At 43.1% G+C, this 144179-nt stretch overlaps 1 protein-coding gene across 1 annotated transcript; it reads left to right on the plus strand.

Annotated features, from left to right (window-relative positions):
• Nucleotides 1–21060: 21060 nt before the first annotated feature.
• On the plus strand, nucleotides 21061–90534 carry LOC109901313 (fibronectin type III domain-containing protein 4-like). Its single transcript, XM_031837949.1, has 6 exons — nucleotides 21061–21136; nucleotides 43582–43697; nucleotides 48887–49091; nucleotides 72654–72743; nucleotides 85642–85775; nucleotides 90392–90534. Exons 1-6 carry the CDS (start codon nucleotides 21061–21063, stop codon nucleotides 90431–90433), a joined length of 663 nt encoding a protein of 220 aa, XP_031693809.1. The 3' UTR covers nucleotides 90434–90534.
• Nucleotides 90535–144179: the final 53645 nt, after the last annotated feature.

Genomic DNA, 144179 nt, shown 5'->3' on the forward strand with positions numbered 1-144179 from the left:
TGATTCCATTAGCGCTGCAGTCATTCTAGTAGTGAGATGATGCCTGATTCCATTAGCGCTGCAGTCATTCTAGTAGTGAGATGATACCTGATTCCATTAGCGCTGCAGTCATTCTAGTAGTGAGATGATGCCTGATTCCATTAGCGCTGCAGTCATTCTAGTAGTGAGATGATGCCTGATTCCATTAGCGCTTGATCAATGTTCTGATTTAGTTTTTTTTTTTTTTTTTTTGAGATATTATGATATTTTTGATACATTTCTGCAGTGGTATTTTTTTTTGATATTATTATATTTTTGTACATTTTTTGCTGGTATTTATTTGAGATATTCTGATATTTTTGGTACATTTCTGCAGTGGTATTTCTTTGCGCCTTTGTTTCTCTGCTCTGTAAACCACAGGGATGGATCGTTGGGATGCTCTGAATGTTTCCCAAAAGGCACTCCATTCCGTACATAGTGCAATACTTTTGAACAGAAGCCTATGGGTCCTAGTCTAAAGTAGTGCACTATATAGGGAATAGGGTGGTTATGGGCCCTGGTCTAAAGTAGTGCACTATATAGGGATTAGGGTGCCATTTGGGATGCCGTCTCTGAATGTCTGCCAGAGAAACATTCTACAAGATGAGATTAACTTAATTGGAAACTTAACAAAAGTAGAAAACCCTGGGCGGAAGTCAAAAACTATAAAACAACCAAAAAAGCTATTGAAAAGAGAGAAGTCAAAGTAGCGGCCAAGGTTTTAACGATTCATTGGCTGTGTCCCAAAATTGTCAAATAGTCTTCCCTTCCTTACATCCTTTCCTTATTAGCATCGTCTTCTTTTGATAACGCCGAATTGAAAAGACGTGGATAGGTGAAAGCAATTGAAGAATTTAAACGTTTCAGATTTTCTTTTTTACCCAACATTAGGCCTTCTCATGAAGCAGAATATAGTGGGACACAATCACCAAAGCAATCAACCACTCTAAACACACAACAATTCATAATATAATATAATAATATGACATCAACACCGCAATTTGTGATAAATACAGTATCAATTCCTTTTCCTCTCCAGTATGATGGACAGGAGAGAAGTGGACAGACAGAAAATGAATGTGTGGGGGAAATATTAGCCTTCTAATTACCTCTCCCTCTCCCGTCCTCTCCAAGATAATAATGGAAGTCCTGGTGGCTTGGACCCAGATTGATGGGGAATCTCTGTCATTATACACCCTTCTGGATGCCACAGCAGATATGAAGAAAATAGATTTGGATTGATTTTGCATTTATGATGCCCCTTGTTTGCTGTGGTCAATAAGATTTTCACAAAACAGTTTTTGTCCATCATAGCTTTGATTTGTTAAATGAATGATGGCCATGAGAAATTCAGGTACAAAACATCAACGAGTAAAGACCTATGCTGATACTGGCTTAAATGTGTCGAGAGTAAATGTTTCAGTTGCTTGATACAGATTTTAATTTCAACATATGATGCTCAAGGACCTCAGATCATTGTTGTTGTACATCCTGGAGTCTATGGCTGATTGTAGGGTTAAATGCAGTTTATTGACCTATATCCTCTCTCTATATTACTGGTGATGATGTCCTCTCTCTATCTTACTGGTGATGATCTCCTCTCTCTATATTACTGGTGATGACCTCCTCTCTCTATATTACTGGTGATGACCTCCTCTCTCTATATTACTGGTGATGATCTCCTCTCTCTATATTACTTGTGATGACCTCCTCTCTCTATATTACTGGTGATGACCTCCTCTCTCTATATAACTGGTGATGACCTCTCTTTATATTACTGGTGATGACCTCCTCTCTATATATTACTGGTGATGATCTCCTCTCTCTATATTACTGGTGATGATCTCCTCTCTATATATTACTGGTGATGATCTCCTCTCTATATATTACTGGTGATGACCTCCTCTCTCTATATTACTGGTGATGATCTCCTCTCTCTATATTACTGGTGATGACCTCCTCTCTCTATATTACTGGTGATGATCTCCTCTCTCTATATTACTTGTGATGACCTCCTCTCTCTATATTACTGGTGATGACCTCCTCTCTCTATATTACTGGTGATGACCTCTCTTTATATTACTGGTGATGATCTCCTCTCTCTATATTACTGGTGATGACCTCCTCTCTCTATATTACTGGTGATGATCTCCTCTCTCTATATTACTGGTGATGATCTCCTCTCTCTATATTACTGGTGATGACCTCCTCTCTCTATATTACTGGTGATGACCTCCTCTCTCTATATTACTGGTGATGATCTCCTCTCTCTATATTACTGGTGATGATCTCCTCTCTCTATATTACTGGTGATGATCTCCTCTCTCTATATTACTGGTGATGATCTCCTCTCTCTATATTACTGGTGATGACCTCCTCTCTCTATATTACTGGTGATGATCTCCTCTCTGTATATTACTGGTGATGATCTCCTCTCTCTATATTACTGGTGATGATCTCCTCTCTCTATATTACTGGTGATGACCTCCTCTCTATATATTACTGGTGATGATCTCCTCTCTCTATATTACTGGTGATGATCTCCTCTCTATATATTACTGGTGATGATCTCCTCTCTATATATTACTGGTGATGACCTCCTCTCTCTATATTACTGGTGATGATCTCCTCTCTCTATATTACTGGTGATGACCTCCTCTCTCTATATTACTGGTGATGATCTCCTCTCTCTATATTACTTGTGATGACCTCCTCTCTCTATATTACTGGTGATGACCTCCTCTCTCTATATTACTGGTGATGACCTCTCTTTATATTACTGGTGATGATCTCCTCTCTCTATATTACTGGTGATGACCTCCTCTCTCTATATTACTGGTGATGATCTCCTCTCTCTATATTACTGGTGATGATCTCCTCTCTCTATATTACTGGTGATGACCTCCTCTCTCTATATTACTGGTGATGACCTCTCTCTATATTACTGGTGATGATCTCCTCTCTCTATATTACTGGTGATGATCTCCTCTCTCTATATTACTGGTGATGATCTGCTCTCTCTATATTACTGGTGATGATCTCCTCTCTCTATATTACTGGTGATGACCTCCTCTCTCTATATTACTGGTGATGATCTCCTCTCTGTATATTACTGGTGATGATCTCCTCTCTCTATATTACTGGTGATGATCTCCTCTCTCTATATTACTGGTGATGATCTCCTCTCTCTATATTACTGGTGATGATCTCCTCTCTATATATTACTGGTGATGACCTCATCTCTCTATATTACTGGTGATGATCTCCTCTCTCTATATTACTGGTGATGACCTCCTCTCTCTATATTACTGGTGATGATCTCCTCTCTCTATATTACTGGTGATGATCTCCTCTCTCTATATTACTGGTGATGACCTCCTCTCTCTATATTACTGGTGATGACCTCCTCTCTCTATATTACTGGTGATGATCTCCTCTCTCTATATTACTGGTGATGATCTCCTCTCTCTATATTACTGGTGATGATCTCCTCTCTCTATATTACTGGTGATGATCTCCTCTCTCTATATTACTGGTGATGACCTCCTCTCTCTATATTACTGGTGATGATCTCCTCTCTGTATATTACTGGTGATGATCTCCTCTCTCTATATTACTGGTGATGATCTCCTCTCTCTATATTACTGGTGATGATCTCCTCTCTCTATATTACTGGTGATGATCTCCTCTCTATATATTACTGGTGATGACCTCATCTCTCTATATTACTGGTGATGATCTCCTCTCTCTATATTACTGGTGATGACCTCCTCTCTCTATATTACTGGTGATGACCTCCTCTCTATATATTACTGGTGATGATCTCCTCTCTCTATATTACTGGTGATGATCTCCTCTCTATATATTACTGGTGATGATCTCCTCTCTATATATTACTGGTGATGACCTCCTCTCTCTATATTACTGGTGATGATCTCCTCTCTCTATATTACTGGTGATGACCTCCTCTCTCTATATTACTGGTGATGATCTCCTCTCTCTATATTACTTGTGATGACCTCCTCTCTCTATATTACTGGTGATGACCTCCTCTCTCTATATTACTGGTGATGACCTCTCTTTATATTACTGGTGATGATCTCCTCTCTCTATATTACTGGTGATGACCTCCTCTCTCTATATTACTGGTGATGATCTCCTCTCTCTATATTACTGGTGATGATCTCCTCTCTCTATATTACTGGTGATGACCTCCTCTCTCTATATTACTGGTGATGACCTCCTCTCTCTATATTACTGGTGATGATCTCCTCTCTCTATATTACTGGTGATGATCTCCTCTCTCTATATTACTGGTGATGATCTCCTCTCTCTATATTACTGGTGATGACCTCCTCTCTCTATATAACTGGTGATGACCTCTCTTTATATTACTGGTGATGACCTCCTCTCTATATATTACTGGTGATGATCTCCTCTCTCTATATTACTGGTGATGATCTCCTCTCTATATATTACTGGTGATGATCTCCTCTCTATATATTACTGGTGATGACCTCCTCTCTCTATATTACTGGTGATGATCTCCTCTCTCTATATTACTGGTGATGACCTCCTCTCTCTATATTACTGGTGATGATCTCCTCTCTCTATATTACTTGTGATGACCTCCTCTCTCTATATTACTGGTGATGACCTCCTCTCTCTATATTACTGGTGATGACCTCTCTTTATATTACTGGTGATGATCTCCTCTCTCTATATTACTGGTGATGACCTCCTCTCTCTATATTACTGGTGATGATCTCCTCTCTCTATATTACTGGTGATGATCTCCTCTCTCTATATTACTGGTGATGACCTCCTCTCTCTATATTACTGGTGATGACCTCCTCTCTCTATATTACTGGTGATGATCTCCTCTCTCTATATTACTGGTGATGATCTCCTCTCTCTATATTACTGGTGATGATCTCCTCTCTCTATATTACTGGTGATGATCTCCTCTCTCTATATTACTGGTGATGACCTCCTCTCTCTATATTACTGGTGATGATCTCCTCTCTGTATATTACTGGTGATGATCTCCTCTCTCTATATTACTGGTGATGATCTCCTCTCTCTATATTACTGGTGATGACCTCCTCTCTATATATTACTGGTGATGATCTCCTCTCTCTATATTACTGGTGATGATCTCCTCTCTATATATTACTGGTGATGATCTCCTCTCTATATATTACTGGTGATGACCTCCTCTCTCTATATTACTGGTGATGATCTCCTCTCTCTATATTACTGGTGATGACCTCCTCTCTCTATATTACTGGTGATGATCTCCTCTCTCTATATTACTTGTGATGACCTCCTCTCTCTATATTACTGGTGATGACCTCCTCTCTCTATATTACTGGTGATGACCTCTCTTTATATTACTGGTGATGATCTCCTCTCTCTATATTACTGGTGATGACCTCCTCTCTCTATATTACTGGTGATGATCTCCTCTCTCTATATTACTGGTGATGATCTCCTCTCTCTATATTACTGGTGATGACCTCCTCTCTCTATATTACTGGTGATGACCTCTCTCTATATTACTGGTGATGATCTCCTCTCTCTATATTACTGGTGATGATCTCCTCTCTCTATATTACTGGTGATGATCTGCTCTCTCTATATTACTGGTGATGATCTCCTCTCTCTATATTACTGGTGATGACCTCCTCTCTCTATATTACTGGTGATGATCTCCTCTCTGTATATTACTGGTGATGATCTCCTCTCTCTATATTACTGGTGATGATCTCCTCTCTCTATATTACTGGTGATGATCTCCTCTCTCTATATTACTGGTGATGATCTCCTCTCTATATATTACTGGTGATGACCTCATCTCTCTATATTACTGGTGATGATCTCCTCTCTCTATATTACTGGTGATGACCTCCTCTCTCTATATTACTGGTGATGATCTCCTCTCTCTATATTACTGGTGATGATCTCCTCTCTCTATATTACTGGTGATGACCTCCTCTCTCTATATTACTGGTGATGACCTCCTCTCTCTATATTACTGGTGATGATCTCCTCTCTCTATATTACTGGTGATGATCTCCTCTCTCTATATTACTGGTGATGATCTCCTCTCTCTATATTACTGGTGATGATCTCCTCTCTCTATATTACTGGTGATGACCTCCTCTCTCTATATTACTGGTGATGATCTCCTCTCTGTATATTACTGGTGATGATCTCCTCTCTCTATATTACTGGTGATGATCTCCTCTCTCTATATTACTGGTGATGATCTCCTCTCTCTATATTACTGGTGATGATCTCCTCTCTATATATTACTGGTGATGACCTCATCTCTCTATATTACTGGTGATGATCTCCTCTCTCTATATTACTGGTGATGACCTCCTCTCTCTATATTACTGGTGATGACCTCCTCTCTATATATTACTGGTGATGATCTCCTCTCTCTATATTACTGGTGATGATCTCCTCTCTATATATTACTGGTGATGATCTCCTCTCTATATATTACTGGTGATGACCTCCTCTCTCTATATTACTGGTGATGATCTCCTCTCTCTATATTACTGGTGATGACCTCCTCTCTCTATATTACTGGTGATGATCTCCTCTCTCTATATTACTTGTGATGACCTCCTCTCTCTATATTACTGGTGATGACCTCCTCTCTCTATATTACTGGTGATGACCTCTCTTTATATTACTGGTGATGATCTCCTCTCTCTATATTACTGGTGATGACCTCCTCTCTCTATATTTCTGGTGATGATCTCCTCTCTCTATATTACTGGTGATGATCTCCTCTCTCTATATTACTGGTGATGACCTCCTCTCTCTATATTACTGGTGATGACCTCCTCTCTCTATATTACTGGTGATGATCTCCTCTCTCTATATTACTGGTGATGATCTCCTCTCTCTATATTACTGGTGATGATCTCCTCTCTCTATATTACTGGTGATGATCTCCTCTCTCTATATTACTGGTGATGACCTCCTCTCTCTATATTACTGGTGATGATCTCCTCTCTGTATATTACTGGTGATGATCTCCTCTCTCTATATTACTGGTGATGATCTCCTCTCTCTATATTACTGGTGATGATCTCCTCTCTCTATATTACTGGTGATGATCTCCTCTCTATATATTACTGGTGATGACCTCATCTCTCTATATTACTGGTGATGATCTCCTCTCTCTATATTACTGGTGATGACCTCCTCTCTCTATATTACTGGTGATGACCTCCTCTCTCTATATTACTGGTGATGACCTCTCTTTATATTACTGGTGATGATCTCCTCTCTCTATATTACTGGTGATGACCTCCTCTCTCTATATTACTGGTGATGATCTCCTCTCTCTATATTACTTGTGATGACCTCCTCTCTCTATATTACTGGTGATGACCTCTCTTTATATTACTGGTGATGATCTCCTCTCTCTATATTACTGGTGATGACCTCCTCTCTCTATATTACTGGTGATGATCTCCTCTCTCTATATTACTGGTGATGATCTCCTCTCTCTATATTACTGGTGATGACCTCCTCTCTCTATATTACTGGTGATGACCTCTCTCTATATTACTGGTGATGATCTCCTCTCTCTATATTACTGGTGATGATCTCCTCTCTCTATATTACTGGTGATGATCTGCTCTCTCTATATTACTGGTGATGATCTCCTCTCTCTATATTACTGGTGATGACCTCCTCTCTCTATATTACTGGTGATGATCTCCTCTCTGTATATTACTGGTGATGATCTCCTCTCTCTATATTACTGGTGATGATCTCCTCTCTCTATATTACTGGTGATGATCTCCTCTCTCTATATTACTGGTGATGATCTCCTCTCTATATATTACTGGTGATGACCTCATCTCTCTATATTACTGGTGATGATCTCCTCTCTCTATATTACTGGTGATGACCTCCTCTCTCTATATTACTGGTGATGATCTCCTCTCTCTATATTACTGGTGATGATCTCCTCTCTCTATATTACTGGTGATGACCTCCTCTCTCTATATTACTGGTGATGACCTCCTCTCTCTATATTACTGGTGATGATCTCCTCTCTCTATATTACTGGTGATGATCTCCTCTCTCTATATTACTGGTGATGATCTCCTCTCTCTATATTACTGGTGATGATCTCCTCTCTCTATATTACTGGTGATGACCTCCTCTCTCTATATTACTGGTGATGATCTCCTCTCTGTATATTACTGGTGATGATCTCCTCTCTCTATATTACTGGTGATGATCTCCTCTCTCTATATTACTGGTGATGATCTCCTCTCTCTATATTACTGGTGATGATCTCCTCTCTATATATTACTGGTGATGACCTCATCTCTCTATATTACTGGTGATGATCTCCTCTCTCTATATTACTGGTGATGACCTCCTCTCTCTATATTACTGGTGATGACCTCCTCTCTATATATTACTGGTGATGATCTCCTCTCTCTATATTACTGGTGATGATCTCCTCTCTATATATTACTGGTGATGATCTCCTCTCTATATATTACTGGTGATGACCTCCTCTCTCTATATTACTGGTGATGATCTCCTCTCTCTATATTACTGGTGATGACCTCCTCTCTCTATATTACTGGTGATGATCTCCTCTCTCTATATTACTTGTGATGACCTCCTCTCTCTATATTACTGGTGATGACCTCCTCTCTCTATATTACTGGTGATGACCTCTCTTTATATTACTGGTGATGATCTCCTCTCTCTATATTACTGGTGATGACCTCCTCTCTCTATATTACTGGTGATGATCTCCTCTCTCTATATTACTGGTGATGATCTCCTCTCTCTATATTACTGGTGATGACCTCCTCTCTCTATATTACTGGTGATGACCTCCTCTCTCTATATTACTGGTGATGATCTCCTCTCTCTATATTACTGGTGATGATCTCCTCTCTCTATATTACTGGTGATGATCTCCTCTCTCTATATTACTGGTGATGATCTCCTCTCTCTATATTACTGGTGATGACCTCCTCTCTCTATATTACTGGTGATGATCTCCTCTCTGTATATTACTGGTGATGATCTCCTCTCTCTATATTACTGGTGATGATCTCCTCTCTCTATATTACTGGTGATGATCTCCTCTCTCTATATTACTGGTGATGATCTCCTCTCTATATATTACTGGTGATGACCTCATCTCTCTATATTACTGGTGATGATCTCCTCTCTCTATATTACTGGTGATGACCTCCTCTCTCTATATTACTGGTGATGACCTCCTCTCTCTATATTACTGGTGATGACCTCTCTTTATATTACTGGTGATGATCTCCTCTCTCTATATTACTGGTGATGACCTCCTCTCTCTATATTACTGGTGATGATCTCCTCTCTCTATATTACTTGTGATGACCTCCTCTCTCTATATTACTGGTGATGACCTCTCTTTATATTACTGGTGATGATCTCCTCTCTCTATATTACTGGTGATGACCTCCTCTCTCTATATTACTGGTGATGATCTCCTCTCTCTATATTACTGGTGATGATCTCCTCTCTCTATATTACTGGTGATGACCTCCTCTCTCTATATTACTGGTGATGATCTCCTCTCTCTATATTACTGGTGATGATCTCCTCTCTCTATATTACTGGTGATGATCTCCTCTCTATATATTACTGGTGATGACCTCCTCTCTCTATATTACTGGTGATGATCTCCTCTCTCTATATTACTGGTGATGACCTCCTCTCTCTATATTACTGGTGATGACCTCCTCTCTCTATATTACTGGTGATGACCTCTCTTTATATTACTGGTGATGATCTCCTCTCTCTATATTACTTGTGATGACCTCCTCTCTCTATATTACTGGTGATGATCTCCTCTCTCTATATTACTGGTGATGATCTCCTCTCTCTATATTACTGGTGATGATCTCCTCTCTATATATATTATTGGTGATGACCTCCTCTCTCTATATTACTGGTGATGATCTCCTCTCTCTATATTACTGGTGATGATCTCCTCTCTCTATATTACTGGTGATGATCTCCTCTCTGTATATTACTGGTGATGACCTCCTCTCTCTATATTACTGGGGATGACCTCCTCTCTCTATATTACTGGTGATGATCTCCTCTCTCTATATATTATTGGTGATGACCTCCTCTCTCTATATTACTGGTGATGATCTCCTCTCTCTATATTACTGGTGATGACCTCCTCTCTCTATATTACTGGTGATGATCTCCTCTCTTTATATTACTGGTGATGACCTCCTCTCTCTCTATTACTGGTGATGACCTCCTCTCCTCTTTAAATTACCTTCCATTTCCTTTGTTGGAAAATATATTATATATATATTATATATTATATTTACATACTTTTATATTTTTATATTCTACATATACTTAAGTATCAAAAGTAAATGTAATTGCTAAAACAGACTTCAGTACCAAAAGTAAAAGTATAAATGATTTCAAATTCCTTATATTAAGCAAACCAGACGGCACTATTTTCTTGTTTTTTAAATTTACTTAGCCAGGGGCTTAAGGGTTAGGGTAAGGGTTAACACTCCGACATAATTTACAAAGCATGTGAGTCCTCCAGATCAGAGGCAGTAGAGATGTTCTCTGTTTAGTGAGTCCTCCAGATCAGAGGCAGTAGGGATGACCAGGGATGTTCTCTGTTTAGTGAGTCCTCCAGATCAGAGGCAGTAGGATGACCAGGGATGTTCTCTGTTTAGTGAGTCTTCCAGATCAGAGGCAGTAGGATGACCAGGGATGTTCTCTGTTTAGTGAGTCCCCCAGATCAGAGGCAGTAGGGATGACCAGGGATGTTCTCTGTTTAGTGAGTCCCCCAGATCAGAGGCAGTAGGGATGACCAGGGATGTTCTCTGTTTAGTGAGTCCTCCAGATCAGAGGCAGTAGGGAGGACCAGGGATGTTCTCTGTTTAGTGAGTCCTCCAGATCAGAGGCAGTAGGGATGACCAGGGATGTTCTCTGTTTAGTGAGTCCTCCAGATCAGAGACAGTAGGGATGACCAGGGATGTTCTCTGTTTAGTGAGTCCTCCAGATCAGAGGCAGTAGGGATGACCAGGGATGTTCTCTGTTTAGTGAGTCCTCCAGATCAGAGGCAGTAGGGATGACCAGGGATGTTCTCTGTTTAGTGAGTCCGCCAGATCAGAGACAGTAGTGATGACCTAGTTAAAGGGCCAACCAGGGTGACTTGTTGCTCTAAAACACAGATTGATTTGGTGTTCAGTAATAAACCAGAGAGAGTGACTAAATCATTCAATATGGTTACTGGGCTGTCTGATCATAATCTGACACTAACAGCCAGAAAGCTGTCTAAGAGCAGGTTTAACCTCTCTACTGTTAGAAAGCCGGATCAACTCAGAATACCTAAGAGTGAATTAAATAATTTTGAAAAAGCAATTAAGGGAATAAACTGGAATGATCTCTTGTCCTATACAGACGTGGAAGCTGATAGTCAGGTTTTTCTATCCACAATCCAGACTACAATAAATGGCTTCCTAAAGAAAATCAAATCCAAACCTGGCCAAAAGAGCACTCTTCCTTGGCTAAATGGAGAAATCTGGAAATTGATGAAAGAACGAGATTATGCTCTAAAAATGGCCCTAAAATCTAAATTAGAGCATGACAGACGTAGGTTTACCATGTTGAGAAATAAGGTGATGAAAGAAATCAGACAGGCCAAGGCAAACTTTTTTATTAACATAATTGGTGAAGCAAAGGGAAATTCTAAATTGATATGGGAGAATCTAAAAAAGTTAACAGGGAAAGACCATAGTAACACTGCAAAAAGACTAGAAATCATGGTGAATAACAATCTAACACAGGATGCAGTCGAAATAGCAATAGCCTTCAATTCCTACTTTATTGACTCTGTCAGGGTACTGACACAGAACCCCTCCACTTGTTTCTTGGGCTCAGTGCTAGTGAATGACACTCAACCTGTCTTCATCATAAGGGAGGTTTCTGAGTCAAAGGTGAACAAGGTGATTAGCTCACTAAAGAACTCTAAAGCCAAAGATGTGTTTGGGATGGACTCTACCTTTCTTAAAAACTACAAAGAGTGACTCATTGGCCCCATTACTAAGGTCACCAACACATCTATTGGTCTCGGTGTGTTTCCAAGGGTATGGAAGTCGGCCATAATAACGGCCATCTTTAAATCAGGAGACCCTGCTAACGTGAGTAACTACAGGCCCATTAGTATATTACCTGTGGTGTCAAAGGTTGTTGAAAAGTGTGTAGCAGAACAACTGATTGCCCACCTCAACAACAGCCCCTTCACATTACACTCCATGCAGTTTGGCTTCAGAGCGAAACACTCCACAGAAACGGCCAACTGCTTTCTTCTGGAAAATGTGAAGTCCAAGATGGACAAAGGGGGTGCTGTTGGGGCTGTGTTTCTGGACCTAAGGAAGGCTTTTGATACTGTTAACCATGAGATTCTCATCACAAAATTGTCCAAGTTCAACTTTTCCCCTGATGCCTTGAGATGGATGAAATCATACCTTGAAGGCAGAACTCAGTGTGTCAGAGTGAGCAATGAGCTGTCGCCCACTCGTAGCTATGATGTGGGCGTGCCCCAAGGGTCAATACTGGGGCCCCTCCTGTTCAGCCTGTACATTAATGATCTGCCTTCTGTCTGTACTGGGTCTGAAGTTCAAATGTATGCAGATGATACAGTGATATATGTGCATGCAAAGAGCAAACAACAAGCTGCACAAGAACTCACTACTGTAATGGTCCAGGTTACAAAGTGGCTCAGTGACTCGTGTTTGCATCTCAATGTGAAAAAAACTGTTTGCATGTTCTTCACAAAGAGGGCAACAGATGCTACTGAGCCAGATGTCTATGTGTCAGGGGTGAAGCTCCAGGTGGTATCCGATTTTAAGTACCTTGGCATCATACTTGATTCCAACCTCTCTTTTAAAAAGCATGTGAAAAAGGTAATTCAAATAACCAAATTCAACCTAGCTAATTTCCGATTTATACGAAATTGTTTGACTACAGAGGTAGCAAAACTGTACTTCAAATCTATGATACTCCCCCACTTAACATACTGCTTGACTAGTTGGGCCCAAGCTTGCTGTACAACATTAAAACCTATTCAGTCTGTCTACAAACAGGCTCTCAAAGTGCTTGATAGGAAGCCCAATAGCCATCATCATTGTCACATCCTTAGACAGCATGAGCTCTTGAGTTGGGAAAATCTTGTGCAATACACCGACGCATGTCTTGTATTCAAGATCCTCAATGGCCTGGCTCCCCCTCCACTCAATATTTTTGTTAAACAGAAAACCCAGACATATGGCAGCAGATCCACAAGGTCTGCCATGAGAGGTGACTGTATAGTTCCCCTAAGGAAAAGCACCTTTAGTAAATCTGCATTCTCTGTGAGAGCTTCCCATGTCTGGAATACACTGCCATCAGACACACATAACTGCACCACATATCACACTTTCACAAAATGCTTGAAGACATGGCTAAAGGTCAATCAGATTTGTGAACATGGTCCCTAGCTGTGTGTTGCCACTCCATGTTGTCTGTTGTCTGTAGCTTGTGAGGTGTGGAAACACTTTGTTGCTTTTATGAATTTTGTCTTGCTGCTTTTTGTTTTATGCTGCTCTGTCTGTATGCTACGTCTTGCTTGTCCTATGTTGCTCTGTCTGTATGCTATGTCTTGCTTGTTCTATGTTGCTATTGTCTATATTGTAATTGTTTTTAATAACCTGCCCAGGGACTGCGGTTGAAAATTAGCCGGTTGGCTAAAACCGACACTTTTACTGAAATGTTGATTAATGTGCACTGTCCCTGTAAAAATAAAAATAAACTCAAACTCAACTCCAAAACTCAGGGATGTTATCTGTTTAGTGAGTCCTCCAGATCAGAGGCAGTAGGGATGACCAGGGATGTTCTCTGTTTAGTGAGTCATCCAGATCAGAGACACTAGGGATGACCAGGGATGTTCTCTGTTTAGTGAGTCCTCCAGATCAGAGGCAGTAGGGATGACCAGGGATGTTCTCTGTTTAGTGAGTCCACCAGACATAAGGAAGTGGATGGCTGCAAACGTTTTACTTTTAAACTCGGACAAAACAGAGATGCTTGGTCTAGGTCCCAAGAAACAAAGAGATCTTCTGTTTAATCTTAATCTTAATGGTTGTACAGTCGTCTCAAATAAAACTGTGAAGGACCTCGGCGTTATTCTGGATCCTGATCTCTCTTTTGACGAACATATCAAGACCATTTCAAGGACAGCTTTTTTTCCATCTATGTAACATTGCAAAAATCAGAAACTTTCTGCCCCAAAATTATGCAGAAAAATGTATCCATGCTTTTGTCACTTCTAGGTTAGAGTACTGCAATGCTCTACTTTCCGGCTACCCGGATAAAGCACTAAATAAACTTCAGTTGGTGCTAAATACGGCTGCTAGAATCCTGACTAGAACCAAAACATTTGATCATATTACTCCAGTGCTAGCCTCTCTACACTGGCTTCCTGTCAAGGCAAGGGCTGATTTCAAGGTTTTACTGCTAACCTACAAAGCATTACATGGGCTTGTTCCTACCATTACATGGTCCTGCCGTACATACCTACACGTATGCTACGGTCACAAGACGCAGGCCTCCTAATTGTCCCTAGAGTTTCTAAGCGAACAGCTGGAGGCAGGGCTTTCTCCTATAGAGCTCCATTTTTATGTAATGGTCTGCCTACCCATGTGAGAGACGCAGACTCGGTCTCAACCTTTAAGTCTTTACTGAAGACTCATCTTTTCAGTGGGTTATATGATTGAGTGTTGTCTGGCCCAGGAGTGTGAAGTTGAACGGAAATGCTCTGGAGCAACAAACTGCCCTTGCTGTCTCTGCCTGGCCGGTTCCCCTCTTTCCACTGGGATTCTCTGCCTCTAACCCTATTACAGGGGCTGAGTCGCTGGCTTACTGGGGCTCTTTCATGCCGTCCCTAGGAGGGGTGCGTCACTTGAGTGGGTTGAGTCACTGATGTGATCTTCCTGTCTGGGTTGGCGCCCTCCCTTGGGTTGTGCCATGGCAGAGATCTTTGTGGGCTATACTCGGCCTTGTCTCAGGATGGTAAGTTGGTGGTTGAAGATATCCCTCTAGTGGTATGGGGGCTGTGCTTTGGCAAAGTGGGTGGGGTTATATCCTTCCTGTTTGGCCCTGTCCGGGGGTATCATCGGATGGGGACAGTGTCTCCTGACCCCTCCTGTCTCAGCCTCCAGTATTTATGCTGCAGCAGTTTATGTGTCGGGGGGCTAAGGTCAGTTTGTTATATCTGGAGTACTTCTCCTGTCTTATCCTGTCGTGTCCTGCGTGAATTTAAGTGTGCGTTCTCTAATTCTCTCTTTCTCTTTTTCTTTCTCTCTCTCGGAGGACCTGAGCCCTAGGACCATGCCTCAGGACTACCTGACATGATGACTCCTCGCTGTCCCCAGTCCACCTGGCCATGCTGCTGCTCCAGTTTCAACTGTTCTGCCTGTGACTAGTATTATTTGACCATGCTGGTCATTTATGAACATTTGAACATATTGGCCATGTTCTGTTATAATCTCCACCCGGCACAGCCAGAAGGGGACTGGCCACCCCTCATAGCCTGGTTCCTCTCTACCCAGTACAGCCAGAAGAGGACTGACCACCCCTCATAGCCTGGTTCCTCTCTAGGTATCTTCCTAGGTTTTGGCCTTTCTAGGGAGTTTTTCCTAGCCACCGTGCTTCTACACCTGCATCGCTTGCTGTTTGGGGTTTTAGGCTGGGTTTCTGTACGGCACTTTGAGATAACAGCTGATGTACGATGGGCTTTATGAATACATTTGATTTGATTTGATTCCGTTACACACACACACACACACACAGCTCCTGCAGCACACATGTCAGATGCTCAGCATGAAATCATTTAAAGTCTTCAGGATCGGTGGGTCAGTAGGCTAATGTGATTAGAATGAGGTTGTAAGTAACAAGAACATCTCCCAGGACATAGACATATCTGATATGGGCAGAAAGCTTAAATTCTTGTTAATCTAACTACACTGTCCAGTTATGAACATGAGAAGTTATTAACCTTAAGGGCCAAATAGCATTCTGAAGCCGCAGGCATCTAGTGTTATGGTACGATGCCCAAATGGAGCAGGTGTTTAATTATAGTTTAGTTGAAACTCTATGTCGAAAGATGACCAGCGAGTGTCCTGTCTCTTCTTGCTGCTAAGTTCGCTCTCGCTGACAGCCAGCACTTTGTTTTGTCTAGTGAGAGATAGCCTATGTAGCATAGAGATAGCCTATGTAGCATAGAGATAGCCTAAACATTATGGTTGTTGTTTTTTACTACAGAGCGAACATGATCTGTGTAAAGTTACTACCATCAATATCAGCCATGGAGATGCTAACAGTACTGTTGTTCTTTATGGATGTTGCCATGGTTTCTATGTGCTCAACATCCTCAGCCTACTGTGGAGACTGGCACCCTATTACCTATGTAGAAATGGCACCCTATTACCTATGTAGAAATGGCACCCTATTACCTATGTAGGGCACTACTTTTCACCAGGGCCCATAGGGCACAATAAAGGGAAAAGGTTCCCATTTGGGAGTCAGCCATATAGCTTTTTGTCCAGCCTAGCATTAGCCTATTATATATTATACTAGAGTTGCCATTACAGCTGCCTGATCCCACATTGTCTATTTGTAGAAATAGCTTGACATCATTGCAGTGTTTTGGAGGATCTATTGTGAATGATCGCTCCTTATAACACAACTTGTATGCTCAGGTAGCCTAGTGATTAGAGTGTTCGACTAATAACCGTAAAGGATGCTGGATCGAATCCCCGAGCTGACAAGGTAAAAATCTGCCGTTCTGCCCCTGAACAAGGCAGTTAACCCACTGTTCCTCGGGCGCCGAAAACATGGATGTCGATTAAGTCAGCCCCCCCCCCCTGCACCTCTCTGATTCAGAGGGGTAGGATTAAATGCGGAAGACACATGTCAGTTGTACAACTGACTCGGTATCTCCCCCTCCTTCTATATTGCTCATAAAGACCATCTTGTTGCCATTGCAGGATCATGATTAGTATTATTGTTGGGTAGGTTTTAGTACACAATATATGATGACCACAGGGTATTGGGGATCTGTTGTGAAAAGAAACGCTCCCTTCGACAGATCCCGTATGCTCTCAAAAATTGCACATGAAGTCCTGTGATTACAGTATTTTGACCGAATAACTAATTCCAACAGCTGTTAAGTAGATGATCTATTGTTAGTAACAGTGTTTTTACGGTGGAGGACCTGCAGCACGGTGACACATAACTATAATAGTTCTATTATTTCAGTGTGTGTCTATTATTTCAGTGTGTGTCTATTATTTCAGTGTGTGTCTATTATTTCAGTGTGTGTCTATTATTTCAGTGTGTGTCTATTATTTCAGTGTGTGTCTTCGCCCTTATTAAAGGGCACACCGTAGGAGACATGCTGTCACTATCCGTCTACGTTCTGTCAACCACAGACAGACATGTTTGTTCTTCAACCACAGACAGACATGTTTGTTCTTCAACCACAGACAGACATGTTTGTTCTTCAACCACAGACAGACATGTTTGTTCTTCAACCACAGACAGACATGTTTGTTCTTCAACCACAGACAGACATGTTTGTTCTTCAACCACAGACAGACATGTTTGTTCTTCAACCACAGACAGACATGTTTGTTCTTCAACCACAGACAGACATGTTTGTTCTTCAACCACAGACAGACATGTTTGTTCTTCAACCACAGGCCTGAATCCATGTAACAACAACCTTCAAAAAGCATTTCTTTAGCCACCCATGGCCCAGGAGAGGAGAGAGAGAGAGAGAGAGAGAGAGAGAGGAAGCCTTTACTTAGCCACCCATGGCCCAGGAGAGGAGAGAGAGAGAGAGGAAGCCTTTGTTTAGCCACCCATGGCCCAGGAGAGGAGAGAGAGAGAGAGAGAGGAAGCCTCTGTTTAGCCACCCATGGCCCAGGAGAGGAGAGGAGAGGAGAGGAGAGGAGAGAGAGAGAGAGAGAGAGAGAAAGCCTTTGTTTAGCCACCCATGGCCCAGGAGAGGAGAGAGAGAGAGAGGAAGCCTCTGTTTAGCCACCCATGGCCCAGGAGAGGAGAGAGAGAGAGAGAGAGAGGAAGCCTTTGTTTAGCCACCCATGGCCCAGGAGAGGAGAGAGAGGAAGCCTCTGTTTAGCCACCCATGGCCCAGGAGAGGAGAGAGAGAGAGAGGAAGCCTTTGGTTAGCCACCCATGGCCCAGGAGAGGAGAGAGAGAGAGAGGAAGCCTCTGGTTAGCCACCCATGGCCCAGGAGAGGAGAGAGAGAGAGAGGAAGCCTCTGTTTAGCCACCCATGGCCCAGGAGAGGAGAGAGAGAGAGAGAGGAAGCCTCTGTTTAGCCACCCATGGCCCAGGAGAGGAGAGAGAGAGAGAGGAAGCCTCTGTTTAGCCACCCATGGCCCAGGAGAGGAGAGGAGAGGAGAGGAGAGGAGAGAGAGAGAGAGAGAGAGAGAGAAAGCCTTTGTTTAGCCACCCATGGCCCAGGAGAGGAGAGAGAGAGAGAGGAAGCCTCTGTTTAGCCACCCATGGCCCAGGAGAGGAGAGAGAGAGAGAGAGAGAGGAAGCCTTTGTTTAGCCACCCATGGCCCAGGAGAGGAGAGAGAGGAAGCCTCTGTTTAGCCACCCATGGCCCAGGAGAGGAGAGAGAGAGAGAGGAAGCCTTTGGTTAGCCACCCATGGCCCAGGAGAGGAGAGAGAGAGAGAGGAAGCCTCTGGTTAGCCACCCATGGCCCAGGAGAGGAGAGAGAGAGAGAGGAAGCCTCTGTTTAGCCACCCATGGCCCAGGAGAGGAGAGAGAGAGAGAGAGGAAGCCTCTGTTTAGCCACCCATGGCCCAGGAGAGGAGAGAGAGAGAGAGAGGAAGCCTCTGTTTAGCCACCCATGGCCCAGGAGAGGAGAGAGAGAGAGAGAGGAAGCCTTTATTTAGCCATCCATGGCCCAGGAGAGCAGAGAGAGGAAGCCTCTGTTTAGCCACCCATGGCCCAGGAGAGGAGAGAGAGAGAGAGGAAGCCTCTGTTTAGCCACCCATGGCCCAGGAGAGGAGAGAGAGAGAGAGAGGAATACTTTATTTAGCCATCCATGGCCCAGGAGAGGAGAGAGAGAGAGAGAGAGAGAAGAAGCCTTTATTTAGCCATCCATGGCCCAGGAGAGGAGAGAGAGGAAGCCTCTGTTTAGCCACCCATGGCCCAGGAGAGGAGAGAGAGAGGAAGCCTCTGTTTAGCCACCCATGGCCCAGGAGAGGAGAGAGAGGAAGCCTTTGTTTAGCCATCCATGGCCCAGGAGAGGAGAGAGAGAGAGAGGAAGCCTTTATTTAGCCATCCATGGCCCAGGAGAGGAGAGAGAGGAAGCCTTTGTTTAGCCACCCATGGCCCAGGAGAGGAGAGAGAGAGAGGAAGCCTTTATTTAGCCATCCATGGCCATACTATTTGACCCTAAACAGAGAGTACACCGTGGCAGAATACCTGACTACTGTGACTGACCCAAAATTAAGGAAAGCTTTAACTATGTACAAACCCAGTGAGCATAGCCTTGCTATTGAGGCTGCTGTAGGCAGACCTGGCTCTCAAGAGAAGACAACACTGGTCCCGAAATGAGGTGGAAAGTGAGCTGCACTTCCTAACCTCCTGTCAAATGTATGACCATATTAGAGAGACAAACAGTGCATTTGGAAAGTATTCAGACCCCTTGACTTTTTACACATTTCGTTACATTAAAGCCTTATTCTAAAGTTGATTAAATTATTATTATTTTTCTCATCAATCTATACACAATACCCCATAATGATAAAAGCGAAAACATTTGCAAAATGAATAACATAAATACCTTATTTACAGAAGTAATCAGACCCTGAGTACTTTCTGAATACACTGTACTTCCCTCAGATTACACAGACCCACAAATAATTTAAAAACAAACCCAATGTTGATAAACTCCCATATCCTACTGGATGAAATACCACAGTGTGACATCACAGCAGGAAGATTTGTGACCTGTTGCCACAAGAAAAGAGCAACCAGTGAAGAACAAACACCATTGTAAATACAACCCATATTTATGTTTATGTTGATTTATTTTCCATTTTGTACTTGAACTATTTGCACATCATTACAACACTTTACATAGACATATTATGACATTTTAAACGTCTCTTTTCCTCTGCAACTTATGTGAGTGTTTACTATTCATTCTGTACTGTTTATTTCACTTTTGTTTATTGTCTTTCACTTGCTTTGGCAATAAAGCCCCTTAAATTGAAATTGAGAGAGAGAGAAAGATCAGCATGAATAAATTATCAGAAAGCAGTGCTTACTAGATTGAGGCGCGCTGCCTGCTGCGGAGGCGCTGTCTGTAGTTTATAGCGCTGCTGGAGCGCTGTCCGAGGTTCTGAAGGTCTCAACGCATCCCCCTCATTGTCTTAATCACAGGTTACCTGTAGCCTATTCATTGTACATGATACATGACTAGCTCCTAGGAGATTGAGAATCACACTTGAAGATGGCATGAGCGTTATATTTTTGTGGAAGCCTCTTTTTTTAATAAATCCTTGGAGAAGATCGAAGGCATCGGAACGCCGTCATTTGGACAAGGCGGTTTGAGAAAGGAGAGGAGGTGAGGAGGCTCTGCTATCCGAGGGATGGTTAACGAATACATATTGGATTATTGTTGACAGGAATGTACCGGGACATGTTGACAAAAATGTTTTGTCACATATCTGAAGGTAGTTAACCTACTCTGAATAGGGTAATTGGACTCGGTTTCAACGGTCACTTCGGATAATAGGGATGATTCGTGAAAGGAATTGTTGTCCTAATTTGCTATAAATTGCAGCAGGCATTAAGTTGCCGAAAAGTTGGGTACTTGAAGAAGATCGGACATTTATGCATTTTGGTCTATAGATCTGGGACGAATAAAACGCCAAGCCATGTCTCGTCTGCTTGTGTTGGTGAACTGTGCTGTCCAGTTGCTCTTCTCCAGCGACATGTTTGTGGTCACAGCAAGTAAGTTAATATTGAATATTATTGTCATGGCTTTCTTATTTTTCTCTAACGAGCTGTTTCTGCCAATCCTTTCTCACTCACTGTGCCAAAACAGAATATCCATCTGGAAATGTGGACATTGAATGCGCTTACGCCAACGATAGGTTGGTGGGTAAATGCTGAGCAGACAGCTCCAATATTTAATTCACCATTTATTGTGATGGATTTTAAATTATTCAGACGCATGTAACATGTTGACTTGATCGTTCAACTTTTACAAGTAACCCTTTCTTGGTTATTTTGCAAAACTGTTTCTAATTAGCCAGTGATTATTAGTTAATAGTCATTAACCATAGATATTAACCATAGATATTAACCATAGATATTAACCATAGATATTAACCATAGATATTAACCATAGTTGTTATTTATTTATTTATTTCACCTTTATTTAACCAGGTAGGCTAGTTGAGAACAAGTTCTCATTTGCAATTGCGACCTGGCCAAGATAAAGCATAGCAGTGTGAACAGACAACACAGAGTTACAACATGGAGTAAACAACAACACAGAGTTACACCTGGAATAAACAACAACACAGAGTTACACCTGGAATAAACAACAACACAGAGTTACACCTGGAATAAACAACAACACAGAGTTACTCCTGGAATAAACAACAACACAGAGTTACACCTGGAATAAACAACAACACAGAGTTACACCTGGAATAAACAACAACACAGAGTTACACCTGGAATAAACAACAACACAGAGTTACACCTGGAATAAACAACAACACAGAGTTACACCTGGAATAAAACAACAACACAGAGTTACACCTGGAATAAACAACAACACAGAGTTACACCTGGAATAAACAACAACACAGAGTTACACCTGGAATAAACAACAACACAGTGTTACACCTGGAATAAAAACAACAACACAGAGTTACACCTGGAATAAACAACAACACAGAGTTACACCTGGAATAAACAACAACACAGAGTTACACCTGGAATAAACAACAACACAGAGTTACACCTGGAATAAACAACAACACAGTGTTACACCTGGAATAAAAACAACAACACAGAGTTACACCTGGAATAAACAACAACACAGAGTTACACCTGGAATAAACAACAACACAGAGTTACACCTGGAATAAAACAACAACACAGAGTTACACCTGGAATAAAACAACAACACAGAGTTACACCTGGAATAAACAACAACACAGAGTTACACCTGGAATAAACAACAACACAGAGTTACACCTGGAATAAACAACAACACAGAGTTACACCTGGAATAAACAACAACACAGAGTTACTCCTGGAATAAACAACAACACAGAGTTAGTCCTGGAATAAACAACAACACAGAGTTACACCTGGAATAAACAACAACACAGTGTTACACCTGGAATAAACAACAACACAGAGTTACACCTGGAATAAAAACAACAACACAGAGTTACACCTGGAATAAACAACAACACAGAGTTACACCTGGAATAAACAACAACACAGAGTTACACCTGGAATAAAACAAAACATACAAGCAATAATACATTAGAAAAAATAAGTATATATATAGTGAGATAGAAGTATATATATAGTGAGAAGTATATATATAGTGAGATAGAAGTATATATATAGTGAGATAGAAGTATATATATAGTGAGATAGAAGTATATATATATAGTGAGATAGAAGTATATATATAGTGAGATAGAAGTATATATATAGTGAGATAGAAGTATATATATAGTGAGATAGAAGTATATATATAGTGAGATAGAAGTATATATATAGTGAGATAGAAGTATATATATAGTGAGATAGAAGTATATATATAGTGAGATAGAAGTATATATATATAGTGAGATAGAAGTATATATATATAGTGAGATAGAAGTATATATATATAGTGAGATAGAAGTATATATATAGTGAGATAGAAGTATATATATATAGTGAGATAGAAGTATATATATATAGTGAGATAGAAGTATATATATAGTGAGATAGAAGTATATATATATAGTGAGATAGAAGTATATATATATAGTGAGATAGAAGTATATATATATATAGTGAGATAGAAGTATATATATATAGTGAGATAGAAGTATATATTATAGTGAGATAGAAGTATATATATATAGTGAGATAGAAGTATATATATATAGTGAGATAGAAGTATATATATATAGTGAGATAGAAGTATATATATATAGTGAGATAGAAGTATATATATATAGTGAGATAGAAGTATATATATATAGTGAGATAGAAGTATATATATATAGTGAGATAGAAGTATATATATATAGTGAGATAGAAGTATATATATATAGTGAGATAGAAGTATATATATATAGTGAGATAGAAGTTATATATATATAGTGAGATAGAAGTATATATATATAGTGAGATAGAAGTTATATATATATAGTGAGATAGAAGTATATATATATAGTGAGATAGAAGTATATATATATAGTGAGATAGAAGTATATATATAGTGAGATAGAAGTATATATATATAGTGAGATAGAAGTATATATATAGTGAGATAGAAGTATATATATAGTGAGATAGAAGTATATATATATAGTGAGATAGAAGTATATATATATAGTGAGATAGAAGTATATATATATAGTGAGATAGAAGTATATATATAGTGAGATAGAAGTATATATATAGTGAGATAGAAGTATATATATAGTGAGATAGAAGTATATATATAGTGAGATAGAAGTATATATATAGTGAGATAGAAGTATATATATAGTGAGATAGAAGTATATATATAGTGAGATAGAAGTATATATATAGTGAGATAGAAGTATATATATAGTGAGATAGAAGTATATATATAGTGAGATAGAAGTATATATATATAGTGAGATAGAAGTATATATATATAGTGAGATAGAAGTATATATATATAGTGAGATAGAAGTATATATATAGTGAGATAGAAGTATATATATAGTGAGATAGAAGTATATATATATAGTGAGATAGAAGTATATATATAGTGAGATAGAAGTATATATATATAGTGAGATAGAAGTATATATATATAGTGAGATAGAAGTATATATATATAGTGAGATAGAAGTATATATATATAGTGAGATAGAAGTATATATATATAGTGAGATAGAAGTATATATATATAGTGAGATAGAAGTATATATATATAGTGAGATAGAAGTATATATATATAGTGAGATAGAAGTATATATATAGTGAGATAGAAGTATATATATAGTGAGATAGAAGTATATATATAGTGAGATAGAAGTATATATATAGTGAGATAGAAGTATATATATATAGTGAGATAGAAGTATATATATATAGTGAGATAGAAGTATATATATATATAGTGAGATAGAAGTATATATATATAGTGAGATAGAAGTATATATATATATAGTGAGATAGAAGTATATATATATAGTGAGATAGAAGTATATATATAGTGAGATAGAAGTATATATATAGTGAGATAGAAGTATATATATATAGTGAGATAGAAGTATATATATAGTGAGATAGAAGTATATATATAGTGAGATAGAAGTATATATATAGTGAGATAGAAGTATATATATAGTGAGATAGAAGTATATATATAGTGAGTGCAAATGAGGTAAGACAAGGGTGGTAAGGCAATAAAATAGGCCATAGTGGCAAAGTCATTACAATATATCAATTAAACACTGGAGTGATAGATGTACAGAAAATGAATGTGCAAGTAGAGATACTGGGGTGCAAAGGAGCTAAATAAATAGATCAATACAGTATGGGGATGAGGTAGTTGGATGGACTATTTACAGATGGGCTATGTACAGGTGCAATGATCTGTGAGCTGCTCTGACAGCTGCTGCTTGAAGTTAGTGAGGGAGGTAAGAGTCTCCAGGTTCAGTGATTTTTGCAGTTCGTTCCAGACATTGGCAGCAGAGAACTGGATGGAAAGCCGGCCAACGGAGGAATTGTCTTTGGGGCTGACAAGTGAGATATACCTGATGGAGCGCGTGCTACAGATGGGTGCTGCTGTCACGCCCTGGTCTTAGTATTTTGTGTTTTATTTATTTATTTGGTCAGGCCAGGGTGTGACATGGGTTTTTATGTGGTGTGTTTTGTCTTGGGGGTTTTCGTAAGTATTGGGATTGTGGTTTAGTGGGGTTTTCTAGCATAGTCTATGGCTGTCTGGAGTGGTTCTCAATCAGAGGCAGGTGTTTATCGTTGTCTCTGATTGGGAACCATATTTAGGCAGCCATATTCTTTGAGTGTTTGGTGGGTGATTGTTCCTGTCTCTGTGTTTGTTGTTACCAGTTTAGGCTGTTTAGGTTTTCATGTTACGTTTATTGTTTTTGTATTGTTCGTGTTTCATCTTCATTAAAGATGTATCGAATTAACCACGCTGCATTTTGGTCCGACTCTCCTTCACCGCAAGAAAACCGTAACAGCTGCTATGGTGACCAGTGAGCTGAGATAAGGCTGGTCTTTACCTAGCAGAGACCTGTAGATAACCTGTAGACAGTGGGTTGGGCGACGAGTATGAAGCGAGGGCCAGCCAACGAGAGCATACAGGTCGCAGTGGTGGGTAGTATATGGGGATTTGGTGACTAAACGGATTGCACTATGATAGACTGCATCCAATTTGTTGAGTAGAGTGTTGGAGGCTGTTTTGTAAAGGACATCGCCGAAGTCGAGGATCGGTAGGATGGTCAGTTTTACGAGGGTATGTTTGGCAGCATGAGTGAAGGATACTTTGTTTTGCGAAATAGGAAGCCGATTCTAGATTTAACTTTGGATTGGAGATGTTTGATGTGGGTCTGGAAGGAGAGTCCACATATTCTAAGTCAGAACCGTCCAGAGTAGTGATGCTGGACGGGCAGGCAGGAGCTGGTAGCAATCGGTTGAAGAGCATGCATTTAGTTTTACTTGCATTCAAGGGCAGTTGAAGGCCACGGAAGGAGAGTTGTATGGCATTGAAGCTCGTCTGGAGGTTAGTTAGCACAGTGTCCAAAGAAGGGCCAGAAGTATACAGAATGGTGTCGTCTGCATAGAGGTGAATCAGAGAATCACCAGCAGCAAGAGGGACATCATTGATGTATACAGAGAAGAATGTCGGCCCGAGAATTGAACCATGTGGCACCCCCATAGAGACTGCCAGAGGCCCAGACAACAGGACCTCCGATTTGACACACTGAACTCTATCTGAGAAGTAGTTGGTGAACCAGGCGAGGCAATCATTTGAGAAACCAAGGCTGTTGAGTCTGCCGATAAGAACGTGGTGATTGACAGAGTAGAAAGCCTTGGCGAGGTCGATGAATACGGTGAGATTCTAAATGGTCGGTGATCTGTTTGTTAACTTGGCTTTCGAAGACCTTAGAAAGGTGGGGTAGGATAGATATTGGTCTGTAGCAGTTTGGGTCTAGAGTGTGGATCTAGCTGGGGTCTAGTTTGGGTCTAGCTGACCACGGCAGCTTTCGAATCTTTGGGGATCTCGGATGATCCGAAAGAGTGGTTGAACAGGCAACTAATAGCGGTTGCAACAATTTCGGGAGATAATTTTAGAAAGAAAGGGTCCAGATTGTCTAGCCATCGTTATTAACCATAGTCATACAGTATAATTGTGTTCCCTTTGCTAAATGTGGACGACATTGTTTCTTGTATTGCCATGATACAGTTGATTCAATCACTGGACATCTACAGCAAAGGCTTCTTTGAAGACAGTGGAAACTTGGACATCTACTGTATCATCAATGATTTACCATTGTGTATCCATCCATTAAGTCCCAGTGCTTTACATACAGCAAGCTACCTGTCTATCGACACGTCTGTAAACAACACTCGTAGCGACATCTTGAACATTTTATTGTCGTCCGACATCCAACTTGTCGTTTTTCGTTAAGAAAAAGTATAAACACAAAACGACAGCTTCTGCATGACATCAGCATCCCGGTGCTCCAGATAAAATAGTGAAGGTATGCTAACACCTATAAACCCATCCATCTCAAAATGAATTCAGGAAATATCAGCCTAGCAAGCCAGGCAACTAAAAGCAATTTTGTAAACAATGTTTTGGTTAGTTGCTAGCTAGTTATCTAGAGGCTATCCAGCTCAAATAATGAATGACAGAGTATAAATGACAATGTCTGAAATGTAGCTACTTTTTGTTCATTTTTACAGGAAAATACATGTAAAAACAGCCTAATAATTATTTACAAGGTAATAGTGAGCTTTACAGAAAATAGCTTATGGTCACACCGTGAATAAATAAAAGTAGATAATTCTATCGGATCATTTTTTTTAAAGTCCTGCATCATCTTGTCACGGGAGGATTTGGTTGCTGTGGCAATCCGGTAACAACGACATCGGACGTTACGGGAGGATTTGGTCTGGTTGCTGTGGCATTCCGGTAACAACGACATCGGACGTTACGGGAGGATTTGGTCTGGTTGCTGTGGCATTCCGGTAACAACGACATCGGACGTTACGGGAGGATTTGGTCTGGTTGCTGTGGCATTCCGGTAACAACGACATCGGACGTTACGTCGGTCAACTTGTTTTGACCAGTGACAATTGTCGCGTTATAATTGTCTACACACATGTAGTTAGACCAAGTATGAACTGGCCATTAGGCTAATGCATATACATCCATATGCATTGCAATCAAAATAAGAAAACAGATAGGCCAATAGTAGGCATGATGAATTCATGTTCAGAACTTTCCATTTTAATCAAGGTTTCTCACAATCTCTAATCTCTCTCTGAATTCACAGAACGCTGCAATTCTCTACGTTTGAAGTGGGTTTGAAAAGGCGGGGCTTCCGTGGACCCGCACCTTGGGTTGTGTGCTTTCTGTCCAGTGGGAAGAAGTGTGCTGCCCACTCGGTTGACAGTCGATTGATGTAGCGCGCATTGATGTTTAATCTCTGCGGGGAAAAAGGGGGTTCTCAGAGCCATCAGGAACAGGAAAATCATTAGAATAATCATTAGGACTGTCCTAAATATGAATGGCTCACTGCAAACAGACCTGGGTGATGAAATAGCTGTGGAACTAAGGTTGGCCATTCTGAACGCACCGAGACAGTTGGGATTTACAATCTGTCTATTTTAATTTCAACATCCAATATAACATATAACATTTTATGCTTCCCCATTAAGTTTTATTTTAACGAATTGACATGACATCATTGAATAAATGGGGAATTATGGTGTGAAATATATTTTAGAAGGGGACAAATCAGGTGGACATGAATTGCCCATATAAACTGTAGAAAAACAAGTTGTTTCAATTATTTTTTTATTAAGTAACTAGTGTTACGTGAACAAAACATGTTTTGACAAAACGTAGATTAAAATTTGATCAATTTAAAATGATGTGTTTGCTCAACTTGTCTCTTATGTTCATTCAACTAGAAAATATTATTTGGGCATTTCACCTCACCTCATTTCACCTATAAAAAAAAGTCTGTTGACCTAATTAGAAACACACAGTGCTTTTGACAAACAATGTTTTCAACTTACAAAACGTATTTGAAACATTTAAATATATGATTATGTTGTGCATTTTCATTTATACAGTGGGTATTATTGTTAAAGTCCCCATCTGGGACTTTAACTCACAACCTCTTCATTCACAGCATTCCAATCTTCCTGTTCGACACCATGTCTGTTACTTTATCAAAATTATTTGAAAGAGCAAAAAATATATATTTTATCTTGTAGGCCTGCTGCCGATAGCTGACAGGAGTCCCCTGGTGTGTGTGTGGTGACTGTAGAGATGTAGACAGGAAGGAACAGGACAAGACGTGGTGACTGTAGAGACGTAGACAGGAAGGAACAGGACAAGACGTGGTGACTGTAGAGACGTAGACAGGAAGGAACAGGACAAGACATGGTGACTGTAGAGACGTAGACAGGAAGGAACAGGACAAGACATGTGGTGACTGTAGAGACGTAGACAGGAAGGAACAGGACAAGACGTGGTACATTGACAATCTGGAACCTCTATTTCTGAAACTATCTGCCACCATTGTCGCAACCCCTATTACCAGCCTGTTCAACCTCTCTTTCATATCGTCTGAGATCCCCAAGGATTGGAAAGCTGCCGCAGTCATCCCCCTCTTCAAAGGGGGAGACACCCTGGACCCAAACTGTTACAGACCTATATCCATCCTGCCCTGCCTATCTAAGGTCTTTGAAAGCCAAGTCAACAAACAGGTCACTGACCATCTCGAATCCCACCGCACCTTCTCCGCTGTGCAATCTGGTTTCCGAGCCGGTCATGGGTGCACCTCAGCCACACTCAAGGTACTCAACGATATCATAACCGCCATCGATAAAAGACAGTACTGTGCAGCCGTCTTCATCGACCTTGCCAAGGCTTTCGACTCTGTCAATCACCATATTCTTATCGGCAGACTCAGGAGCCTCGGTTTTTCGGATGACTGTCTTGCCTGGTTCACCAATTACTTTGCAGACAGAGTTCAGTGCGTCAAATCGGAGGGCATGCTGTCTGGTCCTCTGGCAGTCTCTATGGGGGTGCCACAGGGTTCAATTCTCGGGCAGACTCTTTTCTCTGTGTATATCAATGATGTTGCTCTTGCTGCGGGCGATTCCCTGATCCACCTCGACGCAGACGACACCATTCTATATACCTTCGGCCCGTCTTTGGACACTGTGCTATCTAACCTCCAAACAAGCTTCAATGCCATACAACACTCCTTCCGTGGCCTCCAACTGCTCTTAAACGCTAGTAAAACCAAATGCATGTTTTTCAACCGGTCGCTGCCTGCACCCGCATGCCCGACTAGCATCACCACCCTGGATGGTTCCGACCTAGAATATGTGGACGTCTATAAGTACCTAGGTGTCTGGCTAGACTGCAAACTCTCCTTCCAGACTCATATCAAACATCTCCAATCGAAAATCAAATCAAGAGTCGGCTTTCTATTCCGCAACAAAACCTCCTTCACTCACGCCGCCAAGCTTACCCTAGTAAAACTGACTATCCTACCGATCCTCGACTTCGGCGATGTCATCTACAAAATGGCTTCCAACACTCTACTCAGTAAACTGGATGCAGTCTATCACAGTGCCATCCGTTTTGTCACTAAAGCACCTTATACCACCCACCACTGCGACTTGTATGCTCTAGTCGGCTGGCCCTCGCTATATATTCGTCGCCAGACCCACTGGCTCCAGGTCATCTACAAGTCCATGCTAGGTAAAGCTCCGCCTTATCTCAGCTCACTGGTCACGATGGCAACACCCATCCGTAGCACGCGCTCCAGCAGGTGTATCTCACTGATCATCCCTAAAGCCAACACCTCATTTGGCCTTTCGTTCCAGTACTCTGCTGCCTGTGACTGGAACGAATTGCAAAAATCGCTGAAGTTGGAGACTCTTATCTCCCTCACCAACTTCAAACATCAGCTATCTGAGCAGCTAACCGATCGCTGCAGCTGTACATAGTCTATTGGTAAATAGCCCACCCTTTTTCACCTACCTCATCCCCATACTGTTTTTATTTATTTACTTTTCTGCTCTTTTGCACACCAATATCTCTACCTGTACATGACCATCTGATCATTCATCACTCCAGTGTTAATCTGCAAAATTGTAATTATTTGCCTACCTCCTCATGCCTTTTGCACACATTGTATATAGACTCCCCCTTTGTTTTCTACTGTGTTATTGACTTGTTAATTGTTTACTCCATGTGTAACTCTTTGTTGTCTGCTCACACTGCTATGCTTTATCTTGGCCAGGTCGCAGTTGCAAATGAGAACTTGTTCTCAACTAGCCTACCTGGTTAAATAAAGGTGAAATAAAAAAATAAAGACTGTAGAGACATAGACAGGAAGGAACAGGACAATATGTGTGGTCCATAAGGTTTTCTCTGAGAGCCAGAGGCTTTGTCCCCGACTCACACCGAGATCTGCAATGCCACCATCGTTGCTCGTCCCACTGTAGAGTCCCTGTGCAGAATGTAAAGCTTACACACACACACACACACACACACACACACACACACACACACACACACACACTCACACAGACAGCCAGACAAGTTGGGAGTCATCAGCGGTGATAATAAAATACATTACCTTGACCTGATCTTCTCGGTCCACACGGTGAAAAGCCAAGAAAAATACATTGGGTTGTTAGTGACACAAACGGTAATTTACCAGGCTTAAAATATACCTGCAGGCTTGAATTATACCACCAGGCTTGAATTATACCACCAGGCTTGAAATATAGAGACGTAGACAGGAAGGCTTGAAATATACCACCAGGCTTGAATTATACCACCAGGCTTGAATTATACCAGCAGGCTTGAATTATACCAGCAGGCTTGAATTATACCTGCAGGCTTGAATTATACCACCAGGCTTGAATTATACCACCAGGCTTGAAATATACCTCCTGGCTTGAATTATACCACCAGGCTTGAATTATACCAGCAGGCTTGAATTATACCAGCAGGCTTGAATTATACCTGCAGGCTTGAATTATACCACCAGGCTTGAATTATACCAGCAGGCTTGAATTATACCAGCAGGCTTGAATTATACCTGCAGGCTTGAATTATACCACCAGGCTTGAATTATACCACCAGGCTTGAAATATACCTCCTGGCTTGAATTATACCACCAGGCTTGAATTATACCAGCAGGCTTGAATTATACCAGCAGGCTTGAATTATACCTGCAGGCTTGAATTATACCACCAGGCTTGAATTATACCACCAGGCTTGAAATATACCTCCTGGCTTGAATTATACTTACAGGCTTGAATTATACCACCAGGCATGAATTATACCACCAGGTTTGAAATATACCTGCTGGCTTGGATTATACCACCAGGCTGCTAGAGGATTAGGGTATTAGGGTCGAATGTATGTGTATCTCTGACTCTCATGGATAGATGGGCCATGGAGTGGCTATACAAAAACATTGTGACAAATACTTGAAGCAGCTGAACGTATTGGTATTGTAAAGACAATTCAACATTCATTCACTCATCTTTCAGTTCTTTGACTGATATTTGCAAGACTGCCTTAAAAGTAAAATATCTGATAACCTGTGGTTTAACCACATGCTGTATCTCAGTGAGGACAAACCCACTCTGTCTGTGTGCCTGTAACGTCTCTCGTCGGAAGGCACGGACCAAAACGCAGCGTGGTAATTACTCAAAACACACTCGAACAAAATAACAAAGTGAAAAACCAAACAGTTCTGTCAGGTGCAGACACTAAACAGAAAATAACTACCCACAAAACACAGGTGGGAAAAAGGCTACTTAAGTATGATTCCCAATCAGAGACAACAATAGACAGCTGCCTCTGATTGGGAACCACACTCTGCCAAAAACAAAGAAATAGGAAACATAGAATGCCCACCCTAATCACACCCTGACCTAACCAAATAGAGAAATAAAACAGCTCTCTAAGGTCAGGGCGTGACAGTGGCTGTATATCTGCCTGTCTTTCTGTCTTTCTGTCTCTCTGTCTGCCTGTCTGTCTGCTTGTCTGTCTGTCTGCCTGCGTGCCTGTATGTGTGCCTGTCTGTCTAACTGTCTGTGTATCTACCTGTATGGGTGCCTATCTGTCTAACTGTCTGTGTGTCTATTTACCTTTATGGGTGCCTATCTGTCTGGCTGACTACCTGACTGCTTGTCTGGATGTCTGTCAGCCTGTCTTTCTGCTTGTCTGCCTGTCTGCCTGTCTGCCTGCCTGCCTGTGTCTGTCTGTATGCCGGAGGGATTGTAGGCAGTGATTACATTAAACTCATACTAGCCCCTGGACCCATCTGGTCCTAGTGTATTGTCACACTGTCCCTCGTCACCTTCTGAGCTGTGTCACAAATACTACCCTCCCCATATAGGGCCTTGGTCAAAAGTAGTGCACTATAAAGTGACTAGGGAGTAGGGTGTCATTTCAGACAGACTGTCTCTTATAGAATGAATGAACGCTGTTACACCTGAGGGAGATGACAGTGTGAGACACTTCCCTGACTATCTAGCTGTCCTCCATTTGACCCATCACTAAGCTTGCTTGCTGTAGCCATTGTAGAGACTGCCTGGCTTTGTTTAGAATGTTGTGGAGTTCTGGTGGCACCTACACTTGTTTCTGACACTGTCAGGTATCCTCAAGGTGCTTTCCAAACAAAACAACAACCATCATCTAAACACATACTTGCGAAACAGGTGTATATATACTGAGATCATGTGACAGATCATGTGACAGATCATGTGACAGATCATGTGACAGATCATGTGACAGATCATGTGACAGATCATGTGACAGATCATGTGACAGATCATGTGACAGATCATGTGACAGATCATGTGACACTTAGATTGCACACAGGTGGACTTTATTTAACTAATTATGTGACATTAGAAGTTGAAGGTTAAGTTGACGTAGTTGCCACGCGATTAAGGCTACATGTTAGCTGTTTCCATCACATAAGCTTACACATTTAGCCCTATGCTAACCTCACCAGGTGGCCTGTAAATTATTTCTTGTAACAAATTCTGTATGAGCCAATTAAAATCATTGACGTAGTTGGACATGTACCAACACTTGTTTATTGAAGCGTCCTTAACAGAAGTTCAAAAGCACATTCTGATAATCAAAGCAACTAAATCAGGTGTATTTGATTGCCTGGTCAAATTGCTCTCTGTGTTGGGTGACGAGCTCCATGGTTGCAGATTGTGACAAGGGTTTAAATCTTTACTATGGCCATACCATGGTTATATTACATGGGTTATATTACAATGGCACTTTTTCTTCCTTAAAGCCCAGCTCTGTGAGGTGTACGGGTTAAAGTGGTCCTATGGACAGATACTACAATCTCCTCTGTGGAGCTTTGCAGCTCCTTCAGGGTTATCTTTGGTCTCTTGGTTGCCTCTCTGATTAATGCCATCCCTGCCTGGTCCGTGAGTTTTGGTGGGTGGCCTTCTCTTGGCAGGTTTGTTGTGGTGCCATATTCTTTCAATTTTTTAATAATGGTGCTCCGTGGGATGTTAAAAGTTTCTGATATTTTTTTATAACCCAACCCTGATCTGTACTTGTCCACAACTTTGTCCCTGGCCTGTTTGGAGAGCTCCTTGCTCTTCATGGTGCCCCTTGCTTGGTGGTGTTGCAGACTCTGGGGCCTTTCAGAACAGGTGTATAAATATACTGCGATCATGTGACAGATCATGTGACAGATCATGTGACAGATCATGTGACAGATCATGTGACAGATCATGTGACACTTAGATTCCACACAGGTGGACTTTATTTAACGTAATGGTGTGACTTCTGAAGGTAATTGGTGGCACCAGATGTTATTTAGGGACTTCATAGCAAAGGGGGGTGATTGAATATTCACGCACAACTTTTCAGTTGGTTTTTTTCTTGCATTTTTTAATATACGTTTTTTTTTCCCTTTCACCAATTTGGACAATTTTGTGTATGTCCATTACATGGAATCCAAATGAAAATCTATTCACATTACAGGTTGTAATGCAACAAAATAGAAAAAATGCCAAGGGGGGTGTATACTTTAGCATGGCACTGTATATGACATAGGGTATATGACATAGGGTATATGACATAGGGTATATGACATAGGTTATATGACATAGGGTATATGACATAGGTTATATGACATAGGGTATATGACATAGGGTATATGACATAGGTTATATGACATAGGGTATATGACATAGGTTATATGACATAGGGTATATGACATAGGTTATATGACATAGGGTATATGACATAGGGTATATGACATAGGTTATATGACATAGGGCATATGACATAGGTTATATGACATAGGGTATATGACATAGGGTATATGACATAGGTTATATGACATAGGGTATATGACTTAGGGTATATGACATAGGGTATATGACATAGGGTATATGACATAGGTTATATGACATAGGGTATATGACATAGGTTATATGACATAGGGTATATAACATAGGTTATATGACATAGGGTACATGACATAGGGTACATGACATAGGGTATATGACATAGGTTATATGGCACAAGCATTTTGCTACACTCTCATTAACATCTGCCAACCACGTGCATGTGACCAGTAAAATGTGAATTGATTTGATAGGCTATATTATATTATATATTATTTGACAAGATCATAAGGAAAGCAGTGATGGTCACGGTACATGACAGGTATTTGATAAATTCGTAAGGAAGGACAATTTAGATTTGGTCTATATGAGAACACGTTAGATTTGGTAATGAATGAGAACACATTAGATTTGGTCTATATGAGAACACATTAGATTTGGTCTATATGAGAACAAGTTAGATTTGGTAATGAATGAGAACACGTTAGATTTGGTAATGAATGAGAACACGTTAGATTTGGTAATGAATGAGTACACATTAGTTTTGGTAATGAATGAGAAGACATTAGATTTGGTAATGAATGAGAACACGTTAGATTTGGTAATGAATGAGAACACATTAGATTTGGTAATGAATGAGAACACGTTAGATTTGGTAATGAATGTGAACACGTTAGATTTGGTAATGAATGAGAACACATTCGATTTGGTAATGAATGAGAACACGTTAGATTTGGTAATGAATGTGAACATGTTAGATTTGGTAATGAATGAGAACACATTCGATTTGGTAATGAATGAGAACACGTTAGATTTGGTAATGAATGAGAACACGTTAGATTTGGTAATGAATGAGAACAAGTTAGATTTGGTAATGAATGAGAACACATTAGATTTGGTCTATATGAGAATAAGTTAGATTTGGTAATGAATGAGAACACGTTAGATTTGGTAATGAATGAGAACATGTTAGATTTGGTAATGAATGAGAACACGTTAGATTTAGTAATGAATGAGAACATGTTAGATTTGGTAATGAATGAGAACACATTAGATTTGGTAATGAATGAGAACACGTTAGATTTGGTAATGAATGAGAACACGTTAGATTTGGTAATGAATGAGAACAAGTTAGATTTGGTAATGAATGAGAACACATTAGATTTGGTAATGAATGAGAACACGTTAGATTTGGTAATGAATGAGAACACGTTAGATTTGGTAATGAATGAGAACACATTAGATTTGGTAATGAATGAGAACACGTTAGATTTGGTAATGAATGAGAACACGTTAGATTTGGTAATGAATGAGAACACATTAGATTTGGTAATGAATGAGAACACATTAGATTTGGTAATGAATGAGAACACGTTAGATTTAGTAATGAATGAGAACATGTTAGATTTGGTAATGAATGAGAACACGTTAGATTTGGTAATGAATGAGAACACATTAGATTTGGTAATGAATGAGAACACATTAGATTTGGTAATGTCTAAAGATCTACACCTGTTGTATTCGGCGCATGTGACAAATTACATTAGATTTGATTTGATCATTACTTACTGTGTGGACAATTTTTTACATGTTTGAGTTGTCAACTCAACAATTGTACAGTATCTGTCAATGATAACAGCAACGTGGCTTCAATTCGAGCTTCTACTTCTAAAAATCCACCTTTCCAGAAACAAGTCTCTCACTGTTGCCGCTTGCTATAGACCACCCTCTGCCCCCAGCTGTGCCCTGGACACCATATGTGAATGGATTGCCCCCCATCTATCTTCAGAGCTCGTACTGTTAGGTGACCTAAACTGGGACATGCTTAACACCCCGGCCGACCTACAATCTAAGCTAGATGCCCTCAATCTCACACAAATGATCAATGAACCTACCAGGTTCAACCCCAAATCTGTAAACATGGGCACCCTCATAGATATTATCCTGACCAACCTGCCCTACATATACACCTCTGATGTCTTCAACCAGGATCTCAGCGATCACTGCCTCATCAACGACCAGCCCTCATCACTGTCAAACCCTCCCTAAAACACTTCAGCAGGCCTTTCTAATCGACCTGGCCCGGGTATCCTGGAAGGATATTGACCTCATTCTGTCAGTAGAGGATGCCTGGTTATTCTTTAAAAAAGTGCCTTCCTCACAATTTTAAATAAGCATGCCCCATTCAAAAAATGTAGAAACAGGAACAGATATAGCCCTTGGTTCACTCCAGACCTGACTGCCCTTGACCAGCACAAAAACATCCTGTGGCGTACTGCATTAAGCATCAAATAGCTCCTGCGATATGCAACTTTTAAGGGAAGTTAGGAACCAATATACACAGGCAGTTAGGAAAGCAAAGGCTAGCTTTTTCAAACAGAAATATGCATCTTGTAGCACAAACTACAAAACGTTCTGGGACACTGTAAAGTCCATGGAGGTTCAGAGCACCATTTCAAGAGACTACCCTCTTTAGCTAAGATTCTTGAATCATTGGTCAATGTACAACTTTGTTCCATTTGATCTGATAATTGTATTCTTAATATAAACCAATCAGGGTTTTATGCCTGGGCATAGTACTACCACAGCAGCCACGCTGTTGTTAATGATCTTATCAAGGCCTTGGATGCTAATAAAGAGCTGTGCTGCTTTGTTCATTGATCTGTCAAAGACGTTCGACACTGTTGATCATTCTGTTTTACTGAAGAAATTATCAAGAATAGGCCTGGGATATACATCCTGTTTATGGTTTCAGAATTATCTTAGTGACAGAACTCAGGACATCTTGCCAGATGGGGTTAAATCTGAATTATCTTAGCGACAGAACTCAGGCCATCTTGATAGATGTGGTTTAATCTGAATTATCTCAGTGACAGAACTCAGGCCATCTTAATAGATGGGGTTTAATCTGAATTTCTTGAGATTCAAAAAGGTGTTCCTCAGGGTTCTACTTTAGGTCCATTATTGTTTCACTTTGTATATTAATGACATAGGAAACACTGTTCATACTTGTAACATTCATCTCTATGCAGATGACACCGTGTTGTGTTCCTGTGCCACCTCAGTGCAGCAGGCTATTTGTGAACTTCAGGATGACTTTGATCCAGTTCTGAAATATGTACAGATCTTAAATGAGTGTTAAATTCAAGTAAAACAAAGCTCGTGCTGTTTTCTAGGTCACGAAATGTTGACCCCGAGGACCTGTATATGTGGAGCCCAAATTGAGCTGGTTTCTCAATATAAAGTACCTGGGTGTCTGGATTGATGACAAGTTGTCCTTCCTAACGCATATAGAAAATCTGACTAAGAAGCTAGGATTTTCTATATTGAAATAAATAATGCCTTTTGGTGATATTGTTTACATGCATGCGGAAACCTTTGTTTTAAGCTCTTTGGGCGCGGTCTATCATTCAGCAATACGTTTTATCACCGGGGACAGTTTTACAACTCAACATTGAGGTCTGTATAAAAATGTGGGCTGGACCTCTCTGTCTATAAGAAGGCAGGATAGTGGGCTTGTTTCCCGGGACCACACATATGTAAACAAGCTTTGGATAAAAGCGTCTGGTATTTGGCATGAATTAATGTCTCCCTCTTGGTTCTTTGCTACTGGATAACATTGTGTTACTGCCTAAGAAGTCTGAGAATATTTTTCTGATTCTGTAAATGCCTGTTTTTGTTCTCCTTTGCACATCACACCATGTCCACATCAGAATGTGTCTGATGTGATGCTTTAACATACTGTGCTTTGGAGCACTATCAAGTTGGAGGGACACAACCTCTCTCTCTCTCTCGCCCCTCTCTCTCCTCTCTCCTCTCTTTCTCTCTATTTCCTCTCTATCTCTCCATCTCTCTCCTCTCTCCTTCCTTTCTCTCCTCTCTCTCTCTCCTCTCTCCTCTCTCTCCCCCCTCTCTATTTCTCCTTCTCTCCCCTCTCTCTCCCCTATCTCTCTCTCTCCTCTCTCTCTCTCTTCTCTCTCTCTCTCTCTCTCCTCTCTCTCTACCTCTCTCTCTCTCTCTCTCTCTCTCTCTCTTCCTTCTCTCTATACATCAGCATCTATCTATGTTAACCCACCTCTACAATCGGAGCTTCTCAAATGGGAAAATGAGGTAGACCTGACCCCGCGACCCCATGATGTCACTCAATATCTCTCCACCCCCCCAACACAGATACCTTAACAGTATTTTCCCATGTGTGGCATTGGCTTCACTAGGCAGACCTGTATCTAACTCTGAACCCAGCAGGGTGTGTCATCTTAAGGTAATCTTAAAGACTGGTGGGAATGGATGACATTGTGTGAAGTTCCAAATTGCACCCTATTCCCTACCTAGTGCACTACTTTAGACCAGAACCCATAACCACCCTATTCCCTACATAGTGCACTACTTTAGACATGGACCCATAACCACCCTATTCCCTATATAGTGCAGTACTATTGACCAGAGCTCATAGGGAATAGAGTGCAATTTGGGAAGTAAGTCTCCTCACTCTTGGAGTGATAGCTGGACCCCTGTCCCGCTGACATTCTACCGTATCTGTCATTGGTTGGAATTGATTTTCTTTCTTATACTGTGTGTCATCGGTCACCTTGGTGGCAGAACAGAACAGAACAGGGAGGCCAGTATTGATTGTACCTGGAGATAAGAAAGAAGGAGGGAGGGACTGGAGATGGGAGGGAGATAGAAAGGAGGGAGGGAGGGAGTGGAGATATGAGGGAGGTAGGGAGGGAGGGAGGGAGGGAGGGAGGGAGGGAGGGAGGGAGGGAGGGAGGGAGGGAGGGAGGGAGGGAGGGAGGGGAAGGAGGGAGGGAGGGGAAGGAGGGAGGGAGGGAGGGAGGGATTTCCCAATTTCACCTTCATTTTCTCCTTTCATTTTTCTCCTCTCATGTCATCAACCTCGCGTGTGGCCTTATCAATTTCCTAAAAGCGTCCTAAATGCAACACATACTGCTAATATCAATGAATATCCAATTACTATCGGAATGCAGTAACTAATTGGATTCTGCTAAAGGTAATTGGATTCCATAGTAATTTTTATGTTTTCAATTACGTTATCTGTCAATGCTTGCTGATACTCTTTGCCATATCATGCAGCTATCATTGATGGCTACTTAAAAAGCTCTCTTTTCCATTATTTTCTCACAAAAAAACAGACTTGGACCCCCCCGCACCCCCCTTTCCATATTTCTCATAACACCCCTTTAGGGGTTAAAAATAAAGGGTGTAGTCAGTGGAGTCCTCCAGCCACCTTCCCTCATGTTATACCTTACTTTGTTATTTAAAGAACTAAAAAAGATTGGTGTGTTTTTTAACCATCATGCCATGGGGTTTTTTTAACCATCATGCCATGTTTTTTTTTAACCATCATGCCATGGGGTTGTTCGATGACAGATGTATTTATTTTAAATCTCTCACTTGATGGTTTCATTTCAGAGACACGCATAATCATGTTTTGTTGCAAAACGCTATATATCCGCCTCACTCTCAGAGAAATAAGTAGTTTACTAATGTCAAATGTAATAACTACGTTTTTTATTTTAGTTTTATAAATAACTGATCAAATGAAACGTTTAGCAGATGCTCGTATGTAGAGCGACTTACAGTTAGTGCTTTCATCTTAAAGATGGCTAGGTGAAATACACAGAACACAAACATTCTATTCCAGCTGAACAATGGATATATATGGATGTAGAACGTTCCGCAACAGAACCATTTTAATACATATCTCAAATCTAGAACCTGTAATATTTTATAAACACATGAAGGTACCCTTGAACAATTATTTCTGTTGAAAAAACACGTGAAAATTTGTGGATATAGCGTTTTGGATTACAACTCTCCAGCTAACTGGCTGTCGGGTTGGATGGGGAGTGTTGCTGCACAGCTTTTTTTAAGTCTCTCTCGATGTTTGATCGGGTTCAAGTCCGGGCTCTGGCTAGGCTACTCAAGGACATTCAGAGATTTGTCCCGAAGCCACTCCTGCGATGTCTTGGCTGTGTGCTTAGGGTCATTGTCCTGTTGGAATGTGAACCTTCGCTCCAGTCTGAGGTCCTGAGCGTTCTAGAGCAGGTTTTCATCAATGGTTTCTCTGTACTTTATCTCCGTTCATCTTTCCCTCGATCCTGACTAGTCTCCCAGTCCCTGGTGCCTGAAAACAACCCCGCAATATGATGCGGTCACCAACGTGCTTTACCGTAGGGATGGTGCCAGGTTTCATCAGACCAGAAAATCTTGTTTCACATGGTCTGAGAATCCTTTAGGTGACTTTTGGCAAACTCAAAGTGGGCTGTCATGTGACTTTTCCTGAGGAGTAGCTTCCATCTGGCCACTCTACCATATAGGCCTTATTGGTTGTCCTTTTGGAAGGTTCTCCCATCGCCACAGAGGAATTCTGGAGCTCTGTCAGAGTGACCATAGTGTTCTTGGTCACCTCCCTGACCATGGCCTTTCTCCCCTGATTGCTCAGTTTGGCTTTAGGAAGAGTCTTGGTGGTTCCAAACTTCTTCCATTTAAGAATGATGGAGGCGTCTCTGTTCCTGGGAACCTTCAATGCTGCAGAAATGTTTTGGTACCCTTCCCCAGATCTGTGCCTCGAGACAATCCTGTCTCGGAGGTCTACGGACAATTCCGTCAACCTAATGGATTGGTTTTTGCTCTGACATGCACTGTCAACTGTTGGACCTTGTATAGACAGGTGTGTGCCTTTCCAAATCATGTCCAATCAATTGAATTTTACCACAGGTGGACTCCAATCAAGTTGTAGAAACATCTCAAGGATGATCAATGGAAAGAGGATGCACGTGAGCTCAATTTTGAGTCTTTAATCAAAGGCTCTGAATACTTATGTAAATACTTCAGTGAGGTACTTCTGTTTTATTTTCAATACATTTACAAAGATTTCAAGAACTTGTTTTCGCTTTTTCATTATGTGGTATTGTTTGTAGATTGATGAGGAAAAACATTAATTTAATCCATTTTAGAATAAAGCTGTAAAGTAACAAAATGTGGAAGAAGTGAAGGGGGCTGAAAACTTTCCGAATGCACTGTATACAAACGGTCAGTCGCACCCCATGGCACCGATACAAACAGTCAGTCACACCCCCTGGTACCGATACAAACGGTCAGTCGCACCCCCTGGTACCGATACAAACGGTCAGTCGCACCCCCTGGCACCGATACAAACAGTCAGTCGCACCCCCTGGCACCGATACAAATGGTCAGTCGCACCCCCTGGTACCGATACAAAAGGTCAGTCGCACCCCCTGGCACCGATACAAACGGTCAGTCACACCCCCTGGTACCGATACAAACGGTCAGTCGCACCCCCTGGTACCGATACAAACGGTCAGTCGCACCCCCTGGCACCGATACAAACAGTCAGTCGCACCCCCTGGCACCGATACAAATGGTCAGTCGCACCCCCTGGTACCGATACAAAAGGTCAGTCACACCCCCTGGCACCGATACAAACGGTCAGTCGCACCCCCTGGTACCTATACAAACGGTCAGTCAAACCCCCTGCAACCTATACAAACGGTCAGTCACACCCCCTGGTACCGATACAAACGGTCAGTCGCACCCCCTGGCACCTATACAAACGGTCAGTCGCACCCCCTGGCACCTATACAAACGGTCAGTCACACCCCCTGGCACCTATACAAACAGTCAGTCACACCCCCTGGCACCTATACAAACGGTCAGTCACACCCCCTGGCACCTATACAAACAGTCAGTCATACCCCTGGCACCTATACAAACAGTCAGTCACACCCCCTGGCACCTATACAAACGGTCAGTCACAACCCCTGGCACCTATACAAACAGTCAGTCATACCCCTGGCACCTATACAACCAGTCAGTCACACCCCCAGGCACCTATACAAACAGTCAGTCACACCCCCTGACACCTATACAAACAGTCAGTCACACCCCCTGGCACCTATACAAACGGTCAGTCACACCCCCTGGCACCGATACAAACGGTCAGTCACACCCCCTGGCACCTATACAAACGGTCAGTCACACCCCCTGGCACCGATACAAACGGTCAGTCACACCCCCTGGCACCTTAGATACAAACGGTCAGTCACACCCCCTGGCACCGATACAAATGGTCAGTCACACCCCCTGGCACCTATACAAAGGTCAGTCACACCCCTTGGCACCGATACAAATGGTCAGTCACACCCCCTGGCACCTAAACAAACGGTCAGTCACACCCCCTGGCACCTATACAAACGGTCAGTCACACCCCCTGGCACCTAAACAAACGGTCAGTCACACCCCCTAGTACCGATACAAACGGTCAGTCACACCCCCTGGTACCGCTACAAACGGTCAGTCACACCCACTGGGACCGATACAAACAAATCATTTGTTTACTTCTGTATCCTCACCCCATATATGTTATTGTTCCTCTCTCCTCAGACCGCCTCTCTGTCGGTCGCACCACCTTGAAACTAACTCAAATGAAAAATCTCCTTTCCTTTTAGAGACTTACGTAATGTCCTTTTTCCCCTAACCAGCTCTTGTTCCTCTCTCCTCAGACCGTCCCCCTGCTCCTGTCAACGTGTCTGTGATGCACCTGAGGGCCGACTCAGCCACTGTCTACTGGGAGATACCTGAGGGTGAAGTCATCATCGGCTTCTCCATCTCACAGCAGGTGACTACTATGTAGTTATTATTAATAGTTATTAATATATATAATTTTTTATTATTATTATTATTATTATCTAGCCTAATGGTCTTGTTGACAAAATATACAAATGTAATGGGTGGATGAGATCTTGGTAAAGGTTTAGTTTGCTAAGTGAATTCCACTGTTAAGATGTTTATTTACTAAATGTCATTGTTGTAGAGGTTCTGTTTACATCAGTATGTGATGTGCTAAATGTCATTGTTGTAGAGGTTCTGTTTACATCAGTATGTGATGTGCTAAATGTCATTGTTGTAGAGGTTCTGTTTACATCAGTATGTGATGTGCTAAATGTCATTGTTGTAGAGGTTCTGTTTACATCAGTATGTGATGTGCTAAATGTCATTGTTGTAGAGGTTCTGTTTACATCAGTATGTTATGTGCTAAATGTCTGATGTGTTTTAAGGTGAATACAGACGTATATATACACTGCATGTTTACTACTGTAATACTTTATGCATTCAGAAAGTATTCAAACCCCTTGACTTTTTAAACATTTTGTTATGTTACAGCCTTTTCCCAACTTTTTTTGTTGTTGTATCAATCTACACACCAAAATATACCCCCAAATAATGACAAAGACAAAAAAATAATAATAATAATTTTAAAAAAATGCTAATTCATTACAACTCAAAATTTCAAGAAGCACTCACACATCTGAGCCATCTTTTTTTTGCAGGTGTGTGGTAACAGTTGAACAAGATGTGGGGAAAAGGGAACCGCACACTGCTCTTGGTCACTGATCTTCAATAAGCTTCACGTATCGGCCTCACGGCCTTAGTCAGAGCTTTATTCATTACAACTAAAATACTGAAATATCACATTTTACAGAAGTATTCAGACCTTTTACTCAGTACTTTGTTGAAGCACCTTTGGCAGCGATTACAGCCTCCAGCTTCTTGGGTTTGATGCTACAAGCTTGTCAAACCTGTATTTGGGAAGTTTCTTCCATTCTTCTCTGCAGATCCTCTAAAGCACTGTCAGGTTGGATGGGAAGCATCGCTGCACAGCTATTTTCAATTTTTTTTGTAAAGTAGCAAACATTTCTAAAAAAACATGTTTGCCTTGTCATTATGGGGTGTTTAGATTTCTAAGGATTTTTTTATTTAACAAGTGTAACTTATTTATTTTTATTGATATTTATTTTATTTTAAAAATTTTATTTAATTTTTTTTTTTTTTTTTTTTACCTTTATTTAACCAGGCAAGTCAGTTAAGAACACATTCTTATTTTCAATGACGGCCTGGGAACAGTGGGTTAACTGCCTGTTCAGTGGCAGAACGACAGACCTTCCGGTTACTAGTCCAACGCTCTAACCACTAGGCTACGCTGCCGCCCCGCAAACTTAACAAATTGTGTAAAAAATGCAAAGGGTCTGAGAACTTTCCAAAGAGTTTCAAAACACCTCATGATCAAGAAGCAGAGATAGCAGTCCAAAATATTATCCAAACTACAATATTCAATTATATGACTATATATAATTTATATAATTATATGACTAGAATGCTCTAGATTTCACCCACAAAAATTCCAGTTGTTACCGGTTACCACCAGTTGTTACCAGCATCAGATGAGATGACCATTCCAACATTATTGTATGACAGTTTCAAAGCCAATATTCACAGTCGGAAAAATGCAACAAAGCATTAGTTAAATATTCAAATGATGCTAAAATATGAAGATGGTATCAATTATAATGAGAGAATAGATACAGTGAAGAGAAGAACAACCATTCATGCATAATGTGGATGGATATAGCACTGTAAGCCTTAACATGTTCACTATTTCTCCGCAATACCTAAGGCTTGGTTCACATGCTAATATAAATGACCATGAAGGAAGGTTTGACTCTGCCCCGCCCCCAGCTAGGAATGTAAATAAAGTCCAACGCGTTTGATTTGTCAGGAGATATACGGTTCCAGGGTTAATATCCACAGCTCCCAGAGAGTCGTTTTCAGGTGGGATTGCTTTGAGAACGCTTAGAATAGTGGAACTACCTACGCATACTCATTTTTAAACATACTCACTGTGCATACTGAGTAGTAGTAGTAGCTGTATGCTCTGTGTAAGTAGTAGTAGTAGTAGTAGTAGTAGTAGTAGTACTAGTAGTAGTAGTAGGCCTGCTTAGTAGTAGTGGTAGTAGTAGTAGTAGTGATAGTATAGTAGTCGTAGTAGGAGTAGTAGTAGTAGTGGTAGTAGTAGTAGTAGTAGTAGTGATAGTATAGTAGTGGTAGTAGGAGTAGTAGTAGTAGTAGTAGTAGTAGTAGTAGTAGTAGTAGTAGTAGTAGTAGTAGTAGTATAGTGGTAGTAGTGTAGTAGTAGTAGTAGTAGTAGTGATAGTATAGTAGTCGTAGTAGGAGTAGTAGTAGTAGTGGTAGTAGTAGTAGTAGTAGTAGTAGTAGTAGTATAGTAGTAGTAGTATAGTGGTAGTAGTGTAGTAGTAGTAGTAGTAGTAGTGGAACTACCTATGCATACTGATGTTTAAACATACAACATGTGCATACTGTAGTTACACAGCCTCCTTCTTGTTTAAATGTAATAGACCTATGAATGATGTACAGTGAACTATGTCTGATATTATATCAACACTAGTGACACAGTTTGAACATTGGATACATATGCTTTTGGTTACAACTTTGTCTCTTCATGTGCAAAATTCATACTATCAGGTATCAAGGTAAGACCCAAGTGCAGACTGTGTTGAAGTTACAATGTTTTATTGTAACAACAGGGACAGGCAAACGACAGGTCAAGGCAGGCAGAGGTCGTTAATCCAGAGTAGAGGTCAAGGTACAGGACGGCAGGCAGGCTCAGGGTCAGGTCAGGCAGAGGTCGGTAATCCAGAGTAGAGGTCAAGGTACAGGACGGCAGGCAGGCTCAGGGTCAGGTTAGGCAGAGGTCGGTAATCCAGAGTAGAGGTCAAGGTACAGGACGGCAGGCATTCTCAGGGTCAGGTCAGGCAGAGGTCGGTAATCCAGAGTAGAGGTCAAGGTACAGGACGGCAGGCTCAGGGTCAGGCAGAGTAGTCAGGTGGATGGGTACAGGATCAGGACAGGCAACGGTCAAAAACCAGGAGGACGAGAAAAAGAGAGACTGGGACGAGACGAACTGGCAACAGATAGACAGAAAACGCAGATATAAATACCCAGGGGATAAGTGTAGAAGATGGGTGACACCTGGAGGGGGTGAAGACGAGCACAAGGACATGTGAAACTGATCAGGGCGTGACACATACCCTATCAGCCTCAGTTAATCCAAAGGCAGTAAATCGCAATACTTTTCATTAAAGCGTGGAACCAGACAAGGCTGTCCTCACTATCCTCTTATTTGCTATTGTCGTAGAGGCACTTCCCATCTCTGTTAGAATCGTGAAACTATCTAAGCATGATGATGTTGAAGAAGGGGACATATACAGCCTCATGTCTGTTTAGGTGTGAGTACTTCCATTCATCCTGCGCTAGTGACAGTCTGTACAACATCTAAATGGTTATTCAATGGCTTTTCATCATAGTCTGTGTCTGTGGCACTCAGGAGTTAGACAGAGAGAGCATGGAGGACTGTGGGGAGTTAGATAGGAAGAACATGGAGGACTGTGGGGAGTTAGACAGGGAGGACTGTGGGGAGTTAGACAGGGAGGACTGTGGGGAGTTAGACAGGGAGGACTGTGGGGAGTTAGACAGAGAGGACTGTGGGGAGTTAGACAGGGATAACAGGGAGGACTGTGGTTAGTTAGACAGAGAGGACTGTGGGGAGTTAGATAGGAAGAACACGGAGGATTGTGGGGAGTTTGATAGGGATGACTGTTGGGAGTTAGATAAGGAGAACATGGAGGACTGTGGGGAGTTAGATAAGGAGACGATGGAGGACTGTGGGGAGTTAGACAGGGAGAACATGGAGGACTGTGGGGAGTTAGATACGGAGGACTGTGGGGAGTTAGACGGGGAGAACATGGAGGACTGTGGGGAGTTAGATAAGGAGAACATGGAGGACTGTGGGGAGTTAGTTAGACAGAGAGGACTGTGTGCAGTTAGACAGGGAAAGCAGAGAGGACTGTGGGGAGTTAGACAGTAAAATCATTGAAGACTGTGGTTAGTTAGAAAGAGAGGACTGTGTGGAGTTAAACACAGAGGACTATGTGGAGTTAAACAATAAGATCATTAAGGACTGTGGGGAGTTAGATAGGAAGGACTGTGGGGAGTTCGATGAATAGGACTGTGGGAGTTTGATAGGGAAGAATGTGGGATTAGACATGGAGGACTGTGGGAAGTTAGAATGGGAGAAAAGGGAAGACTGTGGGAAGTTAGACTGGGAGAACAGGGAGGACTGTGGGGAGTTAGATAGGGAGGACTGTGAGGAGTTAGACAGAGAGAACAAGGAGGTCTGTGGATAGTTAGATTGGGAAGACTGTGGGGTAAAACAGGGAGGACTGTGGGGAGTTAGATAGGAAGAAGACGGAGGACTGTGGGGAGTTAGACAGGGAGAACATGGAGGACTGTGGGGAGTTAGACAGGGAGAACATGGAGGACTGTGGGGAGTTAGATAGGGAGAACATGGAGGACTGTGGGGAGTTAGACAGGGAGAACATGGAGGACTGTGGGGAGTTAGACAGGGAGAACATGGAGGACTGTGGGGAGTTGGATAGGGAGAACATGGAGGACTGTGGGGAGTTAGATAGGGAGAACATGGAGGACTGTGGGGAGTTAGACAGGGAGAACATGGAGGACTGTGGGGAGTTAGACAGGGAGAACATGGAGGACTGTGGGGAGTTAGATAGGGAGAACATGGAGGACTGTGGGGAGTTAGACAGGGAGAACATGGAGGACTGTGGGGAGTTAGACAGGGAGAACATGGAGGACTGTGGGGAGTTAGACAGGGAGAACATGGAGGACTGTGGGGAGTTAGATAGGGAGAACATGGAGGACTGTGGGGAGTTAGACAGGGAGAACATGGAGGACTGTGGGGAGTTAGACAGGGAGAACATGGAGGACTGTGGGGAGTTAGATAGGGAGAACATGGAGGACTGTGGGGAGTTAGACAGGAGGAACATGGAGGACTGTGGGGAGTTAGACAGGGAGAACATGGAGGACTGTGGGGAGGTAGTTAGTTTCCATCTCAACTCAAACCTTTCTACCCTATATCTCTGTGTTATATCTCAGAGGCAGGAGGGCCACACCCAGCGCTTCATCAGAGAGGTGAACACCACCAGCAGGAGCTGTGTTCTGTGGGATCTGGACCAGGAGACAGACTATATTATCCAGGTCCAGTCTATTGGTCTGTACGGAGAGAGTCAGGCCAGCAAGAGGGTTCACTTCAGAACCCTCAAGAAGTCTGACCGCTTCCCCTCCAACAGCTCCAACCAAGGTAACCCTGACCACTGACCCCTAACACTAACCCTCACTCTTCAACAGCTCCAACCAAGGTAACCCTGACCACTGACCCCTAACACTAACCCTCACTCTTCAACAGCTCCAACCAAGGTAACCCTGACCCCTATCACTAACCTTCCAACCAAGATAACCCTGACCCCCAACACTATCCCTCCTACCAAGGTAATCCTGACCCCAAACATTAACCCTCCAACCAATGTAACCCTGACCCCCAACACTAACCCTCCACCCAAGGTAACACTGACCCCTGACCACTTATACTAACCCTCACTCTTTAACAGCTCCAACCAAGGAAACCCTGACCCCTATCATTAACCCTTCAACCAAGGTAATTCTGACCCCTAACACTAACCCTCCAACCAAGGTAATCCTGACCCCTGACCCCTAACACTAACCCTCCAACCAAGGTAATCCTGACTCCTATCACTAACCCTCCAACCAAGGTAATCCTGACCCCTAGCACTAACCCTCCAACCAAGGTAATGTTGACCCCTGACCCCTAACACTAACCCTCCAACCAAGGTAATCCTGACCCCTAGCACTAACCCTCCAACCAAGGTAATCCTGACCCCTAGCACTAACCCTCCAACCAAGGTGACCCCTGACCCCTAACACTAATCCTCACTCTTCAACAGCTCCAACCAAGGTAACCCTGACCTCTGATCCCTGTCATGACGTTGGCCTCTTTGGGTATAGCGAGCCCCCTCCCCCTCTCCCTGCCTCCCCTTGCCTCCTTCAACTAGGCTGCTGTGGTCAGAGAGACGTCATAAATTCCTGAGGATCTCCTCATGGACACACAGTATAGGCAGAGTAGATTTTCATAGAGGACAAAGGAAATCCTTCCACCTCACAGAACATGAGGTACGAACAAATTTCATGTTCAGGAGAAAGTATAAAAGATCGGTGAAGAATCCAGCTACGAATTGGTCCGTTTGTCACAACTTGGGGAAGCTCATGGGAGACGGTGGGGCCATATTACCATAACGCTGTTTATATAATAGCCTCAGATATGAGGTTTACATCTAATTGTTGTATAAGATGAATGAGTGAGTATGATACTGTTTACACAATTTTACAATATGATTTTGGACTGTTTAATGAAGGAAAACTCAAAAAGTGGATTGGAGTTAACTAAATCAGAGGACCGCCCCTGAACCCAGTTAGGGTCAGGCGTCCTGGGACAGCCCTTTTCTGCCTTCCGAATAAAACCCCCACTCGGGTTTTCGATCAGCAGACCGAGATTACCTCAATTACGAGATGGCTAAAGGTTGCAGATCATGTTTTTCTCCATTATGAGAGGACAAAGGTTGTAGGCCATTGCTGAATCTTTTAACCATACCACGTGGTTAAACTCTTCGACTATCGATACCGACAGAATAAGAACAAGTCTTTGATATTAATTACTAGTCTGCAGCTAGGAATTCGGCATCATTGAAAGCGAAGAACGACAATCCCCGAAACGTTCATTCTATAACGAAACGAATGAATGTCACTCTGAACTATCCACTATAACCACGACAGAGAGAGAGGGAGAGAGACGGACAATTCTACTAAATAAATTAACTTTTCACCAGCGATCAAGACAACACACTGAGCGTAAATATATATATTGATTGCAATTATTCCCGAATGAGTGAGCGTTCATGTGCAAAGGATTAGCATTTCAATTGTTATAATTATCACTCTTCTTAGTCGAACCCCACTTCCCCTTTTGTCTAACAAGCCGCGATGCCGGTTCAGCCCACTAGGGGCACATTCCCCTATCATTACATGTAACCACATTTACCTTGTTTGTTTGTTTGTTTATGCATTTCTGTGAATTACTTAGTTAGTAATAAATAAATGATTTAAGACAATTGATGTATGGATGACCCATAGTGAAGACTGGGTTCGTGCAGATAACCAACAATTTACGACGTTTGGAATGAGACGAACGTGAGGTAAAGTAAATCATTCATTAATTTGAAGACTAATTGATAAGATAAAATATCTGAAAAGTTATTTTAGGAAATGATAACTTTGTAATCTGAATATTTTTCCTTGGTGCCCCGACTTCCTAGTTAATTACAGTTACATGATTAATCAGTATGATCGCGTAATACTAATTACAGAGAATAGTTGATAAAACCTATAAGTCTTCAGTTAATGATAGTAAAGACACGACACCCCAACGACACTAACCCTCCAACCAAGGAAACTCTGACGCCTGTGTCCTGACCCTTAACATTCCAACCAAGGTACAGTCACACTAACTTTGGACTTCAGTTTCATCATACAAAATATGGGCCATGGGATTGGCACTTTCAATTAAATGCTCGATTCAGTGTCTGTAGTGAGGTTTTAATGAGGTTCTTAATCATATCATGTAAATCAAATCAAATCAACAGCAATATCATTGTAAATTACAGTTAATTACCAGTGCACCTTTAACATCATTGTAATTTACAGTTAATTACCACTGCATCGTTAACATCATTGTAATTTACAGTTAATTACCAGTGCACCTTTAACATCATTGTAAATTACAGTTATTTACCAGTGCCTTTTTAACATCATTGTAAGTTACAGTTAATTACCAGTGCGTAGGACACACTGTTATTGACACATTATTAACAGAGCAGAAGTGTTTTACCTGAGACCAATCACGTTCTATCCCACATACAAATCATTAAAGTCCAGACGGAAAATATTTACACAGAAGCAACCTAATATCACACAGTCAACTCTAGTCATTTAGTAAGTTCACCATTCTGAACTCCTACACACCTCAGGTAGCTTTCTGCCTTCAGACGTACAGAAGACAGGAAGCCCCACGTATTGAAGAGGACGACCCTGCTATTCTTCCTGCACTCTTCTCTGTCTCTGTCTCTGTCTCTCTCTGTGTCTCTCTGCATCTCTCTGTTTCTCTGTCTCGAGTGGGGCTTGATTGACCTTGGCTGGCACAATTTAAATAAAAAAAACTGCAAACTAAACCCATCTGGCACTCCAGGCAGGCTAGAGCAAAGGCTTAAAGTATTTGATGAGCCGGTGAGGCTGGTTAAGTGCCTGTAGCCTTCAGGACTGCTCTCCCAGCCGCTCCCAGGGGCCTCCACTGTCTCTATCCCTCTCTACCATAGTTCTCCCAGCATTATTGACAGAGTCCAAGTCTCTCTCTTTCTTCCCATCTCCCTTTCTCTATCCTGATCTTTTTGTCGCTACCCCTCTCTCTCTTTCTCTCCCCCTTTCAAATCAAATCAAATGTATTTGTCACATACACATGGTTAGCAGATGTTAATGCGAGTGTAGCAAAATGCTTGTGCTTCGAGTTGATGATTTGTACGCCGAGGAACTTAAAACTTTACACCTTCTCCACTACTGTCCCGTCGATGTGGATAGGGGGGTGTTCCCTCTGCCATTTCCTGAACTCCACGATCATCTCTTTTGTTTTGTTGATGTTGAGTGTGAGGTTATTTTCCTGACACCACACTCCGAGGGCCCTCACCTCCTCCCTGTAGGCCGTCTCGTCGTTGTTGGTAATCAAGCCTACAACAGTAGTGTCGTCCGCAAAATTGATGATTGAGTTGGAGGCGTGCGTGGCCACGCAGTCGTGGGTGAACAGGGAGTACAGGAGAGGGCTGAGAACACACCCTTGTGGGGCCCCAGATGTTGTTCCCTACCCTCACAACCTGGGGGCGGCCCGTCAGGAAGTCCAGTACCCAGTTGCACAGGGCGGGGTCGAGACCCAGGGTGTCGAGCTTAATGATGAGTTTGGAGGGTACATGGCGTTAAATGCTGAGCTGTAGTCGATGAACAGCATTCTTACATAGGTATTCCTCTTGTCCAGATGGGTTAGTGCAGTGTGCAGTGTGATTGCGTTGTCTGTGGACCTATTGGGGCAGTAAGCAAATTGGAGTGGGTCTAGGGTGTCAGGTAGGGTGGAGGTGATATGGTCCTTGACTAGTCTCTCAAAGCACTTCATGATGACGGAAGTGAGTGTTACGGGGCGGTAGTCGTTTAGCTCAGTTACCTTAGCTTTCTTCGGAATAGGAACAATGGTGGCCATCTTGAAGCATGTGGGAACAGCAGACTGGGATAAGGATTGATTGAACATGTCCGTAAACACACCAGCCAGCTGGTCTGCGCATGCTCTGAGGACGCGGCTGGGGATGCCGTCTGGGCCGGCAGCCTTGCGAGGGTTAACACGTTTAAATGTTTTACTCACGTCGGCTGCAGTGAAGGAGAGTCCGCAGGTTTTGGCCGTGTCAGTGGCACTGTATTGTCCTCAAAGCGAGCAAAGAAGTTGTTTAGTCTGTCTGGGAGCAAGACATCCTGGTCCGCAACAGGGCTGGTTTTCCTTTTGTAGTCCGTGATAGACTGTAGACCCTGTCTGAGCCGTGGAATTGTGACTCTACTTTGTCTCTATACTGACCCTTAGCTTGTTTGATTGCCTTCAATGGTGGCCATCTTGAAGCATGTGGGAACAGCAGACTGGGATAAGGATTGATTGAACATCTCCGTAAACACACCAGCCAGCTGGTCTGCGCATGCTCTGAGGACGCGGCTGGGGATGCCGTCTGGGCCGGCAGCCCTGCGAGGGTTAACACGTTTAAATGTTTTACTCACGTCGGCTGCAGTGAAGGAGAGTCCGCAGGTTTTGGCCGTGTCAGTGGCACTGTATTGTCCTCAAAGCGAGCAAAGAAGTTGTTTAGTCTGTCTGGGAGCAAGACATCCTGGTCCGCAACAGGGCTGGTTTTCCTTTTGTAGTCCGTGATAGACTGTAGACCCTGTCTGAGCCGTGGAATTGTGACTCTACTTTGTCTCTATACTGACCCTTAGCTTGTTTGATTGCCTTGCGGAGGGAATAGCTACACTGTTTGTATTCGGTCATATTTGCGTTCACCATGCCCTAATTAAAAGCAGTGGTTCACGCTTTCAGTTTTGCACAAATGCTGCCATCAATTCGGTTTCTTGTTGGGGAATGTTTTAATAGACGCTGTGAGTACAACATCACCGATGCACTTGCTAATAAACTCGCTCACCGAATCAGCGTATTCATCAATGTTATTGTCCGACGCTATGCGGAACATATCCCAGTCCACGTGATCGAAGCAATCTTGAAGCGTGGAATCCGATTGGTCGGGACGAGCATTGAACAGACCTGAGCATGGGCACTTCCTGTTTTAGTTTCTGTCTATAGGCTGGGAGCAACAAAATGGAGTCGTGGTCAGATTTTCCGAAAGGAGGGCGGGGGAGGGCTTTATATGCGTCGTGGAAGTTAGAATAACAATGATCCATGGTTTTGCCAGCCCGGGTCGCACATTCGATATGCTGATAAAAATTAGGGAGCCTTGTTTTCAGATTAGCCTTGTTAAAATCCCCAGCTACAATAAATGCAGCCTCAGGATATGTGGTTTCCAGTTATGATCAAAGGGAATTCTCTTGGTAGATAATGCGGTCGGCATTTGATAGTAAGGAATTCTGGGTCAGGTTAACAAAAGAACTTGAGCTCCTGTATGTTGTTATTGTCACACCACGTCTTGTTAATCATAAGGCATACACCCCCGCCCTTCTTCTTACTAGAGAGATGTTTGTTTCTGTCGGCACGATGCGTGAAGAAGCCAGGTGGCTGTATCAACTCTGATGACGTATCCCGAGTGAGCCATGTTTCCGTGAAACAAAGAACGTTACAATCTCTGATGTCTCTCTGGAAGGCTACCCTTGCTCAGATTTCTCCTAACTTGTTGTCAAGAGACTGGACATTGGCTAGTAGTATGCTCGGGAGCGATGTGCGATGTGCCCGTCTACGGAGCCTGACCAGAAGACCGCTCCGTCTGTCCCTTCTGCGGCTCCGTTATTTTGGTTCGCCGGCTGGGATCCCATCCATTGTCCTGGGTGGTGGACCAAACACAGTATTCCTGGTCGTAATGTTGGTGAGTTGACGTTGCTCTTATATCCAATAGTTCCTCCCGACTGTATGTAATAAAACCTAATAATTCCTGGGGTAACAAAGTAAGAAATGCATAGTCTCTCTCTCTCTCTCTCTCTCTCTCTCTCTCTCTCTCTCTCTCTCTTTCTCTCTCTCTCCACACATTGCTGCAGGCTGCTGTGACATTTTAAGCAACTCTACCTCACTCCGGGTAATCAGGATTCTGACACACACTCTAAAACACTTCAAATCGGGTCCTGGGCTGCGTCTGAAAATGGTGGGGCATTGACCAATCGACTGAGGCTTCAATAGCTGTCTGTACTCCCAGTCAGCACAGATGGACATGGTGGCATGAACGTGAAGGAGAACTACTCTATAGCCAATCATGGTCATTCCTAAACCAAGGTGTCCCGTTTTAGTGGCATGCTTTATTTCATGATTAAAGTGATGGTGTGGTTTAAGTAGTGATGGTTTAAGTAGTGATGGTTTAAGTAGTGATGGTGTGGTTTAAGTAGTGATGGTGTGGTTTAAGTAGTGATGGTGTGGTTTAAGTAGTGATGGTTTAAGTAGTGATGGTGTGGTTTAAGTAGTGATGGTTTAAGTATTGATGGTGTGGTTTAAGTAGTGATGGTGTGGTTTAAGTAGTGATGGTGTGGTTTAAGTAGTGATGGTGTGGTTTAAGTAGTGATGGTGTGGTTTAAGTAGTGATGGTGGTTTAAGTAGTGATGGTGTAGTTTAAGTAGTGATGGTGTGGTTTAAGTAATGATGGTGTGGTAGTCTATCAGGTTCTGTACAGTGAATCATCAATGTGGCTAGCAGGATCAACAATAGATAGGCTAGCATAATCAACAAGAGAAAGGCTAGCATAATGAACAAGAGAAAGGCTAGCATCAACAAGAGAAAGGCTAGCAGGATCGACAAGAGAAAGGCTAGCAGGATCAACAATAGATAGGCTAGCAGGATCAACAATAGATAGGCTAGCAGGATCAACAATAGATAGGCTAGCATAATCAACAAGAGAAAGGCTAGCATAATGAACAAGAGAAAGGCTAGCAGGATCAACAAGAGAAAGGCTAGCAGGATCAACAAGAGAAAGGCTAGCAGGATCAACAATAGATAGGCTAGCATAATCAACAAGAGAAAGGCTAGCATAATGAACAAGAGAAAGGCTAGCATAATCAACAAGAGAAAGGCTAGCAGGATCGACAAGAGAAAGGCTAGCAGGATCAACAATAGATAAGCTAGCAGGATCAACAATAGATAGGCTAGCATAATCAACAAGAGAAAGGCTAGCATGATCGACAATAGATTGGCTAGCAGGATCAACAGAGTGAAAGAGCTGAATTAGACTATTAATTTCTCAATGTCTAGGTCAAGCTCTTTCACCATTTCAATTGTAGACAGATGTGCTGGGTGTCCAAGATTACATCTCAACCACACTTGATAATGCTTTACCTCTCAACCACACATGATAATGCTTTACCTCTCGACCACATACGATAATGCGTTACCTCTCAACCACACATGATAATGCTTTACCTCTCAACCACACATGATAATGATTTACCTCTCAACCATGCACAATAATGCTTTTACTCTAAACCACACATGATAATGGTTTACCCCTCAACCACACATGGTAATGCTTTACCGCTCAACCACGCACAATAATGCTTTACCTCTCAACCACGCACAATAAAGCTTTACCTCTAAACCACACATGATAATGCTTTACCTCTCAAACACACATGATAATGATTTACCTCTCAACCACACATGATCATGCTTTAACTCTCAACCACACATGATAATGCTTTACCGTTCAACGACACACACGATAATACTTTACCTCTCAACGACACACGTGATAATGCTTTACCTCTCAACAAACACACACGATAATGCTTTACCTCTCATCCACATGGATGATAATGCTTTACCTCTCAACCGCACACAATACTGCTTTACCTCTCAATGACACACATGATCATTCTTTACCTCTCAATGACACATGATAATGCTTTACCTCTCAACGACACACACGATAATGATTTACCTCTCAACGACACACGTGATAATGCTTTACCCCCAACCACACACATGATAATGCTTTACCTCTCAACGATACATGATAATGCTTTACCTCGCAACGACACACAATAATGCTTTACCTCTCAACCACACACGATAATGCTTTACCTCTCAACCACACACATCTTGAACTGTACTCTTGAAACTTTTATCATAGGTACACTTCAACGGTGAGAGACAGAATCTAAAGCAAAAATCCAGAAAATCACATTGTATGATTTTTAAGTGTCAGCAAGCTTATAGGTCTGCTGCTAGAACCAGGAAAGGCCACTTTACCACTCTTGGGTAACGAAATTACTTTGGCTTCCCTCCAGGCCCGAGGACAGATACAACAAAAATATGATAGAAAGGAGTGGCTATAGAGTCAGCTACCATCCTCAGTAGGAGTGGCTATAGAGTCAGCTATCATCCTCAGTAGGAGTGGCTATAGAGTCAGTAGGAGTGGCTATAGAGTCAGTAGGAGTGGCTATAGAGTCAGCTACCATCTTCAGTAGGAGTGGCTATAGAGTCAGCTGCCATCCTCAGTAGCTTTCCATCTAAGTTGTCAATGCCAGGAGGTTTGTCATTATTGATCCATAAAAAATATTTTTCCACCTCTCCCACACTAACTTTACAAAATTCAAACTTGCAATGCTTTTCTTGTATTAAAAAAATAATAATATGGAATTCAGCCTCCACCTCCATCCCAAAATAGCCTCATCTGTCCCCCTCTTAGTACAATCTCCACCACACAATTAAGTTATAACTCACCTCCTTAACGTAATGTCACAAGTCTCTCTTTTATGTGAGATTCAGACCCATCGCCCGAGCAACGGCTTTGAAAAGCCTTTTTAATCTGGCTCCCTCACAACATAACAGAGACGTTTCAGGGATCTTTTGTTACTGCCAAAGCAGAAAGCTTTTTCCCATCTCACATTCAATCTCCCATTCGAACTGAATTGATTAACAGAGCAGCCGAATGCATGTACAGACCATCCAATGAGACACAGCTATACAGGTCAGAATCAATAGCAGTGTTGTTATTCCCACCAGCAAATCTCCTACAGTGCCTTTAAACAGTATTTGCCCACTTTCTGATTTTCTCTATTTTTGCCTATTTTTCTGACTAAATGTAATCAGATGTTCAACCAAAACCTAATATTAGATAAAGGGAACACAAGTAAACAAATAACACAAAAAATGTATACTAATTGTTTTAAATAAACAAAGTTATGCAACACCCAAATGCCCCTACGGACAGATGGCCTGACATTCTCCTGTAGAATTCTCTGATACGGAGCAGAATTCATGGTTCATTCAATGTTAAGACGTGAGGCAGCAAAGCATCCCAAAATCATCACACCACCCAAAACCATCACACCACCTGAAACCATCACACCACCCGAAACCATCACACCACCCGAAACCATCACACCACCCGAAACCATCACACCACCTGAAACCATCCTACCACCCGAAACCATCACACCACCCGAAACCATCACACCACCTGAAACCATCACACCACCCGAAACCATCACACCACCCGAAACCATCACACCACCCAAAACCATCACACCACCCGAAACCCTCACACCACCCGAAACCATCACACCAACCGAAACCATCACACCACCTGAAACCATCACACCACCCAAAACCATCACACCACCCGAAACCATCACACCACCCGAAACCATCACACCACCCAAAACCATACACCACCCGAAACCATCACATCACCCGAAACCATCACACTACCCAAAACCATCACACCACCCGAAACCATCACATCACCCGAAACCATCACACCACCCAAAACCATCACACCACCCGAAACCATCACACCACCCGAAACCATCACACCACCCGAAACCATCACACCACCCGAAACCATCACACCACCCGAAACCATCACACCACCCGAAACCATCACACCACCCGAAACCATCACACCACCCGAAACCATCACACCACCCAAAACCATCACACCACCCGAAACAATCACACCACCCGAAACCATCACACCACCCGAAACCATCACACCACCCGAAACCATCACACCACCCGAAACCATCACACCACCCACGCCTGACCGTTGGAATGAAGATTTTTTCTTTCTTTTTTTTAAGGGTGGATCAGCTTAATATTGCGGAAAGAATGTTGCTTCCATCAATGTAATTGTCTGCATAATTTCCAATCAACCATATTGTTTTGGTAAATATATCCATATACATACATATACACATATATACATACACATACCTATATAGACATACCTATATAGACATACCTATATACATAGACATACCTATATAGACATACCTATATACATAGACATACCTATATAGACATACCTATATACATACCTATATAGACATACCTATATACATACACATACCTATATAGACATACCTATATAGACATACATACATACACATACCTATATAGACATAAATATATACATACACATACCTATATAGACATAAATATATACATACACATACCTATATAGACATACCTATATACATACACATACCTATATAGACATACCTATATACATACCTATATAGACATACCTATATACATACACATACCTATATAGACATACCTATATACATACCTATATAGACATACCTATATACATACCTATATAGACATACCTATATACATACCTATATAGACATACCTATATACATACCTATATAGACATACCTATATACATACACATACCTATATAGACATACCTATATAGACATACATACATACACATACCTATATAGACATAAATATATACATACACATACCTATATAGACATAAATATATACATACACATACCTATATAGACATACCTATATACATACACATACCTATATAGACATACATACTTTTTTAAAGAATATCCCTTTATTATTATTCCCCCCAAACCCTACCGCCGATCCCCCAATTGGAGTAAACTAATAAACACTTCTGCTTCTACCTTCAATCCATACATCTTATACACATTCTACAGACACAGTCTACTTTACAATAGTTGTCTCTTGTTTGTTCTTAGTCCTTCCTCTATTTCTGATGTCCATCCAGTTTGATTTCTATTTGTAACTGTGCTATTTCACAAAAGCTCCGTACCGATGTACATTTTATAGATCCCGTAGGTTTTACATTGTTTATCTTGTTATTAGTCCCACCCTTCAGCTCCACTCAACCCCTCCCATCTGTCTCTCAACATCATCCATTTCAGATTTCTACTTGCCATATATATTTTTCAACTTTATATATTTTTCAACTTTATATATTTTTCAACTTTATATATTTTTCAACTTTATATATTTTGAAATTTTTCAACAAGTGGTATGAGGTTCTTACTGTAAAATGGTTTGGTTTATGCTCGACATAACGTGAACAATGTTGTCCAAGTAGCGTCACAGGCTCTCTTTCCATTTCCCTTAAAAAACAGATGCATCCGGTTCTTTGTGACGCCGCAGAGGGGTCACAAGGCATTCTCTCAACCAGCTTTACCTGGAATGCTTTTCCAACAGTCTTGAAGGAGTTCCCACACATATGCCGAGCACTTGTTGGCTGCTTGGAATGCCTGGAATGCATTTCCATTAACAGGTGTGCCTTGTTAAAAGTTAATTTGTGGAATTTCTTTCCTTCTAATGCGTTTGTGCCAATCAGTTGTGTTGTGTCAAAGTACCAACCACTGTGTCTTTGTGAGACGCAGAGCAGGATGATCACCACATGTGTGGTTTCCACCGTGATCCATGGAGGAGGAGGTGTGGGGGTGCTTTACTGGGGACACTTTCTGTGATTTATTTAGAATTCAAGGCACACTTAACCAGCATGGCTACCACAGCATTCTGTAGCGATACCCCATCCCATCTGGTTTGCGCTTAGTGGGACTATCATTTGTTTTTCAACAGGACATTGACCCAAAACAGGCTTTGTATGGGGTATTTGACCAAGGAGAGTGATGGAGTGCTGCATCAGATGACCTGACCCCCACAATCACCTGACCTCAACCCAATTGAGATGGTTTGGGACGAGTTGGACCACAGAGTGAAGGAAAAGCAGCCAACAAGTGCTCAGCATATGTGGGAACTCCTTCAAGATGTTGGAAAAGCATTCCAGGTGAAGCTGGTTGAGAGAATGCCAAGAGTGTGCAAAACTGTCATCAAGGCAAAGGGTGGCTACTTTGAAGAATCTCCAATATAAAATACATTTAATTCGTTTAAACACTTTTTTGGTTACTACATATTATATTATTGGTATTGGTTATTTCATAGTTTTGATGTCTTCACTATTATTTTAGAATGTAGAAAATAGTAGAAATAAAGAAAAACCCTTGACTGAGTAGGTGTGTCCAAACTTTTGACTGTTACTGTATATATATATATATATATATTCCTTTATCTCCCCAATTTCGTGGTATCCAATTGTTTAGTAGCTACTATCTTGTCTCATCGCTACAACTCCCAACGGGCTCGGGAGAGACGAAGGTTGAAAGTCATGCGTCCTCCGATACACAACCCAACCAAGCCACACTTCTTAACACAGTGCCATCCAAAATGGAAGCCAACTGCACCAATGTGTCGGAGGAAACACCGTGCACCTGGTAACCTTGGTTAGCGAGCACTGCGCCCGGCCCGCCACAATAGTCGCTGGTGCGCGATGAGACAAGGACATCCCTCCCGGCCAACCCCTCCCTAACCCGGACAACGCTAGGCCAATTGTGCGTCGCCCCACGGACCTCCCGGTCGTGGCCAGTTACGACAGAGCCTGGGTGCGAAACCAGAGTCTCTGGTAGTACAGCGCCCTTAACCACTGCGCCACCCGGGAGGCCTGTATATACAGTATATGTACAGCATATACCAAAATGTGTGGACACCCCTTTGAAATTTGTGGAGTGAGTGGATTCGGCTATTTCAGCCACATTTCAGGGCTTAGCGCGAAGCTGGCAAATAATTGCCTGTCATCGGTTGCAACACTCATTACCTTGTTCCAAACGGCCTCTGGGAAGCAATGTCCGCACAACAACTGTTTGTTGGGAGCTTCATGAAATGGGTTTCCATGGCCGAGCAGCCGCACAGAAGCCTAAGATCACCATGCGCAATGCCAAGCGTTGGTTGTAGTAGTGTAAAGCTCGCCGCCATTGGACTCTGGAGCAGCGGAAACACGTTCTCTGGAGTCATGCATTACGCTTCTGGGTTAGGCGGATGTCAGGACAACGCTACCTACACCAATGCATAGTGCCAACTGTAAAGTTTGGTGGAGGAGCTGTTTTACTTGATTCGATTTACTTCTGGAACGATTCAGTCTGTCTACAGTTGTAGACAATCAATTGCACCATTAATTTGATGTGAGCTAAACAAGCTTATCTTTCTCCTGCTGAAAAGACGTGTTTGTGTTCATCTGTTCACAAACAGTCTGTCTACAGCTTATTGGGATGCAGACAGCGTTGTGTTTTGCTTTCTTACTGTTGTCTGTTGTCAAGCCCATGCAGCTGGTTTTTAGATAGTGAGTTAATCATCAGTCAGAACCTGTCTTTCGTTTCAAGTTTCACAGTAATGTTGTCTAAAAGGACCTCTTTTAGACGTGTGAATATTTCTACAACGGAAGTACACAGTTCACATAGAGTACAAAGATTTAACATGTTTACATCCAAATAACCATATTCCCTATTCATAGGGTCCTGGTCTAAAGTAGTATACTGTGTACCAACCCCTATGGGTCCTGGTCTAAAGTAGTATACTATATACCAACCCCTATGAGCCCTGGTCTAAAGTAGTATACTATATACCAACCCCTATGAGCCCTGGTCTAAAGTAGTATACTATATACCAACCCCTATGGGTCCTGGTCTAAAGTAGTATACTATATACCAACCCCTATGAGCCCTGGTCTAAAGTAGTATACTATATACCAACCCCTATGAGCCCTGGTCTAAAGTAGTATACTATATACCAACCCCTATGAGCCCTGGTCTAAAGTAGTATACTATATACCAACCCCTATGGGTCCTTGTCTAAAGTAGTATACTATATACCAACCCCTATGGGTCCTTGTCTAAAGTAGTATACTATATACCAACCCCTATGGGCCCTGTTCTAAAGCAGTATACTATATAGAGATTGGGTGCCATTTTGGGAAGCAGACCCAGAATCAGTTTCATTGCTGCAGTATGCATGCGGAGCCAGATTTGTCGCATTCTAGAACACCGTATAAATAAAATATAATAAAACACCACTCAGTGTTTTTCCCAGCTGGCCTGACGACTGTTCTGAGAGCAAGGAGAAACTCTTTGCCGGCATCCCAAACGGCACAGTATTCCCTTTATAGTGCACTACTTTTTAACCAGAGCCCATAGAGCTCTGGTCAAAAGTAGTGCACTATATAGGAAATAGGGTACCATTTGGGATGCCGGCTCTCTCTTCTGAAGGCCTCTCTTTATGGCCTGTAAAATCACATGTGTATGTTTTATATTTTTACTAGGCAGTAATGAAATTGAACTATGCTTGTTTTTCCAGATGGGAAAACTCAGGCAAAGCATTGATTCTTATACAAATTCCACAACAATAACCTATTCAAATTCCCCCTATCCATCCATCCACACATACTACATTGTGTGCTATTGAAACGGCAGCTCTGTCATTGTTAGATTTAATGAATGTATTGGTTAGGGATCAACCCCAAGGAGAACAGGATTTATGTCTGTCAGTATCTGCCTCGGAGTCATAATTATATTCTATAGATCAAAACGCTGACTACACCAGTGGAGGCTCCTCAGAGGAGGAAGGGGAGGACCATCCTTCTCAGTGAATTTCATAAAAAGAAACATTTTAAAACATTGAAAAAATTGTCATTTAAAAAAAAGATGTACTAAATATATTCACATCTCAACAGCACTCTATAGGGTAGCACCATGGTGTAGCCGGAGGACAGCTAGCTTCCGTCCTCCTCTAGGTACATTGACTTCAATACAAAACATAGGAGGCTCATGGTTCTCACCCCCTTCCATAGACTTACACAGTAATTATGACAACTTCCGGGAGGATGAGAGAGAGAGAGAGAGAGGAGAGAGAGAGAGAGAGAGAGAGAGAGAGAGAGAGAGAGACAGAGAGAGAGAGAGAGACAGAGAGAGAGAGAGAGACAGAGAGAGAGAGAGAGAGAGAGAGAGAGAGAGAGAGAGAGAGAGAGAGAGAGAGAGAGAGAGAGAGAGAGAGAGAGAGAGAGAGAGAGAGATTATTATTTACTACCATTTTATATTATTTTTGTTACAATGTATATTGTATACATTGTTGCTTTGGCAATATTGACACAATGTTTTCATGCCAATAAAGCAGCTTGAATTTGAATTTGAATTTGAGAGAGAGAGAGAGACAGAGAGACAGAGAGAGAGAGAGAGACAGAGAGAGAGAGAGAGAGAGAGAGAGAGAGAGAGAGAGAGAGAGAGAGAGAGAGAGAGAGAGAGAGAGAGAGAGAGAGAGAGAGAGAGAGAGAGAGAGAGAGAGAGAGAGAGAGAGAGAGAGAGAGAGAGAGAGAGAGAGAGAGAGAGAGAGAGAGAGAGAGAGAGAGAGCCTCCTGCCCAATGTATGACCATATTAGAGAGACATATTTCCCTCAGATTACACAGATCCACAAAGAATTCTAAAACAAATCCAATTTTGATAAACTCCCATATCTACTGGGTGAAATTCCACAGTGTGCCATCACAGCAGCAAGATTTGTGACCTGTTGCCACGAGAAAAGGGCAACGAGTGAAGAACAAACACCATTGTAAATACAACCCATATTTATGCTTATTTATTTTATCTTGTGTCCTTTAACCATTTGTACATTGTTAAAACACTGTATATATATATATATATATATATATATATATAATATGACATTTGTAATGTCTTTACTGTTTTGAAACTTCTGTATGTGTAATGTTTACTGTTAATTTTTGTTGTTTTTCACTTTATATATTCACTTTGTATGTTGTCTACCTCACTTGCTTTGGCAATGTTAACACATGTTTCCCATGCCAATAAAGCCCTTGAATTGAATTGAATTGAGAGAGAGAGAGACAGAGAGAGAGAGAGAGAGAGGAGAGGGGAGAGAGAGAGAGAGAGACGGAGAGAGAGAGAGACAGAGAGACGGAGAGAGAGAGAGAGAGAGAGAGAGAGAGAGAGAGAGAGAGAGAGAGAGAGAGAGAGAGAGAGAGACGGAGAGAGAGAGTGAGAGAGAGAGAGAGAGAGAGTGAGAGAGAGAGAGAGAGAGTGTCATTTTCTTTCACTTTCAGTTCCACTTACTTAGCTAGAAAATGCTACTGTATTATTAATTTATTGCACCGGGACCCGCCGGTGTAATTGCTTACTGACTGTACACTGTAACGTTACTGTATGATTGTAGTGTTAGTTCTATTAAAATAACTTCTTATGACTGCAGGGGCAGTATTGAGTAGCTTGGATGAAAGGTGCCCAGAGGGGCCCAGAATAAACTGCCTGCTCCTCAGTCCCAGTTGCTAATATATGCATATTATTAGTAGTATTGGATAGGAAACACTCTGCCGTTTCTAAAACTGTTTGAATAATGTCTGTGAGTATAACAGAACTCATACGGCAGGCAAAAACCTGAGAAGAAATCCAAACAGGATTTGGGAAAACTGAGGTTGGTCGATTTTAAACCCCTATTGAATACACGGTGGGATATTGGTTATGTTGCACTTCCTAAGGCTTCCACTAGATGTCAACCGTCTTAAGAAACTTGTTTGAGGATTCTACTGTGAAGTGGGACCGAATGAGAGAGGATTGAGTCAGGTATGCCATGAGCTGACCATGCTCTGACCATGCGCGTTCACATGAGAGGGAGCTCTGTTCCATCGCACTTCTGAAGACAATGGAATTCTACGGTTGGAACGTTATTGAAGATTTATGTTAAAAACATCTTAAAGATTGATTCCATACATTGCTTGACATGTTTCTACGGATAGTAATGGAACTTTTTGACATTTCGTCTGCAACTAGGGAACGCGCATCATGGATTTGTTTACCAAACATGCTAACAAAAGTAGCTCTTTGGACATAAATGATGGACATTATCGAACTAAATCAAACATTTAATGTGGAACTGGGATTCCTGGGAGTGCATTCTGATGAAGATCATTAAAGGTAAGTGAATATTTATAATGCTATTTCTGACTAATGTTGACTATCCAATATGGCGGATATCTTTTTGGCTGCTTTGTTGTCTGAAAGCTGTACTCAGATTATTGCATGGTTTGCTTTTTCCGTAAAGTGTTTTTGAAATCTGACACAGCATTAAAGAGAAGTGTATCTATATTTCCATGTCTAACAATTGTATTTTCATCGACATTTATAATGAATATTTCTGTAAAATTATGTGGCTCTGCAATATCACCAGATGTTTTTGGAACTAGTGAACATGACGCGCCAATATATAATGCGATTTTTTAAATATAAATATGCACTTTACCGAATAAAACATATATGTATTGTGTAACATGAAGTCCTATGAGTTTCATCTGATGAAGATCATCAAAGGTTAGTGATTCATTTTATCTCTATTTGTGCTTTTTGTGACTCCTCTCTTTGGCTGGAAAAATGGCAGATTTTTTCTGTGACTTGGCGGTGACCTAACATAATCGTTTGTGGTGAAATCAGACACTGTGGTGGGATTAACAACAAGATTAGCTTTAAAATGGTATAAGATACATGTATGTTTGAGGTATTTTAATTATGAGATTTCTGTTGTTTGAATATGGAGCTCTGCACTTTCACTGGCTGTTGTCATATCGATCCCGTTAACGATGATTTAACTGTGTTGACTAGGACGTTACTTTAGCTAATATGGGGACAACGATGTAGGATGTGTGTAGCGGTTATGACATGGTTTGGCTTGGAAAGGTTTTTTCACCTGGTCACATACAGCTGATGTGTTGTGCATTGAAGTCCACAAACGTAAGGAACAGTTGAGAGGAGGAGAGTGCATAGAGGATAGAATGAATTCAACATGGCTGCTATGAAAGTGAACTTTGTTAATCCACCGATTCTGTTGAAAAAAAATTCTTAAGCGGAAGCAAACGGAACAAAACGGGGATAAACATACCTAAAATTGTCGGCACTGACCGCCACTGATGAAAGTGTATACAGCGGCCGTGAAAAAGCCAATTTTCTGATTTGCTCTATTTTTGAATTTTTTTTTTAACTGAATGTTCTTCAACCAAAACCTAATATTAGATAAAGGTCATTACTAAGCTCAGGAACTGGATCCCTCTGTGACTGGATCCTGGACTTCCTGACGGTTGACCCCAGGTGAAAAGAGTAGGCCTCCACCAAGCTGATCCTCAACACAGGGGCCCCACAGGGGCCCCACAGGGGTGCGTGCTCAGCCCCCTCCTGTCTTGCCTGACTTCATGGCCAGGCACGACACCAACACTATCATCAACTTTGCCTTTTATATTCATATACTGTCCATACACACCATTATATATATACAGTACGGATCATGAAGCTGGTTGAGATAATGCCAAGAGTGTACAAAGCTGTCATCAAGTCAAAGGCTGGCTACATTGAAGAATAAAAAATATTTTGATTTGTTTTACACTTTTTTGGTTACTACATGATTCCATATGTGCTTTTTCATAGTTGTTTATGTCTTCACTGTTATTCTACAATGTAGAAAATAGTAAAAAAATAATGAGTAGGTGTGTCCACACTTGTGACTGGTACTGTATGTGTACACTACCTGACCAAAGGTATGTGGACACCTACTCATCAAACATCTAATTCGAAAATCATGGGCATTAGTATGGAGTTGGTCCCCGCTTTTCTGCTATAACAGCCTCCACTCTTCTGGGAAGGCTTTCCACTAGATGTTGGAACATTGCTGCTATAACAGCCTCCACTCTTCTGGGAAGGCTTTCCACTAGATGTTGGAACATTGCTGCTATAACAGCCTCCACTCTTCTGGGAAGGCTTTCCACTAGATGTTGGAACATTGCTGCTATAACAGCCTCCACTCTTCTGGGAAGGCTTTCCACTAGATGTTGGAACATTGCTGCTATAACAGCCTCCACTCTTCTGGGAAGGCTTTCCACTAGATGTTGGAACATTGCTGCTATAACAGCCTCCACTCTTCTGGGAAGGCTTTCCACTAGATGTTGGAACATTGCTGCTATAACAGCCTCCACTCTTCTGGGAAGGCTTTCCACTAGATGTTGGAACATTGCTGCTATAAATAACAGCCTCCACTCTTCTGGGAAGGCTTTCCACTAGATGTTGGAACATTGCTGCAGGGACTTCTGCTTCCATTCAGCTCCAAGAGCATAATTATTTTGTAACCTTTATTTAACCAGGTAAAACCCATTGAGGATAAAAACCTCTTTTGCGAGGGCGACCTGGCAAGAAGGCAAAACAGGGAAATAGCAACGTGTCCATAAAACATTACAGAAAAATACAGAATACACACAAAGGACAAAGTGTCACAAGTTAAAGATACAATTGAAGATCAGAAACAACTGCAGTTATAACAAACACTGTTGTCAATCAGAGTCAGAGACAAGGACAGCAGCGACTGCGAACAAAGACTGTATTGAGTGACTGATCTGGTCAGTAAAGAACAGAGATGCAAAGGGAGTTGTCCCATCAATGTTTTGTACACCAAAGTGTTCCAGTGCTTTAGCCTCCTGGTGGAGAGGTGGACAGGTCGATTGTACAGGTCCATTGCACCACAGCATACAGATCACAGTGATGGGTCAGTGATCGAGCGTTGGTAATAGATCTTAAAGCACCATGACACACTGTGTTCAGAGTTTAAGGTCCTTGCTGAGGCATATAGACAATGTCACCATAATACAGCACTGATTAAAAAGAAGTGTTTGAACAAGATATTTTCTGACAAACATTGAAAAGCAAGATATGTTCCTGAAATAGAAACCCAGTTTAAACTTCAGTTTTCTTGGTCAAGTTATCAATGTGCTGTTTAAAATTCAACTTTTTCATCTAACCAAATCCCAAGATACTTATAGGAAGTGACCCTATCAACTTTCTGGCCTTTTATAGTTAAAATCTTTAAGTGACTCCATCTGTTAACTTTCAGGGAAGAGAAAACCATCAACTTTGTTTTCCTTTCATTAAGCAAAAGTTTAATTTAGAAAAGCTACCTTTGAAAAAACATCAAAGGCCAACTGTATATAGCCTTCTCAATATTAGATGCGCTGGAATAAATAATTGTGTCATCAGCATACAGATGGAGATTTGCAGAGTCAACAGTCTTCCCTATATCATTTATATACCGTGTAAAAAAGGATCGGACCTAAGATTGAGCCTTGGGGAACTCCTTTTGTAAGCCTTCGATACTCAGATTTCATACCCTCCTGAGCTATACACTGCGTTCTGTCAGAAAGGTAGTTCTACAACCAAATCAATGCATCAACACCTTTTTTAGTCTATTCAACAGCAGGGCGTGGTCAACAGTGTTGAAGGCCAACAGCAGGGCGTGGTCAACAGTGTTGAAGGCCAACAGCAGGGCGTGGTCAACAGTGTTGAAGGCCAACAGCAGGGCGTGGTCAACAGTGTTGAAGGCCAACAGCAGGGCGTGGTCAACAGTGTTGAAGACCAACAGCAGGGCATGGTCAACAGTGTTGAAGGCCAACAGCAGGGTGTGGTCAACAGTGTTGAAGGCCAACAGCAGGATGTGGTCAGCAGTGTTGAAGGCCAACAGCAGGGTATGGTCAACAGTGTTGAAGGCCAAAAGCAGGGTATGGTCAACAGTGTTGAAGGTCAACAGCATGGCGTGGTCAACAGTGTTGAAGGCCAACAGCAGGGTATGGTCAACAGTGTTGAAGGCCAACAGCAGGACGTGGTCAACAGTGTTGAAAGCCAACAGCAGGGTATGGTCAACAGTGTTGAAGACCAACAGCAGGGCATGGTCAACAGTGTTGAAGGCCAACAGCAGGGTATGGTCAACAGTGTAGAAGGCCAACAGCAGGGCATGGTCAACAGTGTCGAAGGCCAACAGCAGGGTATGGTCAACAGTGTCGAAGGCCAACATCAGGGCATGGTCAACAGTTTTGAAGGACAACAGCAGGGCATGGTCAACAGTGTTGAAGGACAACAGCAGGGCATGGTCAACAGTGTAGAAGGCCAACAGCAGGGCATGGTCAACAGTGTTGAAGGCCAACAGCAGGGTATGGTCAACAGTGTTGAAGGCCAACAGCAGGACGTGGTCAACAGTGTTGAAAGCCAACAGCAGGGTATGGTCAACAGTGTTGAAGACCAACAGCAGGGCATGGTCAACAGTGTTGAAGGCCAACAGCAGGGTATGGTCAACAGTGTAGAAGGCCAACAGCAGGGCATGGTCAACAGTGTCGAAGGCCAACAGCAGGGTATGGTCAACAGTGTTGAAGACCAACAGCAGGGCATGGTCAACAGTGTTGAAGGCCAACAGCAGGGCGTGGTCAACAGTGTTGAAGGCCAACAGCAGGGCGTGGTCAACAGTGTTGAAGGCCAACAGCAGGGCGTGGTCAACAGTGTTGAAGGCCAACAGCAGGGCGTGGTCAACAGTGTTGAAGACCAACAGCAGGGCATGGTCAACAGTGTTGAAGGCCAACAGCAGGGTGTGGTCAACAGTGTTGAAGGCCAACAGCAGGATGTGGTCAGCAGTGTTGAAGGCCAACAGCAGGGTATGGTCAACAGTGTTGAAGGCCAAAAGCAGGGTATGGTCAACAGTGTTGAAGGTCAACAGCATGGCGTGGTCAACAGTGTTGAAGGCCAACAGCAGGGTATGGTCAACAGTGTTGAAGGCCAACAGCAGGACGTGGTCAACAGTGTTGAAAGCCAACAGCAGGGTATGGTCAACAGTGTTGAAGACCAACAGCAGGGCATGGTCAACAGTGTTGAAGGCCAACAGCAGGGTATGGTCAACAGTGTAGAAGGCCAACAGCAGGGCATGGTCAACAGTGTCGAAGGCCAACAGCAGGGTATGGTCAACAGTGTTGAAGACCAACAGCAGGGCATGGTCAACAGTGTTGAAGGCCAACAGCAGGGTATGGTCAACAGTGTAGAAGGCCAACAGCAGGGCATGGTCAACAGTGTTGAAGGCCAACAGCAGGGTATGGTCAACAGTGTCGAAGGCCAACAGCCTCCAATGCACTTCTTATAAACTCACTCACCGAATCAGCGTATCATTCAATATTATTATCTGAGGCTGCCTGGAACATTTCCAAGTCCATGTGATCAAAACAATCTTGAAGCGTGGATTCCGATTGGTCAGACCAGCGTTGAATAGTTCTTGTCACGGTACATCCTGTTTGAGTTTCTGCCTATAGGACGGGAGGAGCAAAATAGAGTTCTGGTCAGATTTGCCAAAGGGACTGCGGGGGAAGGCCTTGTATGCATCGCGGAAGTTAGATTAGCAGTGATCAAGTGTATTGCCAGCACGACAACCACAATCAATATGCTGACAGAATTTAGGTTGCCTTGTTCTCAAATGTGCTTTGTTAAAATCCCCAGCTACAATAAATGCAGGCTGAGGATATGTGGTTTCCAGTTTGCAGTCCAGTGAAGTTCCTTGAGGTCCATCGTGATATCGGCTTGAGGGGGGATATACACGGCTGTGACAATAACTGACGAGAATTCTCTTGGGAGATAATATGGTCGGCATTTGATTGTAAGGAATTCTGTGTTTAGGTGAACAAAAGGACTTCAGTTCCTGTATGTTGTTACGAGTACACAATGATTCATTAATCATGAAACATACACCCCCACCCTTCTTCTTCCCGGAGAGATGTTTATGTCTGTCGGGGCGACGCATAAAGAATCCCAGTGGCTGTACCGACTCCGACAACAAATCCCAAGAGAGCCATGTTTCTGTGAAACAGACTGTTACAATATCTGATGTCTCTCTGGAAGGCAACCCTTGCTATAATTTCATCTACCTTGTTGTCAAGAGGCTGGACGTTGGCGAGTAGTAAACTCGAAAGCGGTGGGTAGTGTGCACACCTCCAAAGTCTGACCAGGAGGCCATCTACCATTTCTGCCACGACAATGTTTTGGGTCAGCCTCTGGAATCAGATCAAATGTCCTGGGTGGTGGTGAGAACAAAGGATCCGCTTCGGAGAACGTCGTATTTCCTGGTCGTAATGTTGGTAAGTTGACGTCGCTCTGATATTCAGTAGTTCTTCCCGGCTGTATGTTACAGGTTAAAGAATAGTTGCTATGGATGTGTTCCATCATGTTACAGGTTAAAGAATAGTTGCTATGGATGTGTTCCACCCTGTTACAGGTTAACGGATGAAAGAAGAAAGAGCCAGTCTGTGTTGGTACTGACTGTTACTGACTGGTACTGACTGTTGTCTGGTACTGTTGACTGGTACTGTCGTCTGGTACTGTTGACTGGTACTGACTGAGCCAGTCTGAGTTGGTACTGACTGGTACTGACTGTTGTCAGTTTGCTCTCTTGTGTATTATAGTCTTTGGCCTATGGTCTCTCTTGTGTATTATAATCTTGGTACTGACTGATACTAACCAGATCTGTTGTCTCTTTTCCCACAGATGACCCTGCTGTGGAGGGAGTGGACAAGTCCCGACAGCTCCAGACTGGGGAGATGATCATCATCGTGGTAGTGCTTCTCATGTGGGCAGGTAAGGACTGGCTTTACAGGTACGGCCTGGATTTACAGGTACATACTGGCTTTACAGGTACATACTGGCTTCACAGGTATGGACTGGCTTTACAGGTACAGATTGGCTTTACAGGTACAGATTGGCTTTACAGGTGCAGATTGGCTTTACAGGTACAAATTGGCTTTACAGGTACAGACTGGTTTTACAGGTACGGTCTGGCTTTACAGGTACGGCCTAGCTTTACAGGTACAGACTGGTTTTACAGGTACAGATTGGCTTTACAGGTAGAGATTGGCTTTACAGGTAAAGACTGGTTTTACATGTATGGACTGGCTTTACAGGTACAGATTAGCTTTACAGGTACAGACTGGCTTTACATGTATGGACTGGGTTTACAGGTACAGATTGGCTTTACAGGTACAGATTGGCTTTACAGGTACAGACTGGCTTTACAGGTACAGCAGGGATCGTTACAGGTACAGTAGTGATCACTACAGGTACAGTAGTGATCATTACAGGTACAGTAGTGATCATTACAGGTACAGTAGTGATAATAACAGGTACAGCAGTGATCATTACAGGTACAGTAGTGATCATTACAGGTACAGTAGTGATCATTACAGATACAGTAGTGATAATAACAGGTACAGCAGTGATCATTACAGGTACAGTAGTGATCATTACAGGTACAGTAGTGATCATTACAGGTACAGTAGTGATCATTACAGGTACAGTAGTGATCATTACAGGTACAGTAGTGATAATAACAGGTACAGCAGTGATCGTAGCAGGTACAGTATTGATGATTACAGGTACAGTATTGATCATTACAGGTACAATCATTACAGGTACAGTAGTGATCATCACAGGTACAGTAGTGATCATTACAGGTACAGTATTGATGATTACAGGTACAGTAGTGATCATTACAGGTACAGTAGTGATCATTACAGGTACAGCCGTGATCATTACAGGTACAGTAGTGATCATTACAGGTACAGTAGTGATCGTTACAGGTACAGCAGTGATCATTACAGCATCTGACACAGGAGAGAAGACAAGAGCCTCTGAAGACAGGAGCATCTGATAGAGGAGAGAAGACAGGAGCCTCTGAAGTCAGGAGCCTCTGAAGACAGGAGCCTCTGAAGACAGGAGCCTCTGAAGACAAGAGCCTCTGAAGACAGGAGCCTCTGAAGACAGGAGCCTCTGAAGACAGGAGCCTCTGAAGACAGGAGAGAAGACAAGAGCCTCTGAAGACGGGAGAGAAGACAGGAGCCTCTGAAGACAGGAGAGAAGACAGGAGACTCTGAAGACAGGAGAGAAGACAGGAGTCTCTAATGACATGAGCCTCTGAAGACAGGAGCCTCTGAAGACAGGAGAGAAGACAGGGACCTCTGAAGACAGGAGTCTCTAAAGACAGGAGAGAAGACAGGGGCCTCTGAAGACAGGAGCCTCAGAAGACAGGAGCCTCTGAAGACAGGAGAGAAGACAGGAGCATCTCAAGACAGGAGAGAAGACAGGAGCCGCTGAAGACAGGAGCCTCTGAAGACAGGAGAGAAGACAGGAGAGAAGACAGGAGCCTCTGAAGACAGGAGAGAAGACAGGAGAGAAGACAGGAGCCTCTGAAGACAGGAGAGAAGACAGGAGCCTCTGAAGACAGGAGAGAAGACAGGAGCCGCTGAAGACAGGAGCCTCTGAAGACAGGAGCCTCTGAAGACAGGAGCCTCTGAAGACAGAAGCCTCTGAAGACAGGAGCCTCTGAAGACAGGAGCCGCTGAAGACAAGAGCCTCTGAAGACAGGAGACTATGAAGACAGGAGACTATGAAGACAGGGGCCGCTGAAGACAGGGGCCTCTGAAGACAGGAGTCTCTGAAGACAGGAGACTCTGAAGACAGGAAAGAAGACAGGAGCCTCTGAAGACAAGAGCCTCTGAGACAGGAGAGAAGACAGGAGACTCTGAAGACAGGAGAGAAGACAGGAGCCTCTGAAGACAATAGCCTCTGAAGACAGGAGCCTCTGAAGACAGGAGAGAAGACATGAGCCTCTGAAGACAGGAGAGAAGACAGGAGCCTCTGAAGACAGGAGCCTCTGAAGACAGGAGCCTCTGAAGACAGGAGAGAGGACAGGAGCCTCTGAAGACAGGAGCCTCTGAAGACAGGAGCCTCTGAAGACAAGAGCCACTGAAGACAGGAGCATCTGAGACAGGAGAGAAGACAAGAGCCTCTGAAGACAGGAGCCTCTGAAGACAGGAGCATCTGATACAGGAGAGAAGAAAGGAGCCTCTGAAGTCAGGAGCCTCTGAAGACAGGAGAGAAGACAGGAGCCTCTGAAGACAGGAGCCTCTGAAGACAGGCGAGAAGACAAGAGCCTCTGAAGACAGGAGCCTCTGAAGACAGGAGCCTCTGAAGACAGGAGCCTCTGAAGACAGGAGCTTTTGAAGACAAGAGCCTCTGAAGACAGGAGCATCTGAGACAGGAGAGAAGACAATAGCCTCTGAAGACGGGAGCCTCTGAAGAAAGGAGAGAAGACAGGAGCCTCTGAAGACAGGAGCCTCTGAAGACAGGAGAGAAGACAAGAGCCTCTGAAGACAGGAGAGAAGACAGGAGCCTCTGAAGACCGGAGAGAAGACAGGAGCCTCTGAAGACAGGAGAGAAGACAGGAGCCTCTAAAGTACAGGAGCCTCTGAAGACAGGAGCCTCTGAAGACAGGAGAGAAGACAGGGACCTCTGAAAACAGGAGTCTCTGAAGACAGGAGAGAAGACAGGAGCCTCTGAAGACAGGAGAGAAGACAGGAGAGAAGACAGGAGCCTCTGAAGACAAGAGCCACTGAAAACAGGAGCATCTGAGACAGGAGAGAAGACAAGAGCCTCTGAAGACAGGAGCCTCTGAAGACAGGAGCATCTGATACAGGAGAGAAGACAGGAGCCTCTGAAGTCAGGAGCCTCTGAAGACAGGAGCCTCTGAAGACAGGAGAGAAGACAGGAGCCTCTGAGACAGGAGAGAAGACAGGAGCCTCTGAAGACAGGAGAGAAGACAGGAGCCTCTGAAGACAGGAGAGAAGACAGGAGCCTCTGAAGACAGGAGCCTCTGAAGACAGGAGACTATGAAGACAGGAGACTATGAAGACAGGAGCCGCTGAAGACAAGAGCCTCTGAAGACAGGAGACTATGAAGACAGGAGACTATGAAGACAGGAGCCGCTGAAGACAGGGGCCTCTGAAGACAGGAGTCTCTGAAGACAGGAGACTCTGAAGACAGGAGAGAAGACAGGAGCCTCTGAAGACAAGAGCCTCTGAGACAGGAGAGAAGACAGGAGACTTTGAAGACAGGAGAGAAGACAGGAGCCTCTGAAGACAATAGCCTCTGAAGACAGGAGAGAAGACATGAGCCTCTGAAGACAGGAGAGAAGACAGGAGCCTCTGAAGACAGTAGCCTCTGAAGACAGGAGTCTCTGAAGACAGGAGCCTCTGAAGACAGGAGAGAGGACAGGAGCCTCTGAAGACAGGAGCCTCTGAAGACAGGAGCCTCTGAAGACAATAGCCTCTGAAGACAGGAGCCTCTGAAGACAGGAGAGAAGACATGAGCCTCTGAAGACAGGAGAGAAGACAGGAGCCTCTGAAGACAGGAGCCTCTGAAGACAGGAGCCTCTGAAGACAGGAGAGAGGACAGGAGCCTCTGAAGACAGGAGCCTCTGAAGACAGGAGCCTCTGAAGACAAGAGCCACTGAAGACAGGAGCATCTGAGACAGGAGAGAAGACAAGAGCCTCTGAAGACAGGAGCCTCTGAAGACAGGAGCATCTGATACAGGAGAGAAGAAAGGAGCCTCTGAAGTCAGGAGCCTCTGAAGACAGGAGAGAAGACAGGAGCCTCTGAAGACAGGAGCCTCTGAAGACAGGCGAGAAGACAAGAGCCTCTGAAGACAGGAGCCTCTGAAGACAGGAGCCTCTGAAGACAGGAGCCTCTGAAGACAGGAGCTTTTGAAGACAAGAGCCTCTGAAGACAGGAGCATCTGAGACAGGAGAGAAGACAATAGCCTCTGAAGACGGGAGCCTCTGAAGAAAGGAGAGAAGACAGGAGCCTCTGAAGACAGGAGCCTCTGAAGACAGGAGAGAAGACAAGAGCCTCTGAAGACAGGAGAGAAGACAGGAGCCTCTGAAGACCGGAGAGAAGACAGGAGCCTCTGAAGACAGGAGAGAAGACAGGAGCCTCTAAAGTACAGGAGCCTCTGAAGACAGGAGCCGCTGAAGACAAGAGCCTCTGAAGACAGGAGACTATGAAGACAGGAGACTATGAAGACAGGAGCCGCTGAAGACAGGGGCCTCTGAAGACAGGAGTCTCTGAAGACAGGAGACTCTGAAGACAGGAGAGAAGACAGGAGCCTCTGAAGACAAGAGCCTCTGAGACAGGAGAGAAGACAGGAGACTTTGAAGACAGGAGAGAAGACAGGAGCCTCTGAAGACAATAGCCTCTGAAGACAGGAGAGAAGACATGAGCCTCTGAAGACAGGAGAGAAGACAGGAGCCTCTGAAGACAGTAGCCTCTGAAGACAGGAGTCTCTGAAGACAGGAGCCTCTGAAGACAGGAGAGAGGACAGGAGCCTCTGAAGACAGGAGCCTCTGAAGACAGGAGCCTCTGAAGACAATAGCCTCTGAAGACAGGAGCCTCTGAAGACAGGAGAGAAGACATGAGCCTCTGAAGACAGGAGAGAAGACAGGAGCCTCTGAAGACAGGAGCCTCTGAAGACAGGAGCCTCTGAAGACAGGAGAGAGGACAGGAGCCTCTGAAGACAGGAGCCTCTGAAGACAGGAGCCTCTGAAGACAAGAGCCACTGAAGACAGGAGCATCTGAGACAGGAGAGAAGACAAGAGCCTCTGAAGACAGGAGCCTCTGAAGACAGGAGCATCTGATACAGGAGAGAAGAAAGGAGCCTCTGAAGTCAGGAGCCTCTGAAGACAGGAGAGAAGACAGGAGCCTCTGAAGACAGGAGCCTCTGAAGACAGGAGAGAAGACAGGAGCCTCTGAAGACAGGAGCCTCTGAAGACAGGAGCCTCTGAAGACAGGAGCTTTTGAAGACAAGAGCCTCTGAAGACAGGAGCATCTGAGACAGGAGAGAAGACAATAGCCTCTGAAGACGGGAGCCTCTGAAGAAAGGAGAGAAGACAGGAGCCTCTGAAGACAGGAGCCTCTGAAGACAGGAGAGAAGACAAGAGCGTCTGAAGACAGGAGAGAAGACAGGAGCCTCTGAAGACCGGAGAGAAGACAGGAGCCTCTGAAGACAGGAGAGAAGACAGGAGCCTCTAAAGTACAGGAGCCTCTGAAGACAGGAGCCTCTGAAGACAGGAGAGAAGACAGGGACCTCTGAAAACAGGAGTCTCTGAAGACAGGAGAGAAGACAGGAGCCTCTGAAGACAGGAGAGAAGACAGGAGAGAAGACAGGAGCCTCTGAAGACAGGAGCCTCTGAAGACAAGAGCCACTGAAAACAGGAGCATCTGAGACAGGAGAGAAGACAGGAGCCTCTGAAGTCAGGAGCCTCTGAAGACAGGAGCCTCTGAAGACAGGAGAGAAGACAGGAGCCTCTGAGACAGGAGAGAAGACAGGAGCCTCTGAAGACAGGGGAGAAGACAGGAGCCTCTGAAGACAGGAGAGAAGACAGGAGCCTCTGAAGACAGGAGCCTCTGAAGACAGGAGCCGCTGAAGACAAGAGCCTCTGAAGACAGGAGACTATGAAGACAGGAGACTATGAAGACAGGAGCCTCTGAAGACAGGAGCCTCTGAAGACAAGAGCCACTGAAGACAGGAGCATCTGAGACAGGAGAGAAGACAAGAGCCTCTGAAGACAGGAGCCTCTGAAGACAGGAGCATCTGATACAGGAGAGAAGAAAGGAGCCTCTGAAGTCAGGAGCCTCTGAAGACAGGAGAGAAGACAGGAGCCTCTGAAGACAGGAGCCTCTGAAGACAGGCGAGAAGACAAGAGCCTCTGAAGACAGGAGCCTCTGAAGACAGGAGCCTCTGAAGACAGGAGCCTCTGAAGACAGGAGCTTTTGAAGACAAGAGCCTCTGAAGACAGGAGCATCTGAGACAGGAGAGAAGACAATAGCCTCTGAAGACGGGAGCCTCTGAAGAAAGGAGAGAAGACAGGAGCCTCTGAAGACAGGAGCCTCTGAAGACAGGAGAGAAGACAAGAGCCTCTGAAGACAGGAGAGAAGACAGGAGCCTCTGAAGACCGGAGAGAAGACAGGAGCCTCTGAAGACAGGAGAGAAGACAGGAGCCTCTAAAGTACAGGAGCCTCTGAAGACAGGAGCCGCTGAAGACAAGAGCCTCTGAAGACAGGAGACTATGAAGACAGGAGACTATGAAGACAGGAGCCGCTGAAGACAGGGGCCTCTGAAGACAGGAGTCTCTGAAGACAGGAGACTCTGAAGACAGGAGAGAAGACAGGAGCCTCTGAAGACAAGAGCCTCTGAGACAGGAGAGAAGACAGGAGACTTTGAAGACAGGAGAGAAGACAGGAGCCTCTGAAGACAATAGCCTCTGAAGACAGGAGAGAAGACATGAGCCTCTGAAGACAGGAGAGAAGACAGGAGCCTCTGAAGACAGTAGCCTCTGAAGACAGGAGTCTCTGAAGACAGGAGCCTCTGAAGACAGGAGAGAGGACAGGAGCCTCTGAAGACAGGAGCCTCTGAAGACAGGAGCCTCTGAAGACAATAGCCTCTGAAGACAGGAGCCTCTGAAGACAGGAGAGAAGACATGAGCCTCTGAAGACAGGAGAGAAGACAGGAGCCTCTGAAGACAGGAGCCTCTGAAGACAGGAGCCTCTGAAGACAGGAGAGAGGACAGGAGCCTCTGAAGACAGGAGCCTCTGAAGACAGGAGCCTCTGAAGACAAGAGCCACTGAAGACAGGAGCATCTGAGACAGGAGAGAAGACAAGAGCCTCTGAAGACAGGAGCCTCTGAAGACAGGAGCATCTGATACAGGAGAGAAGAAAGGAGCCTCTGAAGTCAGGAGCCTCTGAAGACAGGAGAGAAGACAGGAGCCTCTGAAGACAGGAGCCTCTGAAGACAGGCGAGAAGACAAGAGCCTCTGAAGACAGGAGCCTCTGAAGACAGGAGCCTCTGAAGACAGGAGCCTCTGAAGACAGGAGCTTTTGAAGACAAGAGCCTCTGAAGACAGGAGCATCTGAGACAGGAGAGAAGACAATAGCCTCTGAAGACGGGAGCCTCTGAAGAAAGGAGAGAAGACAGGAGCCTCTGAAGACAGGAGCCTCTGAAGACAGGAGAGAAGACAAGAGCGTCTGAAGACAGGAGAGAAGACAGGAGCCTCTGAAGACCGGAGAGAAGACAGGAGCCTCTGAAGACAGGAGAGAAGACAGGAGCCTCTAAAGTACAGGAGCCTCTGAAGACAGGAGCCTCTGAAGACAGGAGAGAAGACAGGGACCTCTGAAAACAGGAGTCTCTGAAGACAGGAGAGAAGACAGGAGCCTCTGAAGACAGGAGAGAAGACAGGAGAGAAGACAGGAGCCTCTGAAGACAGGAGCCTCTGAAGACAAGAGCCACTGAAAACAGGAGCATCTGAGACAGGAGAGAAGACAGGAGCCTCTGAAGTCAGGAGCCTCTGAAGACAGGAGCCTCTGAAGACAGGAGAGAAGACAGGAGCCTCTGAGACAGGAGAGAAGACAGGAGCCTCTGAAGACAGGGGAGAAGACAGGAGCCTCTGAAGACAGGAGAGAAGACAGGAGCCTCTGAAGACAGGAGCCTCTGAAGACAGGAGCCGCTGAAGACAAGAGCCTCTGAAGACAGGAGACTATGAAGACAGGAGACTATGAAGACAGGAGACTATGAAGACAGGAGCCGCTGAAGACAGGGGCCTCTGAAGACAGGAGTCTCTGAAGACAGGAGACTCTGAAGACAGGAGAGAAGACAGGAGCCTCTGAAGACAAGAGCCTCTGAGACAGGAGAGAAGACAGGAGACTTTGAAGACAGGAGAGAAGACAGGAGCCTCTGAAGACAATAGCCTCTGAAGACAGGAGAGAAGACATGAGCCTCTGAAGACAGGAGAGAAGACAGGAGCCTCTGAAGACAGGAGCCTCTGAAGACAGGAGTCTCTGAAGACAGGAGCCTCTGAAGACAGGAGAGAGGACAGGAGCCTCTGAAGACAGGAGCCTCTGAAGACAGGAGCCTCTGAAGACAAGAGCCACTGAAGACAGGAGCATCTGAGACAGGAGAGAAGACAAGAGACTCTGAAGACAGGAGCCTCTGAAGACAGGAGCATCTGATACAGGAGAGAAGAAAGGAGCCTCTGAAGTCAGGAGCCTCTGAAGACAGGAGAGAAGACAGGAGCCTCTGAAGACAGGAGCCTCTGAAGACAGGAGAGACGACAAGAGCCTCTGAAGACAGGAGCCTCTGAAGACAGGAGCCTCTGAAGACAGGAGCCTCTGAAGACAGGAGCCTCTGAAGACAGGAGCTTCTGAATACAAGAGCCTCTGAAGACAGGAGCATCTGAGACAGGAAAGAAGACAATAGCCTCTGAAGACGGGAGCCTCTGAAGAAAGGAGAGAAGACAGGAGCCTCTGAAGACAGGAGCCTCTGAAGACAGGAGAGAAGACAAGAGCCTCTGAAGACGGGAGAGAAGACAGGAGCCTCTGAAGACAGGAGAGAAGACAGGAGCCTCTGAAGACCGGAGAGAAGACAGGAGCCTCTGAAGACAGGAGAGAAGACAGGAGCCTCTAAAGACAGGAGCCTCTGAAGACAGGAGCCTCTGAAGACAGGAGAGAAGACAGGGACCTCTGAAGACAGGAGTCTCTGAAGACAGGAGAGAAGACAGGGGCCTCTGAAGACAGGAGTCTCTGAAGACAGGAGCCTCTGAAGATAGGAGAGAAGACAGGAGCCTCTGAAGACAGGAGAGAAGGCAGGAGCCGCTGAAGACAGGAGCCTCTGAAGACAGGAGAGAAGACAGGAGAGAACACAGGAGCCTTTGAAGACAGGAGAGAAGACAGGAGTCTCTGAAGACAGGAGAGAAGACAGGAGCCTCTGAAGAAAGGAGAGAAGACAGGAGCCTCTGAAGAAAGGAGAGAAGACAGGAGCCTCTGAAGACAGGAGCCTCTGAAGACAGGAGAGAAGACAAGAGCCTCTGAAGATGGGAGAGAAGACAGGAGCCTCTGAAGACAGGAGAGAAGACAGGAGCCTCTGAAGACCGTAGCCTCTGAAGACAGGAGCCTATGTGATGTGAAATAGAACATGACACCGTGCGTCCCAAATGGCACCATACTGACTATATAGAGAGCATCAAATGAAGGGAATAGGGCACTATGAAGGGAATAGGGCACTATGAAGGGAATAGGGCACTATGAAGGAAATAGGGTGCTATTTGAATGGAATAGCGTGCTAGGGTGCTATTTGAAGGGAACAGGGTGCTATTTGAAGGGAATATGGTGATAGGGTGCTATTTGAAGGGAACAGGGTGCTATTTGAAGGGAATATGGTGATAGGGTGCTATTTGAAGGGAATAGGGAGGGTGATAGGGTGCTATTTGAAGGGAATAGGGTGCTATTTGAAGGGAACAGGGTGCTATTTGAAGGGAACAGGGTGCTATTTGAAGGGAACAGGGTGCTATTTGAAGGGACTAGTGTGCTATTTGAAGGGAACAGGGTGCTATTTGAAGGGAACAGGGTGCTATTTGAAGGGAACAGGGTGCTATTTGAAGGGAACAGGGTGATATTTGAAGGGAACAGGGTGATATTTGAAGGGAACAGGGTGCTATTTGAAGGGAACAGGGTGCTATTTGAAGGGAGTAGTGTGCTATTTGAAGGGAACAGGGTGCTATTTGAAGGGAACAGGGTGCTATTTGAAGGGAACAGGGTGCTATTTGAAGGGAACAGGGTGCTATTTGAAGGGAACAGGGTGCTATTTGAAGGGAACAGGGTGCTATTTGAAGGGAACAGGGTGCTATTTGAAGGGAACAGGGTGCTATTTGAAGGGAACAGGGTACTATTTGGGAGGCAGTAACTGTCAGTTTTATCACCACCTCTACACCTTTTAGTGTATGGGGTAATGGGACAAAGACCATATACATTCTTATTAAATAGCTTATGAATGTGTTATGAGTGCTTTATAAACAAACAATATCATCGCCATTGGCTTTTCTTTGGCGTATGAAATGAACAGCTACGCTTTACCCTCATAAAGAATTCAACACACAGAAGATTGAATTGCCAGTTTCTCCTGATGGGTAGATAAATGGTTTGCTGACTTCACGTCAATCTCAGGATCGTCTGCTTCCTAGATATAAAGGCACCTCAGATTTGACTCCCGAATACAAACCATCGGGAGGGGGTCCTAGGAGATTTGACTCCCGAATACAAACCATCGGGAGGGGGTCCTAGGAGATTTGACTCCCGAATACAAACCATCGGGAGGGGGTCCTAGGAGATTTGACTCCCGAATACAAACCATCGGGAGGGGGTCCTAGGAGATTTGACTCCCGAATACAAACCATCGGGAAGGGGGTCCTAGGAGATTTGACTCCCGAATACAAACCATCGGGAGGGGGTCCTAGGAGATTTGACTCCCGAATACAAACCATCGGGAGGGGGTCCTAGGAGATTTGACTCCCGAATACAAACCATCGGGAGGGGGTCCTAGGAGATTTGACTCCTGAATACAAACCATCGGGAGGGGGTCCTAGGAGATTTGACTCCCGAATACAAACCATCGGGAAGGGGTCCTAGGAGATTTGACTCCCGAATACAAACCATCGGGAGGGGGTCCTAGGAGATTTGACTCCCGAATACAAACCATCGGGAGGGGGTCCTAGGAGATTTGACTCCCGAATACAAACCATCGGGAGGGGGTCCTAGGAGATTTGACTCCCGAATACAAACCATCGGGAGGGAGTCCTAGGAGATTTGACTCCCGAATACAAACCATCGGGAGGGGGTCGATTGAGTTGTGAGACTCTGCTGTAGAGCTCATCACTCCCCTAACTGGGAGGGGGATCTTCGCTGGCCATGGCAGAACACTGACATTCCTGTCTTGCAGGAAATCACACACAGAACGAGCAGTATGGCTGGTGGCATTGTCATGCTGGGGGGTCATGTCAGGATGAGCCTACAGGAAGGATACCACATGAGGGAGGAGGATGTCTTCCCTATAACGCACAGCATTGAGATTGCCTGCAATGACAACAAGCTCAGTCCGATGATGCTGTGACACACCGCACCAGACCATGATGGACCCTCCACCTCCAAATCGATCCCGCTCCAGAGTACAGGCCTCGGTGTAACGCTCATTCCTTCGAAGATAAGCGCGAATCTGACCATCACCCCTGGTGAGACAAAAACCACGACCCGTCAGTGAAGAGCACTTTTTGCCAGTCCTGTCTGGTCCAGCGACGGTGGGTTTGTGCCCATAGGCGACGTTGTTCCCGGTGATGTCTGGTGAGGACCTGCCTTACAACAGGTCTACAAGCCCTCAGTCCAGCCTCTCTCAGCCTATTGCAAACAGTCTGAGCACTGATGGAGGGATTGTGCGTTCCTGGTGTAACTCGGGCAGTTGTTGTTGCCATCCTGTACCTGTCCCGCAGGTGTGATGTTTTGATGTACCGATCCTGTGCAGGTGTTGTTACACGTGGTCTGCCACTGAGAGGACGATCAGCTGTCCGTCCTGTCTCCCTGTATCGCTGTCTTAGGCGTCTCACAGTATGGACATTGCAATTTATTTCCCTGGCACATTTGCAGTCCTCATGCCTCTTTGCAGCATGTCTAAGGCACGTTCAAGCAGATAGGCAGGGACCCTGGGCATTTTTCTTTTGTGCTTTTCAGAGTCAGTAGAAAGGCCTCTTTATAGTGTCCTAAGTTTTCATAACTGTGACCTTAATTGCCCTACCGTCTGTAAGCCAAGTGCCAAGTCTCTACCTCCATTCCATAAGACTGCTAAATAGTTACATAGTTAATCAATGGCTACCCGGAGAATCTGCATTGACCCCCAACTCTTTTGACTCATCACATACGCTGCTGCTACTGTTTACAATCTATCCTGCTGACAAGTCACTTTATACCTACCTATATGTGCATATCTACCTCAATTACATTACCCTTGCACATCAATACGGTACTGGTACCATGTGTACATAGCCTAGTTATTACCTCAGTACTGGTACCATGTGTACATAGCCTAGTTATTACCTCAGTACTGGTACCATGTGTACATAGCCTAGTTATTACCTCAGTACTGGTACCATGTGTACATAGCCAAGTTATTACCTGGTTAGAGCAGGTAGCCTAGTGGTTAGAGCAGGTAGACTAGTGGTTAGAGCAGGTTGCCAAGTAGTTAGAGCAGGTAGACTAGTGGTTAGAGCAGGTAGCCTAGTGGTTAGAGCAGGTAGCCTAGTGGTTAGAGCAGGTAGCCTAGTGGTTAGAGCAGGTAGCCTAGTGGTTAGAGCAGGTAGACTAGTGGTTAGAGCAGGTAGCCTAGTGGTTAGAGCAGGTAGCCTAGTGGTTAGAGCAGGTAGCCTAGTGGTTAGAGCAGGTAGCCTAGTGGTTAGAGGCAGGTAGCCTAGTAGTTAGAGCGTTGGGCCAATAACAGAAAGGTTGCAAGTACGAATCCCAGAGCTGACAAGGTACAGATCTGTCGTTTTGGCCCTGAACAAGGCACTGTTACCAGGCCGTCATTGAAAATAAGAATTTGTTCTTAACTGACTTGCCGTGTTAAATAAAGGTATAAATAATAAAAGATGAAGACTCCGCCTGTGATCACCACCAAACACTCCCTGGGAATGAGCCAGCTACCTTTTCAACATGCCGCTACAACCCCAGGTTACAATAACAGGAAGTGATGACAAGCCTGTGAGTGACAATGACAGTATGCTAATCCCCATCTCTCTTGTCTACCCCCCCCCCCCCCCCCCCCCCCCCCCACAGCTGTAATCGCCTTGTTCTGTCGGCAGTATGACATCATCAAGGACAACGACTCCAGCTCTGGTAAAGACAAGGTTAAACCGTCGTCGATGGCGAGCACTCCAGAACACTGCTCTGGAGGACTGCTACGGAGCAAGGTACATAGATGAATGACTGGAGAGAGAGAGGGGGGAGAGACAGAGAGAGAGAGAGAGAGACAGAGAGAGAGACAGAGAGAGAGAGAGAGAGAGACAGAGAGAGAGAGAGAGAGAGAGAGAGAGAGAGAGAGAGAGGGAGAGAGAGAGGGGGAGAGACAGAGAGAGAGAGAGAGACAGAGAGAGAGAGAGAGAGAGAGAGAGAGAGAGAGAGAGCGAGACAGAGAGAGAGAGAGAGAGAGAGAGAGAGGAGAGAGAGAGAGAGAGAGAGAGTGAGAGAGAGAGAGAGAGATACAGAGAGAGAGAGAGAGAGAGAGAGAGAGAGAGAGATGCTGGCTAGCGGAGTAGTACACCTGTTTAGGAGAGGTGCTGGCTAGCAGAGTAGAACACCTGTTTAGGGGAGGTGCTGGCTAGCAGAGTAGAACACCTGTAGAACACCTGTTTAGGGGAGGTGCTGGCTAGCAGAGTAGAACACCTGTTTAGGAGAGGTGCTGGCCAGCAGAGTAGAACACCTGTTTAGGAGAGGTGCTGGCTAGCAGAGTAGAACACTTGGAAAAGAAAAGTAGAGCCTCACACTCTAGGAGCTCAGATGGAATTATTTAAAGTAGTGCATAGTGCACTACTTTTCATTCTCTGTATAGTGCACTACTTTTCATTCCCAGCATAGTGCACTACTTTTCATTCTCTGTAGAGTGCACTACTTTTCATTCTCTGTATAGTGCACTACTTTTCATTCCCTGTATAGTGCAATACTTTTCATTCCCTGTATAGTGCACTACTTTTCATTCCCTGTATAGTGCACTACTTTTCATTACCTGTATAGTGCACTACTTTTCATTCCCTGCACTACTTTCCATTCCCTGTATAGTGCACTATTTTTCATTCTCTGTATAGCGCACTACAGTGCCTATGGGCTACGTGGGGAATAGGGTGCTTTTTGGGGAGCATCCTTAGTCTTTGTACTGAAGCCACCAGCCAATCAATCAGAAGGGTCATCTGCATCAGATAGTACACCACCTCAGGGTAGATCTGCATCAGAAACTACACCACCCCAGGGTAGATCTGCATCAGATAGTACACCACCCCAGGGTAGGTCTGTATCAGATAGTACACCACCCCAGGGTAGATCTGCTTCAGAAACTACACCACCCCAGGGTAGATCTGTATCAGATAGTACACCACCTCAGGGTAGATATGCATCAGATAGTACACCACCTCAGGGTAGATATGCATCAGATAGTACATCACCCCAGGGTAGATCTGCTTCAGATAGTATACCACCCCAGGGTAGATCTGCATCAGAAACTACACCACCCCAGGGTAGATCTGCTTCAGAAACTACACCACCCCAGGGTAGATCTGCATCAGAAACTACACCACCCCAGGGTAGATCTGCTTCAGAAACTACACCACCCCAGGGTAGATCTGTATCAGATAGTACACCACCCCAGGGTAGATCTGCATCAGATAGTACACCACCCCAGGGTAGATCTGTATCAGATAGTACACCACCCCAGGGTAGATCTGCTTCAGAAACTACATCACCCCAGGGTAGAGAGAAATGAACTGAGTGAGGTACTGAGCTCGCTTTCTCCTGTTTGAAGAAGCTCAGGGGTAAACCTCCGTTCCTCTCTCTTCCTGTTTGAATAAGCTCAGGGGTAAACCTCCGTTCCTCTCTCTTCCTGTTTGAAGAAGCTCAGGGGTAAACCTCCGTTCCTCTCTCTTCCTGTTTGAATAAGCTCAGGGGTAAACCTCCGTTCCTCTCTCTTCCTGTTTGAATAAGCTCAGGGGTAAACCTCTGTTCCTCTCTCATTTTCCTTCTCATTAGGAGGTCGAAGGGGAAAGAAAGGGTTTCTGATGAGGGTCACGACAATTTTCCAGAATTACTAGTTTCAGCATTACGAGAATGATTTTACTGTTACAAATGTGTTGTTCAGACATTTTAATGATTTCTATCTAAAGGGGTGACTGAATAAAACTCAGCACTGCTGAGAAGAATTATCTGCAATTTGGTCATTAAATCAAAGCCGACGTGTTGTAATGGATCTCATCCTCCTCTTCTGAGGAGGAGTAGGGAGAAGGATCGGAGGACCAAAACACAGCGTGGTAAGTGTCCATAATTTAGTGAAGCAAAATGAACACTGAACAAAAACAATAAACAACAAACGAACAGTCCCGTAAGGTGAATGACAAACACTCAACAGGAAATAAACACCCACCAAACCCAGGAAACATACCAGGCCAAACCCAGGTGGGAAAAGGCTCCCTCAGTATGATTCTCAATCAGAGACAACTAACGACACCTGCCTCTGATTGAGAAACATACCAGGCCAAACCCAGGTGGGAAAAGGCTCCCTCAGTATGATTCTCAATCAGAGACAACTAACGACACCTGCCTCTGATTGAGAAACATACCAGGCCAAACCCAGGTGGGAAAAGGCTACCTAAGTATGATTCTCAATCAGAGACAACTAACGACACCTGCCTCTGATTGAGAAACATACTAGGCCAAACCCAGGTGGGAAAAGGCTACCTAAGTATGATTCTCAATCAGAGACAACTAACGACACCTGCCTCTGATTGAGAAACATACCAGGCCAAACCCAGGTGGGAAAAGGCTCCCTCAGTATGATTCTCAATCAGAGACAACTAACGACACCTGCCTCTGATTGAGAAACATACCAGGCCAAACCCAGGTGGGAAAAGGCTCCCTCAGTATGATTCTCAATCAGAGACAACTAACGACACCTGCCTCTGATTGAGAAACATACCAGGCCAAACCCAGGTGGGAAAAGGCTCCCTCAGTATGATTCTCAATCAGAGACAACTAACGACACCTGCCTCTGATTGAGAAACATACCAGGCCAAACCCAGGTGGGAAAAGGCTACCTCAGTATGATTCTCAATCAGAGACAACTAACGACACCTGCCTCTGTTTGAGAAACATACCAGGCCAAACCCAGGTGGGAAAAGGCTACCTCAGTATGATTCTCAATCAGAGACAACTAACGACACCTGCCTCTGATTGAGAAACATACCAGGCCAAACCCAGGTGGGAAAAGGCTACCTCAGTATGATTCTCAATCAGAGACAACTAACGACACCTGCCTCTGATTGAGAAACATACCAGGCCAAACCCAGGTGGGAAAAGGCTCCCTCAGTATGATTCTCAATCAGAGACAACTAACGACACCTGCCTCTGATTGAGAAACATACCAGGCCAAACCCAGGTGGGAAAAGGCTACCTCAGTATGATTCTCAATCAGAGACAACTAACGACACCTGCCTCTGATTGAGAAACATACCAAGCCAAACCCAGGTGGGAAAAGGCTACCTCAGTATGATTCTCAATCAGAGACAACTAACGACACCTGCCTCTGATTGAGAAACATACCAGGCCAAACCCAGGTGGGAAAAGGCTCCCTCAGTATGATTCTCAATCAGAGACAACTAACGACACCTGCCTCTGATTGAGAAACATACCAGGCCGAACACAAAAACCAAACATAGAAAAACAAACATAGACTGCCCATGCAAAATCACGCCCTGACCATACTAAATATAGACAAAACAAAGGAACTAAGGTCAGAACGTGACACGTTGTGTTGCAGAAAGTCAATCGGTGTGTCTGCATGTGTTTGTGTGTGTTGTCTTGATGGGCTACATTGGGAATAGCTACCTTCCACTGTCCACAGCCACTCAGAATGACCAATCCACCGATTCATTCTGACTGCTATGTTAGTGTGGATATTGCTGCTTCATAGACAACATAATAGGAGAGGTAGTAGATAACACTATAGGAGAGGTAGTAGATAACACTATAGGAGAGGTAGTAGATAACACTATAGGAGAGGTAGTAGATAACACTATAGGAGAGGTAGTAGATAACACTATAGGAGAGGTAGTAGATAACACTATAGGAGAGGTAGTAGATAACACTATAGGAGAGGTAGTAGATAACACTATAGGAGAGGTAGTAGATAACACTATAGGAGAGGTAGTAGATATGCGAGAGGGGGGGGGGCTGGATAGGAAAGTGGCTTTTATGGAGATCGATTCCCTTCCTCCTCGTCTCACCTAAACGATCTAGCCTGACATCGCTAAGTGTTCTTGCCTGGCTTCACTAACCGATGACTTATTGTGATCAATGGTGATGATGGTTTTATCTGTCAAAGACCAAAGTTGGCTGGACAGATCGCTGAGACTGACAAGGACAGAGCAGGAAACAACATAACTGCTCTGACAACAGCAACAATTCCCTGAATATGTATGATTACTGACAGAGACAATGTGTTAGTGTTATGTTATCCACGTTTTTGAACCTTCCTCTTTTCCTACAGAGATACCCAACAAATGCTCTGATTGGTAAACTGAGGCAACGACATTAGATTAGCATGTTATTTTAAACATAATGTCACCCCCTCTACCCCCTCCTGCAGAGGGTGTCTCAAATGGCACCCTACACCCTATGGGCCCTGGACAAAAGTAGTGCACTATATAGGGTATAGGGTGCTATTTGGGATGCAGATGATATCTCAGTCCTCTTCCTCTGACAGGACAGGGTAGCGCTGCTTAACAACAGTCACATGTATGTATTTCTCTCTCCCTATCTATTGCAGTTTCATCCATCGCTACAATCTATCAACATCATGGAGGTTTGATGGGAAAAGTGAAGAAGTCAACTTCCCCCCTCCTCATTCTCCTCCTCCTCCTCATTCCTCCTTTCCTTCTCTCCTCCTCCTCATTCCTCCTTTCCTTCTCTTCTCCTCATTCCTCCTTTCCTTCTCTCCTTCTCCTCATCCCTCCTTTCCTTCTCTCCTCCTCCCCTCCTCATCCCTCCTTTCCTTCTCGCCTCCTCCTCAATCCTCCGTTCCTTCTCTCCTCCTCCTCCTTTTCTTCTCCTCCTCATCCCTCCTTTCCTTCTCTCCTCCACATCCCTCCTTTCCTTCTCTCGTCCTCCTCCTCATCCCTCCTTTCCTTCTCTCCTCCTCCTTCTCCTCCTCCTCGTCTTCCTCCTCCTCGATGAAGACAGAACTCTGGGCGGAACAAGCCATTATCTTAACTGCACCGGCGAGGAGCGACTGTCAATGCCAGTCGGCCAAGTTAATCGAGCAAAGGACACACATGCATGCACAAACACACACACACAGTTGAGTCTAAGTGCACAAACACACACACACACACACACACAAACACACAGCTAAGCAAACACAGTCATGCACACATAAAACAGACAAACTTTCTCCTGCAGATTGATTGTGCACACTGTTATGCTAATTAACGCACGTTTCAGTTAATGTTAAAGCATCATATAGATACTTGGTTTGCAATTGCAGAACACTTGTGGCCATCTGTGTCCTCAAGTTGTCATGAGCAGGTTATTTGTGAAATTGTCTAACTGGACTCCCTGCTCTTCTATTCTTGGTTAAATATCCTGTCATTTTTCAGCTTTTTGTTTTTCCTAATTCTCTTCCACCTTAGTTAGTTGCTCTGCTTATCATAATTCTCTTCCACCCTTAGTTAGTTGTTCTGCTTATCATAATTCTCTTCCACCTTAGTTAGTTGCTCTGCTTATCATAATTCTCTTCCACCCTTAGTTAGTTGTTCTGCTTATCATAATTCTCTTCCACCCTTAGTTAGTTGTTCTGCTTATCATAATTCTCTTCCACCTTAGTTAGTTGCTCTGCTTATCATAATTCTCTTCCACCCTTAGTTAGTTGTTCTGCTTATCATAATTCTCTTCCACCCTTAGTTAGTTGTTCTGCTTATCATAATTCTCTTCCACCTTAGTTAGTTGCTCTGCTTATCCCAACCCTCTTCCCCCTTAGATTGCTTTTGTACAGTCAATAAGATCCAATTTGGTTGCTACAAATAATTAGATAATTCTTCAAGTAGTTATCCCAGGTGAAATGTTGTGAATCAAACCATAGAATATAGCCAAGCAATGTTAATACGTGTAAATGATATAAAGTAGTTCTGGACACATGTAGTGGTGGATGAAACAGCAGACCATTCACCAACGCATCAATGACCCCTGACTGTACAGTATGGTAAAGAAAGGGTCCCATATGTTGACTACTGGAGGGCGCATGCTGGTGTTTCACCTGTCGGGTTGGCATCAAAAGATGCCAAGATAAATGTTATTTAAGTTATTATTGTCCTCCTTCCTCTTAGTGAGGGACTTGTTTGTCTGTTCATACCTTTGGGTTTTGACCCCTATTGTTGTCACGTCCTGACCTTAGTTCCTTTTTTATGTCTCTATTTTGGTTTGGTCGGGGCGTGAGTTGGGGTGGGCATTCTATGTTGTTGTTCTATGTTGTTGGTATTTCTATGTGTTTGGCCTGGTATGGTTCCCAATCAGAGGCAGCTGTCTGTCGTTGTCTCTGATTGAGAACCATACTTAGGTAGCCTGTTCCCACCTGGTGTTTGTGGGTAGTTGTTTCCTGTTTTGTGTTGTGTCACCTGATGGGACTGTTTAGATTTTCGTTGTTTCACGTTGTTATTTTGCATTTCGTGTTTAGTTATATTTAGTTATATTAAATTTAACATGGACACTTATCACGCTGCGTTTTGGTCTGATCTGTCCTGTTCCTCAGATGAAGAAGATCACTGTGTCTTACCTGACTTATCGAACCAGGGTGTTTTTTTAGCTTCCCAAAAGGTACGATTATGACATAACAGGAAGTGATCCGAGTTCTAATTGCATCCATAGTCAATTGACTACTACTAAAACAGATGACACGTTTTCTATATTGTTTTCTATATTCACACATAGGACAGATGATAGTGACTAGACACCACTTCAGTCACACCGTATCGAGGACAGATGATAGTGACTAGACACCACTTCAGTCACACAGTATAGAGGACAGATGATAGTGACTAGACACCACTTCAGTCACACCGTATCGAGGACAGATGATAGTGACTAGACACCACTTCAGTCACACCGTATCGAGGACAGATGATAGTGACTAGACACCACTTCAGTCACACAGTATCGAGGACAGATGATAGTGACTAGACACCATTTCAGTCACACAGTATAGAGGACAGATGATAGTGACTAGACACCACTTCAGTCACACAGTATAGAGGACAGATGATAGTGACTAGACACCATTTCAGTCACACCGTATCGAGGACAGATGATAGTGACTAGACACCACTTCAGTCACACCGTATCGAGGACAGATGATAGTGACTAGACACCACTTCAGTCACACCGTATCGAGGACAGATGATAGTGACTAGACACCACTTCAGTCACACCGTATCGAGGACAGATGATAGTGACTAGACACCACTTCAGTCACACCGTATCGAGGACAGATGATAGTGACTAGACACCACTTCAGTCACACAGTATCGAGGACAGATGATAGTGACTAGACACCATTTCAGTCACACAGTATAGAGGACAGATGATAGTGACTAGACACCACTTCAGTCACACAGTATAGAGGACAGATGATAGTGACTAGACACCATTTCAGTCATACCGTATCGAGGACAGATGATAGTGACTAGACACCATTTCAGTCACACCGTATCGAGGACAGATGATAGTGACTAGACACCATTTCAGTCACACCGTATCGAGGACAGATGATAGTGACTAGACACCATTTCAGTCACACAGTATCGAGGACAGATGATAGTGACTAGACACCACTTCAGTCACACAGTATAGAGGACAGATGATAGTGACTAGACACCATTTCAGTCACACCGTATCGAGGACAGATGATAGTGACTAGACACCACTTCAGTCACACCGTATAGAGGACAGATGATAGTGGGGAGAATGTTCAGCACATTTAAAGGCGAATTAGCTTATTAACTACATCATCACACTGCAGTTAATTAACTGTTAATTAGTCATGTATGAATAGCTGACGAGGAACTCAATGACCACCAGTGGTGTAAAGTACTTCAATTAAAAAATACTTTCAAGTACTACTTAATTCGTTTTTTTGGGGTATCTGCACTATACTTTACTATTTATATTTTTGACAATTTTTACTTTTACTTCACTACGTTCCTAAAGAAAATCATGTACTTTTTACTCCATATATTTGACCTGACACCCAAAGTACTCGTTACAATTTAAATGCTTAAGAGGACAGGAAAATGGTCCAATTCACACACTTATCAAGAGAACATCCCTGGTCATCTCTACTGCCTCTGATCTGGCAGACTCACTAAACACAAATGCTTCGTTTGTAAATGATGTCTGAGTGTTGGAATGTGCCCCTGGCTATCCATAAATAAAAAAGCAAGAAAATTGTGCCGTCTGGTTTGCATAAGAGGTTGCCTGGTTGAGAGGTTGCCTGGTTGGGAGGTTGACTGGTTGGGAGGTTGCCTGGTTGAGAGGTTGCCTGGTTGGGAGGTTGCCTGGTTGAGAGGTTGCCTGGTTGGGAGGTTGCCTGGTTGAGAGGTTGCCTGGTTGAGAGGTTGCCTGGTTGGGAGGTTGCCTGGTTGAGAGGTTGCCTGGTTGGGAGGTTGCCTGGTTGAGAGGTTGCCTGGTTGAGAGGTTGCCTGGTTGGGAGGTTGCCTGGTTGGGAGATGTTGGGAGGTTGACTAGTTGAATGGTTGGGAGGTTGTTGGGAGGTTGACTGGTTGGGAGGTTGACTGGTTGGGAGGTTGCCTGGTTGGGAGGTTGTTGGGAGGTTGACTGGTTGGGAGGTTGTTGGGAGAATGCCTGGTTGGGAGGTTGTTGGGAGATGTTGGGAGGTTGACTGGTTGAATGGTTGGGAGGTTGTTGGGAGGTTGACTGGTTGGGAGATTGACTGGTTGAGAGGTTGCCTGGTTGTGAGGTTGTTGGGAGGTTGACTGGTTGGGAGATTGTTGGGAGGTTGCCTGGTTGGGAGGTTGTTGGGAGTTTGACTGATTGGGAGGTTGTTGGGAGGTTGCCTGGTTGGGAGGCTGACTGGTTGTGAGGTTGCCTGGTTGGGAGGTTGTTGGGAGGTTGCCTGGTTGGGAGGTTGTTGGGAGTTTGACTGGTTGGGAGGTTGTTGGGAGGTTGCCTGGTTGGGAGGCTGACTGGTTGTGAGGTTGCCTGGTTGGGAGGTTGTTGGGAGGTTGCCTGGTTGGGAGGTTGTTGGGAGTTTGACTGGTTGGGAGGTTGTTGGGAGGTTGCCTGGTTGGGAGGCTGACTGGTTGTGAGGTTGCCTGGTTGGGAGGTTGTTGGGAGGTTGACTGGTTGGGAGGTTGTTGGGAGAATGCCTGGTTGGGAGGTTGTTGGGAGATGTTGGGAGGTTGACTGGTTGAATGGTTGGGAGGTTGTTGGGAGGTTGACTGGTTGGGAGGTTGCCTGGTTGGGAGGTTGCCTGGTTGGTAGGTTGACTGGTTGGGAGGTTATTGGGAGGTTGCCTGGTTGGGAGGTTGCCTGGTTGGGAGGTTGCCTGGTTGGGAGGTTGACTGGTTGGGAGGTTGCCTGGTAGGGAGGTTGCCTGGTTGGGAGGTTGCCTGGTTGGGAGGTTGACTGGTTGACTGGTTGGGAGGTTGACTGGTTGGGAGATTATTGGGAGGTTGCCTGGTTGGGAGGTTATTGGGAGGTTGCCTGGTTGGGATTAATGTTATCTATATTATTATATATCTATATTGTATTAATGTTGTCTATATTATTATATATCTATATTGTATTAATGTTGTCTATATTATTATATATCTATATTATTATATATCTATATTGTATTGATGTTATGTATATTATTATATATCTATATTATTATATATCTATATTGTATTAATGGTATCTATATTATTATATATCTATATTGTATTGATGTTATGTATATTATATTATAATTTGCCAAGCCGTCTACGATGTGAGTCAACTACTATTTTGGGGCCAATTTTCATCGTCTTCTTACATCCGGTAGGCCACTTTATATTCCCCCATTTTGTGTATATTTTTAGTTTTTTTGTGTTAGGAATGGCATGGTTACTATTGCATCATGTCAATGCAATTATGTCGTCATTTTGCTCCCGGTATATAAAAACGCAGGTCCAGCTTCTCAGTGGGTATAACAACAAGCATCACCCAGTCTGCAGAAGGCATAAGAGCTACTCAGACAGTGCGGCGCAAGAGGACAGTTGGCAGGAGGAGACGTCAGGTCCCTTCCATTACCAACACATCTGCTTCCTGTTAGGTACAGGAAGTCTCCTTTGGGCTGCAAACTTAGACGTTCTCTATGTATTATTGGATTGTTATTTGTTTATTTTAGAATGTTATTTGTTTATTTTAGAATGTTATTTGTTTATTTTAGAATGTTATTTGTTTATTTTAGAATGTTATTTGTTTATTTTAGAATGTTATTTGTTTATTTTAGAATGTTATTTGTTTATTTTAGAATGTTATTTGTTTATTTTAGAATGTTATTTGTTTATTTTAGATTAGTATTTGTTTATTTTCCCAGTTGTTGGAATAGCACAATTACTACGGGAGAGGATGCTGTCAAAAAGCATTTGATGTAGGCTAAACGTTTGGAGGCCAGAATGACTAGGCATATACAGAACCAGTCAAAACAATTGGAAACACCGACTCATTCAAGGGTTTTTCTTTATTTTTACTATTTTCTACATTGTAGAATAATAGTGAAGACATCAAAACTATGAAATAACACATATGGAATCATGTAGTAACCAAAAAAGTGCTAAAAAAATCAAAATATATTTGGTATTTTGTATTTGAGATTGTTCAGAGCTACCCTTTTGTCTTGATGACAGCTCTGTCCACTCTTGGCATTCTCTCAATCAGCTTCATAAGGTGACTGGAATGCATTTCAATGTCTACAAGTGTACCTTGTTAAAAGTTAATTTGTGGAATTTCTTTCCTTCTTAATGCGTTTGAGCCAATCAGTTGTGCTGTAACAAGGTAGGGGTGGAAGAGAGTCCTATTTGGTAAAAGACCAAGTCCATATTATGGCAAGAACAGCTCAAATAAGCAAAGAGAAACAACAGTCCATCATTACTTTAAGACATGAAGGTCAGTCAATCAGGAACATTTAAAGAACTTTGAAAGTTTCTTCAAGTGCAGTCACAAAAACCATCAAGCGCTATGATGGAACTGGCTCTCATGAGGACCGCCACAGGAAAGGAAGACCCAGAGTCACGTCTGTTGCAGAGGATACGTTCATTAGAGTTACCTGTCTCTCATGAGGACCGCCACAGGAAAGGAAGACCCAGAGTTACCTCTGTTGCAGAGGATACGTTCATTAGAGTTACCTGTCTCTCATGAGGACCGCCACAGGAAAGGAAGACCCAGAGTTACCTCTGTTGGAGAGGATACGTTCATTAGAGTTACCTGTCTCTCATGAGGACCGCCACAGGAAAGGAAGACCCAGAGTTACCTCTGTTGCAGAGGATACGTTCATTAGAGTTACCTGTCTCTCATGAGGACCGCCACAGGAAAGGAAGACCCAGAGTTACCTCTGTTGCAGAGGATACGTTCATTAGAGTTACCTGTCTCTCATGAGGACCGCCACAGGAAAGGAAGACCCAGAGTTACCTCTGTTGCAGAGGATACGTTCATTAGAGTTACCTGTCTCTCATGAGGACCGCCACAGGATAGGAAGACCCAGAGTTACCTCTGTTGCAGAGAATACATTCATTAGAGTTACCAGCCTTAGAAATTACAGCCCAAATAAATGCTTCCCAGAGTTCAAGTAACAGACACATCTCAACATCAACTGTTCAGAGGAGACTGAGTGAATCAGGCCGTTATGGTCCAATTGCTGCAAAGAAAACACTACTAAAGGACACCAATAAGAAGAAGAGACTTGATTGGGCCAAGAAACACAAACAATGGACATTAGACCAGTGGAAATCTGTCCTTTGGTCTCATGATTCCAAATTGGAGATTTTTGGTTCCAACCGCTGAGTCTTTATGAGACGCAGGGGAGGTGAATGGATGATCTCTGCATGTGTGGTTCCCATCGTGAAGCATGGAGGAGGTGTGGTGGTGCTTTGCTGGTGACACTGTCAGTGATTTATTTTGAATTCATGGCACACTTAACCAGCATGGCTACCACAGCATTCTGCAGTGATACGCCATCCCATCTGGTTTGAGCTAAGTGGGGCTATCATTTGTTTTTCAATAGGACAATGACCCAAAACACACCTCCAGGGTGTGACAAAAAAAGAGAGTGATGGAGCGCTGCATCAGATCACCCGACCTCAACCCAATTGAGATGTTTTGGGATGAGTTGGACCGCAGAGTGAAGGAAAAGCAGCCAACAGCCAACAGGCATATGCGGGAACTATTCAAGATTGTTGGAAAAGCATTCCACGTGAAACTGGTTGAGAGAATGACAAGAGTGTGCAAAGCTGTCATCAAGGCAAAGAATCTTTGAAGAATCTCAAATATAAAATATATCGTTTAACACTCTTTTCCGTATGTGTTATTTCATAGTTTTTTGGTTACTGCATGATTCCGTATGTCTTATTTCATAGTTTTTTGGTTACTGCATGATTCCGTATGTCTTATTTCATAGTTTTTTGGTTACTGCATGATTCCGTATGTCTTATTTCATAGTTTTTTGGTTACTGCATGATTCCGTATGTCTTATTTCATAGTTTTTTGGTTACTGCATGATTCCGTATGTCTTATTTCATAGTTTTTTGGTTACTGCATGATTCCGTATGTCTTATTTCATAGTTTTTTGGTTACTGCATGATTCCGTATGTGTTATTTCATAGTTTTTTGGTTACTGGATAAATATAAATAATGTATTTATATAGCCCTTCATACATCAGCTGATATCTCAAAGTGCTGTACAGAAACCCAGCCTAAAACCCCAAACAGCAAGCAATGCAGGTGTAGAAGCACGGTGGCTAGGAAAAACTCCCTAGAAAGGCCAATACCTAGGAAGAAACCTAGAGAGGAACCAGGCTATGTGGGGTGGCCAGTCCTCTTCTGGCTGTGCCGGGTGGAGATTATAACAACATGACCAAGATGTTAAAATGTTCATAAATGACCAGCATGGTGGTATAACAATAAGGCAGAACAGTTGAAACTGGAGCAGCAGCACGGCCAGGTGGACTGGGGACAGCAAGGAGTCATCATGTCAGGTAGTCCTGGGGCATGGTCCTAGGGCTCAGGTCCTCCGAGAGAGAGAAAGAAAGAGAGAAGGAGAGAATTAGAGAACGCACACTTAGATTCACACAGGACACCGAATAGGACAGGAGAAGTACTCCAGATATAACAAACTGACCCTAGCCCCCCGACACATAAACTACTGCAGCATAAATACTGGAGGCTGAGACAGGAGGGGTCAGGAGACACTGTGGCCCCATCCGAGGACACCCCCGGACAGGGCCAAACAGGAAGGATATAACCCCACCCACTTTGCCAAAGCACAGCCCCCACACCACTAGAGGGATATCTTCAACCACCAACTTACCATCCTGAGACAAGGCTGAGTATAGCCCACAAAGATTTCTGCCATGGCACAACCCAAGGGGGGGCGCCAACCCAGACAGGATGACCACATCAGTGAATCAACCCACTCAGGTGACGCACCCCTTCCAGGGACGGCATGAGAGGGCCCCAGTAAGCCAGTGACTCAGCCCCTGTAATAGGGTTAGAGGCAGAGAATCCCAGTGGAAAGAGGGGAACCGGCCAGGCAGAGACAGCAAGGGCGGTTCGTTGCTCCAGAGCCTTTCCGTTCACCTTCCCACTCCTGGGCCAGACTACACTCAATCATATGACCCACTGAAGAGATGAGTCTTCGGTAAAGACTTAAAGGTTGAGACCGAGTTTGCGTCTCTGACATGGGTAGGCAGACCGTTCCATAAAAATGGAGCTCTATAGGAGAAAGCCCTGACTCCAAGTGTTTGCTTAGAAATTCTAGGGACAATTAGGAGGCCTGCGTCTTGTGACCGTAGCGTACATGTAGGTATGTACGGCAGGACCAAATCAGAGAGATAGGTAGGAGCAAGCCCATGTAATGCTTTGTAAGTTAGCAGTAAAACCTTGAAATCAGCCCTTGCTTTGACAGGAAGCCAGTGTAGAGAGGCTAGCACTGGAGTAATCTGATCAAATTGTTTGGTTCTAGTCAGGATTCTAGCAGCCGTATTTAGCACCAACTGAAGTTTATTTAGTGCTTTGTCCGGGTAGCCGGAAAGTAGAGCATTGCAGTAGTCTAACCTAGAAGTGAGAAAAGCATGGATTCATTTTTCTGCATCGTTTTTGGACAGAAAGTTTCTGATTTTTGCAATGTTACGTAGATGGAAAAAAGCTGTCCTTGAAATGGTCTTGATATGTTCTTCAAAAGAGAGATCAGGGTCCAGAGTAACGCCGAGGTCCTTCACAGTTTTATTTGAGATGACTGTACAACCATTAAGATTCAACAGAAGATCTCTATGTTTCTTGGGACCTAGAACAAGCATCTCTATTTTGTCTGAGTTTGGCTTTTTCAAGAGAGGCTTTATTACTGCCACTTTTAGTGAGTTTGGTACACATCCGGTGGATAGAGAGACGTTTATTATGTTCAACATAGCAGGGCCAAGCACAGGAAGCAGCTCTTTCAGTAGTTTAGTTGGAATAGGGTCCAGTATGCAGCTTGAAGGTTTAGAGGCCATGATTATTTTCATCATTGTGCCAAGAGAGATATAGTACTAAAACACTTGAGCGTCTCTCTAGTAAAGGTTTTGTCTCTGTTTCTCCCTGTAGTAAAGGGTTTGTCTCTGTCTCTGTCTCTGTTCCTCCCTGTAGTAAAGGGTTTGTCTCTGTCTATGTCTCTGTTCCTCCCTGTAGTAAAGGGTTTGTCTCTGTCTCTGTTCCTCCCTGTGGTAAAGGGCTTGTCTCTGTCTCTGTCTCTGTTCCTCCCTGTAGTAAAGGGTTTGTCTCTGTCTCTGTCTCTGTTCCTCCCTGTAGTAAAGGGCTTGTCTCTGTCTCTGTCTCTCTTCCTCCCTGTAGTAAAGGGTTTGTCTCTGTCTCTGTTCCTCCCTGTAGTAAAGGGTTTGTCTCTGTCTCTGTCTCTGTTCCTCCCTGTAGTAAAGGGTTTGTCCCTGTCTCTGTTCCTCCCTGTAGTAAAGGGTTTGTCCCTGTCTCTGTTTCTCCCTGTAGTAAAGGGTTTGTCTCTGTCTCTGTTCCTCCCTGTAGTAAAGGGTTTGTCTCTGTCTCTGTCTCTGTTCCTCCCTGTAGTAAAGGGTTTGTCCCTGTTTCTCCCTGTAGTAAAGGCTTTGTCTCTGTCTCTGTTCCTCCCTGTAGTAAAGGGTTTGTCTCTGTCTCTGTCTCTGTTCCTCCCTGTAGTAAAGGGTTTGTCTCTGTCTCTGTCTCTGTTCCTCCCTGTAGTAAAGGGTTTGTCTCTGTCTCTGTTCCTCCCTGTAGTAAAGGGTTTGTCTCTGTCTCTGTTCCTCCCTGTAGTAAAGGGTTTGTCTCTGTCTCTGTTCCTCCCTGTAGTAAAGGGTTTGTCTCTGTCTCTGTTCCTCCCTGTAGTAAAGGGTTTGTCTCTGTCTCTGTTCCTCCCTGTAGTAAAGGGTTTGTCTCTGTCTCTGTTCCTCCCTGTAGTAAAGGGTTTGTCCCTGTTTCTCCCTGTAGTAAAGGGTTTGTCCCTGTCTCTGTTTCTCCCTGTAGTAAAGGGTTTGTCTCTGTCTCTGTTCCTCCCTGTAGTAAAGGGTTTGTCTCTGTCTCTGTTCCTCCCTGTAGTAAAGGGTTTGTCTCTGTCTCTGTTCCTCCCTGTAGTAAAGGGTTTGTCTCTGTCTCTGTCTCTGTTCCTCCCTGTAGTAAAGGGTTGTCTCTGTCTCTGTTTCTCCCTGTAGTAAAGGGTTTGTCTCTGTCTCTGTTCCTCCCTGTAGTAAAGGGTTTGTCTCTGTCTCTGTCTCTGTTCCTCCCTGTAGTAAAGGGTCTGTCTCTGTCTCTGTCTCTGTTCCTCCCTGTAGTAAAGGGTTGTCTCTGTCTCTGTCTCTGTTCCTCCCTGTAGTAAAGGGTTTGTCTCTGTCTCTGTTTCTCCCTGTAGTAAAGGGTTTGTCTCTGTCTCTGTCTCTGTCTCTGTTTCTCCCTGTAGTAAAGGGTTTGTCTCTGTCTCTGTTCCTCCCTGTAGTAAAGGGTTTGTCTCTGTCTCTGTTTCTCCCTGTAGTAAAGGGTTTGTCTCTGTCTCTGTTCCTCCCTGTAGTAAAGGGTTTGTCTCTGTCTCTGTTTCTCCCTGTAGTAAAGGGTTTGTCTCTGTCTCTGTTCCTCCCTGTAGTAAAGGGTTTGTCTCTGTCTCTGTTTCTCCCTGTAGTAAAGGGTTTGTCTCTGTCTCTGTCTCTGTCTCTGTTTCTCCCTGTAGTAAAGGGTTTGTCTCTGTCTCTGTCTCTGTCTCTCCCTGTAGTAAAGGGTTTGTCTCTGTCTCTGTCTCTGTTCCTCCCTGTAGTAAAGGGTTTGTCTCTGTCTCTGTCTCTGTTCCTCCCTGTAGTAAAGGGTTTGTCTCTGTCTCTGTTCCTCTCTGTAGTAAAGGGTTTGTCTCTGTCTATGTCTCTGTTCCTCCCTGTAGTAAAGGGTTTGTCTCTGTCTCTGTCTCTGTTCCTCCCTGTAGTAAAGGGTTTGTCTCTGTCTCTGTTCCTCCCTGTAGTAAAGGGTTTGTCTCTGTCTCTGTTCCTCCCTGTAGTAAAGGGTTTGTCTCTGTCTCTGTTCCTCCCTGTAGTAAAGGGTTTGTCTCTGTCTCTGTTCCTCCCTGTAGTAAAGGGTTTGTCTCTGTCTCTGTTCCTCCCTGTAGTAAAGGGTTTGTCCCTGTTTCTCCCTGTAGTAAAGGGTTTGTCCCTGTCTCTGTTTCTCCCTGTAGTAAAGGGGTTGTCTCTGTCTCTGTTCCTCCCTGTAGTAAAGGGTTTGTCTCTGTCTCTGTTCCTCCCTGTAGTAAAGGGTTTGTCTCTGTCTCTGTTCCTCCCTGTAGTAAAGGGTTTGTCTCTGTCTCTGTTCCTCCCTGTAGTAAAGGCTTTGTCTCTGTCTCTGTCTCTGTTCCTCCCTGTAGTAAAGGGTTTGTCTCTGTCTCTGTCTCTGTTCCTCCCTGTAGTAAAGGGTTTGTCTCTGTCTCTGTTTCTCCCTGTAGTAAAGGGTTTGTCTCTGTCTCTGTTCCTCCCTGTAGTAAAGGGTTTGTCTCTGTCTCTGTCTCTGTTCCTCCCTGTAGTAAAGGGTTTGTCTCTGTCTCTGTCTCTGTTCCTCCCTGTAGTAAAGGGTTTGTCTCTGTCTCTGTTTCTCCCTGTAGTAAAGGGTTTGTCTCTGTCTCTGTCTCTGTTTCTCCCTGTAGTAAAGGGTTTGTCTCTGTCTCTGTTTCTCCCTGTAGTAAAGGGTTTGTCTCTGTCTCTGTTCCTCCCTGTAGTAAAGGGTTTGTCTCTGTCTCTGTTTCTCCCTGTAGTAAAGGGTTTGTCTCTGTCTCTGTTCCTCCCTGTAGTAAAGGGTTTGTCTCTGTCTCTGTTTCTCCCTGTAGTAAAGGGTTTGTCTCTGTCTCTGTCTCTGTCTCTGTTTCTCCCTGTAGTAAAGGGTTTGTCTCTGTCTCTGTCTCTGTTTCTCCCTGTAGTAAAGGGTTTGTCTCTGTCTCTGTTCCTCCCTGTAGTAAAGGGTTTGTCTCTGTCTCTGTTTCTCTCTGTAGTAAAGGGTTTGTCTCTGTCTCTGTCTCTGTTTCTCCCTGTAGTAAAGGGTTTGTCTCTGTCTCTGTCTCTGTCTCTGTTTCTCCCTGTAGTAAAGGGTTTGTCTCTGTCTCTGTCTCTGTCTCTGTTTATACCTGTAGTAAAGGGTTTGTCTCTGTCTCTGTTCCTCCCTGTAGTAAAGGGTTTGTCTCTGTCTCTGTTCCTCCCTGTAGTAAAGGGCTTGTCTCTGTCTCTGTCTCTGTTCCTCCCTGTAGTAAAGGGTTTGTCTCTGTCTCTGTTTCTCCCTGTAGTAAAGGGTTTGTCTCTGTCTCTGTCTCTGTTCCTCCCTGTAGTAAAGGGTTTGTCCCTGTCTCTGTTCCTCCCTGTAGTAAAGGGTTTGTCTCTGTCTCTGTTCCTCCCTGTAGTAAAGGGTTTGTCTCTGTCTCTGTTCCTCCCTGTAGTAAAGGGCTTGTCTCTGTCTCTGTTCCTCCCTTTAGTAAAGGGTTTGTCTCTGTCTCTGTTCCTCCCTGTAGTAAAGGGTTTGTCTCTGTCTCTGTTCCTCCCTGTAGTAAAGGGTTTGTCTCTGTCTCTGTTCCTCCCTGTAGTAAAGGGTTTGTCTCTGTCTCTGTTCCTCCCTGTAGTAAAGGGTTTGTCTCTGTCTCTGTTCCTCCCTGTAGTAAAGGGTTTGTCTCTGTCTCTGTTCATCCCTGTAGTAAAGGGTTTGTCTCTGTCTCTGTTCCTCCCTGTAGTAAAGGGTTTGTCTCTGTCTCTGTTCCTCCCTGTAGTAAAGGGTTTGTCTCTGCCTCTGTTCCTCCCTGTAGTAAAGGGTTTGTCCCTGTTTCTCCCTGTAGTAAAGGGTTTGTCCCTGTCTCTGTTTCTCCCTGTAGTAAAGGGTTTGTCTCTGTCTCTGTTCCTCCCTGTAGTAAAGGGTTTGTCTCTGTCTCTGTTCCTCCATGTAGTTAAGGGTTTGTCTCTGTCTCTGTTCCTCCCTGTAGTAAAGGGTTTGTCTCTGTCTCTGTTCCTCCCTGTAGTAAAGGGTTTGTCTCTGTCTCTGTTCCTCCCTGTAGTAAAGGGTTTGTCTCTGTCTCTGTTCCTCCCTGTAGTAAAGGGTTTGTCCCTGTTTCTCCCTGTAGTAAAGGGTTTGTCTCTGTCTCTGTTCCTCCCTGTAGTAAAGGGTTTGTCTCTGTCTCTGTTCCTCCCTGTAGTAAAGGGTTTGTCTCTGTCTCTGTTCCTCCCTGTAGTAAAGGGTTTGTCTCTGTCTCTGTTCCTCCCTGTAGTAAAGGGTTTGTCTCTGTCTCTGTTCCTCCCTGTAGTAAAGGGTTTGTCTCTGTCTCTGTTCCTCCCTGTAGTAAAGGGTTTGTCTCTGTCTCTGTTCCTCCCTGTAGTAAAGGGTTTGTCTCTGTCTCTGTTCCTCCCTGTAGTAAAGGGCTTGTCTCTGTCTCTGTTCCTCCCTTTAGTAAAGGGTTTGTCTCTGTCTCTGTTCCTCCCTGTAGTAAAGGGTTTGTCTCTGTCTCTGTTCCTCCCTGTAGTAAAGGGTTTGTCTCTGTCTCTGTTTCTCCCTGTAGTAAAGGGTTTGTCTCTGTCTCTGTCTCTGTCTCTGTTTCTCCCTGTAGTAAAGGGTTTGTCTCTGTCTCTGTCTCTGTTTCTCCCTGTAGTAAAGGGTTTGTCTCTGTCTCTGTTCCTCCCTGTAGTAAAGGGTTTGTCTCTGTCTCTGTTTCTCTCTGTAGTAAAGGGTTTGTCTCTGTCTCTGTCTCTGTTTCTCCCTGTAGTAAAGGGTTTGTCTCTGTCTCTGTCTCTGTCTCTGTTTCTCCCTGTAGTAAAGGGTTTGTCTCTGTCTCTGTCTCTGTCTCTGTTTATACCTGTAGTAAAGGGTTTGTCTCTGTCTCTGTTCCTCCCTGTAGTAAAGGGTTTGTCTCTGTCTCTGTCTCTGTTCCTCCCTGTAGTAAAGGGTTTGTCTCTGTCTCTGTTTCTCCCTGTAGTAAAGGGTTTGTCTCTGTCTCTGTTCCTCCCTGTAGTAAAGGGTTTGTCTCTGTCTCTGTCTCTGTTCCTCCCTGTAGTAAAGGGTTTGTCTCTGTCTCTGTCTCTGTTCCTCCCTGTAGTAAAGGGTTTGTCTCTGTCTCTGTTTCTCCCTGTAGTAAAGGGTTTGTCTCTGTCTCTGTCTCTGTTTCTCCCTGTAGTAAAGGGTTTGTCTCTGTCTCTGTTTCTCCCTGTAGTAAAGGGTTTGTCTCTGTCTCTGTTCCTCCCTGTAGTAAAGGGTTTGTCTCTGTCTCTGTTTCTCCCTGTAGTAAAGGGTTTGTCTCTGTCTCTGTTCCTCCCTGTAGTAAAGGGTTTGTCTCTGTCTCTGTTTCTCCCTGTAGTAAAGGGTTTGTCTCTGTCTCTGTCTCTGTCTCTGTTTCTCCCTGTAGTAAAGGGTTTGTCTCTGTCTCTGTCTCTGTTTCTCCCTGTAGTAAAGGGTTTGTCTCTGTCTCTGTTCCTCCCTGTAGTAAAGGGTTTGTCTCTGTCTCTGTTTCTCTCTGTAGTAAAGGGTTTGTCTCTGTCTCTGTCTCTGTTTCTCCCTGTAGTAAAGGGTTTGTCTCTGTCTCTGTCTCTGTCTCTGTTTCTCCCTGTAGTAAAGGGTTTGTCTCTGTCTCTGTCTCTGTCTCTGTTTATACCTGTAGTAAAGGGTTTGTCTCTGTCTCTGTTCCTCCCTGTAGTAAAGGGTTTGTCTCTGTCTCTGTTCCTCCCTGTAGTAAAGGGCTTGTCTCTGTCTCTGTCTCTGTTCCTCCCTGTAGTAAAGGGTTTGTCTCTGTCTCTGTTTCTCCCTGTAGTAAAGGGTTTGTCTCTGTCTCTGTCTCTGTTCCTCCCTGTAGTAAAGGGTTTGTCCCTGTCTCTGTTCCTCCCTGTAGTAAAGGGTTTGTCTCTGTCTCTGTTCCTCCCTGTAGTAAAGGGTTTGTCTCTGTCTCTGTTCCTCCCTGTAGTAAAGGGCTTGTCTCTGTCTCTGTTCCTCCCTTTAGTAAAGGGTTTGTCTCTGTCTCTGTTCCTCCCTGTAGTAAAGGGTTTGTCTCTGTCTCTGTTCCTCCCTGTAGTAAAGGGTTTGTCTCTGTCTCTGTTCCTCCCTGTAGTAAAGGGTTTGTCTCTGTCTCTGTTCCTCCCTGTAGTAAAGGGTTTGTCTCTGTCTCTGTTCCTCCCTGTAGTAAAGGGTTTGTCTCTGTCTCTGTTCATCCCTGTAGTAAAGGGTTTGTCTCTGTCTCTGTTCCTCCCTGTAGTAAAGGGTTTGTCTCTGTCTCTGTTCCTCCCTGTAGTAAAGGGTTTGTCTCTGCCTCTGTTCCTCCCTGTAGTAAAGGGTTTGTCCCTGTTTCTCCCTGTAGTAAAGGGTTTGTCCCTGTCTCTGTTTCTCCCTGTAGTAAAGGGTTTGTCTCTGTCTCTGTTCCTCCCTGTAGTAAAGGGTTTGTCTCTGTCTCTGTTCCTCCATGTAGTTAAGGGTTTGTCTCTGTCTCTGTTCCTCCCTGTAGTAAAGGGTTTGTCTCTGTCTCTGTTCCTCCCTGTAGTAAAGGGTTTGTCTCTGTCTCTGTTCCTCCCTGTAGTAAAGGGTTTGTCTCTGTCTCTGTTCCTCCCTGTAGTAAAGGGTTTGTCCCTGTTTCTCCCTGTAGTAAAGGGTTTGTCTCTGTCTCTGTTCCTCCCTGTAGTAAAGGGTTTGTCTCTGTCTCTGTTCCTCCCTGTAGTAAAGGGTTTGTCTCTGTCTCTGTTCCTCCCTGTAGTAAAGGGTTTGTCTCTGTCTCTGTTCCTCCCTGTAGTAAAGGGTTTGTCTCTGTCTCTGTTCCTCCCTGTAGTAAAGGGTTTGTCTCTGTCTCTGTTCCTCCCTGTAGTAAAGGGTTTGTCTCTGTCTCTGTTCCTCCCTGTAGTAAAGGGTTTGTCTCTGTCTCTGTTCCTCCCTGTAGTAAAGGGCTTGTCTCTGTCTCTGTTCCTCCCTTTAGTAAAGGGTTTGTCTCTGTCTCTGTTCCTCCCTGTAGTAAAGGGTTTGTCTCTGTCTCTGTTCCTCCCTGTAGTAAAGGGTTTGTCTCTGTCTCTGTTTCTCCCTGTAGTAAAGGGTTTGTCTCTGTCTCTGTCTCTGTCTCTGTTTCTCCCTGTAGTAAAGGGTTTGTCTCTGTCTCTGTCTCTGTTTCTCCCTGTAGTAAAGGGTTTGTCTCTGTCTCTGTTCCTCCCTGTAGTAAAGGGTTTGTCTCTGTCTCTGTTTCTCTCTGTAGTAAAGGGTTTGTCTCTGTCTCTGTCTCTGTTTCTCCCTGTAGTAAAGGGTTTGTCTCTGTCTCTGTCTCTGTCTCTGTTTCTCCCTGTAGTAAAGGGTTTGTCTCTGTCTCTGTCTCTGTCTCTGTTTATACCTGTAGTAAAGGGTTTGTCTCTGTCTCTGTTCCTCCCTGTAGTAAAGGGTTTGTCTCTGTCTCTGTTCCTCCCTGTAGTAAAGGGCTTGTCTCTGTCTCTGTCTCTGTTCCTCCCTGTAGTAAAGGGTTTGTCTCTGTCTCTGTTTCTCCCTGTAGTAAAGGGTTTGTCTCTGTCTCTGTCTCTGTTCCTCCCTGTAGTAAAGGGTTTGTCCCTGTCTCTGTTCCTCCCTGTAGTAAAGGGTTTGTCTCTGTCTCTGTTCCTCCCTGTAGTAAAGGGTTTGTCTCTGTCTCTGTTCCTCCCTGTAGTAAAGGGCTTGTCTCTGTCTCTGTTCCTCCCTTTAGTAAAGGGTTTGTCTCTGTCTCTGTTCCTCCCTGTAGTAAAGGGTTTGTCTCTGTCTCTGTTCCTCCCTGTAGTAAAGGGTTTGTCTCTGTCTCTGTTCCTCCCTGTAGTAAAGGGTTTGTCTCTGTCTCTGTTCCTCCCTGTAGTAAAGGGTTTGTCTCTGTCTCTGTTCCTCCCTGTAGTAAAGGGTTTGTCTCTGTCTCTGTTCATCCCTGTAGTAAAGGGTTTGTCTCTGTCTCTGTTCCTCCCTGTAGTAAAGGGTTTGTCTCTGTCTCTGTTCCTCCCTGTAGTAAAGGGTTTGTCTCTGCCTCTGTTCCTCCCTGTAGTAAAGGGTTTGTCCCTGTTTCTCCCTGTAGTAAAGGGTTTGTCCCTGTCTCTGTTTCTCCCTGTAGTAAAGGGTTTGTCTCTGTCTCTGTTCCTCCCTGTAGTAAAGGGTTTGTCTCTGTCTCTGTTCCTCCATGTAGTTAAGGGTTTGTCTCTGTCTCTGTTCCTCCCTGTAGTAAAGGGTTTGTCTCTGTCTCTGTTCCTCCCTGTAGTAAAGGGTTTGTCTCTGTCTCTGTTCCTCCCTGTAGTAAAGGGTTTGTCCCTGTTTCTCCCTGTAGTAAAGGGTTTGTCTCTGTCTCTGTTCCTCCCTGTAGTAAAGGGTTTGTCTCTGTCTCTGTTCCTCCCTGTAGTAAAGGGTTTGTCTCTGTCTCTGTTCCTCCCTGTAGTAAAGGGTTTGTCTCTGTCTCTGTTCCTCCCTGTAGTAAAGGGTTTGTCTCTGTCTCTGTTCCTCCCTGTAGTAAAGGGTTTGTCTCTGTCTCTGTTCCTCCCTGTAGTAAAGGGTTTGTCTCTGTCTCTGTTCCTCCCTGTAGTAAAGGGTTTGTCTCTGTCTCTGTTCCTCCCTGTAGTAAAGGGCTTGTCTCTGTCTCTGTTCCTCCCTTTAGTAAAGGGTTTGTCTCTGTCTCTGTTCCTCCCTGTAGTAAAGGGTTTGTCTCTGTCTCTGTTCCTCCCTGTAGTAAAGGGTTTGTCTCTGTCTCTGTTCCTCCCTGTAGTAAAGGGTTTGTCTCTGTCTCTGTTCCTCCCTGTAGTAAAGGGTTTGTCTCTGTCTCTGTTCCTCCCTGTAGTAAAGGGTTTGTCTCTGTCTCTGTTCATCCCTGTAGTAAAGGGTTTGTCTCTGTCTCTGTTCCTCCCTGTAGTAAAGGGTTTGTCTCTGTCTCTGTTTCTCCCTGTAGTAAAGGGTTTGTCTCTGTCTCTGTTCCTCCCTGTAGTAAAGGGTTTGTCCCTGTTTCTCCCTGTAGTAAAGGGTTTGTCCCTGTCTCTGTTTCTCCCTGTAGTAAAGGGTTTGTCTCTGTCTCTGTTCCTCCCTGTAGTAAAGGGTTTGTCTCTGTCTCTGTTCCTCCATGTAGTAAAGGGTTTGTCTCTGTCTCTGTTCCTCCCTGTAGTAAAGGGTTTGTCTCTGTCTCTGTTCCTCCCTGTAGTAAAGGGTTTGTCTCTGTCTCTGTTCCTCCCTGTAGTAAAGGGTTTGTCTCTGTCTCTGTTCCTCCCTGTAGTAAAGGGTTTGTCTCTGTCTCTGTTCCTCCCTGTAGTAAAGGGTTTGTCTCTGTCTCTGTTCCTCCCTGTAGTAAAGGGTTTGTCTCTGTCTCTGTTCCTCCCTGTAGTAAAGGGTTTGTCTCTGTCTCTGTTCCTCCCTGTAGTAAAGGGTTTGTCTCTGTCTCTGTTCCTCCTGTAGTAAAGGGTTTGTCTCTGTCTCTGTTCCTCCCTGTAGTAAAGGATTTGTCTCTGTCTCTGTCTCTGTTCCTCCCTGTAGTAAAGGGTTTGTCTCTGTCTCTGTTCCTCCCTGTAGTAAAGGGTTTGTCTCTGTCTCTGTTCCTCCCTGTAGTAAAGGGTTTGTCTCTGTCTCTGTTCCTCCCTGTAGTAAAGGGTTTGTCTCTGTCTCTGTTCCTCCCTGTAGTAAAGGGTTTGTCTCTGTCTCTGTTCCTCCCTGTAGTAAAGGGTTTGTCTCTGTCTCTGTTTCTCCCTGTAGTAAAGGGTTTGTCTCTGTCTCTGTCTCTGTTCCTCCCTGTAGTAAAGGGTTTGTCTCTGTCTCTGTCTCTGTTTCTCCCTGTAGTAAAGGGTTTGTCTCTGTCTCTGTCTCTGTTCCTCCCTGTAGTAAAGGGTTTGTCTCTGTCTCTGTCTCTGTTCCTCCCTGTAGTAAAGGGTTTGTCTCTGTCTCTGTTCCTCCCTGTAGTAAAGGGTTTGTCTCTGTCTCTGTTCCTCCCTGTAGTAAAGGGTTTGTCTCTGTCTCTGTTCCTCCCTGTAGTAAAGGGTTTGTCTCTGTCTCTGTTCCTCCCTGTAGTAAAGGGTTTGTCTCTGTCTCTGTTCCTCCCTGTAGTAAAGGGTTTGTCCCTGTTCCTCCCTGTAGTAAAGGGTTTGTCTCTGTCTCTGTTCCTCCCTGTAGTAAAGGGTTTGTCTCTGTCTCTGTTCCTCCCTGTAGTAAAGGGTTTGTCTCTGTCTCTGTTCCTCCCTGTAGTAAAGGGTTTGTCTCTGTCTCTGTTCCTCCCTGTAGTAAAGGGTTTGTCTCTGTCTCTGTTCCTCCCTGTAGTAAAGGGTTTGTCTCTGTCTCTGTTCCTCCCTGTAGTAAAGGGTTTGTCCCTGTTTCTCCCTGTAGTAAAGGGTTTGTCTCTGTCTCTGTTCCTCCCTGTAGTAAAGGGTTTGTCTCTGTCTCTGTTCCTCCCTGTAGTAAAGGGTTTGTCTCTGTCTCTGTCTCTGTTCCTCCCTGTAGTAAAGGGTTTGTCTCTGTCTCTGTTCCTCCCTGTAGTAAAGGGTTTGTCTCTGTCTCTGTCTCTGTTCCTCCCTGTAGTAAAGGGTTTGTCTCTGTCTCTGTCTCTGTTTCTCCCTGTAGTAAAGGGTTTGTCTCTGTCTCTGTTCCTCCCTGTAGTAAAGGGTTTGTCTCTGTCTCTGTCTCTGTTCCTCCCTGTAGTAAAGGGTTTGTCTCTGTCTCTGTTCCTCCCTGTAGTAAAGGGTTTGTCTCTGTCTCTGTTCCTCCCTGTAGTAAAGGGTTTGTCTCTGTCTCTGTCTCTGTTCCTCCCTGTAGTAAAGGGTTTGTCTCTGTCTCTGTTCCTCCCTGTAGTAAAGGGTTTGTCCCTGTTTCTGTTTCTTTTTTTTGTCTGTGGTTGTGTGTGTGGTTGTGTGTGTGGTTGTGTGTGTGGTTGTGTCTGTGGTTGTGTGTGTGGTTGTGCGTGTGGTTGTGTGTGTGGTTGTGTGTGTGGTTGTCTGTGGTTGTGTGTGTGGTTGTGTGTGTGGTTGTGTGTGTGGTTGTGTCTGTGGTTGTGTGTGTGGTTGTGTGTGTGGTTGTGTGTGTGGTTGTGTGTGTGGTTGTCTGTGGTTGTGTGTGTGGTTGTGTGTGTGGTTGTGTGTGTGGTTGTGTGTGGTTGTGTGTGTGGTGTGTGTGTGGTTGTGTGTGTGGTTGTGTGTGGTTGTGTGTGTGGTTGTCTGTGGTTGTGTGTGTGGTTGTCTGTGGTTGTGTGTGTGGTTGTGTGTGTAGTTGTGTGTGTGTGTGTGTGTGTGTGTGTGTGTGTGTGTGTGTGTGTGTGTGTGTGGTTGTGTGTGTGGTCGTGTGTGTGTGGTTTTGTGTGTGGTTGTGTTTGTGTGTGTGTGGTTGTATGTGTGGTTGTGTTTGTGGTTGTGTGTGTGTGTGTGGTTGTGTGTGTGGTTGTGTTTGTGGTTGTGTGTGTGGTTGTGTGTGTGGTTGTGTGTCTGGTGTCCGAGAGATCACACAGTTTGGCACCTCTATAAATCTCCAGCAGCCAATTACACAGAGAACACCCGCGCACTCGCTCACACACACTCACGCTCACACACCTCACGCACACTCGCTCACACACACTCACGCTCACACACACACGCAAACACCTCTGATGTAGCTCTGTCTATTGATCTGGGTTACAATAAGCTCTGTTAAAGCACCGAGGCTGTGAGGTTTAAAAATATCTTCATCTGAAATATCTCAACTCAAGACAATTTCCCATTCGCAGATATCACATTCACGGACAAAACGCTGCGGAAGCCCACTGAAGCGTAATTGACCTTTTAAAAGTCAAGTGCAGTGACAATGCGGCTTCATGTCGACATCCTGTAATAATAACAACGCTCTATATTTTAACAAAGTTTTTAATTATGCATTATTATTGTTTATGAAACCCCCCCAAAAAAACATTCTCTGTACAAAAGATTCCTTTACATGGTCAGGACAGTGTAAAGCAGTTCTTCACAAGTGATAATATCCCAACATTGTTCACGGAAATCCAACTATAGACCTCAGCAAAACTAAACACCTTCCTTTGTAAAAATAGACTGAGTGATAAAACGATAAACTTCATTACAAACTTATCGCGAGATCAAATCTATTCTCCTTTTTTAAATGAAAACATATTTTTTATATTTTTTATAAAACAAGTTTATAGTTCCATTTTACTTGGAAGATTAAAGCTCTGGTATTTTGCCCGGTTAAAGTTTATAGTTCCATTTTACTTGGAAGAATAAAGCTCTGGTATTTTGCCCGGTTAAAGTTTATAGTTCCATTTTACTTGGAAGATTAAAGCTCTGGTATTTTGCCCGGTTAAAGTTTATAGTTCCATTTTACTTGGAAGAATAAAGCTCTGGTATTTTGCCCGGTTAAAGTTTATAGTTCCATTTTACTTGGAAGATTAAAGCTCTGGTATTTTGCCCGGTTAAAGTTTATAGTTCCATTTTACTTGGAAGATTAAAGCTCTGGTATTTTGCCCGGTTAAAGTTTATAGTTCCATTTTACTTGGAAGATTAAAGCTCTGGTATTTTGCCCGGTTAAAGTTTATAGTTCCATTTTACTTGGAAGATTAAAGCTCTGGTATTTTGCCCGGTTAAAGTTTATAGTTCCATTTTACTTGGAAGATTAAAGCTCTGGTATTTTGCCCGGTTAAAGTTGATAGTTCCATTTTACTTGGAAGAATAAAGCTCTGGTATTTTGCCCGGTTAAAGTTTATAGTTCCATTTTACTTGGAAGATTAAAGCTCTGGTATTTTGCCCGGTTAAAGTTTATAGTTCCATTTTACTTGGAAGATTAAAGCTCTGGTATTTTGCCCGGTTAAAGTTTATAGTTCCATTTTACTTGGAAGATTAAAGCTCTGGTATTTTGCCCGGTTAAAGTTTATAGTTCCATTTACTTGGAAGAATAAAGCTCTGGTATTTTGCCCGGTTAAAGTTTATAGTTCCATTTTACTTGGAAGAATAAAGCTCTGGTATTTTGCCCGGTTAAAGTTTATAGTTCCATTTTACTTGGAAGATTAAAGCTCTGGTATTTTGCCCGGTTAAAGTTTATAGTTCCATTTTACTTGGAAGATTAAAGCTCTGGTATTTTGCCCGGTTAAAGTTTATAGTTCCATTTTACTTGGAAGATTAAAGCTCTGGTATTTTGCCCGGTTAAAGTTTATAGTTCCATTTTACTTGGAAGATTAAAGCTCTGGTATTTTGCCCGGTTAAAGTTTATAGTTCCATTTTACTTGGAAGATTAAAGCTCTGGTATTTTGCCCGGTTAAAGTTTATAGTTCCATTTTACTTGGAAGAATAAAGCTCTGGTATTTTGCCCGGTTAAAGTTTATAGTTCCATTTTACTTGGAAGAATAAAGCTCTGGTATTTTGCCCGGTTAAAGTTTATAGTTCCATTTTACTTGGAAGATTAAAGCTCTGGTATTTTGCCCGGTTAAAGTTTATAGTTCCATTTTACTTGGAAGATTAAAGCTCTGGTATTTTGCCCGGTTAAAGTTTATAGTTCCATTTTACTTGGAAGATTAAAGCTCTGGTATTTTGCCCGGTTAAAGTTTATAGTTCCATTTTACTTGGAAGATTAAAGCTCTGGTATTTTGCCCGGTTAAAGTTTATAGTTCCATTTTACTTGGAAGATTAAAGCTCTGGTATTTTGCCCGGTTAAAGTTTATAGTTCCATTTTACTTGGAAGAATAAAGCTCTGGTATTTTGCCCGGTTAAAGTTTATAGTTCCATTTTACTTGGAAGATTAAAGCTCTGGTATTTTGCCCGGTTAAAGTTTATAGTTCCATTTTACTTGGAAGATTAAAGCCCTGGTATTTTGCCCGGTTAAAGTTTATAGTTCCATTTTACTTGGAAGATTAAAGCTCTGGTATTTTGCCCGGTTAAAGTTTATAGTTCCATTTTACTTGGAAGATTAAAGCTCTGGTATTTTGCCCGGTTAAAGTTTATAGTTCCATTTTACTTGGAAGATTAAAGCTCTGGTATTTTGCCCGGTTAAAGTTTATAGTTCCATTTTACTTGGAAGATTAAAGCTCTGGTATTTTGCCCGGTTAAAGTTTATAGTTCCATTTTACTTGGAAGATTAAAGCTCTGGTATTTTGCCCGGTTAAAGTTTATAGTTCCATTTTACTTGGAAGATTAAAGCTCTGGTATTTTGCCCGGTTAAAGTTTATAGTTCCATTTTACTTGGAAGATTAAAGCTCTGGTATTTTGCCCGGTTAAAGTTTATAGTTCCATTTTACTTGGAAGATTAAAGCTCTGGTATTTTGCCCGGTTAAAGTTTATAGTTCCATTTTACTTGGATGATTAAAGCTCTGGTATTTTGCCCGGTTAAAGTTTATAGTTCCATTTTACTTGGAAGATTAAAGCTCTGGTATTTTGCCCGGTTAAAGTTTATAGTTCCATTTTACTTGGAAGATTAAAGCTCTGGTATTTTCCCCGGTTAAAGTTTATAGTTCCATTTTACTTGGAAGATTAAAGCTCTGGTATTTTGCCCGGTTAAAGTTTATAGTTCCATTTTACTTGGAAGATTAAAGCTCTGGTATTTTGCCCGGTTAAAGTTTATAGTTCCATTTTACTTGGAAGATTAAAGCTCTGGTATTTTGCCCGGTTAAAGTTTATAGTTCCATTTTACTTGGAAGATTAAAGCTCTGGTATTTTGCCCGGTTAAAGTTTATAGTTCCATTTTACTTGGAAGATTAAAGCTCTGGTATTTTGCCCGGTTAAAGTTTATAGTTCCATTTTACTTGGAAGATTAAAGCTCTGGTATTTTGCCCGGTTAAAGTTTATAGTTCCATTTTACTTGGAAGATTAAAGCTCTGGTATTTTGCCCGGTTAAAGTTTATAGTTCCATTTTACTTGGAAGATTAAAGCTCTGGTATTTTGCCCGGTTAAAGTTTATAGTTCCATTTTACTTGGAAGATTAAAGCTCTGGTATTTTGCCCGGTTAAAGTTTATAGTTCCATTTTACTTGGAAGATTAAAGCTCTGGTATTTTGCCCGGTTAAAGTTTATAGTTCCATTTTACTTGGAAGATTAAAGCTCTGGTATTTTGCCCGGTTAAAGTTTATAGTTCCATTTTACTTGGAAGATTAAAGCTCTGGTATTTTGCCCGGTTAAAGTTTATAGTTCCATTTTACTTGGAAGATTAAAGCTCTGGTATTTGCCCGGTTAAAGTTTATAGTTCCATTTTACTTGGAAGATTAAAGCTCTGGTATTTGCCCGGTTAAAGTTTATAGTTCCATTTACTTGGAAGATTAAAGCTCTGGTATTTTGCCCGTTAAAGTTTATAGTTCCATTTTACTTGGAAGATTAAAGCTCTGGTATTTTGCCCGGTTAAAGTTTATAGTTCCATTTACTTGGAAGATTAAAGCTCTGGTATTTTGCCCGGTTAAAGTTTATAGTTCCATTTTACTTGGAAGATTAAAGCTCTGGTATTTTGCCCGGTTAAAGTTTATAGTTCCATTTTACTTGGAAGATTAAAGCTCTGGTATTTTGCCCGGTTAAAGTTTATAGTTCCATTTTACTTGGAAGATTAAAGCTCTGGTATTTTGCCCGGTTAAAGTTTATAGTTCCATTTTACTTGGAAGATTAAAGCTCTGGTATTTTGCCCGGTTAAAGTTTATAGTTCCATTTTACTTGGAAGATTAAAGCTCTGGTATTTTGCCCGGTTAAAGTTTATAGTTCCATTTTACTTGGAAGATTAAAGCTCTGGTATTTTGCCCGGTTAAAGTTTATAGTTCCATTTTACTTGGAAGATTAAAGCTCTGGTATTTTGCCCGGTTAAAGTTTATAGTTCCATTTTACTTGGAAGATTAAAGCTCTGGTATTTTGCCCGGTTAAAGTTTATAGTTCCATTTTACTTGGAAGATTAAAGCTCTGGTATTTTGCCCGGTTAAAGTTTATAGTTCCATTTTACTTGGAAGATTAAAGCTCTGGTATTTTGCCCGGTTAACGTTTATAGTTCCATTTTACTTGGAAGATTAAAGCTCTGGTATTTTGCCCGGTTAAAGTTTATAGTTCCATTTTACTTGGAAGATTAAAGCTCTGGTATTTTGCCCGGTTAAAGTTTATAGTTCCATTTTACTTGGAAGATTAAAGCTCTGGTATTTTGCCCGGTTAAAGTTTATAGTTCCATTTTACTTGGAAGATTAAAGCTCTGGTATTTTGCCCGGTTAAAGTTCATAGTTCCATTTTACTTGGAAGATTAAAGCTCTGGTATTTTGCCCGGTTAAAGTTTATAGTTCCATTTTACTTGGAAGATTAAAGCTCTGGTATTTTGCCCGGTTAAAATTTATAGTTCCATTTTACTTGGAAGATTAAAGCTCTGGTATTTTGCCCGGTTAAAGTTTATAGTTCCATTTTACTTGGAAGATTAAAGCTCTGGTATTTTGCCCGGTTAAAGTTTATAGTTCCATTTTACTTGGAAGATTAAAGCTCTGGTATTTTGCCCGGTTGGGATTAGGATTACATTAAATCTAAAACATGATAGTTTCTTCGATCAATAGTCAGCCATTTAATCCTGGAACAGTATTTCAGTTGTATGGGGGGGGGGGGGCGGGGGGGGACACAAATGTTCTCTCTTTATTGAGTAGTTTATCAAGACACAAAGGAGATTGTGAATAACTCATCTGGTACACTGCTTATCTGTTACTCCAGATATTGGTTTAGTTTATTGATCCTGTTTATTGATCCGCCATTTTGAAACCCATTTTCCGAGTGTTGCTAAGGGAACACAGCTCATCTGAAGATCTCTCCCTGTTAGATTGAGTCAAACTCACACACACACACACACACACACACACACACACACACCAGCTTCAAGGCTGAGGTAACTGCTGCTAATTAAAACATTTCCTCCAGAGTGGAAAGAAGACGTGCCCAGAAAAGTAAAGCTTCACTTCAACTTGGGCCAAATGCACCCTATTCCCTATTTAGTGCACTACTTTTGACCAGGGCCCATAGGGTAATAGTGCACTATATAGGGAATAGGGTGCATTTGGGATGTCCGTTATTTTGTATTATTTATTGAACCTTTATTTCAACAGAAATATTCACACCTCTTATCCAAATGTGCCCTTTATAATACAATATAAATACATTATACACAAGATATATACAAACTGAGTGTACAGAACATTAAGGACACCTACTCATTCCATGACATAGACTGACCAGGTGAATCCAGGTGAAAGCTATGATCCCTCATTGATGTCACTTGTTAAATCCACTTCACTCAGTGTAGATGAAGGGGAGGGGACAGGTTAAAGATGAAGGGGAGGAGACAGGTTAAAGGTGAAGGGGAGGAGACAGGTTAAAGATGAAGGGGAGGAGTCAGGTTAAAGATGAAGGGGAGGAGACAGGTTAAAGATGAAGGGGAGGAGACAGGTTTAAGATGAAGGGGAGGAGTCAGGTTAAAAATGAAGGGGAGGAGACGGGTTAAAGATGAAGGGGAGGAGTCAAGTTAAAGATGAAGGGTAGGACACAGGTTAAAAATGAAGGGAGGAGACAGGTTAAGATGAAGGGGAGGAGACGGGTTAAAGATGAAGGGGAGGAGACAGGTTAAAGATGAAGGGGAGGAGACAGGTTAAAGATGAAGGGTAGGACACAGGTTAAAAATGAAGGGAGGAGACAGGTTAAAGATGAAGGGGAGGAGACAGGTTAAAGATGAAGGGGAGGAGACAGGTTAAAGATGAAGGGGAGGAGACAGGTTAAAGATGAAGAGGAGGAGACAGGGTTAAAGATGAAGGGGAGGAGACAGGTTAAAGATGAAGGGTAGGACACAGGTTAAAAATGAAGGGAGGAGACAGGTTAAAGATGAAGGGGAGGAGACAGGTTAAAGTTGAAGGGGAGGAGTCCGGTTAAAGATGAAGGGGAGGAGTCAGGTTAAAGATGAAGGGGAGGAGACAGGTTTAAGATGAAGTGGAGGAGTCAGGTTAAAGATGAAGGGGAGGAGTCAGGTTAAAGATGAAGGGGAGGAGTCAGGTTAAAGATGAAGGGGAGGAGTCAGGTTAAAGATGAAGGGGAGGAGACAGGTTAAAGATGAAGGGGAGGAGACAGGTTAAAGATGAAGGGGAGGAGACAGGTTAAAGGTGAAGGGGAGGAGACGGGTTAAAGATGAAGGGGAGGAGACAGGTTTAAGATGAAGGGGAGGAGACAGGTTAAAGATGAAGGGGAGGAGTCGGGTTAAAGATGAGGTGGAGGAGACGGGTTAAAGATGAAGGGGAGGAGACGGGTTAAAGATGAAGGGGAGGAGACAGGGTTAAAGATGAAGGGGAGGAGACGGGTTAAAGATGAAGGGGAGGAGACAGGTTAAAGATGAAGGGGAGGAGACAGGTTAAAGATGAAGAGGAGGAGACAGGGTTAAAGATGAAGGGGAGGAGTCAGGTTAAAGATGAAGGGGAGGAGTCGGGTTAAAGATGAAGGGGAGGAGACAGGTTAAAGATGAAGGGGAGGAGACAGGTTAAAAATGAAGGGGAGGAGTCAGGTTAAAGATGAAGGGGAGGAGTCAGGTTAAAGAAGGATTTTTAAGCCTTGAGACACTTGAGACACAGACTGTCTATGTGTGCCATTCAGAAGGTGAATGGGGAAGACGTGATATTTACGTTTCTTTGGACAGGGGTATGGTAGTAGGTGCCAGGTTTGTAATCAAGAACTACAACTCTGCTGGGTTTCCTGTGTGTATCAAGAATGGTCCATCACCCAAAGGACATCCAACTAACTTGACACAACTGTAGGAAGCATTGAAGTCAACATGGGCATCCCTGTGGAACGCTTTCAACACCTTGTAGAGTTCATACAGCCACAACTAATTGAGGCTGTTCTGGGGGCAAAAGGGGAGTGTTAGGAAGGTGTTCCTAATGTTTACTCAGTGTTACACACACACACACACACACACACACACACACACACACACACACACACACACACCATACATATACACACACACACCATACATATACACACACACACCATACATATACACACACACACACACACACACACACACACACACACACACACACACACACACACACACACACACCATACATATACACACACACACCATACATATACACACACACACACACACACACACACACCATACATATACACACACACACACACACACACACACACACACCACACACACACACACACACACACACACACACACACACACACACACACACCATACATATACACACACACACACACACACACACACACACACACACACACACACACACACACACACACACACACACACACACCATACATATACACACACACACACACACACACACACACACACACACACACACACACACACACACACACACACACACACACACACCATACATATACACACACACACACACACACACACACACACACACACACACACACACACACACACACACACACACACACACACACACACACACACCATACATATACACACACACACACACACACACACACACACACACACACACACACACACACACACACACACACACACACACACACACACACGCATATATAAAAGGCATCATTGGAAGCACAAATCACCCAGAAAAACAGTCACATTCCTCCACAACTAAGTCCCCAAATCAAAACTCTAAACTGCCTGAGTGACACCAGAATATCAAGATGAAAAGTGTTGTGAACGTTCCAATAGGGAACAAAACTAAACACCCGATCCTTCCAATTCAAACAGCCAACTGTTAGCCTGGGTTCCAGTCTGTTTAGCTATAATTCAGGTGCATTAAAACTAAACACCCGAACCTTCCAATTCAAACAGCCAACTGTTAGCCTGGGTTCCAGTCTGTTTAGCTATAATTCAGGTGCATTAAAACTAAACACCCGATCCTTCCAATTCAAACAGCCAACTGTTAGCCTGGGTTCCAGTCTGTTTAGCTATAATTCAGGTGCATTAAAACTAAACACCCGAACCTTCCAATTCAAACAGCCAACTGTTAGCCTGGGTTCCAGTCTGTTTAGCTATAATTCAGGTGCATTAAAACTAAACACCCGAACCTTCCAATTCAAACAGCCAACTGTTAGCCTGGGTTCCAGTCTGTTTAGCTATAATTCAGGTGCATTAAAACTAAACACCCGATCCTTCCAATTCAAACAGCCAACTGTTAGCCTGGGTTCCAGTCTGTTTAGCTATAATTCAGGTGCATTAAAACTAAACACCCGATCCTTCCAATTCAAACAGCCAACTGTTAGCCTGGGTTCCAGTCTGTTTAGCTATAATTCAGGTGCATTAAAACTAAACACCCGATCCTTCCAATTCAAACAGCCAACTGTTAGCCTGGGTTCCAGTCTGTTTAGCTATAATTCAGGTGCATTAAAACTAAACACCCGATCCTTCCAATTCAAACAGCCAACTGTTAGCCTGGGTTCCAGTCTGTTTAGCTATAATTCAGGTGCATTAAAACTAAACACCCGAACCTTCCAATTCAAACAGCCAACTGTTAGCCTGGGTTCCAGTCTGTTTAGCTATAATTCAGGTGCATTAAAACTAAACACCCGAACCTTCCAATTCAAACAGCCAACTGTTAGCCTGGGTTCCAGTCTGTTTAGCTACAATTCAGGTGCATTAAAACTAAACACCCGATCCTTCCAATTCAAACAGCCAACTGTTAGCCTGGGTTCCAGTCTGTTTAGCTATAATTCAGGTGCATTAAAACTAAACACCCGATCCTTCCAATTCAAACAGCCAACTGTTAGCCTGGGTTCCAGTCTGTTTAGCTATAATTCAGGTGCATTAAAACTAAACACCCGAACCTTCCAATTCAAACAGCCAACTGTTAGCCTGGGTTCCAGTCTGTTTAGCTATAATTCAGGTGCATTAAAACTAAACACCCGAACCTTCCAATTCAAACAGCCAACTGTTAGCCTGGGTTCCAGTCTGTTTAGCTATAATTCAGGTGCATTAAAACTAAACACCCGATCCTTCCAATTCAAACAGCCAACTGTTAGCCTGGGTTCCAGTCTGTTTAGCTATAATTCAGGTGCATTAAAACTAAACACCCGATCCTTCCAATTCAAACAGCCAACTGTTAGCCTGGGTTCCAGTCTGTTTAGCTATAATTCAGGTGCATTAAAACTAAACACCCGATCCTTCCAATTCAAACAGCCAACTGTTAGCCTGGGTTCCAGTCTGTTTAGCTATAATTCAGGTGCATTAAAACTAAACACCCGATCCTTCCAATTCAAACAGCCAACTGTTAGCCTGGGTTCCAGTCTGTTTAGCTATAATTCAGGTGCATTAAAACTAAACACCCGATCCTTCCAATTCAAACAGCCAACTGTTAGCCTGGGTTCCAGTCTGTTTAGCTATAATTCAGGTGCATTAAAACTAAACACCCGATCCTTCCAATTCAAACAGCCAACTGTTAGCCTGGGTTCCAGTCTGTTTAGCTATAATTCAGGTGCATTAAAACTAAACACCCGATCCTTCCAATTCAAACAGCCAACTGTTAGCCTGGGTTCCAGTCTGTTTAGCTATAATTCAGGTGCATTAAAACTAAACACCCGAACCTTCCAATTCAAACAGCCAACTGTTAGCCTGGGTTCCAGTCTGTTTAGCTATAATTCAGGTGCATTAAAACTAAACACCCGATCCTTCCAATTCAAACAGCCAACTGTTAGCCTGGGTTCCAGTCTGTTTAGCTATAATTCAGGTGCATTAAAACTAAACACCCGATCCTTCCAATTCAAACAGCCAACTGTTAGCCTGGGTTCCAGTCTGTTTAGCTATAATTCAGGTGCATTAAAACTAAACACCCGAACCTTCCAATTCAAACAGCCAACTGTTAGCCTGGGTTCCAGTCTGTTTAGCTATAATTCAGGTGCATTAAAACTAAACACCCGAACCTTCCAATTCAAACAGCCAACTGTTAGCCTGGGTTCCAGTCTGTTTAGCTATAATTCAGGTGCATTAAAACTAAACACCCGATCCTTCCAATTCAAACAGCCAACTGTTAGCCTGGGTTCCAGTCTGTTTAGCTATAATTCAGGTGCATTAAAACTAAACACCCGATCCTTCCAATTCAAACAGCCAACTGTTAGCCTGGGTTCCAGTCTGTTTAGCTATAATTCAGGTGCATTAAAACTAAACACCCGATCCTTCCAATTCAAACAGCCAACTGTTAGCCTGGGTTCCAGTCTGTTTAGCTATAATTCAGGTGCATTAAAACTAAACACCCGATCCTTCCAATTCAAACAGCCAACTGTTAGCCTGGGTTCCAGTCTGTTTAGCTATAATTCAGGTGCATTAAAACTAAACACCCGATCCTTCCAATTCAAACAGCCAACTGTTAGCCTGGGTTCCAGTCTGTTTAGCTATAATTCAGGTGCATTAAAACTAAACACCCGATCCTTCCAATTCAAACAGCCAACTGTTAGCCTGGGTTCCAGTCTGTTTAGCTATAATTCAGGTGCATTAAAACTAAACACCCGAACCTTCCAATTCAAACAGCCAACTGTTAGCCTGGGTTCCAGTCTGTTTAGCTATAATTCAGGTGCATTAAAACTAAACACCCGAACCTTCCAATTCAAACAGCCAACTGTTAGCCTGGGTTCCAGTCTGTTTAGCTATAATTCAGGTGCATTAAAACTAAACACCCGAACCTTCCAATTCAAACAGCCAACTGTTAGCCTGGGTTCCAGTCTGTTTAGCTATAATTCAGGTGCATTAAAACTAAACACCCGAACCTTCCAATTCAAACAGCCAACTGTTAGCCTGGGTTCCAGTCTGTTTAGCTATAATTCAGGTGCATTAAAACTAAACACCCGATCCTTCCAATTCAAACAGCCAACTGTTAGCCTGGGTTCCAGTCTGTTTAGCTATAATTCAGGTGCATTAAAACTAAACCACCCGATCCTTCCAATTCAAACAGCCAACTGTTAGCCTGGGTTCCAGTCTGTTTAGCTATAATTCAGGTGCATTAAAACTAAACACCCGATCCTTCCAATTCAAACAGCCAACTGTTAGCCTGGGTTCCAGTCTGTTTAGCTATAATTCAGGTGCATTAAAACTAAACACCCGATCCTTCCAATTCAAACAGCCAACTGTTAGCCTGGGTTCCAGTCTGTTTAGCTATAATTCAGGTGCATTAAAACTAAACACCCGATCCTTCCAATTCAAACAGCCAACTGTTAGCCTGGGTTCCAGTCTGTTTAGCTATAATTCAGGTGCATTAAAACTAAACACCCGATCCTTCCAATTCAAACAGCCAACTGTTAGCCTGGGTTCCAGTCTGTTTAGCTATAATTCAGGTGCATTAAAACTAAACACCCGATCCTTCCAATTCAAACAGCCAACTGTTAGCCTGGGTTCCAGTCTGTTTAGCTATAATTCAGGTGCATTAAAACTAAACACCCGATCCTTCCAATTCAAACAGCCAACTGTTAGCCTGGGTTCCAGTCTGTTTAGCTATAATTCAGGTGCATTAAAACTAAACACCCGATCCTTCCAATTCAAACAGCCAACTGTTAGCCTGGGTTCCAGTCTGTTTAGCTATAATTCAGGTGCATTAAAACTAAACACCCGATCCTTCCAATTCAAACAGCCAACTGTTAGCCTGGGTTCCAGTCTGTTTAGCTATAATTCAGGTGCATTAAAACTAAACACCCGATCCTTCCAATTCAAACAGCCAACTGTTAGCCTGGGTTCCAGTCTGTTTAGCTATAATTCAGGTGCATTAAAACTAAACACCCGAATCCTTCCAATTCAAACAGCCAACTGTTAGCCTGGGTTCCAGTCTGTTTAGCTATAATTCAGGTGCATTAAAACTAAACACCCGAACCTTCCAATTCAAACAGCCAACTGTTAGCCTGGGTTCCAGTCTGTTTAGCTATAATTCAGGTGCATTAAAACTAAACACCCGATCCTTCCAATTCAAACAGCCAACTGTTAGCCTGGGTTCCAGTCTGTTTAGCTATAATTCAGGTGCATTAAAACTAAACACCCGATCCTTCCAATTCAAACAGCCAACTGTTAGCCTGGGTTCCAGTCTGTTTAGCTATAATTCAGGTGCATTAAAACTAAACACCCGATCCTTCCAATTCAAACAGCCAACTGTTAGCCTGGGTTCCAGTCTGTTTAGCTATAATTCAGGTGCATTAAAACTAAACACCCGATCCTTCCAATTCAAACAGCCAACTGTTAGCCTGGGTTCCAGTCTGTTTAGCTATAATTCAGGTGCATTAAAACTAAACACCCGATCCTTCCAATTCAAACAGCCAACTGTTAGCCTGGGTTCCAGTCTGTTTAGCTATAATTCAGGTGCATTAAAACTAAACACCCGATCCTTCCAATTCAAACAGCCAACTGTTAGCCTGGGTTCCAGTCTGTTTAGCTATAATTCAGGTGCATTAAAACTAAACACCCGATCCTTCCAATTCAAACAGCCAACTGTTAGCCTGGGTTCCAGTCTGTTTAGCTATAATTCAGGTGCATTAAAACTAAACACCCGATCCTTCCAATTCAAACAGCCAACTGTTAGCCTGGGTTCCAGTCTGTTTAGCTATAATTCAGGTGCATTAAAACTAAACACCCGATCCTTCCAATTCAAACAGCCAACTGTTAGCCTGGGTTCCAGTCTGTTTAGCTATAATTCAGGTGCATTAAAACTAAACACCCGATCCTTCCAATTCAAACAGCCAACTGTTAGCCTGGGTTCCAGTCTGTTTAGCTATAATTCAGGTGCATTAAAACTAAACACCCGATCCTTCCAATTCAAACAGCCAACTGTTAGCCTGGGTTCCAGTCTGTTTAGCTATAATTCAGGTGCATTAAAACTAAACACCCGATCCTTCCAATTCAAACAGCCAACTGTTAGCCTGGGTTCCAGTCTGTTTAGCTATAATTCAGGTGCATTAAAACTAAACACCCGAACCTTCCAATTCAAACAGCCAACTGTTAGCCTGGGTTCCAGTCTGTTTAGCTATAATTCAGGTGCATTAAAACTAAACACCCGATCCTTCCAATTCAAACAGCCAACTGTTAGCCTGGGTTCCAGTCTGTTTAGCTATAATTCAGGTGCATTAAAACTAAACACCCGATCCTTCCAATTCAAACAGCCAACTGTTAGCCTGGGTTCCAGTCTGTTTAGCTATAATTCAGGTGCATTAAAACTAAACACCCGAACCTTCCAATTCAAACAGCCAACTGTTAGCCTGGGTTCCAGTCTGTTTAGCTATAATTCAGGTGCATTAAAACTAAACACCCGAACCTTCCAATTCAAACAGCCAACTGTTAGCCTGGGTTCCAGTCTGTTTAGCTATAATTCAGGTGCATTAAAACTAAACACCCGATCCTTCCAATTCAAACAGCCAACTGTTAGCCTGGGTTCCAGTCTGTTTAGCTATAATTCAGGTGCATTAAAACTAAACACCCGATCCTTCCAATTCAAACAGCCAACTGTTAGCCTGGGTTCCAGTCTGTTTAGCTATAATTCAGGTGCATTAAAACTAAACACCCGATCCTTCCAATTCAAACAGCCAACTGTTAGCCTGGGTTCCAGTCTGTTTAGCTATAATTCAGGTGCATTAAAACTAAACACCCGATCCTTCCAATTCAAACAGCCAACTGTTAGCCTGGGTTCCAGTCTGTTTAGCTATAATTCAGGTGCATTAAAACTAAACACCCGATCCTTCCAATTCAAACAGCCAACTGTTAGCCTGGGTTCCAGTCTGTTTAGCTATAATTCAGGTGCATTAAAACTAAACACCCGATCCTTCCAATTCAAACAGCCAACTGTTAGCCTGGGTTCCAGTCTGTTTAGCTATAATTCAGGTGCATTAAAACTAAACACCCGATCCTTCCAATTCAAACAGCCAACTGTTAGCCTGGGTTCCAGTCTGTTTAGCTATAATTCAGGTGCATTAAAACTAAACACCCGATCCTTCCAATTCAAACAGCCAACTGTTAGCCTGGGTTCCAGTCTGTTTAGCTATAATTCAGGTGCATTAAAACTAAACACCCGAACCTTCCAATTCAAACAGCCAACTGTTAGCCTGGGTTCCAGTCTGTTTAGCTATAATTCAGGTGCATTAAAACTAAACACCCGATCCTTCCAATTCAAACAGCCAACTGTTAGCCTGGGTTCCAGTCTGTTTAGCTATAATTCAGGTGCATTAAAACTAAACACCCGATCCTTCCAATTCAAACAGCCAACTGTTAGCCTGGGTTCCAGTCTGTTTAGCTATAATTCAGGTGCATTAAAACTAAACACCCGATCCTTCCAATTCAAACAGCCAACTGTTAGCCTGGGTTCCAGTCTGTTTAGCTATAATTCAGGTGCATTAAAACTAAACACCCGAACCTTCCAATTCAAACAGCCAACTGTTAGCCTGGGTTCCAGTCTGTTTAGCTATAATTCAGGTGCATTAAAACTAAACACCCGAACCTTCCAATTCAAACAGCCAACTGTTAGCCTGGGTTCCAGTCTGTTTAGCTATAATTCAGGTGCATTAAAACTAAACACCCGATCCTTCCAATTCAAACAGCCAACTGTTAGCCTGGGTTCCAGTCTGTTTAGCTATAATTCAGGTGCATTAAAACTAAACACCCGATCCTTCCAATTCAAACAGCCAACTGTTAGCCTGGGTTCCAGTCTGTTTAGCTATAATTCAGGTGCATTAAAACTAAACACCCGATCCTTCCAATTCAAACAGCCAACTGTTAGCCTGGGTTCCAGTCTGTTTAGCTATAATTCAGGTGCATTAAAACTAAACACCCGATCCTTCCAATTCAAACAGCCAACTGTTAGCCTGGGTTCCAGTCTGTTTAGCTATAATTCAGGTGCATTAAAACTAAACACCCGATCCTTCCAATTCAAACAGCCAACTGTTAGCCTGGGTTCCAGTCTGTTTAGCTATAATTCAGGTGCATTAAAACTAAACACCCGATCCTTCCAATTCAAACAGCCAACTGTTAGCCTGGGTTCCAGTCTGTTTAGCTATAATTCAGGTGCATTAAAACTAAACACCCGATCCTTCCAATTCAAACAGCCAACTGTTAGCCTGGGTTCCAGTCTGTTTAGCTATAATTCAGGTGCATTAAAACTAAACACCCGAACCTTCCAATTCAAACAGCCAACTGTTAGCCTGGGTTCCAGTCTGTTTAGCTATAATTCAGGTGCATTAAAACTAAACACCCGAACCTTCCAATTCAAACAGCCAACTGTTAGCCTGGGTTCCAGTCTGTTTAGCTATAATTCAGGTGCATTAAAACTAAACACCCGATCCTTCCAATTCAAACAGCCAACTGTTAGCCTGGGTTCCAGTCTGTTTAGCTATAATTCAGGTGCATTAAAACTAAACACCCGATCCTTCCAATTCAAACAGCCAACTGTTAGCCTGGGTTCCAGTCTGTTTAGCTATAATTCAGGTGCATTAAAACTAAACACCCGAACCTTCCAATTCAAACAGCCAACTGTTAGCCTGGGTTCCAGTCTGTTTAGCTATAATTCAGGTGCATTAAAACTAAACACCCGAACCTTCCAATTCAAACAGCCAACTGTTAGCCTGGGTTCCAGTCTGTTTAGCTATAATTCAGGTGCATTAAAACTAAACACCCGAACCTTCCAATTCAAACAGCCAACTGTTAGCCTGGGTTCCAGTCTGTTTAGCTATAATTCAGGTGCATTAAAACTAAACACCCGAACCTTCCAATTCAAACAGCCAACTGTTAGCCTGGGTTCCAGTCTGTTTAGCTATAATTCAGGTGCATTAAAACTAAACACCCGAACCTTCCAATTCAAACAGCCAACTGTTAGCCTGGGTTCCAGTCTGTTTAGCTATAATTCAGGTGCATTAAAACTAAACACCCGATCCTTCCAATTCAAACAGCCAACTGTTAGCCTGGGTTCCAGTCTGTTTAGCTATAATTCAGGTGCATTAAAACTAAACCACCCGATCCTTCCAATTCAAACAGCCAACTGTTAGCCTGGGTTCCAGTCTGTTTAGCTATAATTCAGGTGCATTAAAACTAAACACCCGATCCTTCCAATTCAAACAGCCAACTGTTAGCCTGGGTTCCAGTCTGTTTAGCTATAATTCAGGTGCATTAAAACTAAACACCCGATCCTTCCAATTCAAACAGCCAACTGTTAGCCTGGGTTCCAGTCTGTTTAGCTATAATTCAGGTGCATTAAAACTAAACACCCGAACCTTCCAATTCAAACAGCCAACTGTTAGCCTGGGTTCCAGTCTGTTTAGCTATAATTCAGGTGCATTAAAACTAAACACCCGAACCTTCCAATTCAAACAGCCAACTGTTAGCCTGGGTTCCAGTCTGTTTAGCTATAATTCAGGTGCATTAAAACTAAACACCCGATCCTTCCAATTCAAACAGCCAACTGTTAGCCTGGGTTCCAGTCTGTTTAGCTATAATTCAGGTGCATTAAAACTAAACACCCGATCCTTCCAATTCAAACAGCCAACTGTTAGCCTGGGTTCCAGTCTGTTTAGCTATAATTCAGGTGCATTAAAACTAAACACCCGATCCTTCCAATTCAAACAGCCAACTGTTAGCCTGGGTTCCAGTCTGTTTAGCTATAATTCAGGTGCATTAAAACTAAACACCCGAACCTTCCAATTCAAACAGCCAACTGTTAGCCTGGGTTCCAGTCTGTTTAGCTATAATTCAGGTGCATTAAAACTAAACACCCGAACCTTCCAATTCAAACAGCCAACTGTTAGCCTGGGTTCCAGTCTGTTTAGCTATAATTCAGGTGCATTAAAACTAAACACCCGATCCTTCCAATTCAAACAGCCAACTGTTAGCCTGGGTTCCAGTCTGTTTAGCTATAATTCAGGTGCATTAAAACTAAACACCCGATCCTTCCAATTCAAACAGCCAACTGTTAGCCTGGGTTCCAGTCTGTTTAGCTATAATTCAGGTGCATTAAAACTAAACACCCGATCCTTCCAATTCAAACAGCCAACTGTTAGCCTGGGTTCCAGTCTGTTTAGCTATAATTCAGGTGCATTAAAACTAAACACCCGATCCTTCCAATTCAAACAGCCAACTGTTAGCCTGGGTTCCAGTCTGTTTAGCTATAATTCAGGTGCATTAAAACTAAACACCCGATCCTTCCAATTCAAACAGCCAACTGTTAGCCTGGGTTCCAGTCTGTTTAGCTATAATTCAGGTGCATTAAAACTAAACACCCGATCCTTCCAATTCAAACAGCCAACTGTTAGCCTGGGTTCCAGTCTGTTTAGCTATAATTCAGGTGCATTAAAACTAAACACCCGATCCTTCCAATTCAAACAGCCAACTGTTAGCCTGGGTTCCAGTCTGTTTAGCTATAATTCAGGTGCATTAAAACTAAACACCCGATCCTTCCAATTCAAACAGCCAACTGTTAGCCTGGGTTCCAGTCTGTTTAGCTATAATTCAGGTGCATTAAAACTAAACACCCGATCCTTCCAATTCAAACAGCCAACTGTTAGCCTGGGTTCCAGTCTGTTTAGCTATAATTCAGGTGCATTAAAACTAAACACCCGATCCTTCCAATTCAAACAGCCAACTGTTAGCCTGGGTTCCAGTCTGTTTAGCTATAATTCAGGTGCATTAAAACTAAACACCCGAACCTTCCAATTCAAACAGCCAACTGTTAGCCTGGGTTCCAGTCTGTTTAGCTATAATTCAGGTGCATTAAAACTAAACACCCGGACCTTCCAATTCAAACAGCCAACTGTTAGCCTGGGTTCCAGTCTGTTTAGCTATAATTCAGGTGCATTAAAACTAAACACCCGATCCTTCCAATTCAAACAGCCAACTGTTAGCCTGGGTTCCAGTCTGTTTAGCTATAATTGAGGTGCATTAAAACTAAACACCCGATCCTTCCAATTCAAACAGCCAACTGTTAGCCTGGGTTCCAGTCTGTTTAGCTATAATTCAGGTGCATTAAAACTAAACACCCGATCCTTCCAATTCAAACAGCCAACTGTTAGCCTGGGTTCCAGTCTGTTTAGCTATAATTCAGGTGCATTAAAACTAAACACCCGATCCTTCCAATTCAAACAGCCAACTGTTAGCCTGGGTTCCAGTCTGTTTAGCTATAATTCAGGTGCATTAAAACTAAACACCCGATCCTTCCAATTCAAACAGCCAACTGTTAGCCTGGGTTCCAGTCTGTTTAGCTATAATTCAGGTGCATTAAAACTAAACACCCGATCCTTCCAATTCAAACAGCCAACTGTTAGCCTGGGTTCCAGTCTGTTTAGCTATAATTCAGGTGCATTAAAACTAAACACCCGATCCTTCCAATTCAAACAGCCAACTGTTAGCCTGGGTTCCAGTCTGTTTAGCTATAATTCAGGTGCATTAAAACTAAACACCCGATCCTTCCAATTCAAACAGCCAACTGTTAGCCTGGGTTCCAGTCTGTTTAGCTATAATTCAGGTGCATTAAAACTAAACACCCGATCCTTCCAATTCAAACAGCCAACTGTTAGCCTGGGTTCCAGTCTGTTTAGCTATAATTCAGGTGCATTAAAACTAAACACCCGAACCTTCCAATTCAAACAGCCAACTGTTAGCCTGGGTTCCAGTCTGTTTAGCTATAATTCAGGTGCATTAAAACTAAACACCCGAACCTTCCAATTCAAACAGCCAACTGTTAGCCTGGGTTCCAGTCTGTTTAGCTATAATTCAGGTGCATTAAAACTAAACACCCGATCCTTCCAATTCAAACAGCCAACTGTTAGCCTGGGTTCCAGTCTGTTTAGCTATAATTCAGGTGCATTAAAACTAAACACCCGATCCTTCCAATTCAAACAGCCAACTGTTAGCCTGGGTTCCAGTCTGTTTAGCTATAATTCAGGTGCATTAAAACTAAACACCCGAACCTTCCAATTCAAACAGCCAACTGTTAGCCTGGGTTCCAGTCTGTTTAGCTATAATTCAGGTGCATTAAAACTAAACACCCGATCCTTCCAATTCAAACAGCCAACTGTTAGCCTGGGTTCCAGTCTGTTTAGCTATAATTCAGGTGCATTAAAACTAAACACCCGATCCTTCCAATTCAAACAGCCAACTGTTAGCCTGGGTTCCAGTCTGTTTAGCTATAATTCAGGTGCATTAAAACTAAACACCCGATCCTTCCAATTCAAACAGCCAACTGTTAGCCTGGGTTCCAGTCTGTTTAGCTATAATTCAGGTGCATTAAAACTAAACACCCGATCCTTCCAATTCAAACAGCCAACTGTTAGCCTGGGTTCCAGTCTGTTTAGCTATAATTCAGGTGCATTAAAACTAAACACCCGATCCTTCCAATTCAAACAGCCAACTGTTAGCCTGGGTTCCAGTCTGTTTAGCTATAATTCAGGTGCATTAAAACTAAACACCCGATCCTTCCAATTCAAACAGCCAACTGTTAGCCTGGGTTCCAGTCTGTTTAGCTATAATTCAGGTGCATTAAAACTAAACACCCGATCCTTCCAATTCAAACAGCCAACTGTTAGCCTGGGTTCCAGTCTGTTTAGCTATAATTCAGGTGCATTAAAACTAAACACCCGATCCTTCCAATTCAAACAGCCAACTGTTAGCCTGGGTTCCAGTCTGTTTAGCTATAATTCAGGTGCATTAAAACTAAACACCCGATCCTTCCAATTCAAACAGCCAACTGTTAGCCTGGGTTCCAGTCTGTTTAGCTATAATTCAGGTGCATTAAAACTAAACACCCGATCCTTCCAATTCAAACAGCCAACTGTTAGCCTGGGTTCCAGTCTGTTTAGCTATAATTCAGGTGCATTAAAACTAAACACCCGATCCTTCCAATTCAAACAGCCAACTGTTAGCCTGGGTTCCAGTCTGTTTAGCTATAATTCAGGTGCATTAAAACTAAACACCCGATCCTTCCAATTCAAACAGCCAACTGTTAGCCTGGGTTCCAGTCTGTTTAGCTATAATTCAGGTGCATTAAAACTAAACACCCGAACCTTCCAATTCAAACAGCCAACTGTTAGCCTGGGTTCCAGTCTGTTTAGCTATAATTCAGGTGCATTAAAACTAAACACCCGATCCTTCCAATTCAAACAGCCAACTGTTAGCCTGGGTTCCAGTCTGTTTAGCTATAATTCAGGTGCATTAAAACTAAACACCCGATCCTTCCAATTCAAACAGCCAACTGTTAGCCTGGGTTCCAGTCTGTTTAGCTATAATTCAGGTGCATTAAAACTAAACACCCGAACCTTCCAATTCAAACAGCCAACTGTTAGCCTGGGTTCCAGTCTGTTTAGCTATAATTCAGGTGCATTAAAACTAAACACCCGAACCTTCCAATTCAAACAGCCAACTGTTAGCCTGGGTTCCAGTCTGTTTAGCTATAATTCAGGTGCATTAAAACTAAACACCCGAACCTTCCAATTCAAACAGCCAACTGTTAGCCTGGGTTCCAGTCTGTTTAGCTATAATTCAGGTGCATTAAAACTAAACACCCGATCCTTCCAATTCAAACAGCCAACTGTTAGCCTGGGTTCCAGTCTGTTTAGCTATAATTCAGGTGCATTAAAACTAAACACCCGATCCTTCCAATTCAAACAGCCAACTGTTAGCCTGGGTTCCAGTCTGTTTAGCTATAATTCAGGTGCATTAAAACTAAACACCCGATCCTTCCAATTCAAACAGCCAACTGTTAGCCTGGGTTCCAGTCTGTTTAGCTATAATTCAGGTGCATTAAAACTAAACACCCGATCCTTCCAATTCAAACAGCCAACTGTTAGCCTGGGTTCCAGTCTGTTTAGCTATAATTCAGGTGCATTAAAACTAAACACCCGATCCTTCCAATTCAAACAGCCAACTGTTAGCCTGGGTTCCAGTCTGTTTAGCTATAATTCAGGTGCATTAAAACTAAACACCCGATCCTTCCAATTCAAACAGCCAACTGTTAGCCTGGGTTCCAGTCTGTTTAGCTATAATTCAGGTGCATTAAAACTAAACACCCGATCCTTCCAATTCAAACAGCCAACTGTTAGCCTGGGTTCCAGTCTGTTTAGCTATAATTCAGGTGCATTAAAACTAAACACCCGATCCTTCCAATTCAAACAGCCAACTGTTAGCCTGGGTTCCAGTCTGTTTAGCTATAATTCAGGTGCATTAAAACTAAACACCCGATCCTTCCAATTCAAACAGCCAACTGTTAGCCTGGGTTCCAGTCTGTTTAGCTATAATTCAGGTGCATTAAAACTAAACACCCGATCCTTCCAATTCAAACAGCCAACTGTTAGCCTGGGTTCCAGTCTGTTTAGCTATAATTCAGGTGCATTAAAACTAAACACCCGATCCTTCCAATTCAAACAGCCAACTGTTAGCCTGGGTTCCAGTCTGTTTAGCTATAATTCAGGTGCATTAAAACTAAACACCCGATCCTTCCAATTCAAACAGCCAACTGTTAGCCTGGGTTCCAGTCTGTTTAGCTATAATTCAGGTGCATTAAAACTAAACACCCGATCCTTCCAATTCAAACAGCCAACTGTTAGCCTGGGTTCCAGTCTGTTTAGCTATAATTCAGGTGCATTAAAACTAAACACCCGAACCTTCCAATTCAAACAGCCAACTGTTAGCCTGGGTTCCAGTCTGTTTAGCTATAATTCAGGTGCATTAAAACTAAACACCCGATCCTTCCAATTCAAACAGCCAACTGTTAGCCTGGGTTCCAGTCTGTTTAGCTATAATTCAGGTGCATTAAAACTAAACACCCGATCCTTCCAATTCAAACAGCCAACTGTTAGCCTGGGTTCCAGTCTGTTTAGCTATAATTCAGGTGCATTAAAACTAAACACCCGAACCTTCCAATTCAAACAGCCAACTGTTAGCCTGGGTTCCAGTCTGTTTAGCTATAATTCAGGTGCATTAAAACTAAACACCCGAACCTTCCAATTCAAACAGCCAACTGTTAGCCTGGGTTCCAGTCTGTTTAGCTATAATTCAGGTGCATTAAAACTAAACACCCGAACCTTCCAATTCAAACAGCCAACTGTTAGCCTGGGTTCCAGTCTGTTTAGCTATAATTCAGGTGCATTAAAACTAAACACCCGAACCTTCCAATTCAAACAGCCAACTGTTAGCCTGGGTTCCAGTCTGTTTAGCTATAATTCAGGTGCATTAAAACTAAACACCCGAACCTTCCAATTCAAACAGCCAACTGTTAGCCTGGGTTCCAGTCTGTTTAGCTATAATTCAGGTGCATTAAAACTAAACACCCGATCCTTCCAATTCAAACAGCCAACTGTTAGCCTGGGTTCCAGTCTGTTTAGCTATAATTCAGGTGCATTAAAACTAAACCACCCGATCCTTCCAATTCAAACAGCCAACTGTTAGCCTGGGTTCCAGTCTGTTTAGCTATAATTCAGGTGCATTAAAACTAAACACCCGAACCTTCCAATTCAAACAGCCAACTGTTAGCCTGGGTTCCAGTCTGTTTAGCTATAATTCAGGTGCATTAAAACTAAACACCCGATCCTTCCAATTCAAACAGCCAACTGTTAGCCTGGGTTCCAGTCTGTTTAGCTATAATTCAGGTGCATTAAAACTAAACACCCGATCCTTCCAATTCAAACAGCCAACTGTTAGCCTGGGTTCCAGTCTGTTTAGCTATAATTCAGGTGCATTAAAACTAAACACCCGAACCTTCCAATTCAAACAGCCAACTGTTAGCCTGGGTTCCAGTCTGTTTAGCTATAATTCAGGTGCATTAAAACTAAACACCCGAACCTTCCAATTCAAACAGCCAACTGTTAGCCTGGGTTCCAGTCTGTTTAGCTATAATTCAGGTGCATTAAAACTAAACACCCGATCCTTCCAATTCAAACAGCCAACTGTTAGCCTGGGTTCCAGTCTGTTTAGCTATAATTCAGGTGCATTAAAACTAAACACCCGATCCTTCCAATTCAAACAGCCAACTGTTAGCCTGGGTTCCAGTCTGTTTAGCTATAATTCAGGTGCATTAAAACTAAACACCCGATCCTTCCAATTCAAACAGCCAACTGTTAGCCTGGGTTCCAGTCTGTTTAGCTATAATTCAGGTGCATTAAAACTAAACACCCGAACCTTCCAATTCAAACAGCCAACTGTTAGCCTGGGTTCCAGTCTGTTTAGCTATAATTCAGGTGCATTAAAACTAAACACCCGAACCTTCCAATTCAAACAGCCAACTGTTAGCCTGGGTTCCAGTCTGTTTAGCTATAATTCAGGTGCATTAAAACTAAACACCCGATCCTTCCAATTCAAACAGCCAACTGTTAGCCTGGGTTCCAGTCTGTTTAGCTATAATTCAGGTGCATTAAAACTAAACACCCGATCCTTCCAATTCAAACAGCCAACTGTTAGCCTGGGTTCCAGTCTGTTTAGCTATAATTCAGGTGCATTAAAACTAAACACCCGATCCTTCCAATTCAAACAGCCAACTGTTAGCCTGGGTTCCAGTCTGTTTAGCTATAATTCAGGTGCATTAAAACTAAACACCCGATCCTTCCAATTCAAACAGCCAACTGTTAGCCTGGGTTCCAGTCTGTTTAGCTATAATTCAGGTGCATTAAAACTAAACACCCGATCCTTCCAATTCAAACAGCCAACTGTTAGCCTGGGTTCCAGTCTGTTTAGCTATAATTCAGGTGCATTAAAACTAAACACCCGATCCTTCCAATTCAAACAGCCAACTGTTAGCCTGGGTTCCAGTCTGTTTAGCTATAATTCAGGTGCATTAAAACTAAACACCCGATCCTTCCTATTCAAACAGCCAACTGTTAGCCTGGGTTCCAGTCTGTTTAGCTATAATTCAGGTGCATTAAAACTAAACACCCGATCCTTCCAATTCAAACAGCCAACTGTTAGCCTGGGTTCCAGTCTGTTTAGCTATAATTCAGGTGCATTAAAACTAAACACCCGATCCTTCCAATTCAAACAGCCAACTGTTAGCCTGGGTTCCAGTCTGTTTAGCTATAATTCAGGTGCATTAAAACTAAACACCCGATCCTTCCAATTCAAACAGCCAACTGTTAGCCTGGGTTCCAGTCTGTTTAGCTATAATTCAGGTGCATTAAAACTAAACACCCGAACCTTCCAATTCAAACAGCCAACTGTTAGCCTGGGTTCCAGTCTGTTTAGCTATAATTCAGGTGCATTAAAACTAAACACCCGATCCTTCCAATTCAAACAGCCAACTGTTAGCCTGGGTTCCAGTCTGTTTAGCTATAATTCAGGTGCATTAAAACTAAACCACCCGATCCTTCCAATTCAAACAGCCAACTGTTAGCCTGGGTTCCAGTCTGTTTAGCTATAATTCAGGTGCATTAAAACTAAACACCCGATCCTTCCAATTCAAACAGCCAACTGTTAGCCTGGGTTCCAGTCTGTTTAGCTATAATTCAGGTGCATTAAAACTAAACACCCGATCCTTCCAATTCAAACAGCCAACTGTTAGCCTGGGTTCCAGTCTGTTTAGCTATAATTCAGGTGCATTAAAACTAAACACCCGAACCTTCCAATTCAAACAGCCAACTGTTAGCCTGGGTTCCAGTCTGTTTAGCTATAATTCAGGTGCATTAAAACTAAACACCCGATCCTTCCAATTCAAACAGCCAACTGTTAGCCTGGGTTCCAGTCTGTTTAGCTATAATTCAGGTGCATTAAAACTAAACACCCGATCCTTCCAATTCAAACAGCCAACTGTTAGCCTGGGTTCCAGTCTGTTTAGCTATAATTCAGGTGCATTAAAACTAAACACCCAATCCTTCCAATTCAAACAGCCAACTGTTAGCCTGGGTTCCAGTCTGTTTAGCTATAATTCAGGTGCATTAAAACTAAACACCCGATCCTTCCAATTCAAACAGCCAACTGTTAGCCTGGGTTCCAGTCTGTTTAGCTATAATTCAGGTGCATTAAAACTAAACACCCGATCCTTCCAATTCAAACAGCCAACTGTTAGCCTGGGTTCCAGTCTGTTTAGCTATAATTCAGGTGCATTAAAACTAAACACCCGATCCTTCCAATTCAAACAGCCAACTGTTAGCCTGGGTTCCAGTCTGTTTAGCTATAATTCAGGTGCATTAAAACTAAACACCCGATCCTTCCAATTCAAACAGCCAACTGTTAGCCTGGGTTCCAGTCTGTTTAGCTATAATTCAGGTGCATTAAAACTAAACACCCGATCCTTCCAATTCAAACAGCCAACTGTTAGCCTGGGTTCCAGTCTGTTTAGCTATAATTCAGGTGCATTAAAACTAAACACCCGATCCTTCCAATTCAAACAGCCAACTGTTAGCCTGGGTTCCAGTCTGTTTAGCTATAATTCAGGTGCATTAAAACTAAACACCCGATCCTTCCAATTCAAACAGCCAACTGTTAGCCTGGGTTCCAGTCTGTTTAGCTATAATTCAGGTGCATTAAAACTAAACACCCGATCCTTCCAATTCAAACAGCCAACTGTTAGCCTGGGTTCCAGTCTGTTTAGCTATAATTCAGGTGCATTAAAACTAAACACCCGATCCTTCCAATTCAAACAGCCAACTGTTAGCCTGGGTTCCAGTCTGTTTAGCTATAATTCAGGTGCATTAAAACTAAACACCCGATCCTTCCAATTCAAACAGCCAACTGTTAGCCTGGGTTCCAGTCTGTTTAGCTATAATTCAGGTGCATTAAAACTAAACACCCGATCCTTCCAATTCAAACAGCCAACTGTTAGCCTGGGTTCCAGTCTGTTTAGCTATAATTCAGGTGCATTAAAACTAAACACCCGATCCTTCCAATTCAAACAGCCAACTGTTAGCCTGGGTTCCAGTCTGTTTAGCTATAATTCAGGTGCATTAAAACTAAACACCCGATCCTTCCAATTCAAACAGCCAACTGTTAGCCTGGGTTCCAGTCTGTTTAGCTATAATTCAGGTGCATTAAAACTAAACACCCGATCCTTCCAATTCAAACAGCCAACTGTTAGCCTGGGTTCCAGTCTGTTTAGCTATAATTCAGGTGCATTAAAACTAAACACCCGATCCTTCCAATTCAAACAGCCAACTGTTAGCCTGGATTCCAGTCTGTTTAGCTATAATTCAGGTGCATTAAAACTAAACACCCGAACCTTCCAATTCAAACAGCCAACTGTTAGCCTGGGTTCCAGTCTGTTTAGCTATAATTCAGGTGCATTAAAACTAAACACCCGAACCTTCCAATTCAAACAGCCAACTGTTAGCCTGGGTTCCAGTCTGTTTAGCTATAATTCAGGTGCATTAAAACTAAACACCCGAACCTTCCAATTCAAACAGCCAACTGTTAGCCTGGGTTCCAGTCTGTTTAGCTATAATTCAGGTGCATTAAAACTAAACACCCGAACCTTCCAATTCAAACAGCCAACTGTTAGCCTGGGTTCCAGTCTGTTTAGCTATAATTCAGGTGCATTAAAACTAAACACCCGAACCTTCCAATTCAAACAGCCAACTGTTAGCCTGGGTTCCAGTCTGTTTAGCTATAATTCAGGTGCATTAAAACTAAACACCCGATCCTTCCAATTCAAACAGCCAACTGTTAGCCTGGGTTCCAGTCTGTTTAGCTATAATTCAGGTGCATTAAAACTAAACCACCCGATCCTTCCAATTCAAACAGCCAACTGTTAGCCTGGGTTCCAGTCTGTTTAGCTATAATTCAGGTGCATTAAAACTAAACACCCGATCCTTCCAATTCAAACAGCCAACTGTTAGCCTGGGTTCCAGTCTGTTTAGCTATAATTCAGGTGCATTAAAACTAAACACCCGATCCTTCCAATTCAAACAGCCAACTGTTAGCCTGGGTTCCAGTCTGTTTAGCTATAATTCAGGTGCATTAAAACTAAACACCCGAACCTTCCAATTCAAACAGCCAACTGTTAGCCTGGGTTCCAGTCTGTTTAGCTATAATTCAGGTGCATTAAAACTAAACACCCGATCCTTCCAATTCAAACAGCCAACTGTTAGCCTGGGTTCCAGTCTGTTTAGCTATAATTCAGGTGCATTAAAACTAAACACCCGATCCTTCCAATTCAAACAGCCAACTGTTAGCCTGGGTTCCAGTCTGTTTAGCTATAATTCAGGTGCATTAAAACTAAACACCCGATCCTTCCAATTCAAACAGCCAACTGTTAGCCTGGGTTCCAGTCTGTTTAGCTATAATTCAGGTGCATTAAAACTAAACACCCGATCCTTCCAATTCAAACAGCCAACTGTTAGCCTGGGTTCCAGTCTGTTTAGCTATAATTCAGGTGCATTAAAACTAAACACCCGATCCTTCCAATTCAAACAGCCAACTGTTAGCCTGGGTTCCAGTCTGTTTAGCTATAATTCAGGTGCATTAAAACTAAACACCCGATCCTTCCAATTCAAACAGCCAACTGTTAGCCTGGGTTCCAGTCTGTTTAGCTATAATTCAGGTGCATTAAAACTAAACACCCGATCCTTCCAATTCAAACAGCCAACTGTTAGCCTGGGTTCCAGTCTGTTTAGCTATAATTCAGGTGCATTAAAACTAAACACCCGATCCTTCCAATTCAAACAGCCAACTGTTAGCCTGGGTTCCAGTCTGTTTAGCTATAATTCAGGTGCATTAAAACTAAACACCCGATCCTTCCAATTCAAACAGCCAACTGTTAGCCTGGGTTCCAGTCTGTTTAGCTATAATTCAGGTGCATTAAAACTAAACACCCGATCCTTCCAATTCAAACAGCCAACTGTTAGCCTGGGTTCCAGTCTGTTTAGCTATAATTCAGGTGCATTAAAACTAAACCCCCGATCCTTCCAATTCAAACAGCCAACTGTTAGCCTGGGTTCCAGTCTGTTTAGCTATAATTCAGGTGCATTAAAACTAAACACCCGATCCTTCCAATTCAAACAGCCAACTGTTAGCCTGGGTTCCAGTCTGTTTAGCTATAATTCAGGTGCATTAAAACTAAACACCCGATCCTTCCAATTCAAACAGCCAACTGTTAGCCTGGGTTCCAGTCTGTTTAGCTATAATTCAGGTGCATTAAAACTAAACACCCGAACCTTCCAATTCAAACAGCCAACTGTTAGCCTGGGTTCCAGTCTGTTTAGCTATAATTCAGGTGCATTAAAACTAAACACCCGAACCTTCCAATTCAAACAGCCAACTGTTAGCCTGGGTTCCAGTCTGTTTAGCTATAATTCAGGTGCATTAAAACTAAACACCCGAACCTTCCAATTCAAACAGCCAACTGTTAGCCTGGGTTCCAGTCTGTTTAGCTATAATTCAGATGCATTAAAACTAAACACCCGATCCTTCCAATTCAAACAGCCAACTGTTAGCCTGGGTTCCAGTCTGTTTAGCTATAATTCGAGTGCATTAAAACTAAAATCTGATTTTACTTAGCTGGGTGGAGACCCGAGGAACCTCAAGAGTTCACCAATCCTGTGAAAGGGTTTAAACATGTGTCTATACTTCAACAGCAATAAAGTAGAACCTTGTAAACAAAAAAGAGGGAGTAAATGTAGAGATCTACGTGTCTATAGTCCAGCCAACCCTTTGATACAGGATACAGTGACGAGGATCAAACTGTTGCCTGTAACAAAACGAAGGGCATTATGGGAGATGGCAATCAACGATTTAATAAGAGTAGCAGCTGATAAACAATATCAACAACAGAGGAAAAAGGTTGAGAGAACCTGTTCGACCTTGGACTTGAAAGGAGTGTGAAAACAATATTTTGTTTTCCTCCTCCAATGCTAGAATTGTATTCCATTCTTTTTCACCTTTACTGTTAATGAAGTGGGAAGGAAGAAAGGGTTTTTTTTTTTTCAGTAAAGGTGTCTGTCTACCAACGAGCCACAGCAATCAGTCTCCACAGACTGACGTGGTATTTCTGACGCAGTCCTATATCTTCTGGGTCCTATCCCATAAATCTTTTCAATGGGCTTGACAATTAGATCATCAAATCCATGACAACGCTGTCATTTAAGATATACACCAAAGAATAGTTTGGACACCTACTCATTCAAGGGGTTTTTCTTTAATTGTACTATTTTCTATAATAGTGAAGACATCACAACTAGGAAATAACACATATGGAATCATGTACTAACCAAACAAAGTTTTCAACAAATCAAAATATATTTTATATTTGAGATTCTTCAAAGTCGCCACCCTTTGCCTTGATGACACCTTTGCACACTCTTGGCATTCTCTCAACCAGTTTCATGAGGAATGCTTTTCCAACAGTCTTCCCACATATGCTGAGCACTTGTTGGCTGCTTTTCCTTCACTCTGCGGTCTAACTCATCCCAGTAAAAATAAAGAAAAACCCTTGAATGAGTTGGTGTGTCCAAACTTTTGACTGTTACTGTACATATACAATTATATTTGTGTTTGTTGATGGATTTACTTCTACCAGATTTAATGAAGTTTTTGCGCTGAAGATAATTTAGCTAATTTCGCCAATTGAATACCATTCAAAAACCCTACAAAAGTTTTTTTTTAAATGACAAGCTTACTTCATGGAAATGTTGTGATGTGATGTGAGATGTGTCACTTTCATACAGTATTAAACCATAGTGGAACCACATATATAATCAAAAGTATGTGGACACCCCTTCAAATTAGTAGATTCTGCTACTTCAGCCACACCCGTTGCTGACAGGTGTATAAAATCGAGCACATAGCAATGCAATCTCCATAGATAAGCATTGGCAGTAGAATTACCTTACTGAAGAGCTCAGTGAATTTCAACATGGCACCATCATAGGATGCCATCTTTCCAACAAGTCAGTTCATCAAATTTGTGCCCTGCTAGACCTGTCCCGGTCAACTGTAAGTGCTGTTATTGTGAAGTAGAAACGTCTAGGAGCAACAACGGCTCAGCTGCGAAGTGGTAGGCCACACAAGCTGATAGAACGGGACCGCCGAGTGCTGAAGAACGTAAAAAATCCTCTGTCCTTTGTTGCAACACTCACTACCGAGTTCCAAACTGCCTCTGGATGCAATGTCAGCACAATAACTGCTAGTCAGGAGCTTAATCCCCCAATATCAGTGCACGACCTCACTAATGCTCTTGTGGCTGAATGGAAGCAAGTCCCCACAGCAATCTTCCCAGAAGAGTGGAGGCTGTTATAGCATCAAAGGAGGGGGGGTCAAACTCCATATTAATGCCCATGATTTTTGAAATGAGACGTTCAATGAGCAGGGGTCCACATACTTTTGATCATGTAGTGAAGCTAGATAAAAACCCATTTTGGACATTACCGTTGAAGGCTAACACCATTTTGAAGTACCCAACTGGGTGGGACCAGAGAGGAAGAGAGGGACGACTCCACCCAAAAGTCTGTCCACAACAATAAGAACACAGAGTGAGGAATTTTTGTTGTATGTTGTTCACGCATATCTGCCCTCTCATTTTCTAGAATGGTCCCTCCTGCTCTCACCTTCTCCCTCACCTTCCATCTTTGAGGACACGTACGGTGCATTCGGGAAAGTATTCAGACCCCTTCCCCTTTTCCACATTTTGTTACGTTACAGCCTTATTCTAAAATGGATTAAATAAAACATTATCTTCATCAATCTACACACAATACCCCATAATGACATCACAATACCCCATAATGACATCACAGTACCCCATAATGACATCACAATACCCCATAATGACATCACAATACCCCATAATGACATCACAGTACCCCATAATGACATCACAATACCCCATAATGACATCACAGTACCCCATAATGACATCACAATACCCCATAATGACATCACAATACACCATCATGACATCACAATACCTCATAATGACATCACAATACCTCATAATGACATTACAATACCCCATAATGACATCACAATACCCCATAATGACATCACAATACCCCATAATGACATTACAATACCCCATAATGACATCACAGTACCCCATAATGACATCACAATACCCCATAATGACATCACAATAGCCCATAATGACATCACAATACCTCATAATGACATCACAATACCTCATAATGACATTACAATACCCCATAATGACATCACAATACCCCATAATGACATCACAATACCCCATAATGACATTACAATACCCCATAATGACATCACAGTACCCCATAATGACATCACAGTACCCCATAATGACATCACAGTACCCCATAATGACATCACAGTACCCCATAATGACATCACAATACCCCATAATGACATCACAATACACCATCATGACATCACAATACCTCATAATGACATCACAATACCCCATAATGACATTACAATACCCCATAATGACATCACAATACCCCATAATGACATCACAGTACCCCATAATGACATTACAATACCCCATAATGACATCACAATACCCCATAATGACATCACAATACCCCATAATGACATCACAATACCCCATAATGACATCACAATACCCCATAATGACATCACAATACCCCCATAATGACATCACAATACCCCATAATGACATCACAATACCCCATAATGACATCACAATACCCCATAATGACATCACAATACCCCATAATGACATCACAATACGCCATAATGACATCACAATACCCCATCATGACATCACAATACCCCATCATGACATCACAATACACCATCATGACATCACAATACCCCATAATGACATCACAATACCCCATAATGACATCACAATACCCCATAATGACATCACAATACCCCATAATGACATCACAATACCCCATAATGACATCACAATACCCCATAATGACATCACAATACACCATAATGACATCGCAATACACCATAATGACATCACAATACACCATAATGACATCACAATACACCATAATGACATCACAATACACCATAATGACATCACAATACACCATAATGACATCACAATACCCCATAATGACATTA

Source organism: Oncorhynchus kisutch, linkage group LG12 (assembly GCF_002021735.2).
Source record: "Oncorhynchus kisutch isolate 150728-3 linkage group LG12, Okis_V2, whole genome shotgun sequence".
In the NCBI taxonomy this organism is placed as follows: domain Eukaryota; kingdom Metazoa; phylum Chordata; class Actinopteri; order Salmoniformes; family Salmonidae; genus Oncorhynchus; species Oncorhynchus kisutch.

Excerpts from the sequence above, each read along its gene's own strand:
- LOC109901313 (XM_031837949.1), top strand. The coding sequence starts at position 21,061 with ATGTCTCGTCTGCTTGTGTTGGTGAACTGTGCTGTCCAGTTGCTCTTC. Across the intron at positions 49,092-72,653 it reads CTCCAACAGCTCCAACCAAG|ATGACCCTGCTGTGGAGGGA; the intron begins GTAACCCTGACC and ends CTTTTCCCACAG. Across the intron at positions 72,744-85,641 it reads AGTGCTTCTCATGTGGGCAG|CTGTAATCGCCTTGTTCTGT; the intron begins GTAAGGACTGGC and ends CCCCCCCCACAG.